The 144,179-nt window shown below is 42.3% G+C and overlaps 1 protein-coding gene across 1 annotated transcript; it reads right to left on the bottom strand.

The window, feature by feature from the left end:
- Nucleotides 1–73,396: 73,396 nt before the first annotated feature.
- On the bottom strand, nucleotides 73,397–127,163 carry PARM1 (prostate androgen-regulated mucin-like protein 1; the record flags this gene model as incomplete). The annotated part of the gene is made up of 3 exons (XM_089652281.1): nucleotides 73,397–77,102; nucleotides 101,117–101,195; nucleotides 126,348–127,163. Coding segments are annotated over 3 exons (980 nt in total), but the record flags the coding sequence as incomplete, so codon positions are not given.
- Nucleotides 127,164–144,179: the final 17,016 nt, after the last annotated feature.

The following is a 144,179-nucleotide window of genomic DNA, read 5'->3' as shown; positions in this document are numbered from 1 at the left end:
TTATCCCTAATGGTACCTCAAACACAATGTGATTCTGCCACAATTGTCATGCCAGAGGATGATTCTAGGGTCATAATTCATGGTTTCTCTAAATGAATAAGCTGTAAGGCCTTTTGGACAGTTTGGGATACCACCATTTTTTTGCTGTTTCACAGGTGTGCACGATATTGAGGCTTAACATATTGCATAGCTGTTTACATGATGCATCCTCATCTTTTATATATTACACAAAAAGTTGGTATTATACTGTATTTGTGTGCGTTAAAATTCATTTGACAGTATTTTTTTACTGAAAATGTATCATAAAGAGTAGTGTAATTATTGTGTGACAACAAAATTTGCAACTACCACCACCATTTTATTTTACAGGGTCTCTGCTTGCAGAAAATATATCATGTTTTGGGTGTTTTGAGTAATCTTCAGGCCTACAATTTTAAATCTTCAGGCCCATTGTGTGCAACAAAATGAAAAAATGTCAGTGGCATTAAAAGGGCAAATTTTTTTTTTTGCTATCATACTGTAATCATGTAATAGAACTAATGTTACAGCAGAGATTCAACAAAACAAAAACTGCTGTGTGACCAACTGCATTGTATATGTAATTTTTTAGTTTTTATATAGTCCAACTTTAAACCAAAAGATTCTGAGTTATTTAAATGTGTGTCCCTCACCAAATTACAACTTGTTGAAGGTATCATTACAGAAACACTGACTGATCTGTAAGCTCTGTGACAAGATATTTTTTGTCTGTTCTCTACTGTCATTTGTCTCACTATTACCAGACACTGTTAAGACGGCATCTGTTTCTAATAGCATCCATTGAATCTACAATAAGACATCCTGTATCACCATTTCCTTGGTCATACAGCATCCTATTACACAATTACATTAAGTATCCAGTCCTTTGTATTTTCAATGACCCTCTGAGTTCATGGCCTTTTAACCAGGCTATAATGGTTGCATTAAGAAAACGTAAACTTCAGATAATGGTTGGTCATACTGTGTGTGTGTATACATTGCCTTGAAAAAGTATTCATACCCCTTGAAATTTTCCATATTTTGTCATGTTACAACCAATGTTAATGTGTTTTATTAGGATTTTATGAGATAGACCAACACAAAGTGGCACATAATTGTGAAGTGGAAGGAAAATGATAAATGCTTTTCAAATTTTTTTACAAATAAATATATGAAAAGTGTGGTGTTCATTTGTATTCAACCCCCCTGAGTCAATACTTTGTAGAACCACCTTTCGCTGTAATTACAGATGCAAGTCTTTTTGGGGATGTCTCTACCAGCTTTTGACTCTAGAGCAGTGGTTCTCAACCTTTCTAATGCCGCGACCCCTTAATACAGTTCCTCATGTTGTGGTGACCCCCAACCATAAAATTATTTTCGTTGCTACTTCATAACTGTAATTTTGCAGTGGGAGGACTAGCGCCCCATCACTGATGTCAGTGGGATGAATAGTGTCCCATCGTTGGTATCAGTGGGATGAATAGTGCCCCATCGTTGGTGTCAGTGGGAGGAATAGTGTCCTATCGTTGGTGTCAGTGGGAGGAATAGTGCCCCATCATTTGCATTAGTGGGAGGAATAGTGTCCCATCATTGGTATCAGTGGGAGGAATAGCCCCCCATCATTGGTATCAGTGGGAGGAATAGTGCCCCATCATTGGTGTCAGTGGGAGGAATAGTGTCCCATCATTGGTATCAGTGGGAGGAATAGTGCCCCATCATTGGCATTAGTGGGAGGAATAGTGTCCCATCATTGGTATCAGTGGGAGGAATAGCCCCCCATCATTGGTATCAGTGGGAGGAATAGTGCCCCATCATTGGTGTCAGTGGAAGGAATAGTGCCCCATCATTGGTGTCAGTGGGAGGAATAGTGCCCCATCATTGGTGTCAGTGGGAGGAATAGTGCTCCATCATTGGTGTCAGTGGGAGGAATAGTGCCCCATTGTGGGTGTCAGTGGGAGGAATAGTGCCCCATTGTGGGTGTCAGTGGGAGGAATAGTGCCCCATTGTGGGTGTCAGTGGGAGGAATAGTGCCCCATTGTGGGTGTCAGTGGGAGGAATAGTGCCCCATTGTGGGTGTCAGTGGGAGGAATAGTGCCCCATTGTGGGTGTCATTGGGAGGAATAGTGCCTCATCATTGGTGTCAGTGGGAGGAATAGTGCCCCATCATTGGTGTCAGTGGGAGGAATAGTGCCCCATCATTGGTGTCAGTGGGAGGAATAGTGCCCCATCATTGGTGTCAGTGGGAGGAATAGTGCCCCATTGTGGGTGTCAGTGGGAGGAATAGTGCCCCATTGTGAGTGTCAGTGGGAGGAATAGTGCCCCATTGTGGGTGTCATTGGGAGGAATAGTGCCTCATCATTGGTGTCAGTGGGAGGAATAGTGCCCCATCATTGGTGTCAGTGGGAGGAATAGTGCCCCATCGTTGGTGTCAGTGGGAGGAATAGTGCCCCATCGTTGGTGTCAGTGGGAGGAATAGTGCCCCATCGTGGGTGTCAGTGGGAGGAATAGTGCCCCATTGTGGGTGTCAGTGGGAGGAATAGTGCCCCATTGTGGGTGTCAGTGGGAGGAATAGTGCCCCATCATTGGTATCAGTGGGAGGAATAGTGCCCCATCATTGGTGTCAGTGGGAGGAATAGTGCCCCATCATTGGTGTCAGTGGGAGGAATAGTGCCCCATTGTGGGTGTCAGTGGGAGGAATAGTGCCCCATTGTGGGTGTCAGTGGGAGGAATAGTGCCCCATTGTGGGTGTCATTGGGAGGAATAGTGCCTCATCATTGGTGTCAGTGGGAGGAATAGTGCCCCATCATTGGTGTCAGTGGGAGGAATAGTGCCCCATCATTGGTATCAGTGGGAGGAATAGTGCCCCATCATTGATGTCAGTGGGAGGAATAGTGCCCCATCGTTGGTGTCAGTGGGGGGAGGAATAGTGCCCCATCGTTGGTGTCGGTGGGGGGAGGAATAGTGCCCCATCGTTGGTGTCGGTGGGGGGAGGAATAGTGCCCCATCGTTGGTATTAGTGACACAAATGATGGGACACTATCCCTTCCACTGACACCAATGATACTTACCTTGCTGACTCCTGCTCCTACCTGGGCTCGCTCTCTCCCTCTTCCATCTACAGCCTGCATACCTGGCTGCAGCAGCAAAATTTGCACTTACCTGTCAGCTGTCTTCCTTCTCTGGCCTCTCTTTTCACTCGCTCCTGCAGCTCCCTCGATCTTCTTCGATCTCCGCGCGCTGCCGCTCGGCTCCTCCTCTCCAAGCTCCACCTCCTCGCCGGTGATTGGCCGCCTGTGTGCCTCTCCTGAGCTACAGTTCCGGTGGCCAATCAGCGGCGAGGAGGCGGAGCTGTTGAGTGATCCCGGAGGTGTGGCCAGGTTACAGGGGCAGCATATCATCCCGCCCACAGATCGCCTGAGACAGGAGCGGTGTCTCGGTTCCTAAAACCATCGGAAATATGTGTTTTCCGATGGTCTTAGGCGACCCCTGTGAAATGGTCGTTCGACCCCCAGGTTGAGAACCGCTGCTCTAGAGAGTTACATTTGGATGGAGAGTGTCTGAACAGCAATTTTCAAGTCTTGCCACAGATTCTCAATTGGATTTAGGTCTGGACTTTGACTGGACCATTCTAACACATGAATATGCACAGTGGCTAAATGGTTAGCACTTCTGCCTTGCAGTAGTAGGGTTGTTGGTTTGAATCCCAGCCACGGCACCACCTGCCTGGTGTTTGCATGTTCTCCCTGTGCCTGTGTGGGTTTCTTCTGGGTACTCTGGTTTCCTCCCACACTCCAAAGACATGCTGGTAGGTTAATTGGATCCTGTCTAAATTGCCCTAATATGTGTATGAATGTAAGTTAGGGACCTTAGATTGTATGCCCCTTGAGGGTTAGGGATCAGGGGCAGACTGACCATTTGGAAACTCGGGCACTGCCTGAGGGCCTGGGGTCAGTAGGGGGCCCCATGAGATGCCCCTGGTACCTTTTTCATAGGCTTTTTTGAGTTTGGGCAAGAACACAGGGGCCCCATGATCCCCTATTGCCCGGGGGCCCCATGAGTTGTCAGTCCGTCCCTGTTAGGGACTGATGTGAATGTACAATATATATGTAAAGCGTTGTGTAAATTGATGGCGCTATATAAGTACAATAAATATGCTTTGATCTAAACCTCTGGCTGTATGTTTAGGGTTGCTATCCAGCTGGAAGGTGAACCTCCGCCCCAGTCTCAAGTCTTTTGCAGACTCAGATGTCTATGCAAGTCGCACCTGAAGTAGTGAATGCACTACTTTAGAAATCGGTGCAGCTCCGACCAAGTTGGAATCACGCCAATATGACTACTGTAATTGCAGACAATAGGATTTGACTTGCCGTGCGATTTACAAGTCGCATGGCATGGCAAGTCATACCCGTAATGACCAGGGTTTTAATGTCCTACATGTTAGCCTATGTGTACATGCGCATGTTCAGAGGAGTTTAGAGGCAGGGGTGTTTCAAGGCAGAGAAAAAACACTGTCAGTGCATAAAGGAGCAACAGTGTTTTGACTGAAAAATTACGCATATAAACACATCTAAATGCACTTTAACCACTTGCCCTCCTTCCTGACCAGGCCATTATTTGCGTTACAGCGCTGCGTTACTTTAACTGACAATTGCGCGATCATGTAAAGCTGCACCCAAATGAAATTTACATCCTTTTTTCCCCACAAATAGAGCTTGGTATTTGATCACCTGTGCGTTTTTATTTTTTGAGCTATAAAAAAAAAAGTCTGACAATTTTGAGAAAAAAAACAATATTTTTGACTTTTTGCTATTAAATATGTCCTGTAAAAAAAATTGAAAAAATCTAATTTTCGGCATAAATTTACACCAAAATGTATTCTGCTACATGTATTTGCTAAAAAAAAATCCCAATACGTGTAAATTAGTTGGTTTACGTGAAAGTTATAGCGTTTACAAATGGCGGTATATATACTGAGATTTTAAAAAAAATAAAATTTTATTAGTAATGGCGGCGATCAGAGACTTATAGCAAGACTGCAGTGGACATTCTGACACTGGGGGAAACTGACTTGGTGTCACTGAAATCCCCAGTGACACCAATAGAGTGATCAGTGCTAAACAAAAGTGCTGACATTGTACGGATGCACTGGGCAGGAAGGGGTTAACATGAGGGGCAATCAAATGGTTAACTGTGTGCTGGGAATGGTTTACTGTGGGGCGGTGTCAGTGTGCTTCACTGTAATCACACTGCTTTGGATGGCTGTGCTGTGCACAGCCATCCAAAGCAGTGTGTCCGAACTGACAGGGAGGAGAACTGTTAGTAAACAAAACAGTTCTCCTCCCCGTCAGGGATCTTCAGAAATCACCGGGCGCTGGCGAGTAATTGCCGGCTGGGACCTGGTGATTGACAGCTGCGGCCGTGAATGGTGGTGAGGGTAGGGCGGGCGCGTGGATTGCACACGCCCCCTACCCGGAAATGCAAAATCACGTACAGTCAGGTCCATAAATATTGGGACATCGACACAATTCTAACATTTTTGGCTCTATACACCACCACAATGGATTTGAAATGAAACTAACAAGATGTGATTTAACTGCAGACTGTCAGCTTTAATTTGAGGGTATTTACATCCAAATCAGGTGAACGGTGTAGGAATTACAACAATTTGCATATGTGCCTACCACTTGTTAAGGAACCAAAAGTAACGGGACAATTGGCTTCTCAGCTGTTCAATGGCCAGGTGTGTGTTATTCCCTCATTATCCCAATTACAATGTGCAGATAAAAGGTCCAGAATTGTGTCGATGTCCCAATATTTATGGACCTGACTGTATATACTGTATACCAGGGGTGGACTGACAACTCATGGGGCCCCTGGGCAATAGGGGATCATGGGGCCCCTGTGTCCTTGCCCAAACTCAAAAAAGCCTATGAAAAAGGTACCAGGGGCATCTCATGGGGCCCCCTACTGACCCCGGACCCTCAGGCAGTGCCCGAGTTTCCAAATGGTCAGTCCGCCCCTGCTGTATACGTGATTTTGCACAGCTGTGCTGCCCTGTAGCAGTATTTCTGTTAATACTAGGCATGTTTAGCACTTGGGCATTAATTCATTTCACTGGCTAGAATAAAATGAATAGAATGAAATTAATTAACACCCAAATGTTTGATGCGCCTAAATGCATTATACAAGCATCAAACGTTTTTTCTCCCAAAATGCTGCTGCCAGGAGGAAAGGCATCTAGGAGAGAATGCCAAAACATCCAATGTACATAAGGCCTTAGGACAGTTTTTATATGAGCTGTGGACTGGACTACCAGTGGCATTGTGAACTGCAAAACTTATCTTTTCAAGTAATTCAACAATTAGGGAAACCTGTAGTGTTAATTTTGATGTCAAATTTTGATTTAGTTTTAGTCTTTTGACTAATATGCCATTTTAGTTTTAGTCATATTTTAATCCTCTGTTTTCGTTCTAGCTGTATTTTAGTTGAGAAATATCTCCTACATTGTAGTCGACTAAAATCCAGTACATTTTCGTCAACTAAAATCTAATGGATTTAGTTGAACTGTAATGCAGTATTTAAGCATTTCTCTTGAATTTCCAAACTCATTATATATTCCTGGAGTAAAAATCTAATAACATGTTATTATTTATGGTATTAAGGTTTGAACAGACATGGATTTAGCCATTACATAATGTCTTTATAAATAAAACCAAGTTTCGTTACAAGAATATAGCTTTTCTGACAGAAGTGCAACTTTAACCACTTCTATACAGGGCACTTATACCCCCTTCCTGTCCAGGCCAATTTTCAGCTTTCAGGGCTGTCGCACTTTGAATGACAATTGCGTGGTCATGCAACATTGTACTCATATTAAATTTGTATCATTTTTTTAGACTGATAGAGCTTTCTTTTGGTGGTATTTATTCACCTCTGGGTTTTTCATTTTTTGCTAAACAAACCAAAAACAACTGAAATTTTTGAAAAAAAAAAAAGTTTTTTCTTAGTTTCTGTTATAAAATTTTGTGCGCTAATGGGGCTGCAGTGATGGGCACTGATAGGCTGCACTGATGGGTTCTGATGGGTACTAATGAGGAGGCACTGGTAGGTGCCACTGATGGGCATTGACAGGCATCACTGATGAACACTGAAAGGCATCACTCATATATGTCACTGATAGGCGGTACTGATATATGGCACTGATAGGCAGCACTGACTGACACTGATAGGTGGCACTGACTGGCACTCTTAGGTGGCACGGACTAGCACTGTTAGGCAGCACTGATAGGCATCACTGTCAGGCACTGATAGGAGACACTGATGCGCACTGATAGGTGGCACTGACTGGCACTGATAGGCAGCACTGACTGGCACTGATAGGTGGCACTGAACGACAGCTCAGATGGGCACTGATATGTGGCATTGATGTGCACTGGTAGGCACTGATATGTGGCACTGATGGGCATTGGCAGGTGGCATTGATGGGCACTGACAAGTGGCATTGATGGACATTGACAGGTGGCACTGATGGGGCTAAGCTGATCACCAGGACACACTGATCATCAGTGCCCTGATGATCAGTGTACATGTCCCCTCTGAGTAATGCCGATTACCGGCTCTCCTCTCCGTCATCGGCTCTTTCCATTGACCGGTGATCCGCTGTGTCCCAGGGACACAGCGCACCACCGATCGCCGTACTGTGTACCCCTGGGGGCGCACACTCGCGGTTAGAGTGGGAGGACATCATTTCCTTATATGGCTGGAGGGAGGCGGTTAAAAAAAAACTCTATTGCCTGTAATACCATTACATATATTACATGAACTGAACACAACAAAACATTGCTGCAGCTACATGCACAGGCACAGCATAACTAAACCAATACTCGAGGGTAATGCTTATTTCTATAATAAGAATCAGTTTACTGTTCACAGTTTATTATTTCAATAGTTCTAATTCTCAGATACATCCAAAGAAAAAGTTCACAGTTTACAATGCCATTAGTGTGCAGATTATAACAATCACCACTTTTTATCAACTTCTCTCTCTCTGTCAGCATTGACAATAGGGGTAAGTATCACACTAAGAACACGCCATTAACTTACACTGAGACAAATATTGTTGCTATAGGAAGTGCTACTGTCAATAGCAGAGAATACCATTCAGTGTATTTACAGCACACGAGCAGTGAGTACCTATATGTATATAGAAAAAGTGTAGCGCTAAAAATATTCGGACAGATTTTTGGTAGCAATGTTCATAAATGGGTAATGAGTCCACAATATAAGAGCTCAAGGTGATATATTAATCCCACGGTCGTGGTTCGAATAAACTCGGTGAGGGGCAGGGCATGTATAAAATGCGCACTCACCGGAAGCGCAAAGCAAATGCGCAATGTATCAGCAAAATGGAGGTCTGCCAGGGGGTCCTTTTCAGGATGCAACTGTAGCCAGCCTAGGGTGGATGGGCATTGTCTAGGTAGATGTTCTCAAAAACGGAGGTCCACTTTAAGGACACCGGTGCAGCCTCTTCAGAACCGTGGAATAGTCACCAGGGGGAGCTCAGCTGGTGATCAAATGTGGCCACCGGATCTCCGTGACCCAGTGGCGTGACGTCAAAGCTTGCAGGCTCCTCCAAGACGCGTTTCGTACACTAGTACGTCTTCAGAAGGGGTGTGCCAATGTACCTATAGCCACTGCCACACTGGACAGGTATAGGGTAGGGGCAGGCAGCAAGATCCTGCCTGCTCCCCTAGGGGCAGGACCCTGATGTAAGGCTTCCCTATACAACGCGCTGGACAGGCATTGTATACGGCAGCCTTAAGTGTCCGATGCCTTATCAATGCACCACCACCATAGGCAGAGAAGGCAGTTACTACTCTGCCTAATTATAAATCCGGCCTTGTGTATAGGTTTTTTGAAGTGCTGTCAATAGCAGTAAAATAACTATTCACTGCTATTGACAGCATTCATAGCAGCAATATGCATATATTTATTATTATTATTATACAATATTTATAAAGCGCCAACAGTTCGCTCAGCGCTGTACATTACAAAGGGGGACAGAACGTGACAGAACAATAACAATACAATGCAAAACATGAGGGGTTCGAGGGCCCTGCTCTTTCGAGCTTACAATCTAGGATTGAAAGTTACAGGTCTATTTTTCTTTTTTTATTAGTGTTATATTTACCTCTATTGTCAGATTTGTCAATGCTAAGAGAGATAGAAGATTTGATGAAAAGTGGTGATTGTTATAGTTCCACATATTAATGGCAATGTAGCCTGTGCACTTTGTTCTATGAATTTATTTGACAATTAGAACTTCTGAATTATTGATTCTTCCTGTAGCAATAAGCACAACCCACAAGTATTAGGTATACTTTTTATAGTATAACTAACTGGAGAATAAAACAGTTCTTTTTGGTTTGAAAGCACTTTGTGCCAACATGACTCTTGCTCTATTCAGTTGACCTCTAGTCACTTGCCTACCGGGCACTTATACCCCCTTCCTGTCCAGGCCAATTTTCAGCTTTCAGCGCTGTCGCACTTTGAATGACAATTGCGCGGTCATGCAGGATTGTACCCATATGAAATTTTTATCATTTTATTCTCATAAATAGAGCTTTCTTTTGGTGGTATTTAATCATCGCTGGGTGTTTTACTTTTTGCGCTATAAACAAAAAAATTGCAAAAACTTTGAAAAAAAAAGTTTCTTTGTTTCTATTATAAAATTTTGCAAACAGGTAATTTTTCTCCTTCACCAATGTGCGTTGATGAGGCAGCAGTGATGGGCACTGATAGGCAGCACTGCTGGGCACTGATAGGCAGCACTAATGAGGTGGCATGGATAGGCGGCACTGATAGGCGGCACTGATTGGTGGCACTGATGATGGGTACTGATAGTCAGCACTGATAGTCAGCACTGACTGGCGTCACTGCTGGGCACTGACTGGCGGAACTGCTGGGCATTGACTGGCGCAACTGTTGGGCACTGACTGGCACAATTGCTGGCCACTGACTGGTGGCACTGACTGGCGGCACTGCTGGGCTGCACTGATGGGCACTGATGGGTGGCACTGGTGGGCAGCACTGCTGGGCACAGATGGGTGGCACAGGTGTGTGGCACTGCTGGGCACTGGTGGGTGGCACAGGTGGGTGGCACTTATAAGCACTGGTGGGTGGCACTGGTGGGCACAGGTGGGTGGCACTGCTGGGCACAGGTGGCTGGAGCTGGTGGGTGGCACTGCTGGGCACAGGTGGGCGGAGATGGTGGGTGGCACTGCTGGGCACCAATCAGCAGGGCACTGATCATCTGTGCCCTGATGATCGGTGCCGATCCCTGCTCTGACAACTGCCGGTTCTCGACAGTACTTTCCTCATGCTTTGACAGCAAGAGGAAAGTGCAGCCGAGAACCGGCAATTGCATTTCCCTGTGATCAGTGTGTCATTGGACACAGATGATCACGTGGTAAAAGGCCGCTGTGATTGGTCTTTTACCACATCACGTGATCAGCTGTGTGTCTGGGACACAACGATCACGGAGATTGCTGGGGCTCGCCCCCGGGGGCGCGCAGGAGAGCGCGTTCTGGGAGGACGTCATATGACACTCTCCCAAAACTGGCTGGCCGCAGTGTAGCCGTCATTCGGCTATCTGCGGTCGGCAACTGGCTAGAGAGGTCACCTGTGGCACTGAATACCTCTCTGCAAAGGTCTTGCAAGTCTAATGCAAAAGGTTTTAACTGGTGATAAAAAGCCAAAAATCTGTTCCGATGCCATCAGTGATGTCTTGTTGCAAAATCTCTTGCTTATATTATCTGATCTGCTGCCCTATGCTGTTTGGGGAGGTCTTCTGCTGCATTTTGAGAGAAACCAAGAAACTGGCTGCTTTGATGCAGATGGTGTTTCTTCCTGTGATTGTTTTAATATTCTCCTCTTCTGCATCATCATCAGACAGATCCTCATCTTGTGTGTGGGGCAATGTGGATTTTCTTACAGCATACTCCTCTGCCTTTATAAGCAGATCCTGAATATTATCATCAGCCACATCAACTAGGGTTTCACAGATAGTAGGGTTGACAAAACAAGCAGCTGCTGCAAGTGGCGAGAACATTTCACCAGTTTGATCTAAGAATGAATAAAAGGTTGGTTCACATTCCCTTTCATTTTCTGTGCAATTGTGGCAAGGTCTTGGTAGCTAGTGTTCTTTTTGTAGTCCTCAAGGTGGATTAGTAGATCAAGGAGGGAAGGGACAGCCAGGGACATGGACATAGTGTCACTCTGGTGGGTTTTAGTATGTTCTGCAAAAGGCAGCAGTAGGTCATGCAGTGATGTGAGCCTTTGCCATTCACTAAGTAGCAAGCAGTCCCATCCCATATTTCTTGTGATTTGGCAGACCGACTCTTTCAGTTTGAGGAGTCTTGTTGAATGTACTTGACCAGTGTTTGGGGCAGTCACTTAAAACAGTAAGACCACACTTCTCCAATATCTTCTGTGTTGCAACGGGAGACTTGCAGAAAAGGTTCACTACTGACCTTACTTTAATAAGGATTCTCCTAACACTTGCTTCCTTCTGCACCATGTGGACCACAAGAATAATAACAAATAAAAATGGCTCACCCCAGATCACCAATTTCAGACTCAGAGTCACTTTCTTTCATGGGGGAGACTTCCTCAATAGAGTTCGGTGGTTCTTATTCTGCTGCTGTTTGTTTAAATGCTGCTACCATATTACTAATGTTGTCTGTTACCACTGTGATCTCAATGTTTGGTATGTCCCACTCTCGCAAGCATTTGTTCATACATGATTTAACCTTCCTGGCTGTAATCCCGAGTTTAGCTCGGGGTTAATTTCAGTACCAAAAGAGGTAACCCCAAGCAACACTTGGAATTACACTGCAGCAATCCCTCGATCCTTACCTTGTCCCACGATCCCGCGAGGTCCTCCTGCTGTGTCCCCCGGCCATGTCCACCAGCCGATGCCGGCATCTGTCTTCCGGGTTCCGATCTCTGCAAGTGTCGGGACATACGGGGGGTGGAACCGGAGGGAAATTCAAAAAAGTAAAAATTTGACATTATTATTATTATACAGTATTTATAAAGCGCCAATGGTTCGCTCAGCGCTGTACATTACAAAGGGGGACAGAACATGTGACAGAACAATACCAATACAATGCAAAACATGAGGGGATCGAGGGCCCTGCTCTTTCGAGCTTACAATCTAGGAGGGAGGGGATAGTGGTACAGGAGGAGATAGCTGTGGGGGATAGAGTGGTAGGAAGAGTGGAGGAGGTCGGCAGATTAGCAGGGGGTGGGGTAGGCTTCCCTGAAGAGATGGGTTTTCAGGGTGCGCCTAAATGAGAGGAGAGTAGGTGATAATCTGATGGGTTGGGCAGGGAGTTCCAGAGGATGGGTGACACCCTGAAGAAGTCCTGGAGGCGGGCATGGGAGGAGGAAACCAGGGAACTAAAGAGAAGGAGGTCTTGTGAGGAGCGGAGTGTGCATGCTGGGCAGTACTTGGATATTAGGTCAGTGATGTAGTACGGGGCAGTATGGTGGACAGCTTTGTACGTCAGTGTTAGGATTTTGAATTTGATCCATTGCGCAATCGGAAGCCAGTGGAGGGATTGGCAGAGGGGGGTGGCGGAGATGGAGCGGTTGGAAAGGTGAATGAGTCTGGCAGCCATATTCAGGATCGACTGAAGCGGGGATAGCCAGCAGCGAAGCAGGCCAGTGAGGAGGGAGTTGCAGTAGTCGAGTCGTGAATTGATGAAGGAGTGGATGAGCTGCTTAGTGGTTTCTGGGGTTAGGAACGTGCGTATTTTGGCGATTGTTGCGGAGGTGGAGTCTGCACGAGTTTGTTAAAGATTGGACTTGGGGCTGGAAGGATAGGTTGGAGTCCAGAATGACACCAAGTACTCTGGCCTGCGGGGCGGGTTTGATGGTGGCATTGTTAGATGTGACGGAGAAGTCAATAGGGGGTGGTGTCCGGGCTGGGGGGAAGAAAAGAAACTCGGTTTTGGAGAGGTTCAGTTTAAGGAAGTGGAGTGACATCCAGTCTGATATGTCGCTCAGTATGTGTGTGATTCGGGCGGAGACCGAGGGGGTGAGGTGGGGGGTTGAGAGATAGATTTGTGTGTCGTCAGCATAGAGGTGGTAGTTGAAGCCGTGAGAGTGTATGAGTTGGCCAAGGGCGGAGGTGTAGATGGAGAAGAGAAGACATACACACAACACACTGTAATCTCTTAGTATTCCATTACTGTATCAAACCATTTCACCTAAATTTTGTCCCTAGTGCTTTGTCCTGTGCCCTGCCTGCACTTTTACTGCCTGGAAACGTGAGAACATCCATGGCATCCAAAAAGCGTCCCTTTAGTTCAAAACTGGTTTTAGACCAGCTAGAAAACAGTGACAGTGAATTAGAATCAGTTGCAGAATTGAGTGATAATGATTCGTGGGGAAATTCGTCATCAGACACTGAAAACAATTCTGCAATTTTGCTCAGCGATGTGTGAACTTGGTGCTCTTTTTCAAATTTCAGTGTTTTTGGTTTGATTATATTATTGAATTAAATGTATTATTATTATATTATTATTTTTTATAATTATTTATGATATTATAATTTATGATTTTGTGTTTCAAACTTTAACATGCCCGGGATGTTTACGAGACTCTTGTTTGGACAGATTTAAGTGAATTATTCCTAAAAATTACAGGCCTACAATATAAAGCAACAAATTTCCATGAAAAACAATGTACCACTTTGACATTCAAAAATATTGATTAATTGACTGTGTTACTTGTTCAAGGGCCAACGATATGTGTTTAGCTTTATTTTGTTTAACCACTTGGCATCGTCCCTTTAAGGGGTTTGTGACACCGGGGTTAGCATCATGTGAGCCCTGTGATTGGCTGCCACAGTGGTTACATGATCAGAAAGCTTCTGACCACAAGTAGCAAACGGGCACTTTCTGTGAGGCGATGGTGAAGGCACACAGGGCGCAGGCTCTCGGCACATCCTTTGTTTACATTGGGTACGAAAATATGCGACCCCTCAGCGCCAAGGCCCAGCCACCAAGAGGCTGCATATTTGCGTCGCTCAGCGCCAAGTAGTTAACACAAATGTAGCATGCACTTATAGCAAGGAATGAAGCTATTAGTCCTTTTCTTGTCCACAAATCAGTGCAATTAGATACTCTCTGGGCAGCAGCCAGTCTCTTTAAAATTTTTGTTTTTCATGTTTGTCAATCAAATTATTTATTTTAGTTTTCTTTGGAACAGGTCTAAGGCCTTTAGGCGCCTTGTGCGAAAATTCTTGTCTGTGTGCGTGAGAGAGACACAAACAGGTTTATTCAATAAAAGGTAATTTGCAGAAGAGTTAAAAAAAAAATCTAGGTCAAAATAGCCAAATTGGAAACATTCTGCAATTCAGCTCATTTTCCAAATCAGAAAACACGCCAGTTTGGTTACCTGACTAAACAACGTTGGCTTAAAAAAAATTTGTGGGGAAAAAAATTAGGAAATGAAAAAATATATATATAGTGTGTACAATTGCCACACAAATCATATTGTAATTTTATTAAAAATGATCTTTCCTTTTCAGTCTGCAGTGCTGTAATTTTACGTAAAATGAAATGCAACATGGCTACCTGGAGGTGTTCTGTACACAGATGCTATTGGTACATGGAACGCCCCCCCAGAAATGGACTCATTTCCTGCTTGTGTGACTGGCTCACTGCTTTTCCCAGAAGTCTAAAGTAAGATACAAGCCAGATTTTGGGCATCCCCTGTGCAACAACAATATCCTTTTTGGTGAGATACTTCCAAAGGGAAAGGGCATCTAGACTCTGAAATTTTCCTCAATAGAGCCCTGCAGGTGCAGCAGCTGATAGATAATTATGAGATCACTCCCATACAATTCACTTTGCACAGGGACACAGACAAACAGCTATTGCTATAACAAATAAATAACAAAAGCTAGGAAATCTGACAGCAACAAAGTTTGGTAAAATCCCTGCAATGTATGTAGATAACCCAGAGGGGAATGTTTTTTCTGAACAAAAGTGGAATTAAAGTGTTCCTGAACCCAGGACCCTGCATTCACTATATCTGGTCTCCCACAGTACACACAACACGAATATGCAATTATGTTAGTAAATATAAACTGCTAAATACCTTTTCTCATCAGAAGTTAGAGCAACCTTGTGACTTCTATCAGTGTCCAGCCCAGCACTAACTAAAGCTTGTAGGAGGAGTTTCCTTTCTGCTGTAGGAGGATGCAAATCCCGACATCTGTATGGACAATGCTGATTGGCCCAGTACTTATCACATGCACTCTCCCACTCTCTAGCAATAAACACCAAACTGAGCATGTGCATGCCTACGGTTCAGTCTGGAGATAAGAGGTGGCCACTTGAAAAAGGGGAGGAACAGAGAAGACACGATCAAACAGCCTTTTTACACAATGCAGAGGATTAACCCCTTAGATTCCGCAGTGAGTATAACCAGCATGCTTAACAGCATATACAGACTGATTTTACTGGTGTGGGTTTAGTAACCCTTTAAATGTGTTTAATTTTGTATTTTCGGGATGACTTGTCTGCAAATGATGCTTCAAGTTTGTTGTATTTTTACCAGTGATTGTGGCTCCACATGGTTTGCAAAGGGTCTTGTTCTTCTTAGCATAAATGTAAAATGCATTCATAGATCTTCTCTTTCTCCCAGTCAGAGATGCCGACATTTCTATACAGTTTGTGCAGAAAGTGGGGATGGAAAGTAAATGAGAGTGAAAAGGAGTGCAGTGCATACTTCACAGCAGGGTAAGGGCAGAGAACTGGTCTAGACAGTCTGAGGAGGCCTGTAATAATGCACATTGCCTTGGACGGTCTGAGGAGGCCTGTAATGCATAGTGTTCTGGATGGTCTGAGGAGGCCTGTAATGCATAGTGTTCTGGATGGTCTGAGGAAGCCTGTAATGCATAGTGTTCTGGATGGTCGAGAAGGCCTGTAATGCATAGTGTTCTGGATGGTCTGAGGAGGCCTGTAATGCACAGTGAGTGCTCTGGACAGTCTGAGGAGGCCTGTAATGCATAGTGTTCTGCACAGTCGGAGTAGGTCTGTAATGCACAGTGTTCTGGACGGTCTGAGGAGGCCTGTAATTCATAGTGTTCTGGGTGGTCTGAGGAGGCCTGTAATGCATAGTGTTCTGGATGGTCTGAGGAGGCCTGTAATGCACAGTGTTCTGGACGGTCTGAGGAGGCCTCTAATTCATAGTGTTCTGGATGGTCTGAGGAGGCCTGTAATGCACAGTGTTCTGGACGGTCTGAGGAGGCCTGTAATGCACAGTGTTCTGGATAGTCTGAGGAGGCCTGTAATAATGCAAATTGCCTTGGACGGTCTGAGGAGGCCTGTAATGCATAGTGTTCTGGATGGTCTGAGGAGGCCTGTAATGCATAGTGTTCTGGACGGTCTGAGGAGGCCTGTAATAATGCACATTGCCTTGGACGGTCTGAGGAGGCCTGTAATGCATAGTGTTCTGGATGGTCTGAGGAGGCCTGTAATGCATAGTGTTCTGGACAGTCTGAGGAGGCCTGTAATAATGCACATTGCCTTGGACGGTCTGAGGAGGCCTGTAATGCACAGTGTTCTGGATGGTCTGAGGAGGCCTGTAATGCATAGTGTTCTGGACGGTCTGAGGAGGCCTGTAATGCACAGTGAGTGCTTTGGATGGTCTGAGGAGGCCTGTAATGCATAGTGTTCTGGACAGTCTAAGGAGGCCTGTAATGCACAGTGAGTGCTCTGGACAGTCTGAGGAGGCCTGTAATGCATAGTGTTCTGCACAGTCGGAGTAGGTCTGTAATGCACAGTGAGTGCTCTGGAAGGTCTGAGGAGGCCTCTAGTGCATAGTGAATGCTCTGGATGGTCTGGGGAGGCCTGTGATGCCCAGTGAATGCTCTGGACGGTCTGAAGAGGGCTGTAATGCACAGTGAGAGCATGTAACAGTCTGAGGAGGCCTGTAATGCACAGTGATTGCTCCGTATGGTCCGAGGAGGCTTGTAATCCACAGTGAGTGCATGTAACAGTCTGAGGAGGCTTGTAATGCACAGTGAATGTTCTGGACAGCCTGAGGAAGCCTGTAATGCACATTGAGTGCTGTGGATGGTCTGAGGAGGCCTGTAATGCATATTGAGTGCTGTGGATGGTCTGAGGAGGCCTGTAATGCATAGTGCTCAGTTTAGTGTGTGTTGCTAGAGAGGTATTTCTTTTCTTGAGAGAGTGCATGTGATCAGCACCGTCCAGACAGAGGTTCAGAGGTTTCACATCCTCCTAGAGTAGAAAGAAAACTCCTCCTACAAGCTTTAACCAGTGTTCTGCTGAAGTCACAAGACTGATCTAACTGCTGATGAGAAAAGGTATTTAGCAGTTTATACTTATTAAATTAATTGCATTTCCATATTCTGTGTACTGTGGGAGACCAGATATAGGGAGACCGGATTTAGACAATTGGACAATTTTTAGGCATTTTGCCATGGCACCTCTGAAGAAACCTGAAGGCACCCCAGGGTGCCTGTGCACCCTGGTTGAAAAAGGCTGCCCTATTTGAACACAAATGACTGTTATTTGTTTCCACACAGCAGGATCTACGTGTTTAATTATTGTGGGTTCATCTTATCCTCAATGATGGCTATCGGGCTTCCCTGGAAGGATCATGGATGCGCTCTTCCTCATTGGGTGCACACTGTGGGGGTGGTGCTCTGGTCCTGGAGGGTCCCCTCTTATGGTACTTTTGCCTTCCTTTGGATCAACTGTGGGTATAGGAATATTTTTTGTTCTTCCCTTTTATGGTTGAACTAGATGGACTTGTGTCTTTTTTTCAGCCAGACTATGTATTTGCTGTGGAAGAATAAAACACCTCCAACGTTAGATGTCCTACATGTTGGATGTTGCTGCATTATGTAAAACTATTATTTTTGTGTTTTTATATTTTATAATGGGGCGCATCGAGATTGTACATAAAGGGTGCCTTGACTGAAAAAAAGGTTGAGAAACACTGAAATAGGAAAAGTGGAGACCCCTACAGGGCCGAGCAATGTAGGGAAAGAAAGTTGACCCCGGGTCTATGTCCAGGGAGAGACCAAAAAAGATCAGCTTGGGGTCCTTGCGTCCATGATTGCATCTCCAAACTAGTCAGAGGGACAACACTATTGTTCAATGTTAATAGCATCAAGGAACTAGAAATGCAGAAAAGTATCAAAGTCGCAGTCCCAAAGAAACTATACAGGATATCTATACGTAGGACAACATTCTCAAGGTGCTTCTCCCTGAGAGTTAAGTTGTTATCCTCTTCGAAGGTGCCAATTGGATCTTTCTCTTTGTGGCCTAGCCCTCTGCTGAGGATCTGGTGTCACAGTTACGTTCATCCAATTTGGCCCATGTACTGGATCCATTTCTGCAAAGGCAAAAAGTACCTTACCCTTTTCACCTCTCATGCTCTCCAACCTTTCCTCCCTCTCCATACCTCACTGTTTATTCAGGTTAATTGTTGAGCATTTTTTCTCCTCGCTATTACAAGTTATCACTGCTGTTTTAATGTGCAAGAAGAAGCTTTTTTTGATGATCCCAAGCAGGGGTGGACTGACAACTCATGGGGCCCCCGGGCAATAGGGGACCATGGGGCTCCTGTGTCCTTGCCCACACAAAACAGCCTATAAAAAGGTAACAGGGGCATTTCATGGGGCCCCCTACTGACCCTGAGCCCTCGGGCAGTGCCCGAGAGCTAAAATGGTCAGTCCGCTCCTAGTCCGAAGAAAGTCTTCAAACTACCACAATTGTAGATTCACTTCTTGATTCTCCTATGTAAACCAAACAGTTAATAAGGATACAGGCTACACCTCATCTGGACATAGTTCTTTATTAAATTTTGTCCCTGATCAGAACAATGCTTCACCTTGATTTTAGTATTGAGGATACTTTCCTGCTTGGGAAACAGGAGGTGGGATGTAGACATCTTGGTACTCTTGGGTTGGTGGGATGCAAATGTCTTGTTACTCTTTGGGTGGTAAGAAGCAGACATCCTGTTACTCTTGGAGTGGTAGTATGTAGACATCTTGTTGCTCTTGGGATAGTGGGATGGAGACGTCTTGTTACTCTTGGGATATTGGTATGCAGATGTCTTGTTTCTCTTAGGGTGTTGGGATGCAGATGTCTTGTTTCTCTTAGGGTGGTGTGATGCAAATGTCTTGTTACTCTTGGGGTGGTGAGAAGCAGACATCTTGTTACTCTTGGAGTGGTAGGATGTAGACATCTTGTTACTCTTGGGATGGTGGGATGGAGACGTCTTGTTACTCTTGGGATATTGGGATGCAGATGTCTAGTTTCTCTTAGGGTGGTGGGATGCAGATGTCTTGTTTCTCTTAGGGTGTTGGGATGCAGATGTCTTGTTTCTCTTAGGGTGTTGGGATGCAGATGTCTTGTTTCTCTTAAGGTGGTGGGATGCAAATGTCTTGTTACTCTTGGGGTGGTGAGAAGCAGACATTTTGTTACTCTTGGAGTGGTAGGATGTAGACATCTTGTTACTCTTGGGATGGAGACGTCTTGTTACTCTTGGGATATTGGGATGCAGATGTCTTGTTTCTCTTAGGGTGGTGGGATGCAGAAGTCTTGTTTCTCTTAGGGTGGTGGGATGCAGAAGTCTTGTTTCTCTTAGGGTAGTGGGATGCAGATGTCTTGTTTCTCTTAGGGTAGTGGGATGCAGACGTCTTGGCATGCTTGGTATTCAATGTACCCTTTTTTTTACTTTTGAACCTTTGTGAAAACTTTAATAAAGATGCATTCACAACAAAGAGGATGCGTTCAATATTGTTACATTTGATACTTAGTAGAATTAAATCTAAAGTCCTTGAAAAAAGACATTTATATTACTGACTGTTAACATTTAAAATCTAATAACAGCATAAGAGAGAGGTAGAGCTTCAGGTACGACTTCTAAACTTAAATCAAGCAATCAAATGTTAACATAAAAATTACCATTACAAAATTTGAAAATGAATAAAAAGCAAAACTTTAGTAGTCAATTATTCCCTAGACCCCCACCCCAAGGACAAAACCCTTTAAAAGCAAAGAAACAGCATTAGCCCTAGATGTCCATTAAATACCAAATATAATGAACATACATACATTAACCTCTGGATAATAGATCATTAATATCAAATGCAGAAATTGTCAAGTGAGATACACCTCTAAAGTTCCACTGCACATTGTAGTAAATAAATGATCCATTCATCCCTTAATGATGCGTGTGGGATGTAATAAATAAAGCTGTCACTGTAATAAGGCCAATAGATAAATTATCCTTAGAATGGAGCATTAAATGAGCACAGATAGAGGAATTCAAAGAAATAAGTTATGGACGAGCCCTCTGAGGGCTGGTAGTTATTAAACCATCTTTAAGAAGATTGGTGTATTTGCAAATCTTGGCTGATTTATGGACTGGATGAGATTAAAGAGGAATGACCATTATTGACGTATTCCACTGTCATCAGCAATGATCGTCATCCAGAATAGGTTGATATGTTTAAATATCTCAAAATGATATATCATGGCTAGCAAATGGTTTTGAATAACAAGCCCACCAAGCTCAGATCTTCATAAAATGATGTAGCGCACACAGAACCAGTGCTAGACTATTCTGTGCCCTAGGCAAGACCAGCTACTTGCAAAGGTTTTACGTTAATGAATAAACACTGACCATTATAAGCACCCCTGTTAGTGGTAAATGGTTTGTCTCAACACTCCAGCTGCTGCTTTGTCTGGACAGCTTGATATGTTAAAGTAAGTTGAAAAATAACAGACTATTGCTGGCTGGATCACCAGGTGAAAATAAAGGAAAAGGGCCATAAAAAGAAAACTAATCCAGCCACCACATCTAAACATGTGAAAGTTCATGAGGTAGTTCACCAAAAGCAAAGGTCACTGCAAAGAAGAAATTCAGGTCAATCCTTCCAGTCTATGTAGTCGACAAGTAAGGTAAACAACAAAGCCAGTGGAGATAATTGGATAATAAAGTTTTGATTTTTATTCATTTATATGTTTTTATGTTCATTATTATTATTTTATTGTTAGACATTTGATGCTTTGAATTAGAGTGATTGTAAAGCTTTAATTTTTTTCATTAAAATAACAAACATGGCAACTTACCTGTTCTGTGTAATGGTTTTGCACAGAGTGACCCCAAACCTCTTCTTCTGGGGTCTCCCTGCAGGTGCTCCTGGCTCCTCCCACTTCCTAGTGGGGGACTTGTGCATACGTGATCCCAGGCTAGGCTGTTTGCGTCTATTCAGACACGCTGTCCAACTTGGCCCCGCCCCCTGCTTTCTGCTCACAGGTTTTGACTGACAGTAGCAGGAACAGGGGAGAGGGGAGAAGAGCTGCTGCAGACATACATGGCGTTGGATCTAGAGAGGGCTCAGGTAAGTATTTGGGGGGCTGCGGGAGAGCTACTATTAAAAGGTTTTTTAACTTGCAGAGAATGTATTAAGGCAGCGGTTCTCAACCTGGGGGTCGCGACCCCTTTGGGGGTCGAACGACCATTTCACAGGGGTCGCCTAAGACCATCGGAAAACACATATTTCCGATGGTTTTAGGGACCGAGACACCGCTCCTGTCTCAGGCGATCTGTGGGCGGGATGATATGCTGCCCCTGTAACCTGGCCACACCTCCGGGATCACTCAACAGCTCCGCCTCATCGCCGCTGATTGGCCACCGGAACTGTAGCTCAGGAGAGGCACACAGGCGGCCAATCACCGGCGAGGAGGTGGAGCTTGGAGAGGAGGAGCCGAGCGGCAGCGCGCGGAGATCGAAGAAGATCGAGGGAGCTGCAGGAGCGAGTGAAGAGAGAGGCCAGAGAAGGAAGACAGCTGACAGGTAAGTGCAAATTTTGCTGCTGCAGCCAGGTATGCAGGCTGTAGATGGAAGAGGGAGAGAGCGAGCCCAGGCTGGAGCAGGAGTCAGCAAGGTAAGTATCATTGGTGTCAGTGGAAGGGATAGTGTCCCATCATTTGTGTCACTAATACCAACGATGGGGCACTATTCCTCCCCCCACCGACACCAACGATGGGGCACTATTCCTCCCCCCACCGACACCAACGATGGGGCACTATTCCTCCCCCCACTGACACCAACGATGGGGCACTATTCCTCCCACTGACACCAATGATGGGGCACTATTCCTCCCACTGATACCAATGATGGGGCACTATTCCTCCCACTGACACCAATGATGGGGCACTATTCCTCCCACTGACACCAATGATGAGGCACTATTCCTCCCAATGACACCCACAATGGGGCACTATTCCTCCCACTGACACCCACAATGGGGCACTATTCCTCCCACTGACACCCACAATGGGGCACTATTCCTCCCACTGACACCAATGATGGGGCACTATTCCTCCCACTGACACCAATGATGGGGCACTATTCCTCCCACTGACACCAATGATGGGGCACTATTCCTCCCACTGATACCAATGATGGGGCACTATTCCTCCCACTGACACCCACAATGGGGCACAATTCCTCCCACTGACACCCACAATGGGGCACTATTCCTCCCACTGACACCCACAATGGGGCACTATTCCTCCCACTGACACCCACAATGGGGCACTATTCCTCCCACTGACACCCACAATGGGGCACTATTCCTCCCACTGACACCAATGATGGAGCACTATTCCTCCCACTGACACCAATGATGGAGCACTATTCCTCCCACTGACACCAATGATGGGGCACTATTCCTCCCACTGACACCAATGATGGGGCACTATTCCTTCCACTGACACCAATGATGGGGCACTATTCCTCCCACTGATACCAATGATGGGGGGCTATTCCTCCCACTGATACCAATGATGGGACACTATTCCTCCCACTAATGCCAATGATGGGGCACTATTCCTCCCACTGATACCAATGATGGGACACTATTCCTCCCACTGACACCAATGATGGGGCACTATTCCTCCCACTGATACCAATGATGGGACACTATTCCTCCCACTAATGCCAATGATGGGGCACTATTCCTCCCACTGACACCAATGATGGGGCACTATTCCTCCCACTGACACCAACGATGGGGCACTATTCATCCCACTGATACCAACGATGGGGCACTATTCATCCCACTGACATCAGTGATGGGGCGCTAGTCCTCCCACTGCAAAATTACAGTTATGGAGTAGCAACGAAAATAATTTTATGGTTGGGGGTCACCACAACATGAGGAACTGTATTAAGGGGTCGCGGCATTAGAAAGGTTGAGAACCACTGTATTAAGGTAAAAAAAAACTTTTACCTTTACAACCACTTTAGCTTGGAAGTGCTACCTGAGGCCCTCTATTCTTTTTTGGTGGTGTTATATGATTTTTTGAAGACAGGGTCGATAGTTCCCTTTTTTTTTTTTCTTCTCTCTCTCAGAGTTTTTGACTTCCCAGACACAAAGTTTAACATCTGCAGCAAAATATTTTAAAATGATATTACAGAGGAACTCTTTCAATCAACATGGACTATTTATTTATTTCAGGTACTTATATAGCGCTATCAATTTACGCAGCGCTTAACATATATATATATTGTACATTCACATCAGTCCCTAACACTCAAGGGGCGTACAATCTAAGGTCCCTAACTCACATTCATACATACACATACTAGGGCCAAATTAGACAGGATCCAATTAACCTACCTGCATGTCTTTGGAGTGTGGGGGGAAACCGGAGTACTCGGAGGAAACCCACGCAGACACAGGGAGAACATGCAAACTCCAGGCAGGGTAGTATTAGTAAATGGATAGGAAAGTATATCATATTTACTTGTTTTAACCTTTTTTCTGCATTCCATCATTTACCTCCTGGTTTCCATGCCTAGGCAAATGATGTTATACATCCCAGGAGTTTTCAGAAGGAAAGGATGGGTTCTCGGCTCAGCCAATGCCTGAGGTAAGGACAGATGGATTCCAGGAAGTAACTGCTACATGAATCATCTTTCCTTACTCAAGATGGCCACTGCCAGAAATGCCAGGAGGCGTCTTTCAGAATGATTTCTGAGCAAAATAAAGCATGGAGACATAGGTGGATGGAGGAGTTTGTTTTGAATATTAAAAATGAATTATATAGCATTTTTGGTTTGTGCTGCTCAGATGCAGTGCAGTTCCACTTTAAAGTGACACTTAAGCAATATTCTTATTCTTCAAAAAAATCCATACACATCCAATACTCAATGGCTCTGTCATTTTCATGAAATTGTTTCTTACTGTGTTTTTCTGCCTCTTTGTAATGTCCTTCATGGGCTCCTGAACCTCTTCTTTTCCATCTCACTTCTATTTGTTTGGAATGAACAGTTTGTGTTAGTTGCAGTCATTTGCACTGCTCCATACACACTACAAATCCCACAGTCCAAACTTCATCTTGAAGTGAGTCAGGCTGCATTCACATTTGAGCGTTTTGTAGCATGAACCTCGAAGCTCCAAAAAAGCTCAAAGTAAAAAAATCAATTGTACTCCCTGTTCACACCTGATCGCACGAACAAACACAATAGAGAACAATTGATTTTTTAACTTTGAGCTTTTTTGGAGCTTCGAGCTTCAAGCTACAAAACACTCAAGTGTGAATGCAGCCTAAGAGAGGATAAAGTTTCTGCATATAGTGGGAACACGGACAATGAATGTAGCCACCTGCTAAAAGGAAGTCAGATCACATCAGCAGGATCAGCAAAAAACAAAACAAAACAAAAAAACCCCCGATAATAATTTAAAAAAAAGAGTTTGGAGATTTGGAGGAGGCTGAGATAAAAGGTACTTTTTCTGTTTCTTGAATAAATATATATACGGTATTTTCAAACCACAGTTTAATGTCCCCACTGTTACATTGTTTCCTTTTTGCAAGAATTGAACACCGGTCACATCAAGCCGGACTTTGAAATTGTGTGACTTACAGTGGAGTCGCACAGTTTCAAAGTTGGGGGAAATGCCGATTTCAGGTGCGATTTGCAAGACATCTGACACAAATGTCTATGTAAATCGCACCAAAAGTAATACATGTACTACTTTAGACATCGGTGTGGCTCTGACCAAGTCGGAACCACACTGATATGACCGCTGTAATTGCAGACAATAGGGTGCGATTGGGATGCAATATGTAAGTCGCATGGCATGAGAATCGCATGCCAAGTCGCACCCAGTGTGACTGGGGTCTTAGGTAGCACAACTGCTAGGTCATTTGTAAAACAAATATGGATAGCCATTAATATTCTCAAGAGCTGTACAGTTCACTGAAAGAACGGTTTTTAGAGCAGCATGAAGCACTGTGAAAAGCTTCTGCAGCACATACAGAGGATAGTTTCAGCAAATAACAAATAACACTGCCACAGAGTGACCTCCTCACCAGCCAACAATTCACGTATTTCAGTTGTATATTTTAAGCTGAAAAAGGGGTCTGGGAGACCTTGCAAATATCAGCCAGGAGGTGGGAGCTAAGCCAGAGCAGGGTCCCTTAATAGGCGTGCACCTGTAATTTTGTGGCTCTCATTGCAAAGCAGAGTCAAGGTAGAACATAGAACCAGTTAGCTTGGAGGGTGTGAAAATGGTGAATGAGTAAAGTACATCCAATTGTGCAAGGGGACCAACGTTTTTAAAATACTTTTGCCCTGTAACTTAAAAAAAAATGTTTTTAGAGCACTACCTAATCTCCAGTGCTGCCCTATGCCACTGGTCATCACTTCTCTTCTAAGCTGAATGACGCCCCGTGTTATACAACTACTTCCTGTGAGCTCAGACTGTCAGGGCACAGGGTCAGTAGGGGGCCCCATGAGATGCCCCTGGTACCTTTTTCATAGGCTTTTTTGAGTTTGGGCAAGGACACAGGGGCCCCATGATCCCCTATTGCCCGGAGACCCCATGAGTTGTCAGTCCGCCCCTGCTGAGGGCTCTCCCACTGCCCCTTGAGACATGCTGGTTCCATCACCAAGTACCACTGTAACATGAGTGAAATGGGAGTAAGCCATGTGTTCTTCTAAATTTAAACCTTCAAGTATAGGTATATTTTTGCTCCAGGTGGCTGAAAGGAGCAGTGAGAGGGTGAAGCAAAAGTGAATGTGTGCTGCTGGAGAGGAAGCATACAAGCAACTCTTTGCCCTGCCTTGTATGTACAAATCAGGTTGGGGGGCAGTAATGCGTTTCACTACAAGATCCTTCTCATGTCGACTTGAGAAATACAAGCTACCGCTGCAGAAGTACAAGCTGACAGTGTCCTCCAGGTGTTATCATCCCTATGTTGATGTCAAGAGTTTTTCATGTAAGTGTGCTACATTTTTTATTTGTAGTAAATGGAATCATACGGCTAATGTTGATCCCACGCTATTGTTCTTTAATCGCTGGAGATTAAAATAGTGGTTGCAATTTTTTATGTTGCACGATATTTCGGCAGCCATTTTTAAAATGCAAATGCTCATGAAAAATACACTTTAATGAATTTTAGTGCATACAAACACAATTGTATACCACATTTTTGGGTAAAATATAAAAGATTATGTTATACCCTAACAGATACCCATAGATACCTTTGCCATCTCAGCCCTTCTCTTCTTTACTCTGCTACTCCTTGTCCTGCCCCAACTTAGCCACTTCTGTTTACAACAGTTCACTGGAATCCTCCCTAGACAAGATTGCCCCCCTCACTAGACACAAAATTGGGCACCAACCCCTACAACCTTGGCAAACAGATGACACAAGAAGTCTCAAAAAACATAGCCGCGCTCTTGAGAGCCTGTAGTGTGAGACTACGTCTCAGAAAGACTTTAATCACTATAAATCTATCCTCCAAAAATACAATTCCTGCCTCCTCAGTGCCAAGCAGACCTAGTTTATCACTCTCATTAACCCCTTCCCATCACCACCACCTCCCTGCCCCTTAAGAGCTTTTAAATGCTGGGAGGCGGGCATTTGGGTCATGTGACTGCCGTGATTGGCTGTCACTGCAGTGACATGATCGGAAAGTTCCCGATCGCTGTTATGCTTTGGGAGCTTTCCGATTCCTGCTGGTGTCTGTGCTGGGCGCACGCTCTCAGCACAAGGAGGTGTTCCTTTTGGGCAGCATATATGCGGCCTAAATATATATAAATATATATATACACTATATTGACAAATGTATTGGGACATCTGCCTTTACACACACATGAACTTGGCATCCCAATCTTAGCCCGCAGGGTTCAATATTGAGTTGGCCCACCCTTTGCAGTTATAACATCTTCAACTTTTCTGGGAAGGCTGTCCACAAGGTTTAGGAGTGTGTCTATGGGAATGTTTGACCATTTTTCCAGAAGCACATTTGAGAGGTCAGGCACTGATGTCGGACGAGAAGGCTTGGCTCATAGTCTCCACTCCCACAGGTGTTCTATCGGTTGAGGTCAGGACTCTGTGCAGACCAGTGGAGTTCCTCCACCCCAAACTCACTGATCCATGTCTTTATGGACCTTGCTTTGTACACTGTCATGTTTGAACAGGACGGGACCATCCCCAAACTGTTCCCACAAAGTTGGGAGCATGAAATTGTCCAAAATGTCTTGTATGCTGACACCTTAAGAGTTCCCTTCACTGGAACAAAGCGGGCAAGCCCAACTCCTTATATACAACCCCACACCATAATCCCTCCTCCACCAAACTGTACACTTAGCACAATGCAGTCAAGCAAGTACCATTTTCCTGCCAACTGTCAAACCCAGACACATCCATTGGATTTTCAGACAGAGAAGCATGATTTGTCACTCCAGAGAACACGTCTCCACTGCTCTAGAGTCCAGTGGCGGCGTAGTTTACACCACCGCATCTGATGCTTTGCATTGTACTTGGTGATGTAAGGCTTGGATGCAGCTGCTGGGCCATGGATACACGTTCCATTAAGCTCTCTGTGCACTTCTGTTGTGCTAATTTGAAGGCCACACGAAGTTTGGAGGTTTTTAGCTATTGACTCTGCAGACAGTTGGCGACTTTTGCGCACTGTGCGCTTTAGCATGCGCTGACCCTGCTCTGTCATTTTATGTTGCCTACAACTTCGTGGCTGAGTTGCTATGGTTCCCAGTTGTTTCCACTTTGTTATAATACGGCTAACAGTTGACTGTGGAATATTTAGTAGCAAGGAAATTTCACTGATGGACTTGTGGCAACCTATCATGGTACCACTGTTCACTAAGCTCCTGAGCGCAACCCATTCTTTCACAAATGCTTGTAGAAGCAGTCTGCATGCCTAGGTACTTGATTTTATAAACCTGTGGCCATGAAGGTGATTGGAACACCTGAATCCAATGATTTGGAGGGGTGTCCCAATACTCTTGGCAATATAATGTATATATAAAGCCCACCCGCTGCATATATGTGCCATGTCGGCAGGAAGAGGTTAACAACTTCTCAGCCAGCCCCCGCTAACTCCTCTCTACCTTCAACTCTCTACTTTGACCTCCACTGCCTCCACCTACTAACTCACTGCCCAGGGGATCGCCAATCACTTAAAAAATAAGATTGATACAACTCATGATGAAACCTCCACTGTACAGATATCTCCCCCACTTAGCAACCCATGTTCACAGATACACTCAACACTTGCCATTATATACGAGGTTGCTAAACTTTTTTCTAATGCCCACCTTACCACCTGCCCCTGGACCCTGTTCTCTCGCAAATGTAACGGTTACCCTCTGGCTTTATCCTGCACTCTCTAACTCACATCTTCAATCTCTCCCTCTCTTCTGCCATCTTCCACAACTCTTTAAAATTCGCACTAGTCACCCATATACTTAAAAAGCCTTCCTTGGACCCCACTAATCTACAGCCAACTGAATGACCATCTTACTGAGAACAACCTTCTTGATCCCCTTCAGTCTGGATTTTGCCATCAACATTCGATGGAAACTGATCTCCTAAAACTCACAAATGTTCTACTAACAGCTAAAACCAATGGACACCACACAGTACTTCTATTTCTGGACCTCTCTGCCGCCTTGGACACAGTGGAACACTCCCTCCTCAAAAAAAACTCTACTCCTTTGGTCTTCGTGACAGTACTCTTTGCTGGTTCTCATCCTACCCATTGTAATTGTACTGTCCGCCCGTATGTTGTAAAGCATTGCTTAAACTGCTGCTGCTATATAAATCCTGTATAATAATATTATGAATAGATACCTAACATGTCCTGCTTTAAGAATCCTCATTGCTTCCATTTTCTTTCATCACAGAGGGGAGGCAGATACGGATGTACCTTCCTCCCCTCCCAGTGCTTCACCCATCTGAGCAGTGGTGGAAATCTGCTCCTTGATTGCTCAGGAGATCCCAATAAAGGTGGGGGGCAAGGAACCCTCTTTTCACCCTGTAGAAGTGATCAGGCTACTGTAGAGACCATCAAATAATTTCTACCAAAAAACAAAATGGTACTAGGATGATAGCACAATGAAGCACTTTCCTAAGCATCAAAGCAGACTCACTCTCCATCTACTGGTCCTAGGTAATATTTTCTCAGTTTGAACTTAAAAAGATGATTCAAAATGCAGCCAATATGCATAATCTTGTGTGTTCTGTTTCAATATTTAGTACACATATGTCACTTTGATCATATATTTTAGGGGTTTATTTCATTTAGGAGTATAGGCTGTTTGCTTAGCACAGTGAATTTTCTCGTAGTTTAGTGAATGAGGTCAAACTGTGCTGACTACAATCATCCAATCATATGCACGTTAGGATACTTTTTGCAAACATAATTTGCTATTAGCTTCATCTTATTCACTAACCTAAGTGAAATTTCACTTTGCAAAGTGAACACACATATTTATTTCATCAGTTAACCCTATTGCATAATACAGTATTTATGCTGAAGTTCAGGCTGAAACTTAAAAAAATACCAGTGCAGTTGGGCCCTCCGCACTGCAAGGATTAAACATTTATTATGTCTAGGGATGCTAGAATAAAGAGAAATTCTTACCTTATTCTGCATTGCTGCAGGTTCCCTCTGTCTAAGCCTCTCAAGGATGCTATTGCACACACGGCCCCTCCATATACAATGCAGTAGTAATAGCCTTGCATTGTGTGCGATGATTTTAGTGACCACCCACATGCTGAATCTTTGGGGAGAACAGGGCAACACAGGAGCCTACGGAAATGAGAAATAGGGTAAATAATACTCCCTGTTCCTCTACCCCCTCGAAGTAATGCACATAATCCTGCCTGGAGTTCAGCTTTAAATGTCATCAGACCATTCATATCAACAACAATTTTTCCTAAATTTCCTCTCTCCACAGACACTCAATGTTGGTAAAGTTGTTTGAGCCTAATGAACATAATGTGGGTACATTTGGTAGCTATAAATAGTTTTTAATTCATATAGTCAGTGTGTGCCAAGTGTTCTGGTTCCTGCCTGGTAACCATGTGCTAACACAATAAAAAACCCAGCACACTGAGAACGGAAAACTGCATCTGAACTAAATATGCTACTATTACCACATAATCATCTTACCTGATTAATTCAACTAGTAGAGGTGTCATTTCACTTTTGGTGTAGTGAACCTTGATTAAAGCCTGTATCTTACCATATACCAAAGTTCTCTGTTATTTGTAAAGCTCTCTGCACATGGGTGTTTGTAATGAACACTGGTTTGTTTCATAGGAAGCCTATGTAAAAAAAAATGTATAGTATTATTAGCAAAGTCAACATCTTGGGGTTTATTTACTAAAGCTGGTTCACTCAGAATCTCGTGCACAGGGGCGGACTGACAACTCATGGGGCCCCCGGGCAATAGGGGATCATGGGGCCCCTGTGTCCTTGCCCAAACGCCAAAAAGTCTATGAAAAAGGTACCAAGGGCATCTCATGGGGCCCCCTACTGACCCCAGGCCCTCGGGCAGTGCCCAAGTTTCCAAATGGTCAGTCCTCCACTGCTCGTGTACCTGTACATGGTATCTTCTAAGCTTGTTCAATTAAGCTTTAGCAATAAAACCTGGAAGCTGATTGGTTTCTATGCAGAAGTGCATGGGATTCTGAGTGAACCAGCTTTAGTAAATAAACCTTCTTGTGTCTCATCCATGCAATCTATAAGCTACAGTATATTGTACATTACATGCTGTTGGATTAAACACACGTGCGTAGCCACGGTATGAACTCAGCCGGACGTGCTGCAACCAAGCTGCATTCCAACTTCAGCCTTTTTCTCATTCTGACCAGTGCTATCTGCGCGCTTAACCTCCCTACGTAGCAGACAGTGTACCAGTGGGTTGGAGCGTCTCCTCACCCAATTTGCAATGTTGCCGAGTAAGCCTAAAGCCACCCAGCTCTCAGTTAGTCTGCCAAGCTTCTTTCCTGTGGTGAACATCTGAGACACGTGGTCTCCATGCAAGTGTATATTGACTGCCACACAGACATCCCCTGGAGACATGGATGAAGCCAGGACGTCGGCAGCTGATCTTTTAGAAGCCATCACCTCCTGTAAGGATAGGGTTGCCACCTCATCCCTTTAAAACCGAACACATATTAATTACACAGGTTCTGTGGTTGATTAAGGTATTAATTAAACTCACCTAGTGCCTTATCTGCATTAAATTAGCCTCAGAACCTGTGTAATTAATATATGTTCAGTTTTAAAGGGATGACAACCCTATGTAAGGAGACCCTGACCACCAAGATCGATTCTCTGTCAACTGAAATAAGCCTCATCAGACATGATATGGAGAAGAACCATTCTTGCCGCTCAGAGACCTGAATCTCCCACCTTGGGGACACAGGCCAGACTAACTCGACAAAGCTTGATGCTCTGCAGCACCAGGTTAAAGCGTTGCAGGAGAAATCAATTGAAACAGAGAACTAACTGCACTGCAATAATCTGAGGGTACTATGTATATTGGAGAGGGCTGGGGGCACCAAACCAGCAGTGTTTTCAGAATCCTTTCTAACTAAGCTGCTGAACCAGCAAGATTTTCAACCTACAGTATCTCACAGAAGTGAGTCCACCCCTCACATTTTTGTAAATATTTGATTTTATCTTTTCATGTGACAACACTGAAGAAATGACACTTTGCTACAATGTAAAGTAGTGAGTGTACAGCTTGTATAACAGTGTAAATTTGCTGTCCCCTCAAAATAACTCAACACACAGCCATTAATGTCTAAACCGCTGGCAACAAAAGTGAGTATACCCCTAAGTGAAAATGTCCAAATTGGGCACAAGGTGTCAATATTTTGTGTAGCCACCATTATTTCCCAGCACTGCCTTAACCCTCTTGGGCATGGAGTTCACCAGAGCTTCACAGGTTGCCACTGGAGTCCTCTTCCACTCCTCCATGATGACATCACAGAGCTGATGGATGTTAGAGACCTTGTGCTCCTCCACCTTCCATTTCTCTGTCAGAGGGAGGGTGGGCGGAAGGTAAAGCTGCAGCTATAGGAACATGTTACATATTCCACCCTAAAAATGGGTGGAACATGTACCATGTTCCAAAGATGAATGTATTCTTTAAAATTAAGTCCTCCAGCAGGATGCTGTCACTGCTGTCAGGGCTTCCATCTTCACCCCGTCTTTCTTCGGGTTCTGGCCATCTGAATGGCTGAGCTGCGATGACATCACAAGGAGCCACAACTGTGCTCTGATGGGATGACATAGTGAATATCTGCTAAACAGTGCATGTTTAGGAGATATTCTTTATACCTACGGATAAGCTTTATTATAAGCTTACCTGGAAGTACAGATCACTAAATGGTGTTTACTATCTCTTTAAGCTCCTTAATTACAGGGATCTAGATATGCTTCTGGCCAGCCACTAGGAATTCTCAGAAGCTTGTTTATGAGAATGCTAAAATGCCTATTTTCCTGGACTGCTCTATGGAAATCCAGGCATTCTTTCACGGAGACCCGTAAGCTCCTCAATGACAAGTACAGCTTGATGTATCCCAGTCAGTTACAAATCCTGGATTGTGGTGTCATCCACTTCTTCAACACTACAAATGCAGCTGGAAGCTGGCCTCTCTCTGCAACTTAGCCATATAGTAGCCATAGACTTGGCCACCCCGTCTGGCCTGTCACTACCATCGTGCATCGGGGACTTCCTCTCTTTGTACATGCCTGAAGCATCTTAGCAAGTTCCCCCTGACTGTTATCAGCCCGGATCACCATCTGCTGGATTCCTCTTGTGAGTACTCCTTCTATACCCATGCATTTTAGCTCCTTCCACTCTCACTTTGCATACTGGAGCCTGGATGTTCTTCAGAGTGCTATGTTTTTGAATATTGTTTTACTTTTTTTTCACACTTTTTTTTCTACTGGGTACCTTTTTGGCTATGTGATCTGGGATTAAGGTGGACTCTCTTCCCAGCCCTAGCCAGCAGCAGACTGTTTTTATGTTTTGGAGCACTTCTCTGAAGTTCTATTTTTGGGTATAGGCCCTCTCACGGTCCTGTGGGTCTCTCACTGTGGAGTATATGGGCAGGGAGTTTTGTTGTTTCTCAAGGGTGTTTCTGTTTTGTATAGTTCTAGAAGTGCGTTGGCTAATGAACATTTTGCTACCCTCAAGCTTCTTATCCCCTCGATAAGAGTCCTGGCTTCATTTCAGCCCCTTGTACATGCTATTTATAGCTTTCTCTCGAGGAGTGTACATTTTGATTAGTAAATCCCTCCTAATACTATTGCACATCTTATATCTGGTAGGAGAGAACTCCATCTACATTTAGCTGAGATCTCTAAATAAGATCTTCATGCAAGGATTTTTTTGAGCAAGAGGCCAAAAATGGTAGATTTCTTGCCATACTATTGCAACATGATAGCCCTCTCCATTATCTCTACAATTTGTATGCTGGATGGCTCTATGATCACCTGTCAGGGGGGATTATGGCAGAATTTAATATATACTAAACTACCCTTTATTCCTCCTCATTGCAGTTTGACTTTAACCCCTCTACCCTTGCCCCTCTTTTAGACCTCTTTTAGACCCTCCAGTGCTAGGCGTGTTATGAGAGTCATATGGTTATGAAAGCAATTACTCCAAAGGAGGTGTTGTCAGCCATAGCCTCCTTTCCTTATGATAAGGCCCCTGGGCCTAATGGTCTCCTCATTTAATTTTTTAATGTGCACTTGGATTTTCTGGCTTCTAAATCCCTGCACTCTGCTCCCCCTACAGGCCCATAGCTCCCCTGAATTGTGATTTGAAAATACTCACCAAAATACCTAACACTAGAATCCATCAGGTCCTTCACACTTTGATCCAGATCATATGGGTTTAATGCCACACAAGCCTACTGATATTAACAAATGGAGACTATTCTCTAACATTCATGCCCAACACCTGAACCAGGGCTCTAGAACCATAGCATCTTTAGATATAGAGAAAGCTTTTGATATGGTGGAGTGGTTGTATCTTTGAGAGGTGTTTCAGAGGATGGGCTTTCCCTCTGTTTCAAAGACAGGCTGAAAACTTTGTGTACTGGCCCGGTGACTTCCATAAGACTTGGTGGCCTTCTTTCGCTCCCCTTGCAGCTTTACAAAGGTACTCAGCAGGGCTGTGCATTCGCTCCAGCACTCTTTGCTTTGGCCATGGAGCCTATTGCAGAAGCTCTTCATGTCTCCCCAGATATAAAAGGTCTTTGGATTGGATGGTTGGAGGAGCAGGTGGCTCTCTATGCCGAAGACTTTCTAGTTTTGAATGGCGCTGGTCCCTCACTACAAGTGGCTCTCCAGGTCCTCAACCTGCTGTCTCGGGTTATGGCCTCTGAGTCAGTTGGCTCAAATCCTTGCTATTTCCAATAGATTCTGGGGCTGGAACTTCTACCTCTTGAGATCTGCCAATACTGTGGCTCAAACATTTTAAATATTTAGGGGTTGTCAAACTGCTGATTATCTAACTTTTAATCTTCACCCAGTACTGGGTTTAAAGAAAAAAATGTTAAATTAAAAAAAAATGGAAGACTCAAAGGACCAGTTGGTCTTTTTCTGACATCATTTTTCTATGTTTCTACAGCAGGATGTCAAGGCGAGACTCAAGGCATGGTGCAACCTACCCCTTTCTCTAATTGGCTGTATTCATTTATTGAAAATCAAAATTCTCTCAAGATGTACACACTTTTTTCAAAAATCCCCTCAGTGGATCCCCAAATCCTTCTTTACCTGACTTAATTAGTTGTTTAGGACTTTTTTTTATAGGGCTCCCAACTGCCTAGATATAAATTTACTACTTTGACTAGGCCACTCATTCAGGGTAGTCTGGCAATGGCAGACTGCCAAAGGTATTTCTTAGCCACTTAGCAGGTGACAGCTTACTGGTGGGTGCAGCCTAACACTTCAAATAAATCCTCCTTGTTAGAGGTTGCCATCTTACGCTCCCTAGTGGAGCTCCAATTCTTGTTGTATAGAGGATGGAATACCCTGTACCCACTTACCCTGCCCGTACAGACTACCTTGAGGGTTCAGAAAATGGTACTCTGCCTTGAGTCCTAGCCTCCAGCTTCCCTCTCACATGCCTTCAGTAGCAAATTCCCAGGTTATTAGGTAGCTCTTGTTAGTCCAAGGCTTGAATCGTTGCTCCAAGATCCTGATATTTGAATGCCAACCTCAGTGGTATATCAATATCTTATTGTAACTGGCATCCCTGAGCTTTCTATCTTATGACATGAATGGCAGCTGGATATTCTAGATCTAAATGAGGAGGACTGGTCGGATGTACGGAACATCCCTTTCAAACACCTGGTGTGTGCCAGAGGCAAGCTAATTCAATAAATAATTTAGCATCATGCATATTTCACCCCTGCTAGACTCTACAGGATGAACCAAGCCATCTCCCTGACATGCTGGTGGTGCAGACATACGGCTGGCGATTTCTTTCACATATTCTGGGTCTGCTCAGTAATCTCCACTTATTGGAGTAATATTGTTCACATTATCAGTACCGTGGCCCAAATTTCTATTGTTCTATTGCTAAGACTTTGCCTGTTGGTCCTGGTTCCCACTATGGCGGAGGGAACTCTCCAAAACTTCCTTTAGGTTTGGTCATGGTCATAGATCCCCACCAAGCAACATTAGATCCCCAGCAGCCAGCAATAAAAGACCCTACCAGCAACAGTAGACCCCCCCAGCAACACTACAACATCACCAGCAAAAATAGACCCCACCCATCACCAGTACACCCCCCTTTCCTGAGACAATAGATCTTCCAGCAGACAGCGTAAATAATTCCTCCAGCAGTGGTGTATCATCCATGTGTGCAATGTGTTAAGTACACATGAGCACTGAGGACTAAGACACAATGCACACATGGAAGAGCTGCTTTCACTTCCCCTGTCCTCTGAAGTGCCCCCCTCTCTGCTCCTATGTGCCCTCCTCCCGCAGCTCCGATCCTCTGTGGCTCCCCTGCAGTTGCTGGATTTTCCTCCTCTCTCCTCCCACCAACTTCTGGTGTTGCAGGGGAATTTCAGGGGGATTTAACTGTAAAAATAGACCTCACCTACTGATCTGACCTCCACCCTGTACTGCCCCCTTCCCCAACCAATCCACTGGTCCCTTCCCTGTAATGCTGCTGGCTGGCTTTCCCTCCTTCCGCTCCTGTGGGCTGCAGCTGCTGCAGGAACTGGAAGGTTGGTATCAAACATGTCATGTTTACCAGCCTCTTCATGAATGAACCCAGTAAGTGATCATTACTAATAGCTCCTGTGTTTATTCATCACTGGAGCATAGTAAACTGTGTTTACCATGCTTCAGTTTGGGAATAATGAGGAGCCTCTGTATAGAGGCTTCTATCCATTCATATTTAGTGCAGCTGAAGCTGCAGAGAAAGGAAATGAGGACTTTATGTCCTCAGTCCCTTTCTCTGTCACAAAGAAGAGACATCAGGGGTCTGTTTACACCTCTAATGTTTCACCAAAGTGCCTCCCCCCCAAAAAAAAGGTAAAGATAAGAAGAATAATGTAAAAAAAAAGTGGGCCATACTACAGCATACATCCGTGAGATGTCATTTATACCCAAACGGAGATGCACAGGTGTTCCGTGCATCCCCGTGCAAGCAGTCCCATCCATGTCAATTGGGAAGCAGCAGCTGCACAGACACAGTCATGATTTGACATTTGTGTGAGTGCGGATACACATCCCTAAAGTCACACTGTGCATTTGGGGCTGCACCTGCACCCAAATGGATGCCAGAGTGGGTGCAGCAACTTTGTCCATGCAGCTGCTGCATCCCAACTGAGAAGAGATTGCCTGCTTAGTGATGCATGAATCACTTGTGTATTCCTGTGCACATAAATACGTCCCTTACATGGGTGTACACTATAGTATGTCTCATGTGAACGAGGTCTTAGTAGGAAATTAACAGGAATTTTGTAGGTTTCTTTGTGTTTAGGTGTGCAAAGAATTATATTAGTGTATTTTTAGTGAAAACATTGATTTGTTGAATATTTGGGCAACTATTGCAAAAAAAAAATCAAGTTTTGCAGGACTGTATTGGGGGTCGGTCTGTCCCCCAGTACAATCCCCCTAGGTCAGTCTAACTGACCTAGGGGGATTGTACTGGGGGACAGACTGACCTGGGGAAGATTAAACTGGAGGACAGATTGACCTGGGGGGGGTTATATTGGGGGACAGGCTGACCTGGCAGGGATTATACTGGGAGACAGAATGACCTGGGGGAATGATTATACTGGGGGACAGACTGACCTGTGGGAGATTATAGAAAATAAAGGAGTAGAATAGAATAGAAAATAAAAGAATAGAAAAAATAAAATAGAATAGAATGAATATAGCCATCTTCTGAAATTCAAGTTTTGAAATTCGAAACGATTTGAAAATAATGAATATATGAAATGAATTTTTGAAAACAAATTATTCTAACATAACAAATAAGATCAAACAAAATTATTAACTTAACCAACAAATATGAAATGAAACAAATGTTTCCATTATGCACATCTCTACTTGGATATGCACCAATACAGTGCATTGCAATAAACACATGCATGCATGTCTAATGGACTTCCCCAAATTTGGAAATTCTGTGTTTGGAGAATATATCTAGCATGCATGCATGTGTTTATGCTGATACAGAAAAGCATTGCACTATATCCAAGTACAAGCACATACAGCCATTCACTTCTATTGCAGACTGTATGCACCATCTGAGGCTCCCTATGTGTGGAAAAGCCAGGAATGTATGCTAGTGCATTTTTTCAGCCTCAAACTGTCGGTGTGCATGAGGCCTAAAAGAGGTACACTGGAAGAGAGAGCTTGGTATACAGCAATATGCACAATAATCTGCCAAACAAGAAGTGCAGAGACATAGCTTAAATCAGGAAGTTCATGGGAAGAGCAAAAAGTTCAAGGTTCACCAGAAACAAGAGACAATGCAAGACTGTTGTTCTTAGGGATCAGACAAGGAGCTGTCCAGCATCTCGGGTGGCACAGAGAGAAGAACCACAGCCACACAATACAAACGTCTCAGGTTCAGATCTGGACCCTGACATGCAGAGAAGGTGACATCAGAGAGGGATTTTTCATGCCCTCTTCAGGGGAAGGCTAGAATGGACTCCAACACTGTGGTAGCACCCAGATGTTGTAGAGTTCCCCTTTAAACTCTAACACTTCTAGCAGCCTGTGTTTGTAAAAGCAAGGTTTTTGGCTCATCTTCCCCCCTCCCTTATTTCCTGTGAGTATAATGTGTACTGGTTCCTAGCTGGTATTCTTATCTGTAGCTGCTGTCCAAGGTTATTCTGTAGAGTTTAGGAAGACTTTTGAGTGTATAGAAAGTGAAAGAAGAACTGTATGCCTTGTGACGTAATCATTGGTATATACATTTGTAAGAAGTTTTCTATAACTCACTTAGCAGATGAGAGCACAAGCCAACTGTTGAGCCAAAACAGCACTGTTTTTAATAAATCATTTGTATTCCTCAAGTCCGTGTCCGGAGTTCTCTGGTCTGGTTTGCCAAAACTGCTACTACAACACTAGGCTCAGCTGGGAAAGGACTAAACATGTCAGTGAGTACCACAATGCTCTCATCCTGGTCAGTACCATTCAGGATTTACCATCTGAGCTAATTTGCATTGCCAATATTTGGACAAGTTCATAACCATTGAGATGGACTGTTCATTACATTGCTGCCAAGTATGGAAGTTACTTTTGCAACAAGAAGCCCCTATGTGATGTCCTACTGCAAATAAAGTGTTAAGTACAACCAATGTCTGAGGTGAGGAGTTTTGTGATTTTACTGGTGCAAACCTGGTCGGCTCTGGCATGGGTGGTGATGGAGGAACAGGAATTCCCCAACTGATGGTGAGAGAGAACCCACATATGTAACATGCCTCATTTGGCCCAGGCCCCTGTGTTTCTTGAGCCCCAGGTGGTCAGTTCGGCTTCTCGAGCTTCCATCTGGACCACAAGTAAAACATAGCTTAAGTGTAAGTACTCCAGGTGGGAAGGGGTTAATGTAATGTAGAAAGTGACCACGAGGATACGGAGAAGAGGTCTAGGACTGACATCTGTGCGCATAAACACTCTGTGGGTTTACACAGAACATCTGCAAAATTCCATGTAACCCTGTATGTAGAGGTGAAGCCCAGCTGTGCATGTCAGCCACTCAGAAATGAGCGTGGCCTCCCCCCTTATATATGCATTATACAAACAGCTAGCATCAATTGCAAATATTGCTTTATAAGAAAATTTTGAATTTTGAATTTTTAGAAAAAAATGCTTGATTTCATATACTGTATATATATATATATATATATATATATATATATATATATTGTTACCATGGTCCCAGTCTGAGATAGATTAAATTCCACTGTAAACAGCCCATATCTTTTTTGAGTTTTTCTTTTCTGCAGGAAGCTGTTTCTTAAATTGCATTTCTTTGAAGGGATTAAGCATCTATGTAATTTATAGGGTTGCTTGGTTATTTGATTCGGTATAAGATACGTATCTCCTATTTCATAAAACCCTGGCTTTATACGTTAAATATAACTGCCAGCCAAGGCTTACATTCCGCCAGCAATAATTCTGCAGGGAATAGAAAAAAAGAGATAAAATGATGGCACTGTCCTGATTTAGTTTTCTATCAAAGCATAGTTTCACGATCTTGGAGATGACTTCAGCATAGTCAGGAAATGACTTCATAAACTCTCTTGTTAGGACTGTATTGTCTACTATTTAATCCATGATTATCTGCAATGTACACTTTTCGCTAATTTTTAAGGCCTTTATCTTGTATGTGATTACAGACAAGCATGTTACTTTTAAATATTCTGTATTGCTTGATCTGAGTTTTTCATTTCTCTCTTGAGACTGTGACAGGAAAGATGTGCTTTCACACAGGTTTTTCACTGCTTTGTATGGAAATGCATGCAAACTGATGCACGCAGAAAGGATTTAATGGTGCAGTGAAAAGAGAACCTGAAAACAGAACTCCAGGCAAACAGCTAAGAACACATATGAAATACATACTGTATATGAGAGCCCTTTTTATCTGCCAAAGAATTTGTATTTCTGTCCACCCTGTCCTGAGATTTTCACATCTCTGCCACATAGAACAGCCCTGTGTGACAAAGCAGGAGAGCTGTTTTACTCCAATGATGTACAGTAACACAGCCTAGCTCCCAACTGTCCCTCATTTGGAGGGACTGTCCCTCTTTTGAGACCAAATCCCTCATGCAGCCTCAGTTGTCCCACTTTTTGGTCTGATGTGTACATCTCTATACACTACCAAAAGTGTTATGCTTCAGCAAACTTTTTACACAACCTCTACAGTATATTACAGCATTTGTTTTTTTGAAAAGCCTAAACAAAGGAAAAATAGAGGTTAAAAAGCACTTTAGCACAGTGTTTCTCAACCTTTTTCCAGTCAAGGCACCCTGTAAAATTATGGACAATTTCAAGGCACCCTCTAAAAGTATGGACAGTGCCGAGGCACCCCATTCTACAATGTAAAAAACTATTCTAATAGTTTTATATAACGCAGCAACATCCACACATGTAGGAGACCCAACATTAGAGGTGATTTATTCTTCCAAATCAAATACACTTTTGCACACTGGTCCTGACTAGTATTACAGTGTTTCTCTGTTTTTCTCCATCACTGAGCTAAAATGACCCCAGCACTGATAGAGAGGGGCAACGGAGGGTCAAACAATGCTGTGCAGGCAACTGATATCCTCCTTATAAAGTGATGACGTCATTGGTTGTCAGGACGCTGGTGGCTAGAAGGTCGTAATGGTGCACAATGAAAACCTGTGGCTTTGTGTAACTAAAAGGCAGGCTTCTTCCACCCGCTGGCTTGTATACATGTTTTGGGCAACTTTTAGACATTTTGCCAAGGTACCCCTGTGAAACCTCAAGGCACCCCAGGGTGCTTGGGCACCCTGGTTGAAAAAGGCTGGTTTAGCCAATCATTTTTTGCATATTAGATCTTTGTGGTTCGTACAAACGAGGCCATGGCAGGGATGTGTCCTTTGCCTACATACTGTGTACTAAAAGGTGTTCCTCTTTATCATTTCAGAAAGTTGAGAGATATACTTACAAGTCTACTCGCCCCGGCATATAACTGGACAGTGAAAGGAGGAGCCTAAAGCTGGCTATACATTGATCAGTTTTTTTACGATCAGCCAGCAGAACTTCAATATATCTATGGCCAACTTGCTGAGCCTCTCTGTCTGTCACTATGCTCTCTTTTACTATCAGCATGCTCCTTGTACTGCAGAACAATTGACTGGCTCATTGTGCAGTTTTTCCCCCTTAGTTCCAAGCTTTACTGTACAGGTACTGCAAGAGACTGATGCCATGTTAAATTCAGGTACTAATACTGCTTGCATCTGAAAAAATAAATTAATGATGTATGTAACATCCTCCTAGTTAGGTTGCTAATAGGCTTAGGTATATTCAGGGTTTTTTTCTGCAGGAACTTGGTGGAACTATGTAATAGTAAGGGGTGCTGGGATGTGCTGAAGGGTAAATTGATGCTGGCCACCAGGGGATCTATTGTAGCTGGAGGGAATCAATTTTTGTGTGGAAGTCTATGGTTGCTGGGGAGGTCTACTGTTGCTGGTGTGGAATCTATTGTTGCTGGGAGGGATCTACTGCTGAGGGGGAGGTCTATTTATGCTGGCTGCTGGGTGGTCTGTTATTGCTGCTGGAGGCATATTGTTTCTGGGGTGGTATTTTGTGATGGGGACGCTATTGTTGCTGGTGGAGTCTGTTGTTGTGGGGGGATCTATTATTACTGGGGGCATCTATGCTTTTCTTGTTATCATTAACGAATTCCATACAAATCACTTAGCACCACAAAATGATACTTGGCTCTGTATTTTCAAAAAGATGCGGTACTGAGAGGTGGGTAGGGGGCCGAGACAAAGGGTGACTCAGAAGAGGGGAGTTTCTGCATCTATTCTCTGAGAAAAAAAGGGTATATTTAGTTTTTGGGCTCCTCTGTAGCCAAAGCAGCAGGTTTGATTGCTTTTGACTGTTTAAGGGTCTACTGGCTTCAGGCTCAACTACTTCCCCCTGCATTCCAGTAGGTTCTGGAATATAGTGGGCTTGGAGAGGTGGACCCTGAGATGAATATCCATGTAGTCTCAGCCAATTCCTGGTCAAGAGGGTGACCAAGAGAAATATACGAACTATTTATTTCTTGGAGAGGTGTTTTGCCTTACACAGACATGGCAGAGCATGTAGATGACACAGTTGATTAATTTATTAAGAAACAACCTGGAGGAACTGTGCAGTGACCTGAAGAATTACTCAAGAAATACAGATGTGCAATCACAGAAGTAAAAGCTCAACTATGGACATTTTAAAATTATCCCTTGCAGTGGGGCCAGTCCCTGCAGAATCTACTCCTATATGCTCCAGTGTTCTAAGATCCTGATGTCATCAAGACCATTCCAGGGTCCAAAGCCCTGCATTAGACGTGATGACGGCAAGGGACAGACTACCACTGGAGCATGGGGGAGCTCCACCTGCTGAGAGAGCAGAGGATTAGGTAAGTAGATGATCAGATGCCTATTACTCTCTTTTATTTAGCTGGCTATCACCTCTTTTTGGCTTCTCAAAACAAGAGCAAAGTGGTAGTTGTTTGTCAAAAAATAAATTGCTTCACTGGTCAATTAACAAAAATACATAAGATAATAAACTACCTATAGCTGAACTCCAGTTATCCTGCCAAGTTGTGTTTTTTATTTCTTAATTTTATTTTGTTTATTTTTTATTTTTGTAATCCAAGTCTGAAATTTGTATAACCCTGGCTGGCAGTACAGCCAGACTGGTGAACTGACTTTTCTTCACTGCGGGTAAGGAAAACAGCTACTCTACCTACCTGCCCTCATCTGTAATTAGATAGTGAAGGATCAGCAATAGACTGATGAGTACACAATTGGCCCCTAGTGCTGCCCTCCATCCCTCAATCTGAGTTTGATTCCACAGGAGATTGCAAAGGGCAGGTCTCAAGTCAAATTCAGTGGGAGTCAATGGCTCCCACTGCTGTATCTCAGCCAATAAGAGAGAGACCCAGGAGATATGTAGAGGGAGGGAAGCCCAAGGGGTAGGGTCATTCAGGGTGGTTTGCTTTTTGGTTGTATTTTTTTCCCTTCCCCGCAGTCTACTCTATATTGCCAAGAGTATTAGGATGCCTGCCTTTACACACACATGAAATTTAATGGCATCCCCGTCTTAGTCCGTAGGGTTCAATATCGAGTTGGCCCACCCTTTGCAGCTATAATAGCTTCAACTCTTCTGAGAAGGCTGTCCACAAGGTTTAGGAGTGTGTCTATGGGAATGTTTGACCATTCCTCCAGAAGAACATTTGTGAGCTCAGGCACTGATGTCAGATGAGAAGTCCTGGCTCGCAGTCTCCGCTCTAATTCATCCCAAAGGTGTTCTATCAGGTTGAGGTCAGGACTCTGTGCAGGACAGTCAAATTCCTCTACCCCAAACCCTCTTATCCATGTCTTTATGGGCTTTGCTTTGCTAATGCTAATGCGCAGTCATGTTGGAACAGGGAGGGGCCATCTCCAAACTGTTCAGACAAAGTTGGGAGCATTAAATTGTCCAAAATGTCTTGGTATGCTCACAACTTAAGAGTTCCCTTCACTGGAACTAAGGGGCAAAGCCCAACCCCTGAAAAACAACCCCACACCATAATCCCCCCTCCACCAAACTTTACACTTGGCACAATGCAGTCAGGCAAGTACCATTCTAATGGCAACTATCAAACTCAGAAAGGTCCATCGATTGCCAGACAGAGAACCGTAATTCGTCACTCCAGAGAACAAGTCTCCACCGCTCACTCAGTTCAGTGGGGGTGTGCGTTACACTACTGCATCCAACGCCTTGCATTGCACTTGGGGATGTAAGGCTTGGATGCAGCTGCTCGCCCATGGAAAACCATTCCATGAAGCTTTCTATGCACTGTTGCTGTGCTAATCTGAAGGTCACACAAAGTGTGGAGGTCTTTAGCTATTGCTCTGCAGACAATTGGCGACTTCAGCATGCACTTACCCCTGCTCTGTCATTTTACGTTGCCTACAACTTCGTGGCTGAGTTGCTGTAGTTCCCAGTTGCTTCCACTTTGTTATAATTCTACTAACAGTTGACCGTGGAATATTTAGTAGCGAGGAAATTTCATAGATAGACTTATTGCACAGGTGGCAACCTATCACTGTACCATGCTTTAATTCCCTGAGCTCCTGAGAGCGACTAATTCTTTCACAAATGTTTTTAGAAGCAGTCTGCATGCCTAGGTTCTTGGTTTTATACACCTGTGGCCATGGAGGTGATTAGAACACCTGAATCCAATGATTTTGAGGGGTGTCCCAATACATTTGGCAATATAGTATATCTCCACTTTTTTTTTTCTATTTGATACCTGTATGTATACGATTTATTTTTCATGTTGTATATTATTTTATGTTGTTTGTTTATTTCAGTTACTTACCTCAAGCATGGATCTTGAGGAAGCAAATGTAGAGAAGCACGTTGATCTTACATGCTTGTTATACATCATTGTAACATATGATTAATCATTTGGATTAATTAATAAATACATGATCTTATAGATATTTGTACTTTGTATGTTTCCCATGGATAGGCACATGTAAAGTCCCCTCTTTTGGCAGAATTTCCCCACCTAGTAATAGATGTAGTGATCCCTCTTTTCTCCTTTTTATAGGGACCCAGGAGAGCCGAGTCTCCTGTGCATAGAGCTAGATTTAGATCAAGCTCAGGTAAGTACTGGGGGGCTGTGGGAGAAGGAGCACACCATAGATTTTCCTACATTACTATGCATGAAGTTAAAAAATCTTCAGCCTGTACAACCACTTTATTGTATGTTTTATGTATTTTATTGAGCATAGATAAAATGAATTAAGGTAATCTCTTCCCACTGGGTATGCTTAAAAAAATATTTCAATAGAAAATGTACCTAAATATTACAATGCACAGTATCAAGCAAACACTGTGAATAAAATGTAAATATATTATTGAATACAGAATCAACTTTCCTTTCTAAATAATAAAAAAAAAATAGCTGGCAACCATTAGGGACAAGCCCAGGTTCTCTGAATGTCATTGTTTCTTTTTTTAGCAATGTCATTCAAAATTAAAATATCAGTGAGTTGCCTGACAACTGTTAGATAACTAAAAATACCTTTGCATGACTTGGTGTTGCCAGATTCCTAGATGTTTGATACTGCCTTTACGCTTGCTAGGCAGCTGGCAAGTCACACTCAACGTATATTAGGAAATAGAAAAAACTGAATGAAAGTTAATGGCAGATGTATAGGAGTGAAGGGTGGGGTAAGCTGCTCTTAAATCAGAGCTGCATAGGCCACCTCTAGATGTATTCCTCTTGCTTCCTTTTGAAAAGGTCTTGGAGACAACAATGTTGGACGAGCTGTTGCTTCTAGAAATTCAAAAAGGATGTCATAGACAGCCTTAAGAATATTGCCAGAGCCCATCACCAAAATTGACAGTGGTTAACCCTTTTGCGCCGGCTCCTCCTGGCCCTTTAAGGGGTTTCTGACACCAGGAGGCGAGGTTTAGAGTCATGTGACCGCTGTTATTAGCTGTCACAGTGGTCACATGATCGGAAAGATACCTGCAATCGGAGATTTCTGTGAGGCGCCAGTAACTGTGCTGGAAGTGTTCATGGCATGCACTCTTGGCACGTTTGTTTACAGAAGGTACGCAAATATGTGGCCTCTCGATGTCAAGGCCCAGCCACCGAGAGACGGCATATTTTGCGTACCATTGACGCCAAGGAGTTAAGCCCTAATCATGTACCTGTCACAAAGAGGTTCATGAGGCTAATGGTGCCTGCACTGAGGTCAGAACATCCATACCTCCTTTGCTGACCAGGAAGTGCATTGGTTTTGCCCGTTGAGAAAACACAAAGCAAACTCTGAATTGTGCCTATTCTGAATGGCTAACCTCCTGTGTTCAGAATGCAGCAGGACAGCTGCTCAACATGGGACCTGGAAACTAATGAAGATCACTATTGTAGACACTGCTGCTACAGTGATCTCCACTAATTTCCAGGTCCAGTGTCAAGCAACTTCTAGAGAGATCCCACAGGTATAGTATTTAAAAAGTTACATTGGTCCAAGCTATTTAAAAAAATATCCATATCTGGAATTCTTTTTATCGATACCTGGAATTCTTCTAGACTCAAGCCAGTTATTAGCATTTGGTGTACAAAATGCATATGTGTGGAAAAATTATATTTTTTAAAAATGCCATTTTGTCCTAAAGTTTGTGTCTTAATATGTAGCTCAGTGCGTTTCTTTTTTCAATGTATCCACAGGCCCTAATTTGTCTATAACATAGCAAAGCATAGGGGGAATGATACAACACTACAAGCCGAATGCCATAATACGACACCCACTTTTTTGGTAATGCCTGTGTCTGGCAGGCAGCTGGATTTTGGAGTGACGGAGGAAGTGGTCTCTCTGGAACATCTAGCAGCATCAGCATAGTATGGAGTGTCTCCTGAGTCCTGACTGCTGGGCTGGCTGGTCTGTGTACTTTTTGCAGTATCACAGTAGGTGAATCTAAAACCACAAATCTCTATGAGTAAATATGTCATATGGACTGTGAACATAACTCATTATGAATTGTTTTAGAAGAAATAGATCTGTGAGAAAAAAAAACACTTATCTTTAACACAGTTCTATTTTGGTATACCATGCTAAGTGGTCATACAGCGAAGCTATGAATCCGATCTCTACAGTTGTCGGACACTTTTTTTCTTGTTTTGCATTTTTTCTTTGTTTTGTATTTTTTTTTTTTTGCACAGATCTCTTTCTTCTTAAACTATTCATAAAATGTTATGTTGTTTGTCCACAATCCATTTGAGTCAAATTAGGTTATTTTTGTGCTGGGCGTTATTATGGTGCTGTGGGTTATTATTGTGCTGTAGGATTATTATTGCGCTGTGAGCTTTTTAGTGTGTTGGGGGTTATTATTAAGCTGTAGGGTTATTATTGTGCTGGAAATTATTACTGTGCTATACACTATTACGTTGTATTTTGCTGTGGAGTTATTATCATGCTGGGCGTATTGAATTGTGTTATGGGTTATTGTTTGCCTTGACTGGGGGATATTATTGTGCTTGGGATTTTATTGTGCTGGGAGTTATTGTGGGGGATTATCATTTCTGGCCCTGTCACTTGCTGGAGTTGTTGCTGGCTCTAGCACTTGCTGGGGATTATTGTTTTCTCTAACACGTGCTGGGGGTAACCATTGCTGGCACTGACATCAATGCTGAGAGTAAATGATATTGCTACTGACACCAACAATTGGGTTTGATATACTCCCACATTCTCTTCATTGTACACCCTACTTTTTCTAAATCAAAAGGGGCAAGTGCCACACTACAAGCCATATACTGTGAAGCTACACACACTTAAAACCACACCCATTTTATTTCCCACCCCTACAATGCGCAACAGTCACCTCTATGTGCACCACATTTTACTCAGCTCATCCATTTAATGTGGGCACCAGGCAGTCCTTATAGTACATCTTATTTAACTTTGCAAGCTCTTCAAGGTGTTGCTCCTAATTGTTTTCAAGTGTTGGCAACTATGGCTTATTTTTATACCAACTGCTGCCAAATATAGAACTCATTTTTGTACTTGCTAACTAGCAATGTAAGGGACACTGCTACATACTTATGACCACTGCACTCTGCATGCTTTCATGTGCCTAAAAGGGGCTATAGTGTTCTTATTACACTGGAGTAACACACTGCACTATTACTGTTTGCAGGATGTTGATGAACCACAAGATGGCAGTATTCTGCAGTTTAGCTATCACAGGCTTGATCATAGCAATGTATTGGTAAACTTGCATACTGATGGCAGGACTGTTGTGCACAAACAGACTGAAAGCAGACTACATTTCCCAGAAAAGCTGGTGAAGGGGTGGGAGCCTTTCTAATCAAAAGCCCAGGAACTTCTTGGAGGGAGGAGACAGACTGTGTGAAAGGGAGGACATGTGCTGGTTGCTGGTGTGGGGCTCAGAGGGCTCAGGCTGGATTGGATCACAATGGAGAGCCGAAAGAATGGACTACAGATAGCTGGAGTGGCTAAGAAGCAAGAGAGCTGACCCTGTAGGCAGAAAGATCATTCTGTTCTCAGAGGGACCAAGAGGAGAAAGGGGCTCCCCAACCAAGAGAGCATTCTTCACTGTGCTCAGACTACAGACTTGGCGAGAGGGTTCCACAACCCAAACTGTCTTCAGTTACCAGATATCATGTTGTTTTCTCAGTTATATCAGTACAGTCTACCACGTGAAACACAGACTTAGTAACCCAATTCAGTACTTGTGGACAGTGACACTGTAGACAATTCATCTCCAACATATTATAGCCATAAAGGAGCTTGCTTCATCAAGTCAATTCCCTACCTATTGGAATACAAATTCTAATGGCATCTACTCCCGCCCCTTCCTCATCTATACAGATCCTTGCCTCCACCTACTTCCACTAAGGGACCCTTTCTCTAACTTTTCTACCATCAGTCATGGGAAAATCTTCCTACTACAGTGCTTTTCCTTCTTCAATAAATCTTGCTCTCAAGCAAAAAGTTCCTCAACCTTAAAGGATAAGTTCGCCTTACACTATATTGCCAATGTCGGGGCATGCTCCTAATGAGAAGACGGATGGTGTCCTGGGGTAGTTCCTCCCAGATCTGGACCAGGGCATCACTGAGCTTCTAGGACAGTCTGAGGTGCAACCTGGCATCATTGGATAGACCAAAACATGATATTCCAGAGGTGTTCTATTGGATTTAAGTCAGGCAAGCATGGGGGGGCCATTCAATGGTATCAATTCCTTCATTCTCCAGGAACTGCCTGCATACTCTCACCACATGAGGCCAGGCATTGTCGTGCACCAGGAGGAACCCAGAACCCACTGCAGCAGCGTGGGGTCTGACAGTGGGTCCAAGGATTTCATCTTGATACCTAATGGCAGTCAAGGTGCCATTGTCTAGCTTGTAGAGGTCTGTGCATCCCTCCTTGGATATGCCTCCCCAGACCATCACTGACCCACCACCAAAACGGTCATGCTGAATGATGTTGCAGGCAGCATAACATTCTCCTCGGCTTCTCCAGACCCTTTCACGTCTGTCACATGTGCTCAGGGCGAACCTGCTCTCATCTTTGAAAAGCACAGGGCACCAATGGACCTGCCAATTCTGGTGTTCAATGGAAAATGCCAATCAAGCTCTATGGTGCTGGGCAGTGAGCACAGGTCCCACTAGAAGGCGTTGGGCCCTCAGGCCACGCTTATGAAGGTTGTTTCTGATTGGTCAAGACAATCACACCAGTGGCCTACTGGAGGTCATTTTGTAGGACTCTGGCAGTGCTCATCCTGTTCCTCCTTGCACAAAGGAGCAGATACCGGTCCTGCTGATAGGTTAAGGACCTTCTACGGCCCTGTCCAGCTCTGCTAGAGTAACTGCCTGTCTCCTGGATCTCCTCCATTCTCTTGAGACTATGTTGGGAGACACAGCAAAGCTTCTGGCGGAGGCATGTATTGATGTGCCATCCCTGAGGAGTTGGACTGCCTGTGCAACCTCTGTAGGGACATAGGTATCGCCTCATGATACCAGTAGTGACACTGACCCTAGCCAAATGAAAAACTAGTAAAAAACAGTCAGAAAAGATTAGTAGGGAAAAAAATGTCAGTGGCCTCCACCTGTAAAACCATTCCTGTTTTGGGGGTTGTCTCATTGTTGCCCGTCTAGTGCACCTGTTGTTAATTTCATTAACACCAAAGCAGCTGAAACTGATTAACAACCCCCTATGCTACTTAACTGACCAGATCAATATCCCAGGTGTTTAACTGACTTGATGCTATACTCTGATTAAAAAGTGTTCCTTTATTTTTTTTGAGCATTGTATATATCTTTAACAAACAAGCATATGTGTATCAAAGGGAGAAAGAAAGGAGGCCTTCACAGGTGTGTTCTTCTGGAAACTAAAATGGATGTACAGTGGTGGATAGAAAGCCTTTATTTTTAACAAACATGAGACACTCACTGTTCCTGATTGATGACAATACAAAAGGGTGCAACTGCAGTAAATTCACAATAGATGGCTCCCTACTCAACAGAGTGATTTGAAATACAGAACACAAACAAAAGCACTTATTAGCTCCATGTACTGACTCTGTGTTTTGTTTTCTTCAAGCATAACAATAATTGTACTTTCAACTTTGCCTTTTCTACCCACATAACAATATTCCGGCAGCTCAGTAGAACATTTAGTTGGCCTTTTGCAAATTTGGGAGGGACAATGATTCTTTTTAGAAAGAAGTGGTCTTCTCTGTGATAATCCCCTATTAATACCCGTCCTATTCAGTGATTTACTACTGGTCAATTCATATATAAAGATTTTATCAAGTGGAAGAAATGCCTTCTGACATCTAACAGCCTCCCTACTGTTCACAGTCATCCATCTAAGGATTGTAAAATAAATTATTTCACAAATTTTTTTTTTATAATGCAATTCTGGGGAAAGTGGTAATGAATTGTTTCATTTATGGTCTTAAGGAGGCAACATCTTTAAAAAACTTTCTCTAACACTTTCCAGTCTTATGAGCATCATCAACTCTTCTTGTAAGGTCCTGTGAATTCTTTTTTGATTGTGCCATATTGCACTTTGACAAGTCTGTTGTGGTGGAAAAGTAACTAAAACTGTGACCTGCACTTTGCTTTCAAGTCAACTGAAATGTAGCTCTTAAAAAAGTAATCTTCTCTAAAACTCATGTCAACACTTTACCGTAGGCAGTCTGGTGTGGACAAGCCATAAAAGTGGTTCTAAAGGATGAAGGTTTTTTTTTTACCTTAATGCATTTTCTGCGTTATTACAAAATCTTCAATTTGTAGATCCCTCACCCTAAGACCCCCCTTATACCCCTTACCTTATACAGTGACTTGAAAAAATATTCATATCCCTTGAAATTTTCCATATTTTGTCATGTTACAACCAAAAATGTAAATGTAGTTCATTGAGATTTTATAGGATAGACCAACACAAAGTGGCACATAATTGAGAAGTGGAAGGAAAATGATAAATGGTTTTCAAATGTTTTTACAAATAAATACAGTATCTAAAAAGTGTGGTGTGCATTTGTATTCAGCTGCCCTGCGTCACTACTTTGTAGAACCACCTTTCACTGCAATTACAGCTGCAAGTCTTTTTGGGGATGTCTCTACCAGCTTTGCACATCTAGAGAGTAAAATTTTTGCCCATTCTTCTTTGCAAAATTAGCTCAAGCTCTGTCAGATAGGATGGAGAGCATCTGTGAACAGCACTTTTCAAGTCCTGCCACAGATTCTCAATTGGATTTAAGTCTGGACTTTTGCCCATTCTAACACATGAATATGCTTTGATCTAAACCATTCCGTTGTAGCTGTGGCTGTGTATTTAGGGTTGCCCTGCTGGAAGGTGAACCTCCATCCCTGTCTCAAATCTTTTACAGACTCTAACAGGTTTTCTTCTAAGATTGCCCTATATTTAACTTCATCCATCTTCCCTTAAACTCTGACCAGCTTTCCTGTTCCTGCTAAAGAAAAGCATCCCCACATGATGCTGTCTAGCATTCAGATATGTAATGAAATGTTTTATCTCCGAAACTGTACCAGTCCAGATTAAAATCAGATTGTTGATAAAACAACTATACAGTGCTTTAACATCTATAGTTAGCCAGTTGTTCTGTTCTCTCCACTTGATCTCATGTGTATGAGCTAAAAGATGGCTAGTGTCTCTCAAATATCCCAGTAACCGAGTAACTAGGGGTTGACGATGTTCATCAACTCATTCACTGAGCCTTTCCAATAAAGATCCTATTCTTGCTACTATGGGACGTCCCTGGACAGGGGTAAGCTGATTGTTTGTGTATTTTTGGTAGATGATGGAACATGGAATGATCGGATTATCAACCATCAAAAAGTCCATAATTTTTTGATCTATAACTCCCAGTTCTTTACCTGTGTCCAGTAGATGTTGCATCTTTTCTTTGAAAAGGAGGGTGGGGGTACACAATAAGTACTTATATCATTAAGCTGCCTTAAAGCCTCTAATCTGTAGCTATTTGTATCAAGGACTACTGCTGAATCCCCCTTACCTGCCTGATGAATAATGATATTGGTTCTTGTTTTTAATTTCTTAAGGACCAAATATTCATCCTTATTTAGATTAAATTTACCACAGTGGTTTTGTAATTTCGACGACTCCTTCAATTTGTTCAATTCTATTTCTAAACTGTGTTGGAATGAATGTACTGCCTTACTCCGAGCCTGGACAGGATAAAAGTATTTGTCTCCTGTAGCAGCAGAACTTTTAACAATACCACATTGACCTATACCAGACTCAGACTGAAGGCTGTCTAAAGTGGAAACCATGAACAAGTGCTCAAAAGAAAAGGATAATGATAAACTATCTTCAAGCTGCACAGTATGTGGTGTGCTATCTATATCAATCACATCTTCTTCATTAAAATGTTTCCTCAACATAAGAGTTCTCACAAATCGATTGATATCTAGCAAAGTGGAAAAAACATCAAATTGACAAGTCAGAGCAAATGATATTCCTTTGGACAAAAAGGAAAGTTCATAATCAGATAAAGGTGAAAAAGATAAATTAACATTACTGGTATCTATGCCTTGGTTTTCTTTGGGCATTTTGGATATTTTCAGATATTTTCTGTATCCTGTTTTGCCTAAAATACAGACTCATATAACATAACAGCCAACAATGAATGGGGGCGTTGCATACTTAATTAAAATCAGCATTTAGTCTAAATGACTAAAGGTGAAGGTGAATTAATGAAACTGCATATCTAAATTGCATGCATCCATGGTGAGGGCAGTGTTGCCATTGGGCACTTGTAGTGCCGCTCTTACACTAGGATGCATGCAGCCATATGTATGGGACAAAGTTTTTCTTTCTCTGTTGATTTATGTATGCACTGCCCCATTCATTGTTTGCTGTTATGTTATACAGTATCTCACAGAAGTGAGTCCACCCCTCACATTTTTGTAAATATCGTATTATATCTTTTCATGAGACAACACTGAAGAAATGACACTTTGCTACAATGTAAAGTAGTGAGTGTACAGCTTGTATAACAGTGTAAATTTGATGTCCCATCAAAATAACTCAACACACAGCCATTAATGTCTAAACCACTGGCAACAAAAGTGAGTAGATCCCTAAGTGAAAATGTCAAGATTGGGCCCAAAGTGTCAATATTTTGTGTGGCCACCATTATTTTCCAGCACTGCCTTAACCCTCTTGGGCATGGTGTTCACCAGAGCTTCACAGTTGCCACTGGAGTCCTCTTCCACTCCTCCATGATGACCTCACGGAGCTGGTGAATGTTAGAGACCTTGTGCTCCTCCACCCTCCGTTTGAGGATGTCCCACAGATGCTCAATAGGGTTTAGGTCTGGAGACATGCTTGGCTAGTCCATCACTTTTACCCTCAGCTTTTCTAGCAAGGCAGTGGTCATCTTGGAGGTGTGTTTTTGGTTGTTATCATGTTGGAATACTGCCCTGCGGCCCAGTCTCCAAAGGGAGGGGATCATGCTCTGCTTCAGTATGTCACAGTACATGTTGGCATTTATGGTTCCCTCAATGAACTGTAGCTCCCCAGTGCCGGTAGCACGTATGCAGCCCCAGACCATGACACTCCCACCACCATGCCTGACTGTACGCAAGACACACTTGTCTTTGTACTCCTCACCTGGTTGCCGCCACACACGCTTGACACCATCTGAACAAAATAAGTTTATCTTGGTCTCATCAGACCACAGGACATGGTTCCAGTAATCCATGTCCTTAGTCTGCTTGTCTTCAACAAACTGTTTGCAGGCTTTCTTGTATATCATATTTAGAAGAGGTTTCCTTCTGGGATGACAGCTATGCAGACCAATTTGATGCAGTGTACAGCATATGGTCTGAGCACTGACAGGCTGACCCCACTCCCCCCCCAACCGTTCAACCTCTGCAGCAATGCTGGAAGCACTCATACGTCTATTTCCTAAAGACAACCTCTAAATATGATGCTGAGCACATGCACTCAACTTCTTTGGTCGACCATGGCGAGGCCTGTTTTGAGTGAAACCTGTCCTGTTAAACCGCTGTGTGGTCTTGGCCACCGTGCTGCAGCTCAGTTTCAGGGTATTGGCAATATTCTTATAGCCTAGGCCATCTTTATGTACAGCAACAATTCTTTTTTTCAGATCCTCAGAGAGTTCTTTGCCATGAGGTGCTATGTTGAACTTCCAGTGACCAGTATGAGAGAGTGAGAGTGATAACACCAAATTTAACACACCTGTAAGTGTGCCTTTGTATATATTGGTTTTCATCTGTTCGAGTCTGCAAAAGTGGACCTGGACACAAACGTATTGCTTTCAGTCCAATGAACCTGAACATACCCAGATGTAAATGGAAGTGCATCCATTTATGTTCAGCCACTTACTGGGATGGTCTGTTTTTATCCATCTGATCATGGGTCAAAAAATGGATCGACAGAAAGCCTGTGTGAAAAGGCCCTATCTGTTTTATTGCTTTGAAGGCACATGAAAGACATGTTTGTATTGTTTTAGAATGTGTTTCCCAGAAGCGGTACACCGATATACTAATAAGCACAGAGAGAGATAACTCATGAATAAATAGTTCAAAGAGCTGAGTCATGCAGCAATATCACATTGTTTGTGAGACTCTATCGAGCATTATTTAGGCTGACCTTTTATATACTGCTGCTGTCTTTTATTTATGATTAGAAAGGTTTCTGGCTAACAAAATGCAAGTGTCCATTATTTTTCAAACTAAACCTCTGAGAGAGAGCAATTATGCAAATAATACAGCCACGCTGTGCACAGGACAATTAGGATATATAGACCGCTTCAGTGCCTGGAAACCAAATCAAGCAGACAAAAACAATTGAAAGAAAGGCATACAGATCTAATTTCGCTTATAAATCAAGCCGTAAAAAAATGTAATAACATAATGTTAAAACAACATTTTTAAGAGGGTGATACAGGCTTCAATAATATTACAACATGTATGCTCCTGTAATATTCTACATGGCTAAAAATCAGGGGCGGACTGACCATTTGGAAACTCAGGCACTGCCCGAGAACCCGGGGTCAGTAGGGGGCCCCATGAGATGCCCCTGGTACCTTTTCATAGGCTTTTTTGGGTTTGGGCAAGGGCACAAGGACCCCATGATCCCCTATTGTCAGGGGGCCCCATGAGTTGTCAGTCCGCCCCAGCTAAAAATATATCCCATATATCCCAGCATCTGTGGTTGATGTACTCAGATTCGTGAATCTTTTAATGTAGGTGTTGGTGTTGAAGAGGGTTGGGGTACCAACACCAAAGCACTAAATTGGCATTTCTGAAGCCTTTTCAGTCATGGCACCTTTTAAAAGTACGCTAAATCTCAAGGCACCCCAGTCTAAAATGAAAACTTAAATCTTATATATATCAGTAGGATAAGCCAGGGACAAAGCACCCAACCACTTTGATGAAATTAACTTCAGATGTTCTCCTTCAAATAAGAGGATCCGCATGACATCAGAGGTCCCCCTTCACATCAGAAGGTCACCATCACATCAGAGGCCCCCAACCATGTCAAAGGTCTCCCCATCATGCCAGAGGTCCCCCCATTATGTCAGAGTTTCCACTTCACATCAGACGCCCACAATCAGAGTAGTTCTTATACATCAGAGGCCCATTATACACGAGTCCTCCATCTCAGCAGAGCCTCCCCATCACATCAAAGTCCCCCAATCATAGAACCTCCATCAGAGAGCCCCCCAGTTACACAGCCCCACTCATCACAGAGCCCCTTCATCACATAGTCCCTTCATCATAGAGCCTTCAAATCACACAGCCCCCTCTTCAAATCAGAGGCCTACCTTTTGGCTTCAGTAGCGTGGCAGATGGTGGGAGGTGGAGGACGTCCGGAAGATGAGGGCCTCCATTTTTCCTGACTGTTGGGGGTGGCCCTGCATGCTGCCTGTCCTGGTTCAAAGTCATGCATTGCCATGGTTCAGGCGAGTTGGCCACCATCACCAAAGCAACAAATGATGCCATGTGTCCTGGCCCTAGAGTATCATTGATTGTTATAGTACTGGTGGCTAGTCCACCAACACCATCGCAACTTATGATGCAGAACCAAGGCAAACTGAGTCACATGTTTTTGGCACCCCTGGGAACCTAATGTTACCCTGGTTGAGAAAGTGCAAAGTACTACTTGTTAACTTTAAGTTTAGAGGCTATAAACAGCCTTACCTCTCTTCATCTTTAATGCCTGGGTCAAATTTGTGCCCTTTAATGAACTAAATATTGTTAGAGATTCTGTATATAGCCCTAGAGAACAGAACACAGCCCATATGTATTTATCTACTGCTTCTCTTCAAACAGGAAACAGGAATTTTTTATTCAGGAAGAAGACATAGAGTATAGTCAGATGCAGCTACAAACCTATAAACATTGCCATTTACTGGTTAAAGAATATATCTACTGAATACTAAGGTCTAGTTGTTGTACAAAATACATAAACAACTGTATTCCAACCCTCCCACTCAACAACTATTCCTATATTATTCCAATTTCGGTTATCAGTTATAACTGACTTTTGTTTTTCATGGATTGGAAATCTTTGCATCCCAGCCCACGACTCTGGCTCTGGTTTAAATGCTACGTGAGCAACACACAGTAGGTCAGACTTTTTTTATTGCTTCTGGTGGATTGTCTGATTGAAGCCTGTTGTGGCCTTGTTTCTTCTTTTAGTGTTTGGATTGTCTGTGTTAATTTATATTTCTGTTTCACTTTGTTATTTATCTTCATGTGACACAGATGTGAAATCTCCCTCAGTTTGAAGCGATTGTGTTAGCTATGAAATTTTGAACACACTGAAGTTTCATCTGTAGTTTTAGCCTTTTCAAGTAAGATTTCCCCTTTTGTGATGGCACAACTGTCACCTTGGGAAGGTCATTACATTGCCTTGTTTTGTGAGCTTCCTCACTGACAAAAGATTCGTTTCAAGAGCAGGGACATGCCTGACATTTTTCACAGGTATATTTCTTGTGACACTCTGGGAAATAGGACAGTAAATAAAACCATCTCCTATTCCTTATGATTCCATTATTTGCCTATTAGCTGTGGTGAATTTTTCAGTTTTACTCTGGTCAAGGTGAATAAAGAAACTGTCATGTGTCATGTGACTATTAACTCCTGAATCAACACACCATGCCTGCAAAGATGAGGTGCAAATTTTGGATTGAAAAACATATTTATTATCTGAAGAAAAATCAGTTTCTTCCTTCACACTTTTGGCCTTTTGTAGTTTAGTTTGTTTTGTATTCTAGCTTTTAACTGCTTCCCGTCCGCCCTATAGCAGAAGTTTGTCTACAGGGCGGCACGGGTGCGCAAAATCACGCATGTATATGTGATTTTGCATGTCCGGGTTGGGGGTGCATGCGTGCCCTACCTGCTCCGCCATTCACGGCCGATGATTACTTGCTAGCACCTGGTGATTGCTGATTGCCCCACATGTTAATCCCTTCCTGCCCAGTGCCATTAGTACAGTGTCAGTGCTTTCTATTAGCACTGATCAATGTATTGGTGTCACTGGGGATGTCAGTGACACCAAGTCAGTTCCCCCCAGTGCCAGAATGCCCGCCGCAGTCCTGCTATAAGTTGCTGATCGCCGCCAATACTAGTAAAAATAAAAAATGTAAGAAATTATCCCAGTATATATACCGCCATTTGTAAACGCTATAAATTTCACAACCAAAATTAAACCAATTAATTTACATGTATTGGGATTTTTTTTTAGCAAAGACATGTAGCAGAATACATTTTGGCCTCAATTTATGATGACATTTGATTTTTAAAATTTTTATACTGGACATGTTTAATAGCAAAAAGTCAAAAACATTGTTTTTTTCTCAAAATTGTCGGCCTTTTTTTTATAGTGCAAAAAATAAAAAATGCACAGACAATCAAATACCAAAAATCTCTGTTGGTGGGGAAAAAAAGGACGTAAATTTCATTTGGGTACAGCATTACATGACTGCGAAATTGTTAAAGTAACGCAGTGCCATAATGCAAAAAACTACCTGGTCAGGAAAGGGGGTAAATCCTCTGGAGGGCAAGTGGTTAAATTACCTTGTTTCTTGCACACAAACATCTACGTGTCTTTTGTTGCACACTGTTTTTATTCCTATTTTTCGTCTTTAAAGTGGTTCTAAAGGCTCAAGGTTTTTTACCTTCATGCATTCTATGCATGAAGGTAAACACCTTCTGTATGCAGCAGCTCCCCCAGCCTCCCCTAATACTTCCCTAAGCCCCCACTCGATCCAGCAATGTGCATTGGAGTCTCGGCTATCCTGGGACTCTTCTCATTGCCAGAGACAGAAGTGGGAGCCATTACTCCCAGTTGATAAAAGTAGTACAATGTTACCATAGTAACATTGTACTACTTTGGGGAAGTGATCAGTATTTTTTTTTTTTACACAATTTGCTTATAGCAAAGAATTACTTTGCTATAAGCAAGCATTTACCTGAATGACATCGATTCATTCAGGGTTTTTTTTTTTTTTTTGTGCTTAGCTGTGATTTGGCCACAGCTAATCACATGACATGTGCATGTGATTAGCTGTGACCATTCACAGCTAGACAGTAGTATACAATGGATGGCATGAATGAAGCCATCCATTGTATACAACTGTCATGTGACCTGCTGTGATTGGTCACAGCAGGTCACATGGTACCGGCAACGGGGCTGATACTCAGATCTGTCATCGGCCGTGTCCGAGGTACACGGCCGGTGACAGATCGCACCTCTGCGCAGCTCTGCAGGACCGCAAACAGCGCATGTGTGGGAGGACGCCATTTGGCGTCCAACCCGGAAATGCAGTACATTTTGCCAGCCGCCTTTTGGCTATTGGCCGGGTGTGTACTGGTTAAATAGGTACCCACCTATTTAAAAAATGCAACTTTAATGCAATCCTTATTGCTAAAAATTTAACTTTTTTTTTTAACATACTATCACAAGTCAGTGCCCCCTGATCACCGCTACACCAGGTATATGATGATGTTGTACTTCACTGGTAACAGTATTTTTAAAAAAATGTCTTTATTTTCCAAAATATAGTGACAAAAAATTACAACTTCAAATAACTCGCCATGACTACCTTGGACTGTCTACTTTCCAAAAAGGGGTCATTTAGGGAATATTTGTACTGTCCTGGTGTTTTCGGGCCTCAAGAAATGAGATGGGCTGCCAGTACATCAGGACTGATCAATTTTCAGATCATAGTTTGAGGACTCTATAACTTTCCTACAGACTAAATAATATACGCTGATTTGGTTCATTTTTACCAAAGAAAGTCAGCAGTATACATCTGTTATAAATTTATGAAGAATGATTACTTATTTGCAAACATTTATAACAGAACAAAAAATGCTTTTTTTTTAATTTTCATTTTTTTTTAAATTTACTTAGCAAAAAACTAAAAGCCCCATGGTGATTAAATTCAACCAAAAGAAAGCTCTATTTAGTTTGGGTACAGTGTTGCATGACCGTGCAATTGTCATTCAAAATGTGACAGTGCTGAAAGCTGAAAATTGGCGGGGAAAGGAGGTGAAAGTGTCTGGTATTGAAGTGGTTAAACATCACCCTTTTATACCTACTTTATTACTTGAAAAATCACAGCATTGACTCATAGCTATCTACCTTCCATATCCTCCTGAAAGATAAACATAGTTTTACAAACATGGCCATAAAACTCTGCTATTTATTTCACGCTGCAGCAATGCAACTATGACAAGTCCACAGCATATAATGTAGAAGAGGGATTTGCTGTGTTTATGTAGCTCCCTGGTGCCATACCCGTGGGCCACGTACGGCCTGCTGAGTGTCAGGCACTAGGTAAACAAACACCTCAACGTGTCATAGCACGGAGCAGTTTAACAGCTTTACCACCGCCCTATAGCATAAATACTGCTACAGGGCGGCAGCGGTGCGCAAAATCACGTATATATACATAATTTTGTATTTCTGGGTGAGGGACTGCGTAATTTGCAGCCTTGGCTGTCAATCCCTGGGTCCCGGCCAGTGATTATTCGCTGATTGCTGAGCATCTCCGATGGGGTAGAGGGGGGAGAACTGTTTGTAAACCAAGCAGTTCTCTCCCCTGTCAGGTCCTGCACACTGCTTTGCATGGCTGTGCATAGCAGAGCCGTACAAAGCAGTGTGCTTACAGTGAAGCACTAACACAGCACACGGTTATAAACGGCACACAGCACACAGTCAACCCCTTGATCGCCCAACATGTTAACCCCTTCCTGCCCAGTGCCATTAGTACAGTGTCAGTGCTTTTTATAAAGTAGTGATCACTGTATTGGTGTCACTGGGGATGTCAGTGCGCCAAGTCAGTTCCCCCCAGTGTCAGAATGCCTGCCGAAGTCCCGCAATAAGTCACTGATCGCTGCTATTACTAGTTAAAAAAAAAAAAAAAAAAGCCCAGTATATATACCGCCATTTGTAAACGCTATAACTTTCACGTAAACCAATTAATTTACACATATTGGGATTTTTTTTTAACAAAGACATGTAGCAGAATACATTTTGGCCTAAATTTATGAAGAAATTAGATTTTTAACATTTTCTTACTGGACATGTTTAATAGGAAAAAGTCAAAAATATAGTTTTTTTTCCTAAAATTGTTGGTCATTTTTTTTATAGCACAAAAAATAAAAAATGCACAGGCGATAAAATACCACCGAAAGAAAGCTCAATTCGTGAGAAAAAAAGGACGTACATTTCATTTGGGTGCACTGTTGCATGACTGCGCAATTGTCAATTAAAGTAATGCAGCACCGTATCGCAAAAAATGGCCTGGTCATGAAGGGGGGTAAATCCTGTGGAGGGCAAGAGTCTAAATGTAAATGCTAGCAGTTGCCAATGTGCAGGTTTGCGGATTAAACCTGCACACTGGCTTTCCAACCACATCGCAGCAGTGGTGTCCACATGTACTCACCAATCAAATGTGCTGGAAAAGGTCTGAAAAAAATGAGATGCAAATTTCTGTAAAATGAACGTGATATGAATAGTTGTAAATGCAAAACTGCTCTCTGCATTTAAGTCTGTTCAATACTCAGTCTCACCAGCTGTGTTGGACAACATGTTCCAATGCCACAACAAGGCAATTTGCCATTTGTCCTATGGCTTCAGGTGCTGCATCGGCATGTACTAACAAATAAAAGACACAAGCCATGTGCATTTTTGCTCAGCATGTTCTGACACAATGTAATACAGTGCAATATGCTGCAGCACATACAGTACATACAGTATTAATTACATACAAGATGTAAAATGTAAAAAAAAAGCCAGCACTGCAATGCCTACCCATTGATATGCATGTGCTGGTGTAAATAAGTACAAATTCTACTGTGCAGCTCTTTGGACATGCCAGAAGCTGCACTTGAGACCCTCTATATTTACCAGGCTGACCACCACAGATGCAGCTGCTTATTTATAACTAAAGGAGTTGAGAATAACAGAAACCTGTATGGACATGCTGCCCGTAGGTGGAGCTGTCCTCTGTATTGTTATGTGCCAGATGAAAAAAGCATTCCCGCACTTACCATAATAAATCTTCTATTTTATTGATCCATCGGGTCATAAATACAGTAAATTCCAGCTATCAAATGGTTCCTCAATGCGGCTGACCTTTTCATATCCCAGCCCCTCTGTGCACCAGATCTTTATTGTTCCAACGGTACTTGTCTATTTACAGACCCACAACAAATATATATATATTCCTGTTTTAGCTGTTCTAACAAATCTCTGGATGAATGTTTGTTACTCTTCAGAGACTTCCCAAGTATTGAAGCAAGGATGAGAATAACAACCTTGCATGTTCTCCCTGTGCCTTTGTGGGTTTCCTCCGGGTACTCTGGTTTTCTCCCACACTCCCAAGACATGCTGGTAAGTTAATTGGATCCTATCTAAATTGGCCCTAGCATGTGTATGTATGAATGTGAGTTAGGGCCCTTAGATTGTACACCCCTTGAGGGTTAGGGACTGATGTGAATGTATGATATGTATATGTAAACAGGGCCCCTGCTTCCACTAGGCAAACTAGGCAGCCGCCTAGGGTACACTGCCACCTAGGGGTGCCTGGGCACAGCACAGGCCGGCACTCTCTCTGTGTGGCCTATGGGCCTCTTGTAGGAATTCTTCATTTCACTGCAGAGTCCCCCTCTTATCATACACAGGGAATGGTGGTATCCTTACTCTGCACAATTGTCTCACAGCCTGTCCATACACATGACCATGTAGAACACACACACACACATATTTATTTATTTATACACTATATTGGGCCAGCCCTCCAATCATTAGCTTCAGGTGTTTCAATCACCTCCATGGCCACAGGTGTAGAAAATCAAGTCCAAAGGAACAGTGCTAAAGAGACTAATGCAGGCCATAGACGGGTCGAACATCGGCCAATTTTTCAAACGATAAATGAAAAATCAGTCGTTCGTTAAGCCGACGTTACCACCAACGATTAAAAAAATCTAAATCATAATGTTCACCCCATATAACAGCCAAACTTCTGTCTCTTGCAGGTCACGGCTCATGCGCAGATTTTTTATCATTAAAACGATCGGCCGATTTGGCCATCATTGCCGCGAAAATCGTCCGTTTTCCGCAAATTTTCCAACATGCCCGATAATCTAAAATTCCAAAAAACCCGAAAACCGGCCGACCAATTAACCCACTGACTGTGTGAAAATTGGCCGATTTTTCTTTCGACAGAAAAATAGGCCGATTTAACACTTTCAGTTGTATGCAATTAGGCAGGCCCTTGCACTACATAGTTGAAGGTAAATCTAAAGGAAATTGGGCAGAAATTGGACAAAAAATTGTAGAGTGTATGGTCAGCCTTAGTCATCCAATAACAGCAGTATATTAACGCCCAATTGTGGCTGTGATGGAATATCCACTCACCTAGACAGCAAAAGCCCCCGAGCTGGAGTAGATGGTAATGCAAATGTGATCAATGGAAGCAAGCTGGCCGGACTGGGGACCACGGCACACCGGAACTGACATCACAGGTCTCGGGAGGAAGCGGAAGTTGGCTACCAGTAACCAGGCTGAACCGCAAACTGAGCTGGTTTCCACGACAACGCATTTTGCGAGCATGCGCTTTATCAAGTCATGAATAACAGTGGCAACTAGCGATCTTATATAAGGAGAGCTAATCTAGTGGGCAAGCGCCAACAGAGGGCAGAGCATGGACTTAATATTCCATCACTGCCTTTATAATAGAACCCACTATAAATCAAAACACGTTAAAAAAATTGCAAAAACTAACTTAGAACCATTAGTCCCTACACAATCAAATATGTTAAAAAATAAATATATATATATATATATATATATATATATATATATAAAAGAATAATTATAAATATATAAGCACACACATCCCAATTCTAGTTATTGAAATATTACCCCAATATTAAATGCCAATAATTACTGATAAGCATTAAACTAGTGTAAAACATTATAAAAAATTATACCACATGTGAAAAGAAAAAGGAATAGAAAAGGGAAATATATTTACCCAAGAGTTGGTTTTCTAAGATCAAACTAAATCAATAAAACAGAAACAAAAAGAAAAATGAAAAAATTACACACATTATCCAGACAATACTATGGATCTCAAGATCTTCATTAAGACCATTTGGGGACATGGAGACGCATCAGATGGAGCTAGGGCGTATGTCACCGTGCATACGTGCATGCCTGCGGCCATCTTGGAAGTGGTACACGCAGTTTTCTTGTCCTTATACAAAGCTGTATTGGATTTTTTAATGTAAGTGCATTACCTTGGTGCAAATAAAACTTGCTAAGGATTTTACACTATGGGAAGCTTACATGTTACATGTATCTGCCCTCTATATGCCTAATACCGGTTATCCATTTGGTGTGCGGAAATGCTGTTAACATTGGTTACCATTACATATCGTTTATATTTGGTTAAAATATATTTTGTCTTTAATTTTGGGGGCATCTTATGGCACCTATTTTTGCAAATTAGAAGATCTTTAGCAGTTTCATATTTTGTTGATTAAATATTTATAATTTTTTTAATTAATTAATTAATTAATTGAATTAGTTGATTGATTACTTAATTTGTTTTTCATTATTTATTTAGGGGGGGCACAAGTAGCTGGTCTTGCCTAGGGCGCAAAATAGTCTAGCACTGGCCCTGTATGTAAAGCGCTGCGTAAATTGGCAGCGATATATAAGTAGCTGTAGTAATAATAATAATCATAATAACCTAGGACTTCTCTTTTAAAAACAAGCCAGAAGAGTCAACTACCCTTTTTTAACCTTGATAGGGTCTGTTTGACAGGAGTGGATTGTATTTTGATTTTTAGATTGTTCATAAAATGGTCTGCTTGATGTAAATAATGTCATCAGTGTGTATTGTTTCATAATAAAAAAAAGTTTGTATATACAGTATGATGTAGGCTTTATTCACAAAGCTAACACACCAGGATAAGTATCCTTATTTTCAAAAGTGACAGTTAGCTTTCAAGTCCAGCGAGATTTGGAAATTACAGTCACATGGTCAAAAATAGTCACTTATCCTGGTGTAAAGATTTTGTGTGACAGGGGGGCAGTCATATTTGCTTGTTTCATTTGCAGCTTTGCTTCCTCCTTTGTGTGCTGGACAGTGGTTGTACTTTGCAGTTCCTTCATAAGCTGGCCATACTCTCTTAGGCTTGGTTCACATATATGCTGGTGGTGCCGCTGCGGATCCGCACGAAAATCCATGCAGCCGCACTACCCGCACAGAGGAATGCGAACCCACGGGTGGGTGCTATTAGTTCTAATGGCACGCCTGCTGTACCTTCCTGCTGCTGTGCGTTGCCAGCATGATGCAGTGCCTCTTCCAGGGCCAGCTGCTCTCCTCATCTGGAGCCCATTCTCAGAGGGATCACTGATACAGCATCCACTACCTTGGCACCATTGGCAATCCCTGCTTCTCTGGGCTCAGTGTTCCCTGTTACCATCCTCAGGGATGCTGAGCACTCCACTCCAAGGAGAGCCCTCTCATCATTCTGGCTTCAATACCAGGTAAGTGAAACCGTCCTCATGGCTGGTATGTGCAGTCCCTCAATACTTTAAATGTAGATAGATATAAGTCGGCAACCCGGTGGACTCGATCATTGAAAATCTTTTTTGGCTACACAAGTACATACAGTAAAACAATGCTAATGCATTTCAGCTGCTGTGGCCTTACTCATTGCATAATAAAACAGAAAATAATCAAAATTTTTATGGGTTCTAACATCCACTGCCTAACCATTTTAGGAGGCAGAGCCCAATAATTAAAATCATTAGTAAAATGACAAGTAGGAAGAGGAAAACACTTAATCAATGATGGTGAGCATATATACCAATAAATTCCAAATGTATACAAATCTAAACATTTTTTTAACATTGTCCCAACAGAACATTATTTCAAAAATAGTCCAGGTCCTGAATTTGGGATAGAACGAGTTAATAGATCTGCCAGAGGGGGAGACATGCACTCTACTGTAGAGAGAGGTCTGGTGGATACATACCTTGGACACCAGGGCACCTTCTGGTCTGAACCATAGATGGGACCTGGACTTATTTTTTAAATTATGTTCTGTTGGGACAATGATCTTTATATTTTTACATATTTAGAATTTATCAGTATACATGTTCACCATCATTGATGCTTTCCTCTTCCTGCTTGTCAGTTTACTAATGATTTTAATTATTGGGCTCTGCCTCCTTGTTTGGTTAGACAGTACATGCTAGAACCCATAAAAGTGATTGTTTTGTCTTTTATTATGTTATGAGTAAGGCCACAGCGGCTGAAACGCGTTAGTATCTTTTGTGGGATGTGCTGGTGTAGCCAATAAATATTTTCAATGTTTGAGTCCAATGAGTTGCCGGCTTACTGTATATCTATCTCCATCTTGTATGATGGAACTATAATCTTGGGCCATGCATTTAGTCTAGACAGCAATGGTCTGGCAGCCATAGAAGCAACTGCAGGTTGTATGGTGAGTCCCATCAAAGAAAAGTGAGCCTCTTGTCTACACTGGATTATCTTTCATGGGGCTGTAAGAATGGCAGGATCCACCACAGGAACTGCATGCTTTTGTATAAAACGTCCCCCAATAGGATACTGCTGAGTTAAGTATTTTAGAGGAATTAAAATCTTCTCTATATGAGGCCATTCATACAGGACAAGCTCTAGTAAAGCGATATTAAATGTAAAACCAAAAATGTAATATGTTGCATCTTACCAATCATTAAATGTGGTGGCTGCATTATTTTCTTTTTTTAGTCTTTTCCCTCTGTTTTCCCCAGTGATCTGGCCAGTAATACACCTCCTGTACTAGGGTACCCCCGCTCTGGATGAAGGAGCACAGGGGCAACTTTCAACAGCAGCATTGTCAGTCGTGGAAGAGGAGGATGTTAGATGTACTAGAAGATTTAACCCTTTCGCTACCAGAGCAGTTTTTGCATTTTTTGCACGTTTCAAAAATAATTTTAGGCCTGAAGATTACATAAAACCCCCAAAACATGAAAATATATTTTCTGAAAGCAGACACCATAGAGAATAAAATAGAGGTAGTTCCATTTTTTATGAAACACAATATTACCACAAAGATCTATACAATGCAAAATTTCAGTGATGAAAAAACATACTAAAGTTAATTTTAGGGTACACAAATACAATAATTGACCAATTGTTTTGGTAAAATATAAAAGTAAAAGTAAAAGAGTAAAGAGTAAAGAAGTAAGAGTAAAAGTCTCCTATGTGGTGATTTTTTGGTGTCAGGTTCTCTTAAATAAGACATCCAGTGCTCCACTGAATGTAATGCAATACAGATCACATTGCAATGCATTCTCTCCTGGTCATACTGGCAGGGAAAACTAAATTGGGGACCCGGACGTGACATCAAACATGTTGCTTTCCAGATCAGCAACAAGGAGGGGAGGAGAACAGATGTATGTCCACTCTTCTCCACCCATCGGCACTTGCTATGTCGGTTCTGGGCCCGCAGATGGACAAGCGGAGTCTGGAATACATGGCGGGGGGGGGGGGGGCGTGCAGGGGGAGGTGCCGTTACTGCCATTGCAGTGTTTGTCAGATTTACACAATCCTGGCGTCCCTGGAATGTATGTAAACACCCCATCAATCCCAACTGTAAGGTCCGTATGACGTATAAATCTGGCAGTGAAAGTTAAATACACTAATAAATTGAAGCCAAACTCCAGCTAACACTATTTACAGCAAACATTTTTTTTCCCTTTTGGTATAAAGGTTTTTTATGTAAATAAATAAAAGCTGTTATTTGTCAGCACCTGTCAGCTCAATGCTGGGCACTAAGGAACTGCCCCCCTGCCGAACTACCATCCTGTCCTCCCTGGCCGACCACCAGGCAGTCTGTATCCCTGCTGTGCCTGCATGTGCCTGTCTGTGTCCGGCTTGTTGACGGTCCCCCCCCCCCCTTCCTGTATCAGTGGGCACAGCGTGGTTCTGCAACTCCATTGGTAAATGGTTGGTCTCAACCCTCTAACTGCTTCATATGCAGAACAACTTGTTCTTTTGTAAAAAAAAACAGACTTATTGGTCAGATTACCAGATGAAAACAGAAGAAAGAAAGCCTAAAAAATGTAACTAATGTAGTCAACACACCTAAGAATGGGTGTGCTGCAAAATAATAAACGTTTGATCTTGGGTAAATATTGTTTTAAGTGATAAAAACTAACAAGTTTGAATCAGCTATTTGAATTTGGAAAAATCTGTAGATAGGTGGTATCTAGTTGGATCTAGATGCACAGACCACATATATGTGAGGACTAAATTCATTATTTGTGGACAACTGAGGAAGTGATGGTACTTTTAACCCCTTGCCACAGACTGTACATAAATATGAGGCCTCACCGAAGTGGGCCTTCTTCTGTGAAGCTGCATATATGAGTACTTGTGTTTGTGCTGGGAGTGCACTCAACCTAATGATTGGGAACCAGGAATCCTGGTTCCTGATCACCATGATAGCCTCTGATTGGCTACCCCTGTGTTTTTTTTCTCTGAATGGAGAGAAAGATATATCGTATATTTCTCTCCTTTCCAGAGGAGAAAAATGTAAACAAGCAAGTGTGTGTAACAAAAAAAAAATAAAGAAAAAAATAAGTTTGATCTAGGTCAGGATTAAGCCTCGTTCACACTGTAAGTTGGGCTGAACGAAAAAAACTGACAGATCACTGTACTAACACAAGTGGTGTTAGTACAGCGATTCCCCCCCCCCCCCATTGTGCTATTGTGTTTTGACAGGGGGACTGCCCATTGCCAGAACACACCGGTCAGTGGAAGCCGATCAGCAGATCTATTTTGGTCATGCAGCTTCGACAGAAGCCAGAAGAATGTTCAGCTTCTGTCGTATTGGCTGCTGTACACATGGGCCAAAGAACTACAAGAACTGGCCGATAATGCTGTATATTCGGCCTGTGTGTATGGGGCTTTAGTGTTAGGGTCAAGGTAAGGGTCAAAGGTCAAGATCAAAGGTCAGGACCAGTATGTTAGGTAGCATTTAAATAAAAATGTGTATCAGTGTCAGTTAGTGTGTTTTGGGCAGGAAAAAACAAAATGCACACTATTGTTTCTGGGCCATACTATGGGTACAAACAAAATACACATATGTGGTATTGCTGTGATCATCAAGAGCAGGAGAATTTATTTGGGGTTGTTCTGTGGTGGGAAGTTATGGTAATAGCAAGAAATATGCAGTTGAATTAAAAAAACTTTTTTTTTACTATTTTGTGCCAGGTTTCCTTTGAATAATAAAAAAAAATTCAGGAGATATCTGTTACCATATACCACCAAATCAAAGCCCGATTTGTCCTGAAAAAAGCAAGGTATAATTCATCTGGGTACACAAACTACTTGTGATAAAATGTACAGTTTTTCTAACACGTCACAGTTGCAAAATTGTGTTCAAGCATTCATTTTTTTTTTATCTTTGTCATGAAGGGGTTAGAGACCATTGAGGAAGTGCTGGTGGAGAGAAAACAGGTGGCGCACACACCTAGTGCATTATCCAAGGTTTATTGTAGGAGTGAAAGAATAATAAAAACATACTCACAGACGAAGCATGTATCTAAAAAGCATAGAAAAATGACAATGGCCACAACGGCAGGCAAGGTGTTCTCACTGTCAGTTCGGTCAAATGGCTGACGCGTTTCGGGGACAAATTCCTTTTCCTCAGAGCTGATGACCAGCCTCTGATGCAGATGTGTGATGAATGGAAAGTAGGAGCCTTGCTGTTGATGCCTGAGTGGGATGGTGTGGGAGTGTGCTTGCCTGCCGTTGTGGCCATTGTCATTTTTCTCTGCTTTTTACATACATGCTTCGTCTGTGAGTATGTTTTTATTATTCTTTCACTCCTACAATAAACGTTGGATAATGCACTAGGTGTGTGCGCCACCTGTTTTCTCTCTATCCAGTGGCTGATTTCCCCATCTGAGGAGGGCTGCACCCCTGAAGCATTTCCTTTGGTTGTCGCTGTCCTGACACCCTTGGCTTCCCTTTTGGCTGTGCATATCCTGAGGCGCTGGAGAGTACATACGATATCCGGTTAGGAAGTGCTGGTATGTTTAACCACTTCAATACCGGGCACTTTTATCCCTTTACTGCTCAGGCCAATTTTCAGCTTTCAGCGCTCCCAGTTTGGATGACAATTGTGCGGTCACGCAACACTGTACCAAAACAAAATATTTATCATTTTGTTCACACAACTAGAGCTTTCTTTTGGTGGTATATAATCACCGCTGGGTTTTTTATTTTTTGTTAAACAAACGAAAAAAGACAGACAATTATAAAACAAAAAACATGTTTTTCTTTGTTTCTGTTATACAATTTTGCAAATAAATAATTGTTCTTCATACATTTAGGCCAAAATGTATACTGCTACATTTCTTTGGTGAAAATAACCCAAATTAGTGTAAATTATTTAGTCAGTAGGAAAGTTAGAGTCCACAAACTATGGTATATATCTGAAAATCGATCAATCCTGATGTACTGACGGCATCTCATTTCTTGAGGCCCACAAATGCCAAGACAGTACAGATATCTCCCAAAATACCCCTTTTTTTAAAAGTAGACAGTCTGCAGTATTTAGTAAGAGGCATGATGAGTTTTTTGACGTAAATTTCAACAAAAATGTTCACAATTTTTTTTTTTACATACTGTCACCAGTGCAATGCAGCAAGCATGGCTCCCAAAGACAGAGGCGTGATGGGACTCGTAGTTTTGCAACAGCTGGAGGGTCGCCAGTTTGCCACCCCTGATGTACAGCATTATAACTGATCACTGTATTAGTGCCGCTAGCGACGTCAGTGCCAGTTTGTTTGTCAGTGTCTGTTAGCACCAGCTTGCCCGCCACATTATCATAGTCACACTATGAGTTGCTGATCACCACCATTAGAAGTATAGCATCTATAGCTGTGTACATTCCAGTATATATGCCATACTTTGTAGACGCTATAACTTTCACACCAATTAATATATGCTTATTGGGATTTTTTTACCCAAAGACATATAGCAGAATGCATTTTGGCCTAAATTTATGAAGAAATTAAATTTTATTGGATATGTTGTTTTTCTAAATGTTCTGTTGTCTTTTTTTAGTTTATATAATAAAAAACCCAGTGGTGATCAAATACCACCAAAAGAAAGCTCTATTTGTGTGAAAAAATTATACAAACTTCATTTGGCTATAGTGTTGCATGACCGAGCAACTGGCAGTTAAAATAGCACAGTGCTGAATAGCAAAAAATGGCCTGGTCATGAAGGGGGTAAAACCTTTCCGGAGGTCAAATGGTTAAAGAATCCAAAATAATTCGGAATATACACCGATGACTAACACTTTGTACTTATTTCTGGATTAGCATTACAGCTTCCTGGGTCAGCAACCTACTTACTGGTTGTGATGATGCTGATTGTCTCTTTAGTGAGGAGGTTGCATTCAGAGAAATGACATAAGAAGCTGGATTATTGAACCAGAAAGACAAAGTGCTTATTCGGGAACTTTGTGAACCGTGGAAAATATGCGTAAATCACAAGATTGGCTGTGCATAACAACATGTTTTGGTAGGTAAAATAGTAACCATATTGGAATTTAGACTATATACTGTATTTAGCTTTTTGCCTGAAGTTTTACATTATGGGCATTTTCTGGGTTTGAGGGGCTTTGCTGTAGGATGATACCGGTTTAACCAAAATTATTCTAGGAATCGGTCAAAAGAAAAGAAGGGACTTGATACATGGGTTTCCTTCTCTCTGCTGCTACTCTCTTTCAGTTCATGGGAGGTTTTGAGAAGCAACAGAGGACAGTTCACTCCAAGGGAGATGTAGTTCAGTAGATGATGTTGGCTGCATTTTTGTAAAGATTTGTTTGCACTGGCAAAGGCAAAAATACAGATGATGAACATAGATATGTTTTGTAATGGTCATGCAATCTTGTCTCATTATAATGAATACAAAAAACAGATCCCCCTCCATTGCTTCAAACAAATTTGGTATGCTCTGCTCATGCCTTTCAGAGAAATGTAACCTAAACCTTATGAAACTACCTCTTTGTATTCCCTATCTGTTATTACTATTGTGCCTTTTACGCTTGTGCAATTTATTCTTTTCACTTGACCTGTACTACATATAAAATCTGAATAAACATTTTCTACTGGAAAAAAAAATAGATTGTTAGAATAGAATCTCAATGTAAGACTATTCTGAAAAAAACTGGAATATACAGACTAAAAAATAATAATTTATAATGATAAATTTTACAAAATGAAATGATTAGAATCACTGAAACATATGGGGCAAGTGCCAGTAAATTCATATTCTTTGTTAGAAAATTAAATAGACTATGGCATGTGAAAAAAACCCCACAAACCTGCTGCATGTATAAAGTTAAGATGCCCTGGCATAAATGCCGCAGCCTCCCAAATCTTCCTACCATGGCCTAATCTAACGTCTATTTGACTGGCAAAGCTTCCAAAACTCCAGATAGGGAGGAAGCTTGCTCACCCCTTGGTGCCTCCAGTACATTAATATTAGCCAGTAAGACTGCTCAACTTGGTGATGAACCAACATAAATGTGTGGGGCTACCTAAAATGGAGCTTTGCTTGTCAGAGCAGTGGGTGAGCATAAGAGGTAAGTACCACAGGTATGTGTAGGCACCTCTAGCTACCTAAACTTCACAGCTGCAGCATTTTTTTTTTACCATGACAGACTATAATTATGTCAATTGTACCATTTAGTTCTCACTTCTAAAAGTCTAAAAACTGCTAGTTGCTGTCAAAACTACTGTCACGGCAGCCTATTGCAGAGCCTTGCCAGATGCCTTCTCCATTTACCAATTCTAAATATATGAAAGTTCTGCTAACTTTGAAACTAATATTACTGAAACAAGCAGAAAATCCTCACATACCGTATTGCAGTGGCATATCCTTCAATACACAAAGTTTTTGTAGATCAATGTGTCTGAAGTCTCAGGATCCCATCAGGCTTGGATATGGCAAGGAAAACTGTAATTTCTTATGGGTCTCAGTACTAGCTTGTTCTTTCTATTTGACATCATCAGAAAAAAAGTACCAGAGGCACAGAGCACACATTCTTAATTACCAATTGCCATTCAATTTGTTCTAAAAATGATGACCCTTTTCAATCTTTTAGCATCAATAATTTATTTGCTGACATTGGCAAACAAATAATATACAGAAGGCATAATAGATATACATGTCCAGGGTAATGACTTTGCATTCCCTTAAATCCAGTGGCTGAAAAAGTTACTTGGCAGTTGCCATTACTATTGAGAATGAGATATAGTTTTTGGAAAGTCACAATCTGCATCTAACAAAACAACAAGCTAAAATATAAATAATTCATACACTTTTGATCTGTTTTCCAAATTAGTGAATGATACTGTAATGTGGGTTGTCAAGCAAAATCTTGTAATCTATATATTAGTATTAACACTTTAATATCAATATATGTCAGGTATCATTTAGGATATTTTCATTGGTGTAAAAAAGGTGGATATTTGGCAAGCAAGAACAAACAGGGGACATTAAAACACACAAAGCATTGGACCTAATTACTAACAGCCCTTTATGGATCCTTAAGTTTGATGGTTTCTTGAAAAAATAGATTTCTGATAAAATCACAGTTGAATACTTAAACATAATGGAATATGATTTGAAATGCAGGAGAAAATACATAATTTTAATCTCATTCTGTCATCTACACTACCACCGCAATAGCCCATTCTTTTAACACAGATCCCAAAATAAAATTTGGTGGTCTTCGTGCTATTTTATTCTCTGTATGGAGTTCTGGTGGAAGCCATATTCTTTGGGCGTAAGTGTTTGGGGGCCCTACCGTAAACGTTGAACATAATTAATTTAACACACATTATTTCTCTCTGCTGGAAATGAGGACTGTTGTAAAATAGATGCTTAGAATAGCTAACTATGGCAGTCTCTATATCAGTCCCTGATTTAACCTTTAAAAAGGCACATTGATGTAATACTTCTTGGTACAATGCTTCCACTCTTCTACTTCTATAAGATACCAGTATATAAAGGTGATTGAGTGAGCAAAATGATTCCACAAAATGATAAAACATACAGTATGACCAGGGGCGGACTGACAACTCATGGGGCCACCGGGCAATAGGGGATCATGGGGCCCCTGTGTCCTTGCCCAAACTCAAAAAAGCCTATGAAAAAGGTACCAGGGACATCTCATGGGGCCCCCTACTGACCCCGGGCCCTCGGGCAGTGCCCGAGTTTCCAAATGGTCTGTCTGCCCCTGAGTATGACAAAATTTACACAAAACCATGATAAAACAGAAATATCAAGAACTAAATGATAACTGTACCTTGGGCTAAAAAAGTAAAGGTAGGCACATGTGGGTTATCTTGCAAGTAAAAGTTGAATTCCTTCCTTCCCCCAACATCGCAAGGTCTCTAGCACTGTCATGTGTACTGCCTAGCGCATGTCATTGTGTACTACCACTGAAATATTCCAGCAGGCTAAAGACTAGTTGGCGTGGTCTGCCTCAGCATCTATGTCCCTGGATTGTGATCATTGCAGGGCGTAGTTACATGGGTCTAGCAGCACTGGAGGCTATGTGTAAGCCATAGACTGCACCACTGAAGGTGAAGGGTAAAGAGGTGACCTTATATCTCAAACAAAACTTTGTTCATATGCTTCGAGGAGCTCATTTGTGAAAATAAAAAAACCTGAAAATATAAAGATAAGGAAAGGATGCAAAACCATGAAAAATGGTCATGGTAATTTTTTATATATTGGATAGCAGTTTAGAGCACAAATGGATAATGAATGTTATAAAGCTGTGACGTGCATTCAAGGAAATTCCACCAAGCGATGACTGGTGAAAAACATAGAGAAAAACGTTCACATCTATGCCTTTGCTGCTTTAGCTTTATTTCCTAGGATGAACACCTCAAAAAGCTTATAGAAGGCATCTCCCAATATCTGGGTGTGAGATTTCCTACAGATGTTCTACAAAAATAACAGTGGATAGAGAGGAAGAAGCAATCCTAAGAGTTTCAGAATTGTTTGGCATACGATTTAAAAGTTCAAACTGGATGTCAAGGTGATTATACACCCATTCCTATTAGGTGTGTAAAAATATCAAAATATCCATGACCTGAGCTACTATACAATAGCAAAAGGATGTGGAATATGAACTGTTTTCCATTTTAATTCTCTGCACTAAACTCTAAAAATGAGGAGTTGCTATGTTATAGGGAACATCTAGAAATGGTACTTGTGCATAAGCAAAACCCTGGAAAAGTTAATTGAATTTAAAGTTTACTTTGCCTTTGATTGCTAGTCTTGCATGATTTGGAGGGAGATTTAGTGATGTCATTACTGTGCTGCTCACTGTTCTCTATGTTATTAAAGTGTTACTAAACCCAGGACCCTGCATTCACTATATCTGGTCTCCCACAGTACACAGAACATGGAAATGCAATTATTTTAGTAAATATAAACTGATAAATAACTTTTCTCATCAGCAGTTAGAGCAGTCTTGTCACTTCTATCAGTGTTCAGCAGAGAAACTGGTTAAAGCTTGTAGGAGGGGTTTTCTTTCTGTTCTGGGAGGAGGCAAAACCCCTGACCTCTGTCTGGACAGTGCTGATTGGCCCTGTGCTGATCACATGCACTCTTCTAAGAAAAAAAAAATAACCTCTCTAGCAATACACACCAAAGTGAGCATGTGCATGTGGCTACAGATTCAGTCTGTCTTATCAGGAGATAAGACATGGGCATTTGAACAAGAGGAGGGGCGAACAAAGGGGATCAAATGGGCTTTTTACACAATGCAGAGGATTAACCTCTTAGGTTCCACAGTGAGTATAACAGGCATGCTTTACTGCATATACACACTGATTTTACTGTTGTGGGGTTAGTAACACTTTAAGGAATCTGTACTTGAATGTGTGAAGTGCAAGGATCCCCTTGCTTATGTTTCATAATTTCTGTGAACCTATGCTTTCTCTACCTTTTCAGCTGCTTCTTGATCACCCCGACAGTCATCACATTACCAGTCACTAGGGGTCACGGATTTGACATGAGGAAGCAAAGTTCTGCTTCTATTAAGTTGGTCACCTCCACACAAAGTTCCAGTACCGAACACAGGCATGGTAAGTCATTACTGGGGAAAGGTCAACTGCAGGATACCTACAGGCAATACAGGTGACTAGTCCTTTAACTTCTGCCTTCCTTTTTTTTTGGGGGGGGGGAGGGGGGGCACAGCTTTAACAATTCAGGTCCTTCGTAAAAAACATTTAAGCCAATGTGTTCCAGGCATTTCAAGCATTATAAAGCAAATGTGTTATAAACAACATATAACATTTATCCATCTATATGCAAACTTACTGTTTAGGCCACCTTAAAAGTGCTTTTTAAATGCTGATGCTTACATAAAAAATGAAATAAATCAAATATTTTATTTGTGCAAAATTACACTTTAATAATAAAATATAGAATCATTACTTTCCTTCTTGATATCAGGCCCTTTGTTTTTATCTTAACAGAGTGTATAATCATACTGGAGGTGAATGGGCGCAGTTCATGGGTTTAATGAAGAGTGGTGATTGATTAATCTGAATGCATGCTCCTTATTTTGTTCAATGCACAGCAGACATACAATTCAACAGGCCTGAGAAGTCAAAGGTAAAGCGTATTTGTTGGTGCGACCCAGCACAACAGTAAAACAGACAGCATGTTTGTTCTTCTTCAGAATCAAATTCCTTCTTCAAGAGTCATCATACAATGGATTGTTATAATTTCCTAAAGAGCCATAATCTGGGTCTTCCCGTAGTCTTCCGTAGGATCTACGCCTAAGGAAAAGAACATTTACAAAATTAGATATGTTTACAAATGAAAGTAACAAAGTTACATGCCAAACAGTAACATGTAGCTAAATTTATTGTAATTTCTCAGCATTTTCTGAGTATTTTGAAAGCCTCCATAATGCTAATCAATATCTTGTTTAATATTTATAATGTAAGCATTCATGTCTGCATACACTTGCAAACTTTTTCTCTCCAGGGTCCCCAGGCAAGCAATATCATACAGAGGCCATAGTCCAATAAATCCTTATAAAACCATATATTTATTAAAATCTATGCACTTACAAACATTCAGTGTAAAAAATGCCTGTAACCACCTCCAAAATGGCTGCTGCGGCACTTCCAGCGTATGTGATTGTGTCAATTCTGGCGTCACTTCTGACTGGTTTTGTCATCAAGACTTCTTCCAAGGATGTAAGACATTTTGGAATTGGTTACAGGCATTTTTGTCATCAAGACTTCTTAAAAGGATGTCAGACATTTTGGAAGTGGTTACAGGCATTTTTGTCATCAAGATTTCTTCCAAGGATGTCGGACATTTTGGAAGTGGTTACAGGCATTTTTGTCATCAAGATTTCGTCCAAGGATGTCGGACATTTTGGAAGTGGTTACAGGCATTTTTGTCATCAAGACTTCCTCCAAGGATGTCAGACATTTTGGAAGTGGTTACAGGAGTTTTTGTCATCAAGACTTCTTCCAAGGATGTCAGACATTTTAGAAGTGGTTACAGGCATTTTTGTCATCAAGACATTTTCGAAGGATGTCAGACATTTCGGAAGTGGTTACAGGCGTTTTTGTCATCAAGACTTCTTCCAAGGATGTCAGACATTTTGGAAGTGGTTACAGGCGTTTTTGTCATCAAGACTTCTTCCAAGGATGTCAGACATTTTGGAAGTGGTTACGGGGTTTTTGTCATCAAGACTTCTTCCAAGGATGTCGGACATTTTGGAAGTGGTTACAGGAGTTTTTGTTATCAAGACTTCTTCCAAGGATGTCGGACATTTCGGAAGTGGTTACAGGCGTTTTTGTCATCAAGACTTCTTCCAAGGATGTCGGACATTTTGGAAGTGGTTACAGGCGTTTTTGTCATCAAGACTTCTTCCAAGGATGTCGGACATTTTGGAAGTGGTTACAGGCATTTTTGTCATCAAGATTTCTTCCAAGGATGTCGGACATTTCGGAAGTGGTTACAGGCATTTTTGTCATCAAGACTTCTTCCAAGGATGTTGGACATTTCGGAAGTGGTTACAGGAGTTTTTGTCATCAAGACTTCTTCCAAGGATATTGGACATTTTAGAAGTGGTTACAGGGTTTTTGTCATCAAGACTTCTTCCAAGGATGTCAGACATTTTGGAAGTGGTTACAGGCATTTTTGTCATCAAGACTTCCTCCAAGGATGTCAGACATTTTGGAAGTGGTCACAGGAGTTTTAGTCATCAAGACTTCTTCCAAGGATGTCAGACATTTTGGAAGTGGTTACAGGCATTTTTCACACTGGATGTTTGTAAGTGCACAGATTTTAATAAATATATTTTTTTAAAAAAGGATTTATTGCACTATGGCCTCTGTATGATATATCTTGCATGGGAACCATGGAGAGAAGCTGGACTTAAGATTAAGAAGGGGACTGTTGAAGGTGGAGGAGTTTGGTGGAAAGTGATTTGAAAGACACCGATCTGGTAAGGAGTGACACTAATAAACACATGTATATGGTGGATCTGTATCATTTAAAGGAATGTGCACTATTTTGGTGGTATTGAAATATAAGTGGTTTTAAAGTGTTACTAAACCCAGGACCCTGCATTTAATCTATCTGGTCTCCCACAGTACACACAACATGAAAATGCAATTATTTTAGTAAATATAAACTGCTAAATACCTTTTCTCATCAGCAGTTAGAGCAGTCTTGTGACTTCAGCAGAGCACTGGTTAAAGCTTGTAGGAGGAGTTTTCTTTCTGCTCTAGGAGGATGTAGAACCCCTGACCTATGTCTGGACAGTGCTGATTGGCCCTGTGCTGATCACATGCACTCTCCCAAGGAAAAAAAAACCTCTCTAGCAATACACACTAAACTGAGCATGTGCAGAAGGGCTACGAATTCAGTCTGTCTTATCAGTATGGACATTTGAACAAGATGAGGGGCAGAGAAGTCAGGATCAACCATACACAATGCAGTGGATTAACCCCATAGGTTCCACAGTGAGTATAACAAGCATGCTTTACTGCATATACAGACTGATTTTACTGTTGTGGGTTTAGTAAATTTTATTTTTATGCTTTGTTTTTAAGCAATATCACACTATATTAGTCTTTCTTTTTTTGGGGACCATTCACACATGCCACGCTGGCAAAGAGCACGAACAAGGTGGAATGGTTTATTAAAAGCAGTTTATTGGAAGTTCGGTAAGGAGCTTGGAGTGTCTTTGGCAAGGTGATACACTTGGTGGATCCTTCTATAGGTATTAATGGGAATGCATAGTTAATATATTATAATGTGAGTGGCTTTCTATCTGGGAGAGATTTTTAGAAAACAGTATTGCACTATGTTGGTATTTTGTATTTTGAATGAAATCGTGTGGATCTTCATGTGAGACGACAATTGAAGTACCAGACACAAGGAGACACAGATTTGAAGCGAATCTGAAAATATTTGATTACATATACACCATGTATATGAATGGTAGGGGTAGATAAAGCAGACCACTAGTGAACAAATACACACATTGTTTTTTTATTATAAATGTGAGCACATTGGACAGGATTTGAAGCATGGTGTATTGAGCATACTACACTATATTTCTTTTTTGAAGATCACTGTATGGGAAGATTGGATTCACAAGAAGTTGATGGATGTATGATGTCTAATTTTCGGTTATACAGAGATAATATTGAACTTATTATTTTGAGAGCGCTGATCACTTCTATCATTATCATTTCTTTCTGTGAGGGGAGCAAATTGACTCCAGCTGCTAAAAGAAGGATCAATGTTTTCGTTTGTATAAAGAAAAATAGGGGTTCTAGCGCGCTGTTTAAAAATATTTATCATTACCTGTTTGTGAATTCTTTTTTTATAATGCAGCCTACCTATATTAAAGTGTTAATAAACCAACAACAGTAAAATCAGTCTATATATGCAGTAAAGCATGCTTGTTATACTCACTGTGGAACCTACGGGGTTAATCCTCTGCATTGTGTAAAAATGCTGTTTGATCCTGTCTTTTCTGATCCTCCCCTTCTTTCAGTGTCCCCCTGATATATCAAGTGGAGACACTCTACACATGCTCAGTTTGGTATGTATTGCTAGAGAGGTTTTTTTTTTCTTGGGGGAGTGCATGTGATCAGCATAGGGCCAATAGGCACTGTCCAGAAAGAGGTCAGAGGTTCTGCATCCTCCTAGAGCAAAATGAAAACTCCTCCTACAAGCTTTAATCAGTGCTTGGCTGGAAAGTGATAGAAGTCACAAGACTGCTCTAACTGCTGATGAGAAAAGGTATTTAGCAGTTTATATTTACTAAATTAATCGCATTTCCATGTTGTGTGTACTGTGGGAGATCAGATATAGTGAATGCAGGGTCCTGGGTTTAGTAACACTTTAATTATTTCACTGATTATGGTCAGAAAGCTTGTGTCCAAAACACAGAGCCAAGTCTGTCAATACAACTTCACACACTGTGGTCCATTCAGATAACGGAGAATATCTTTATTTTCTCTAATGCTCTGGCAGCACATCAAGAAAGCTAAAGGTGAAGTGGGCCAAAAGGAAAAGAGCACTGTGCTAAAGTACTATACTGTGGAACAAAATCATCATTTGCCTTTAACAGTATAGCACTGGATTTCAGTATGTTATCACACAAAATTCGCACAACTGTTACCCAGGATTCATATATTTTGCAAACTGACTTTAACTAGAAATGTGAATCCTGGGTGAAAGTTGTGTGAATTTTGCGTGATAACATTTATAAATAGACTCTTTAATGTAGTGGCAGCTCTTGTAACTTTGACAATCTTGTCTTCTTTATGTGTTATCTGTTATTACTTTCTGGATAATGGGCTTCCTGAGAGATGAAGAAAACTCTGTCTCGGTACTTTGCAGTACAGATTCTCTACGTTTTTAATCTCTATCACACACAAGCATATATTTTTTTATACCTAACAACAAAGAGACAGCGGTAAATGGAAAGACTTAGAAGAGGGTAAAAAAAGTTTTGCAGGTTTTAGATTTTTCAAAAAATTAACACCCTCCCACCCCTTGTGTAACTGCATTAAACGTCAAAGTAATACAAACCATAGAAATGTAAATATAAAGGCTTTATGAAGGTTCTTAAACCAGAACAAAGGTTTATCATTTTTGTGAAAGGTGAGCAGCACTCCACCAAATTGAATGACAGCAAACCCGATTGCATGTCTACAGTTCGATGACCTTGGACTACTTATTTCTCCACTAAACATGTAGTGGAGTTGGCCTGGGAGAATCTCAGAGTTTTCTGGCTATACATTAGTATTAATGGGAAACTTGAAGCACTTCTATAATAGTTAGAAATACACAACTACAGTATGTATGATGTATATATAAAAATTCAAGATTATTACACACAAGTTTACTTTCGCAGCTCCCAAAAATACTATAAATACATTCCTTTAGAACATATGCACATTTCTATTTATCATCTGTTATATTTGATGTGACTTTTCTCTTATTCAGTTGTTATAATAGAAGGCTTAATTTTAAGATGTGCAAAACCTATAGCTCCATGCAGGCATGACTTTGACAGCTACACTGTCTGTAAATATAGAGGCTCCCATTGATGACATATTCTCAACAAGGAAAGGTTTAAAAAAAGGGCAGGAAGACATGGAGAAGATCTTAAAACAGGACATAAAGGCAACATAAAACAAATCTGTTACAGACAGTGCCGCCTATCACTGCAGCATCATCAGTGCCAGCTCATCATTGCTGCCTCCCAATGCCGCCTATCAGTGCCTCCTATCAGTGCCTATCAGTACTGCCTATCCGTGCTACCGCATCAGTGCCCATCAGTGTGCATCGGTGCTGCCCATCAGTGCAGCAGCTTCATCAACGCACATCAGTGAAGGAGAAAAATGACCTATTTGCAAAATGTTCTAATAGTAACAAAGAAAACCCTTTTTTTCTAAAATTTTTTGCTCATTTTTTTTTTATAGCGCAAAAAAATAAAACACTCAGCGGCAAATAAATACCTCCAAAAGAAAGCTCTATTTGTGTGAAAACAATTATAAAAATTTCATATGGGTACAGTGTTGCATGACTGCGCAATTGTCATTCAAAATGCGACAGCGCTGAAAGCTGAAAATTGGCCTGGCCAGGAAGGGGGTATAAGTGCCCAGTAGGCAAGTGGTTAAATATATAGGCAAGGACCAGGCCTTCTGGAACAAGCTGATGTAGAGTGATGAATCAAAGTTGTTTGGACAAAGTAACAGTACACGTTTGCTGCAAACCGCAGGCGGTATTGCAGGAGAAGAACCTCATAACAACTGTAAAGTACTGTTGTCAGAATGTTATGGTTTGGGGTTGCTTGGCTGCTTCAGGGCCTGAACAGCTCACAGTCCATCTGCATTATGTCAAAGTGTTTTTGATGGTAGTGTGAAGCCATCTGTCCAAAAGTTGAAGTTGAACCGGATATGGGTCTTTCAACGTGATAATGATCAAAAGCACACTAGAAAATACACTAAAGAATGCTTCAAAAAGAGGAAATAGAGATTTATGGACTGCCTTATTTAAAGCCTTGGTTTCATTTTCATTTAAATTTTATAAGGGCATTTTAAAATGGGCAATACATGCATGAAAACCCCAAACATCTTGCAACTGAAGATGTTTTGCATGGAGAAGGAGTTACAGTGTTTAATATTGATATCAGAGACTGGTGGACAGTTATACAAAATGCATAAAAAAAATAAATTCTGGTAAAGAAAGCAATACTATCTTTGGATGCCAAGAATGCATTTTTTAAAATGTAAGTATATTACCTTTATCTGCAGATATTGTTTGAATAAATATCTAATTTTTGCCTCTTCAGATATGTTGAAAAAGGTAAAACATTTCCACAGGGTGTACCTAATTTTTCTTATGACTGTAGTTAGTTATTTTTTTTTCATGTTTTGCATTTCTTCACTTTGCGGTGTATTCCTGGCACCACCAATTTTTGGCAAATTCATTTGACTGTAGGTTTACTTTAAATGACTTAAAAAGTAGTGGGAGCTTAGAATAGTGACCTATGTGACCAAGTCCCGGTGTGTGGGGCGAAACATATCAGGGGGCTGGCTGGAGCGGCACTGGCTGAGGCCACATTCATCTACGTATTAATGCACTGGGTTGGTGAGCGTTGCCTTTTCTTTGCTTTAAGAAAAAAAAAGCTTAAAACAATGATCATATGCCTCTGCTACTGTAGAAGGGCTACAGGGTTAAACCATGTACTACAGCAATATACTTTATTGGAAAGCAACCTGCTGCAGAAAACCTTTAGCTCTTCTTGCTTCTTTTATCTTGGATGTACTTACAGTAGAATAGGCAACAATCATTTCAGTTATATTCCTCACATATATATTTTTACAGATGCAAGATCCTTCCCTCCCTAGAATCATGATAATGGTATTCAGCCATTGAATGAGTGATTAGAGGAACAAATGACATGTGAAGTTCAGCTTCCTTAGGCTCTTCTATTTTCCGTGGCTGGTGCTTGGACATTAAGCCCCGGTTCACATATATGCAGCCGCGCGGGTCGCGTTTTGTGCGGATACGAGAGCCCATTCATTTGAATGGACTCCCGTGCCCCATGACACGCAGAGAATAAGTCCCTGCACTTCTTCTGAAAACGCAGCCCGCACGGGAACCTCAGTTCCCAGTATGGTTCCAGTGTGGGCGGCGTGCCATTAGAAATAATGGCACCCGCCCGCGGGTCTGCATTCCTCTGTGTGGGTGGTGCGGCTGCACGGATTTTCATACAGATCCGCAGCGGCACCACCTGCACATATGTGAACCTAGCCTAAAGGTGCAGCAGATAGGTTCAACCATGTGCTTTCCTTTCGCATACACATGTTCACACTAAAACCACAAGGCAGAGTCAGGTTTTTATCGGTGTCCGTGTCCCCACTGGAGTGACCATGGTCACTTGGACAAAATGTTGTTACCGAAACAGTAAGCGAGGAAAAAAAATATTCCAATGGGGACACCTATTTCAGTGACAATTATGTAGGGATTTCCTAATACTTTGGAAAAGTTTCCTCTCTTTTCCTGTGGTGTCTCCAAACAGGAAGAAAAGTGAAATCTCCCCAAAGGGACACAGACAAAATTCTCTACTCTGCCGGAAAAAAAAAACTTTGACTTTAGATATACTTTAATTATTTTATTGAACCCATCAATGAGTTAAAGTATGTGTTTTTTTTTTTTAAATATTTAGTTCCACTTCAAAAAGTGCATTTTTTTCATGTTAACATCTGCAGATAACAGTGTTGGCTCTCTAACAAAAAGTCAATAATCTTTCTTTGACTGTGGATTCTGTCCATGTACGCTGGCCTTTTGCTCATTTTGTAAATGTAATTATAAATGCAATATGCCGCATTCACATTTCCAGATCACCAGGCTGACTGTTGAGATGGCGTGCTGATTATCTGATGCAGCTGAAATGCTCACTATATAGTAATCAGAACAGACAAGCTGGGGTTTTGCTTGTTATAGATAACATACAGCTGTTCACAAACCATTTCACAGTGAAATATGTTCTGCCAGTCCGTGAGGATGAAAAGACCGACAGATGCATTTTGTGGAAAACATATCATCCAGCAAGGGTTGCCACCTTATCCATTTAAAACTGAACACATATTGATTACACAGGTTCTGAGCCTAAATTAATGCAGATAAGGCACTAGGTGAGTTTAATTACCACCGTAATCAGCCACAGAACCTGTGTAATTAATAGAGATGCGCTGAAATTTCGGCGGCCAAAACATATTGGCTGAAAATAGCCCTATCGGCATTTAGCCGATACAAGTGCCGATAGGGGGCTGTGTGTACTGCAGATGTGGGGCGGGGATGTGGAGAAAGGCAGGAGAGGAGCAGTGTATAGAGTGAGCTACCGCTAAATGTCACTGTCGGGTTATAAATGTAATTACCGGCTTTTTTTCCCCTTCACTATAACTCCGAGAATGAGCTGTCATTCTCCCTGCTGCTAAAGGAAATGAAGGGGTGGAGTCACCCAGTGACATTACCCAGTGACCCCGCCCCTTAGTTTCCTTTAGCAGAGGGGGAATGACAGCTCTTTCTCTGAGCTATGGTGAAGGGAAAAAAGCTGATAATTAGATTTAAACACCCCTAATTGTTTTTAAATGCAATTACCAGCTTTTTTTCCTTCACTATAGCTCTGAGAATGAGCTGTCATTCCCCCCACTGCTAAAGGAAATATAGGGGCAGGGTCACTCAGTGACATTACCCAGTGACCCCGCCCCTTAGTTTCCTTTAGCGGCGGGGAAAATGACAGCTCCTTCTCTGAGCTATAGTAAATGGGAAAAAAGCTGATAATTAGATTTAAACACCGTAATTGTTTTTAAATGCAATTACCAGCTTTTTTTTCCTTCACTAAAGCTCGGAGAAGGAGCTGTCATTCCCCCCGCCGCTAAAGGAAACTAAGGGGCGGGGTCACTCAGTGACATTACCCAGTGACCCCTCCTCTTAGTTTCCTTTAGCAGCGGGGAGAATGACAGCTCCTTCTTGGAGCTTTAGTGAAGGAAAAAAAAGCCGGTAACTGCATTGAAAAAACGGCACTGACATATAGGGGCAGCCAGTGAGGGAGACTGCTCTCTCACTGTATACGCTGCTCCTCTCCCGGCTCCTCCTTGCACACACTGCCCCCTTATCTCTCCCCCCTACAAAGAGGACTTGTCACTCCTATGTTATCACATAGGGGACTATTGGCCCCCTATGTGATAGCAATAAAATCATTTAAAAAAATATATATAAATTCACATTGACGTTAAACATTTTTTTTTTTTAAATGGAGCCTCCCCACATATACAGACATTTCGGTTTCGGTTTTCGGCCACGTGCATTCTGAAGTTTTGGTATCGGTTTCAGCACCGATGGATGAGCGTGGCACCCATTGATCGCTGAGGACACTGAAAGAACACAGCTCTGCCTATGTAAACAATGGGGTTGATTTACTAAAGGCAAATAGGCTGTGCACTTCAAGTGCAGTTGCTTTAGATCCAGGGGGAAGCTCTGAAATGAGGTGAAGCTCTGCTGATTTCTTTCACCCAATCATTTGCAAGTAAAAAGGCTGTTTTTTTACGTTCTTTGCATGTTCCCCTCAGATCTAGAGCAACTGCACTTTCGGTGCACTTCCAAGTGAATTTACAGTGCACAACCTTTTTGCCTTTAGTAAATCAACCCCAAAGTATTCTGTCAGCGGCGATCTGCTATATTTTCTTTCCCTGCAAATCGGAATAAAATCTAGCAGATTGCCTAGTAAAAACAGCACACGCAGTACACAAAAACACTAGCTAGGCACACAGTTAACCCATTGATCGCCCTAGATGTTTAACCCCCTCCCAGTCAGTGTCATTAATACAGTGACAGTGTATATTTTTAGCACTGTTCACTGGTTCCCACAAAGAGTCAGTGTCAGATAATTACCACAATATCACAGTCTCACTATAAGTTGCTGATCGCCGCGCCACTACTAGTATATATATATACAGTCATGGCCGAAATTGTTGGCACCCTTGATATTTTTCCTGAAAATCAAGTATTTCACACAAAAAAGGTATTGCATTAACACATGTTTTGCTATACACATGTTTATTCCCTTTGTATGTATTGGAACAAATATAAAACAGAGGCAGAAAAGCAAATATGACATAATGTCACACAAAACCCCAAAAATGGGCTGGACAAAAGTATTGGCACCCTTAACTTAATATTTGGTTGCACACCCTTTGGAAAACATAACTGAAATCAGTCGCTTCCTATAACCATCAATAAGCTTCTGACACCTCTCACCCGGAATTTTGGACCACTCTTCCTTTGCAAACAGCTCCAGGTCTCTCTTATTGGAAGGACACCTTTTCCCAACAGCAATTTTAAGATCTCTCCACAGGTGTTCAATGGGATTTAGATCTGGGCTCATTGCTGGCCACTTCAGAACTCTCCAGCGCTTCTTTGCCATCCATTTCTGAGTGCTTTTTGACGTATGTTTGGGGTCATTGTCCTGCTGGAAGACCCAGGATCTTGGACGCAAACCCAGCTTTCTGACACTGGGCCCTACAGTGCGACCCAAAATCCTTTGGTAATCCTCAGATTTCATGATGCCTTGCACACAGTCAAGGCACCCAGTGCCAGAGGCAGCAAAACAACCCCAAAACATCATTGAACCTCCACCATATTTTACCGTAGGTACTGTGTTTTGTTCTTTGTAGGCCTCATTCCGTTTTCGGTAAACAGTAGAATGATGTGCTTTACCGAAAAGCTCTATCTTGGTCTCATCTGTCCACAAGACGTTTTCCCAGAAGGCTTTTGGCTTACTCAAGTACATTTTGGCAAACTGTAGTCTTGCTTTTTTATGTCTCTGTGTCAGCAGTGGGGTCCTCCTGGGTCTCCTGCCATAGCGTTTCATTTAATTTAAATGTCGACGGATAGTTCGCGCTGACACTGATGCTCCCTGAGCCTGCAGGACAGCTTGAATGTCTTTGGAACATGTTTGGGGCTGCTTATCCACCATCCGGACTATTCTGCGTTGCAATCTTTCATCAATTTTCCTCATCCGTCCACGACCAGGGAGATTAGCTACAGTGCCATGGGTTGCAAACTTCTTGATAATGTTGCGCACTGTGGACAAAGGCAAATCTAGTTCTCTGGAGATGGACTTGTAACCTTGAGATTGTTGATATTTTGCCACAATTTTGGTTCTCAGGTCCTCAGACAGTTCTCGTCTCCTCTTTCTGTTGTCCATGCTTAGTGTGGCACAGACAGACACACAATGCAAAGGTTAAGTGAACGTCTCTCCTTTTTATCTGCTTTCAGGTGTGATTTCTATATTGCCCACACCTGTTACTTGCCCCAGGTGAGTTTACAGGAGCATCACATGCTTGTAACATTCTTATTTATCCGCAGTTGTGAAAGGGTGCCAATACTTTTGTCCAGCCCATTTTTGGAGGTTTGTGTGACATTATGTCGAATTTGCTTTCTTTCCTCCCTTTTTTTGTTTTGTCCCAATACACACAAAGGGAATAAACATGTGTATAGCAAAACATGTGTTAATGCAATACGTTTCGTGAGAAATACATGATTTCCTGGAGAAATATCAAGGGTGCCAACAATTTCGGCCATGACTGTATATATAAATTTCCATTATGTATACCGTAGTTTGTAGACACTATAACTTTTGTGCAAACCAATCAATATATTCTTTATTGTGATTTTTTTTTTACCAAGAATATGTAGCAGAATATATTTTGGCCTAAATTTATTTAGAAATTAGATTTTTTTATTTCATATGTTTTATAGCAGAATTTTTTTTCCGGTCTTTTTCTTTTATACCGCAAACAATAAAAAACCCAGAGGTGATCAAATGCCACCAAAAAAAAGCTCTACTTGCGGGAAAAAAATTACAAATTTCATTTATGTACAGTGTTGCATGACCGCGCAATTGTCAGTTAAAATAACGTAGTGCAGTATCACAAAAAATGACCTGGTCATGAAGGGGGTAAATCTTTCTGATGTGGTTAATAGCATATATGCTTGTTAATACATCCAAGATGGGGAATTAAAGACAAACACATGCAGCGCCTTGTCTCAGGGAAATCTATAACAAGAGATTTTTCTCTAAAGGAACCCATAAAAATGAGGATTGTTGTCCAATAATGCATATTTTGATAGATCTACAAGTAAAAAAAACCTTCAATTGTAATATTAATTACATTTTTTTTTCTTCTGGATAGCCAGGAAAGGCCTGGAATCTCTACAAGCCCCGTACTGCTGTCACCATTGGGAAACTTTCAGATCTCTTGACGATTGTCTTTGTGACATTTACCAACAGTATCACAATAATCCATAAACAGGTCAAGCCCTTTCCCACTCTATTAACCGCTTTCCCACTGCCCTATAGCAGGTATACTGCTTCAGGGCGGCAGGGGTGTGAAAAATCACGCATGTATACATGACTATGCATTTCCGGGTGGGGGGGCACATGCGAGCCCACACGCCCCCTACCCGCGCCGCTTTTCGCGGCCTCGGCTTTCAATCACCAGGTCCCAACTGGTGATTACTCGCCGACACCCGGTGATCGAAGAGCATTAGTGATGAAGGGAGAGAACTGTAAGTAAACAATGCAGTTCTCTCCCCTGTCAGCTTCTGCACACTGCTAGGCATGGCTTTGCACAGCAGAGCCATGCAAAGCAGTGTGCTTACAGTGAAGCACATACACACAGCAGTTAGTAAAACATCACACAGTTAACCCTTTGATTGTCCCACATGTTAACCCCTTCTTGCCCAGTGCCATTAGTACAGCGTCAGTGTTTTTAATTGCCCTGATCACTGTGATGGTGTCACTGGGGATGTCAGTGACACCAAGTCAGTTCTCCGCAGTGTCAGAAATGCTATAACTTTATGTAAACCAATTAATTTAAACGTATTGGAATTTTTATTAGCAGACTTGTAGCAGAATACATTTTAGCCTAAATGTAGGTTGAAATTTGATTTTTTTAAATTTTTTTATTGGACATGCTTGTCAGTCTTTTTTTATTTATAGTGCAAAAAAAAACCGCACAGGTGATCAAATACCACTGAAAGAAAGCTCTATTTGTGGGAATAAAAAGGACGGAAATTTCATTTGTGTGCAGCATTGCACGACCGTGTAATTGTCATTCAAAGTAACGCAGCGCCGTAATGCAAAAAATGGTCTGGTCTGGAAGGGGGTAAATCCTCAGGAGGGCAAGTGGTTAAAAAAGGTATTTTTATTGTATTGTCCCCACATTTTGATATCAAAGTTACTCCAAAGGGGAGGACATGAGGAGAACTCTTAACTTCTTAGTCTATCCAAAGCTAAAAAAGGGTGTTTGGGATAGAGGTCCACTTTAATTACAATGTAATTGAGCAGGAAAGCAGCAGCTACAAATGACTAGGTTTGTGGAATAGAAACTACATCAAATGGAATGTCTGCTGACCGCAGGTTCAAGACATATATTCCGCTGTAGTTTCATTTCCTTGCTGAGAGCTGACTCATTTCTATTGTCAACATAATAAACAGAAAATTCCTCTCTAATCTCCAGAGCAGTGGTGTCGGTGATATACACAGGGCCAGTGACAGAAAGGAGTAGCCAGGCAAAATAAGTACATTTTTATCTGGCATTCATCCTAAGGATTATTGTTCCAGAGAAGTGGGGAAACATCTTATCTACATATAAAATATTATGCATTGAAATGATTAAATACTGGTGTAGCATGAAGGTGACCATAGATAGCCATTCCATCACGCACAATACAACATTTTTACACCAAATTTCAATACGCAGGTGTCTCAATGATACAGAGTGGCAAGGAAGCTCTTATGGCCTTAAAATACTATCCAGCAAACATTGTGTAAAAATCAGAAACCTTTTTGACAGCCGGTTCACACTATGCGGTGCGGGACACTGCATGTAATTCACACAGGAATCGCACTGCATTCCTGTGTGAATTACAGGTGAAACTCGAAAAATTAGAATTTCGTGCAAAAGTTCATTTATTTCAGTAATGCAACTTAAAAGGTGAAACTAATATATGAGATAGACTCATTACATGCAAAGCAAGATAGTTCAAGCCATGATTTGTCATAATTGTGATGATTATGGCTTACAGCTCATGAAAACTCCAAATCCACAATCTCAGAAAATTAGAATATTACATGCAATCAATAAAACAAGGATTGTACATAGAACAATATCGGACCTCTGAAAAGTATAAGCATACATATGTACTCAGTACTTGGTTTGGGCCCCTTTTGCAGCAATTACTGCCTCAATGCGGCGTGGAATGGAAGCTATCAGCCTGTGGCACTGCTGAGGTGTTATGGAAGACCAGGATGCTTCAATAGTGGCCTTCAGCTCTTCTGCATTGTTCGGTCTCATGTCTCTCATCTTTCTCTTGGCAATGCCCCATAGATTCTCTATGGGGTTCAGGTCAGGCGAGTTTGCTGGCCAATCAAGCACAGTAATCCCACGATCATTGAACCAGGTTTTGGTGCTTTTGGCAGTGTGGGCAGGTGCCAAGTCCTGCTGGAAAATGAAGTCAGCATCCCCATAAAGCTTGTCTGCGGAAGGAAGCATGAAGTGCTCCAAAATCTCCTGGTAGATGGCTGCGTTGACCCTGAACTTAATGAAGCACAGTGGACCAACACCAGCAGATGACATGGCTCCCCAGATCATCAAAGACTGTGGAAACTTCACACTGGACTTCATGCATCTTGCAGTGTGTGCCTCTCCATTCTTCCTCCATACTCTGGGTCCTTGGTTTCCAAATGAGATGCAAAAGTTGCTCTCATCAGAAAAGAGGACTTTGGACCACTGAGCAACAGACCAGGTCTGTTTTTCTTTAGCCCAGGTAAGACGCTTCTGACGTTGTTTGTTGTTCAGGGGCGGCTTCACAAGAGGAATACGACATTTGAAGCCCATGTCCAGGATCCGTCTGTGTGTGGTGGCTCTTGATGCACTGGCTCCAGCCTCATTCCACTCCTTGTGAAAGTCCCCAACACTTTTGAATGGCCTTTTCCTGACAATCCTCTCCAAGGTGCGGTCATCCCTGCTGCTTGTGCACCTTTTTCTTCCACACTTTTCGCTTCCACATAACTTTCTATTAATGTGCTTTGATACAGCTAATTAAGCCATAACACCTGCAAAGGGTTCCTGAGCCTTTAAATGGTCTCTCAGTCTGGTTCAGTAGGAATCACAATCATGGGAAAGACTGCTGACCTGACAGTTGTGCAGAAAACCATCATTGACACCCTCCATAAGGAGGAACATCCAACTTCTTTTGCAACTACCTTTTGAGGCTTTTCCTCCTTATGGAGGGTGTCAATGATGGTTTTCTGCACAACTGTCAGGTCAGCAGTCTTTCCCATGATTGTGATTCCTACTGAACCAGACTGAGAGACCATTTAAAGGCTCAGGAACCCTTTGCAGGTGTTATGGCTTAATTAGTTGATTAGAGTGGGACACTTTGAGCCGAGAATATTGCACCTTTTCACAATATTCTAATTTTCTGAGATTGTGGATTTGGGGTTTTCATGAGCTGTAAGCCATAATCATCACAATTATGACAAATCACGGCTTGAACTATCTTGCTTTGCATGTAATGAGTCTATCTCATATATTAGTTTCACCTTTTAAGTTGCATTACTGAAATAAATGAACTTTTGCACGATATTCAAATATTTTGAGTTTCACCTGTACATGCAAATGTCTGTGTGGTGCAATTTCAACTATACACTTTATATGGCTCAAATCGCATCGCATCCACACCAAAAAGGTGCAGGACTCTTTTTTAAAGCCGCACCTGAATTGCATTGCATGGATGAGAACATGCATGCAATGCGATTTCTGGTAATCACGTCACGTTTTGCGATCTGTTTATTAACCTCCCTAGCGGTCTGATTATGTCCATATTTCTGTGCTCAAAGCGGTACTTTTTTTGCATGAAAATATGTATTTTTTTTATTGTAGGCCTGTAATTTTTAGGAATAACTCGCTGAAATCTGTCCGAACAAGAGTCTAGTAAACATTCCGGGTATGTTACAATTTGAAACACGAAATCATAAATTATATATTAATAAATAATCATAAAAAATAATAATATAATAATAATAAATGTAATTCAATAATATAATCAAACCAAAAACACTGAAATTTGAAATATAGCGCCATGTTCGCACATCACTGAGCAAAGTCGCAAAATCGTTTTCAGTGTCTGATGACGAATTTCCCCACAAATCATTATCACTCAATTCTGCAAGTGGTTCTAATTTACTATCGCTGTTCTCTAGCTGGTCTAAAACCGCTTTTGACCTAAACGGACGCTTTTTGGACGCCATGGACGTTTCTCAGTTTCCAGGCAGAAAGAACAGTAAAAATGCAGGCAGGGCACAGGACAAAGCACTAGGGACAAAATGTATGTGAAATGGTTTGATACAGTAATGTTTTACTATGTAATTTTAGTGAATTTAGTGAATGTCAGTTTGTGTCATTTTCAAATTTCCCGCCGTTCCGTCCCCGTACGTCCCAACGCTCGCAGGGGACGGAACCCAGATGACAGATGCCAGCATCCGCCGGAGGACATTGCCGGGGACACTGCAGGAGGGACATCGCGAGAGCGCAGGACAAATTAAGTGAAGAACAGATCCAGGAGCAGCGCCACATGGTATTCCCGAGTGTAGCTCGGGGTTACCTCTTGAAACTTTACCCCGAAACTTTACCCCGAGCTACACTCGGGAATACCGCCAGGGAGGTTACTTTAATATTGACACTCGCACCAGATTGCATGAACGTGATGTGACTGCAGTGCAGCAAGGGAAATGCACAGGATTCACAGCATTTCCTGAACCGGAGCAGAGGCAAATTTGGGGAGATTTACTAAAATTGGTGAACTCGGAATCTGGTGCAGCTGTGCATGGTAGCCAATCAGCTTCTAATTTCAGCTTGTTCAATTAAGCTTCGGCAATAATACCTGTAAGCTGATTAGTTTCTATGCAGAACAGTGTTACTGCACAGTGCAGTAACATGAATTATAGCAAGTGTATAACGAGAGGCAGCCTGTAGTGGGTAGATGAGGATCCACCCACCCACAACTTTGATCTCAGACTATGTACAACACAGTGATGATGAGGCTGCTTATTTTACAAGATAATATCTGGCTTTTCAAAGACATTTGGTGCACATAAAGTGTATACATTTTCTTTTGGCTATTAAGGAATGTGTTTAAATGAGAATTATTTTATGCCCTGAGTTCAGCTTTAAAAAAACAATTGACCTCAATTGAAAAAAGAACAAACATGGAGTTGAGAGACAAGTAGGGTTAAAGCAAAAGAAAGATAAACAGCTCTGATGGAGAGTTTTTTATGTATATTTTGCCCCATATTACACTGTGACTGTATGTACAGGAGAGGGGTGTGGATGATAGGACAGTGAGCAGTATGTGCAGGAAAGGAGTGTGGAGGGTATGATGGGTTCCTTGGTGGTGGGGGGGATATGCAGGAGAGGAATGTAAAGGGGTTAGAAGGCAGGCAGTGTGTGTAGAGAGTAGGAGGGCAGACAGTATGTGCAGGAGAGGAGTGTAGCAGAAAGTATGTGCAGGGAAGGACTGTTGTAGGCAGTATGTGCAGGAGAGGAGCAAAGTAAGAAGTACCGTATGTGCAGGAGAGGAGTGTAACACGTTATGTGAGGAAAGGAGTATAGTATGCAGCATATGCAGGAGAGGAGTGTAACATGTTATGTGCAGGAAAGGAGTGTAGTATGCAGCATATGCAGGAGGAGAGTGTAGTAGGCAGCATATGCAGAAGAGGAGTGTGGCAGGTGGCATGTGCAGGAAAGAAGTGTGGCAGGCGTTATGTGCAGGAAAGAAGTGTAGTAGGCAGTATGTGCAGGAGAGGAGTGTGGCAGGCGTTATGTGCAGGAAAGGAATGTAGTAGGCAGTATGTGCAGGAGAGGAGCGTGGCAAGAGGAATGTGCAGGAAAGGAGTGTGGCAGGTGGTATGTGCAGGAAAGAAGTGTAGTAGGCAGTATGTGCAGGAGAGGAGCGTGGCAGATGGCATGTGCAAGAAAGGAGTGTGGCAGGTGGTATGTGCAGGAAAGGAGTGTAGTAGGCAGCATGTGCAGGAGAGGAGTGTAGTAGGCAGAATGTGAAGAAGAGGAGTTTAGCAGGTGGCATGTCCAGGAAAGGAGTGTGGTAGACGTTATATGCAGGAAAGGAGTGTAGTATGCAGCATGTGCAGGAGAGGAGTGTAGTAGGCAGAATGGGCAAGAGAGGAGTGTAGCAGGTGGCATGTCCAGGAAAGGAGTGTGGTAGACGTTATATGCAGGAAAGGAGTGTTGTAGGCAGCATGTGTAGGAGAGGAGCAAGGTAGGCAGTATGTGCAGGAGAGGAGTGTAGCAGGTGGTATGTGCAGGAAAGGAGTGTTGTAGGCAAAATGTGTAGGAGAGGAGTATGGCAGGCAGTATGTTCAGGAAAGGAGTGTAGCACATGACATGTGCAGGAAAGGAGTGTAGCAGGCGGTATGTGCAGGAGAGAAGTGTGGAAGGCAGAATGTGCAGGGAAGGAGTGTAGCAGGCGGTATGTGCAGGAGAGAAGTGTGGAAGGCAGAATGTGCAGGAAAGGAGTGTAGCAGGAGGTATGTGCAGGAGAGAAGTGTGGAAGGCAGAATGTGCAGGAAAGGAGTGTAGCAGGCGGTATGTGCAGGAGAGAAGTGTGGAAGGAAGAATGTGCAGCAAAGGAGTGTAGCAGGAGGTATGTGCAGGAGAGAAGTGTGGAAGGCAGAATGTGCAGGAAAGGAGTGTAGCAGGCGGTATGTGCAGGAGAGAAGTGTGGAAGGAAGAATGTGCAGCAAAGGAGTGTAGTAGGAGGTATGTGCAGGAGAGAAGTGTGGAAGGCAGAATGTGCAGGAAAGGAGTGTAGCAGGCGGTATGTGCAGGAGAGAAGTGTGGAAGGAAGAATGTGCAGGAAAGGAGTGTAACAGGCGGTATGTGCAGGAGAGAAGTGTGGAAGGCAGAATGTGCAGGAAAGGAGTGTAGCAGGAGGTATGTGCAGGAGAGAAGTGTGGAAGGCAGAATGTGCAGGAAAGGAGTGTAGCAGGCGGTATGTGCAGGAGAGAAGTGTGGAAGGCAGAATGTGCAGGAAAGGAGTGTAGCAGGCGGTATGTGCAGGAGAGAAGTGTGGAAGGCAGAATGTGCAGGAAAGGAGTGTAGCAGGAGGTATGTGCAGGAGAGAAGTGTGGAAGGCAGAATGTACAGGAAAGGAGTGTAGCAGGAGGTATGTGCAGGAGAGAAGTGTGGAAGGCAGAATGTGCAGGAAAGGAGTGTAGCAGGCAGTATGTGCAGGAGAGAAGTGTGGAAGGCAGAATGTGCAGGAAAGGAGTGTAGTAGGCAGTATGTGCAGGAGATGAGTATGGAGGCTATGACAGCAGATAGTATATGCAGGAGTGGAGTGTGCATGGTATGACAGTAGCTAGTATGCACAGAAAAGGAGTACATGAGAGGAGCATGGAAGGTATGACCATGAACAGTGTATGAATAAAAGGGGTGTGGAGGGTATGATGGTAGGCAGCACTGTATGTGTGTGTGGTGGGGGGATGAAAAAAGGCAGTATGTGCAGGACAGGGTGAAGAGCGTATAGTGCTGTTAACAATTACCCTTCAATTTTAGTCTGCAGCCAGTCTTAATTTTAATTTATTTTGCTTGCTACCATAGCAAGGAAAATATTCAGCTTGCTGACATGTTTTCCCAGAATCTCATCTCTCTGCTCCTATAATTCACTTACTGCCTCTCCTAGATGTCTGCACATGTCTCAAGACTAAATCACAGACAGCCCACTGCATAGTTTATCACATCCCTGTAAGTTCCTTAAAGTTTACTACATTGAAAATTTCATCATTGATGAGAAAATGACACAGAAAGCTGCATATCTAATAAGGGCTGCAGGGCTTATTATTTTGATCTTACTAAGTATAATAAAAAATAACGGCAAAACATCCTACAGATCACTCGTTTTAACCTTTTTCTTCCGGAGTATTTTTTCTTTCATTTTTGATACACAATTTAAAATGTACCTGAGAACTACCGTATTTTTCGCCATATAAGACGCACCTGACCATAAGACACACCTAGGTTTTAGAGGCAGAAAACAGGAAAAAAAAAATTCTGAACTAATGGACTGCAGACACAGTACAGAAGATGACCAGAGACTGCGGACAGCACAGGGATGACCAGAGACTGCGGACAGCACAGGGATGACCAGAGACTGCGGACAGCACAGGGATGACCAGAGACTGCGGACAGCACAGGGATGACCAGAGACTGCGGACAGTACAGATGACTGCTGACCTTTGGGGAGGTGGGGAGCGGGTACCTGAATTTGACAGGTACCCGCTCTTACTTCCGCAGAGTTTTTGTTTGATCTTAACTGTTCCTCGATCCAGCGGCGCGCTGTCTTCCCGGCTTCTGTAATGGCGCTCGGCATGACAGCCGGGTGCCCAGTGCGCATGAGCGAGAAGCACTTGCGCTTTGTGATTGGTCCGGCGGTTTCTGGGATCTGTCATGTGTCCCAGGTACCGCCTTACCATTCACAAAAAGCACCGCTTCTTGCGCATGCGCACTTGGCACCCGGCTGTCATGCTCAGTGCCCACACTACAGAAGCCGGGAAGACAGCACGCCGCTGGATAGAGGAACAGGTAAGGTCCCGCTGCAGAGCTGAGCGGCCGGCCCAGTATTCTGACACGGCCGCGGTGGAAATACCGGACCGGCCGCTCCATATTCGCTCTATAAGACGCACTGATATTTCCCCCCCAGTTTTGGGGAAGAAAAAGTGCGTCTTATACGGCGAAAAATACGGTATTTTGGCCTAAAATATAATAAATATTGGTGTGGTGCTGGATGGTGCTATCATCCCCAAAATGTATAATCTTGGAAACAACCCTCTTTAATTGGGACTTTAAAGGCACAGATAGACATAGATTGCAAAAATTTTAAAATACATTTTATTGTACAAAATTGGTTAAAAACCACCAAGCAAAGAGATCCAATAGAGATCCAAATGGGTTTAACCTCCCTGGCGGTATGATTATTTCAGATTTTTGGTGCTGAAAGCGGTACCATTTTTTTGCATGGAAATATGTATTTTTTTTATTGTAGGCCTGTAATTTTTAGGAAAAACTCACTGAAATCTGTCCGAACAAGAGTCTAGTAAACATCCCGGGTATGATAAAATTTGAAACACAAAATCATAAATTATAATTTAATAAATAATCATAAAAATAATATAAATATAATAAAAAATTTAATTCAATAATATAATCAAACCAAAAACACTGAAATGTGAAATAGAGCGCCAAGTTCGCACATTGCTGAGCTCAGTCGCAAAATCGTTTTCAGTTTCTGATGACGAATTTCCCCCCACGAATCATTATCACTCAATTCTGCAAGTGGTTCTAATTTACTATCACTGTTCTCTAGCTGATCTAAACCGCTTTTGACCTAAAGGGACACTTTTTGGACGCCATGGACATTTCTCAGTTTCCAGGCAGAAAGAACAGACAAAATGCAGGCAGGGCACAGGACAAAGCACTAGGGACAATATGTATGTGAAATAGGTTGAAACAGCAATGTTTTACTGTGTAAAATGAAAAAAAAAAAAATGACATTTTTTAAAATTTTTAAATTTCCCGCCGGTGCCCGTACGTCCCGACGTCACAGGGACAGGACACAGAAGCCGGATGCCGGCATCGGCCGGAGGAGATGGCCGGGGACGCTGCAGGGGACACATCGTGGGAGCGCAGGGTAAGGTAAGTGAAGAACACATGCCGGAGCAGTGCCGCATGGTATTCCCGAGTGTAGCTCGGGGTTACCGCTTTTGGTACTGAAATATTACCCCGAGCTACACTTGGGAATACCGCCAGGGAGGTTAAAGTGCCTGTACATTTTTTTTTCAAAATTTTCAGTATTTTTTAGTTTGTTTAGCAAAAAATAAAAAAAAACCCAGTGGTGATTAAATTACCACCAAAGGAAAACTCTATTGCTCTCAAAAAAAGATAAAAATTGTGTTTGGGTACAGTGTTGCATGACCGCGCGATTGTCATTCAAAGTGTAATAGCACTGAAAGCTGAAAATTGGCCTGGACAGGAAGGGGGTAGGCAAGTAGTTAAATAGGGGCCAGCTAGGTTACATGTAATTTATTATCCATGCATTGCATCTGGAGGTCTGCTGGGGCTGTAAATGTTCATTGTAGTAGTCTGTGCTACATATACAGTAGTTGGGTGCAGCTGGAGCAACTTGCTGTTTGTACACTGAACACAAGGAGTGTCTCGCTCTGTACCCCCAATATATAACTGCACCCCCAACATTCAGCAAATGTCTTTTTTTCAATGAATACACAGAGTTCTCTAATTGGATGAGGCGGAGAGGATGGGTTGATGATATCCCGTTTTCCACCTCATCCAATCAGAGAACATCTTGTATTCATTTAAGAGTAAGTGACTCGCTTAGATGCATTTATTAAAGGGAAACAGACTGTGCACTTTGAAAAGTGCAGTTGCACTCCTTTTCCCCTGAGCTTAGTGCACTCTGTAAAGAAAACCCAATCGTGTACAAGGAAAATAAAAAAAAAACAGCATTTTTGCTTGCACATAATTAGATAATGGAAATCAGCACAGCTTTACCATATTCATTAAGCTCTGGGGAAAATTGGTGCAAGGACACTTCCAAAGTGCATAGTCTAATTGCCTTTAGTAAATCCAACCGGCTGTGTGCAGTACACAGACAGCAAGTAGATCTGGTAGCACCAGAATAGGATAGCACTGACTGTATTCAGCACAGAGTACTACAGTGAACATTTTCACACCAAGAGGCCCTGTGAATGTGACACATGGATAATTGTAACCAAGCTGGCCCCATGTAAGTTCAGTTTCCGGTCCTGTTTAGATGGGACCTGGAACTCATACTGCAATTTAGGCTGTGTCTGTGCAGCCTTTGGGGTTGATTTACTAAAACTGGAGAATGAAAAATTGTTTTCAGATCTGCATAGAGACAAATCAGCTTCCAGCTTTTTTTTGTCAAAGCTTGAACAAGCAGAAGTTAGAAGCTGATTGGCTACCATGCACAGTTGCACCAGATTTTGCACCCTCCAGTTTTAGTAAATCAACCTCATTGTGTCTGCATCCACTTTCATAAACTGTCTGCAAGCAGCTGGTGGCAGATGTAGATACTAAAACAAGTGCCTCCTGCACGCAGTATACAGTGAAAGAAATAAGTATTTGATCCCCTGCTGATTTTGAATGTTTGCCCACTCACAAAGAAATGATCAGTCTAAACATCGAATGGTAGGTGTATTGTAACACAGAGAGACAGAATAGCAACAAAAAATTCATAATAAATGCATGTCTAACAAATGATGCACTGATTTGCATGTTCATGAGGGAAATAAGTATTTGATCCCATATCATTCAGCAGGATTTCTGGCTACCAGGTGTCTTTCATACAGGTAACAAGCTGAGATTAGAAGCAGTCTCTTAAAGAGAGTGCTGCTAATCTCATTTAGTTACCTGTATAAAAGACACCTGTCCACAGGAGCAATCAAACAATCAGATTCCAAACTCTCCACCATGGCAAAAACCAAAGAGCAGGGGATCAAATGCTTATTTCCTTCACTGTAGGTGCCAGAACCTGTCTGAACGAGACCTTAAAGAAATCCGAGTACACAGGAAGGCTAGGTTCACACCTATACAGTTTGCATTTGATCTCTGTCTGCAGTGCTTTTTGCAGTGTGTTTTTGACACGTTTAGCGTTTTTTTTTTGGCCAACTTGTTGCTGGGCAGATTAAAAACGGAAAACGCATAAAAATGCACCAAAAGTGTACATGAAACACAGCGTTTTATATGTGGTTCCATTGAAGTCTATTGGGCTAACAACACAAACTGCTGCGGGAAAAGAAGTCTCTGACCCTTTCCAAAAAAACACGCCTGCAAAAAATGCATAGATGTAGGAAATAATGATAATTGGCATGCACTGCATTTCTGAAACACAGAAAAAAAAAGCACAGGTGTGAACCTGGCTAATAAAGGTTCATATTTTAATGTACTGTATTTAGAAAACAAAGCCTTTTTGTACAGATTGATAGTGAATCACGCTGCGGAACACTACCAACTTCCACTTTCGTTGGCTCAAAGCAGACAAGGGTAAATAATACATGTTTTGTTAACAGAACATTTTTAAAAAAATCCCCCAAAACACAACATTTACTTACCTAATTTTCCAGAAAGCTGCTGCTCCAAATATTATTAATACAAGACCAATGACAACTATCGTAATTGCTGCCACACTTCCTGTAGAAAAAAAAAAGAAATGAAAACTTAAACTATAATAGTTACTGTAATTATGTATTGAAAATATTTTGCAATATAGTCAAAATATCCAAAGAGCACCACGATTTACTAAACTAGTAGCCTTATTCATGGAGACAAAGTGTTATGTGCAGTAATTCATAGCAGCCAATCAGAAATCATCTATGGAGTAGGTGGGTTAATAAACAGGAAAAAAAAGATATGTATGCTATAAGGATATGTATGAGAGGATGAGACACTGTACTTCTCTTCTTCTCTGCTCCTCATACTCTAACTCTATATTAAAGTGTTACTAAACCCACAATAGTAAAATCAGTCTGTATATGTAGTAAAACATGCTTGTTATACTCGCTGTGGAACCTAAGGAAGTAAAAAGGCTGTTTGATCCTGTCTTCCCTGATCCCCCCCCCTTTCTTCCACAGTCCCCAATCCATCTGCTGATAATACAGAGCTCTAGGAGTCACTCTGTACATGCTCAGTTTAGTGTATACTGCTAGAGAGAATACTGCTTTTTTTCTTTGGGAGGGTGCATCTGGTCAGTACTGGGCCAATCAGCACCATCTGGACAGAGAGTCAGGGGTTATGCAGCCTCATAGGACAGGCAAATGATAATGAAAACTCCTCCTCCAAGCTTTAACCAATGCTCAGCTGGACACTGATAGAAGCCACAAAACTGCTCTAACTGCTGATGAGAAAAGGTATTTAGCAGTTTATATATACTAAAATTAATGCATTTCTATTTTCTGTGGTTTAGTAACACTTTAAACTGTATCTACTGATCTGAAACTTCCCCTTATGCTGCTCTAGAACTGGCCAGAAACAAGAATGAATACTGACAGGGGAATTACACTATAAAACACTGATCTTTAATTAGAACTTGTTACAAAACTTCCGAACTCACCATGTGATGTAAAAGTTGAAGTAATATTAAAGGCTCGTGGTTTTTTTTCAAATAACAAACATGTCATACCTGCTCTGTGCAAAGGTTTTGCACAGAGCAGCCCTGATCCTCTTCTTCTCGGGTCCCCCGCAGGCGCTCCTGACTCCTCCCCCTTGACCAGTGCCCCCAATAACAAGCCGCTTGCTATGGGGACACTGGTGCATGTTCGCTCCCAAGCCCCACTCTATATGTCAATAATTCACATAGAGCTGTGACTCGGCCCCACCCGTGGTTCTCTCCTTATTGTCTCACTGGCTGTCTCATCCAATGAGTAGAGAAAGAACCAGGACAATGAGGCTCCTGTACACATCGCTGGATCAAGATGGGGCTCAGGTGAGTATTGGGGGGGCTGTGAGGGGAGCAGCACACAGAGGGGTTTTTACCTTCATACAAAAAATGCACCACAACGCACCAGTGCCAAGGGGAGGAGTCAGGAGCGCCAGAGGGGGACTCGAGAAAAAGAGGATCAGGGCTGCTCTGTGCAAAAGCACTGCACAGAGCAGATAAGTATGACATGTTTGCAATTTAAAAAACAAAACAAAAACAAAACAAAGTTTTAATATCACTTTAAATTTTAATATTTCTGCTGACCTTTTAATATTGCTAATTTATACACTGCTCAAAATAATTAAAGAATAAAAGAGTATAGCATCAAGTCCATTAAACTCCTGGGATATTGATCTGGTCAGTTAAGTAACAGAGGGGGTTGGTAATCAGTTTCAGCTGCTTTGGTGTTAATGAAATTAACAGGTGCACTAATTGGTCAACAATAAGACGACCCCCAAAACAGGAATGGTTTTACAGGTAAAGGCCACTGACATTTTTTTCCCTACTCATCTTTTCTGACTGTTTTTCACCAGTTTTGCATTTGGCTAGAGTCAGTGTCACTACTGGTAGCATGAGGCGATACCTGGAACCTACAGAGGTTGCACAAGCAGTCCCTACAAAATGACCTCCAGCAGGCCACTGGTGTGAATGTCTCTGACCAAACAATCAGAAACAGACTTAATGAGGGTGGCCTGAGGGCCCGATGTCCTCTAGTGAGCCCTGTGTTCACAGCCCGACACCATAGAGCTCAACTGGCATTTGCCATTGAACACCAGAATTGTCAGGTCTGCCACTGGAGCCCTGTGCTTTTCACAGATGAGAGCAGATTCACCCTGAACACATGTGACAGATGTGAAAGGGTCTGGAGAAGCCGTGGAAAACGTTATGCTGCCTGTAACATCATTCAGCATGACCGTTTTGGTGGTGGGTCAGTGATGGTCTGGGGAGGCATATCCATGGAGGGACACACAGACAATGGCACCCTGACTGCCATTAGGCATTGAGATGAAATCCTTGGACCCATTGTCAGACCCTACGCTGGTGCCGTGGGTCCTGGGTTCCTCCTGGTGCACGATAATGCCTGGCCTCATGTAGCGAGAGTATATAGGCAGTTCCTGGAGGATAAAGGAATTGATACCATTGAATGGCCACCACGCTTGCCTGACCTAAATCCAATAGAACACCTCTGGGATATCATGTTTCGGTCCATCCAACGCTGCCAGGTTGCATCTCAGACTGTTCAGGAACTCAGTGATGCCCTGGGCAAGATCTGGGATGAAATACCCCAGGACACCATCCTACATCTCTTTAGGAGCATGCCCCGAGATTGTCAGGCATGCATACAAGCATGTGGGGGCCATACAAACTACTAAAGACCATTTTGAGTTGCTGCAATGAAATTTTAGTAAAATGGACTAGCCTGCTGCATAATTTTTTCACTTTGATTTTCAGGGTGTCTTTGAATTTAGTCCTCTGTATGTTGATAATTTTCATTTCCATCAAACAATGGTGCATCCTTATGTTCCTAACACATTACCCAGTCCATATCAGTATAGATATCCAGCATGAGATTTTTCCCCATTGAGATCTGATGTGTTTTCAAAGTGTTCCTTTAATTTTTTTGAGCAGTGTATATGTCATATTCTTAAATTGGGTGCCTTTTAAATTATGGTCAGCCTTGGTACACTTATCAGTGATACATGACACATCTTGGTAACGGCCATGTTAACTTAATGACATGTCTTCCTGAAAGATTAAATTGGCAGCCACTCCCTAAATTTTTTTCTCTTACTGATATACATGGTCACTGTGTCATATAAGACAGGATATGAACACAATTAACCACGCTTGCAGCAAAAACAGTACAAAGTACAGAATGCTTATTAATCCTTGCTTCCAATGCAAGCTTAGTGGGAAGAGCCATGCAAATCAATCTGTGGCTAACTGTACATCTAAAATTGTCCATACCACAGATAAAGTCTAGTGGTTCTGGATGTATGCTAAACCACATGGACATACAGGATTAAATTGCATGGCTCCAACTACTCTGCAAAAAGGTAAATTCCAGGTAAGTGGTTTTCCCATGGTTACCATGGTCCAGACTGGTGCATATCCCATAGCTGGGTATTTTTTCTGGATCTGTGTTGATGATGACATAGAAATGCCTTGTGTTTCATGAAGGCATTTTGTATGTTTGCAGTACTTCTAAAGAAGAGCTATAACCTTGACCATTAAAAAGCAAAAAGTAAATATCAAAGCAAAATTACTGGTATTAACCATAGCCAAAAACAAAACTAAAATTTCTTCTCTAACCCAACAGAACTAGGGAATGATAGCTGGACCAAATTAACCTTTATAATATTTAACCTTCTTCAACGAAAAGGAAAGTTTCTTCTCTGCTAGGGTGTCTAGATGTCCCTGGTTTCAGGGGACAGTCCCTGATTTTAGGGTCTGTCCCTGGAAAAAAGTGTCCCCCAAGTCTACTACTTTAGAAAACGGTGCGGCTCCGACCAAGTCAGAACCGCACCGATTTGACCGCCGTAGTCGCATGGCATATTGTTTTTTTTCCCAAAACTGTCAGCCTTTTTTTGCTTCTAGCTCAAAAAAATTAAAAACACAGTGGTGATCAAATACCAGCAAAAAAAGCTCTATTTGTGGTAAACAAAATGATAATAATTTAATTTATGTGCAGCGTTGCATGAAGTAACGCAGTGCCGTATCGCAAAAAAATGGAGTGGTCAGGAAAGGGGGTAAATCTTCCGGAGGTCATGTTGTTAAACTATACCCCCTACGCCCTCCTACTCCCAATATTTGGTGTCGCGTGATTCGAGTGCTTCTATTATCCCCGTCCTCTACTCCACCCCCACAATACACATGCACATGGTCAGTAAGGTGTCCCCAGATTTAATTTTAAAAATTTGGCCACCTTAATCTGTTTTTTAATTGTGACAGGGGACTGAATTACCTTGCCTCCATTGCCAGGCTCTGCCAAACCATGGGATACATTCTAGTCTTTCCAGTTCCAGTATAAAATGGGTGAGTGGTGGATTGAAAAGAAGGACAGTACTGTTCTTGTAGAGACCAGTATGAGCAACGTACATTGGAAAGGCTGGGCCCCAGACAACACAACCAGCTGCCCCTGTTCTGCCAGTAGTGTGAGCGCTGTTACTGATGTCTGGGTGACTGGCCGACTGATATCATGACCTTATTTGCTTCCCATTTGTCATCCGTCTGCCTTTGTAGCGGCACACTACATTAGTCACTTCATATTTCTTCATAAAGACTTTTAATAACCACATCCCTTATCTGGAGACACAGTCAGTATCAAGGGTAGTTCAATTAGATGAGTTCTATAATTCTATGAAAAATCGACAATGCAAGAAATATGGTATAGCACATGCACTCAGATCATTTAAAGTGTATTTTTATCAGAACTTCTTTTTTTTTTTTTCTTTTTAGTTTTAGATAGAATGGGGAAAGGATAGAACCCCTGTCAGGCGTTACTGCTATCTGGGGTTCCGTTATTAAAATCGTCTCTTACTTTCTCTATAGCAGGGGAACAGACAACAATAAAAAGCTGACAAAGGTTCTAGCAATCCCTACATAGCTTAAAAATTGCATTTTGACTTCTGTCACTGTGTTGCTGTTAGAGAAATTTCCCCTCACTTTCTGTTTTGGGGATAATATTTTTCCTAGACAGGAAGTGAAGGAATCTCCCGACAGGAGATCTATTCCTTCTCCACTCCACATTAAAAACTAAATGTTTCGACTACAGGAACACTTTAAAGCACAGGTGTCAAACTGGTGGTCCTCCAGCTGTTGCCAAACTACAAGTCCCAAGAAGCATTGCAAGTTTTAACAGTTACAAGCATGACTCCCAAAGGCAGAGGCATGATGGGACTTGTTTCGCAACAGCTGGAGGACCGCCAGTTTGACACCCCTGTTTTAAAGTACATATAAACCTGAACTGCATAACATATAGCTTGTTAACCTCTTGCCAGTCATGTGACGCATATGTGCAGCAGCGGGTGGACCTTAACGCCGCACATGTCCATGGGGACTTAGGTTCCCGTGCAAAGAGAGCACTCACTAAAGGCTGGTACACACGGGCCAAATAGCAGCCGGCTGAACAGAAACTGGTCAACATTCGACCTGTGTGTACAGCATCCTGTTCAACAGAAGTTGGACTAATGCCCGGCTTCTGTTTAATGGACATGCTGAAAAACCAGCAGCTGATCGGCATCTGATCAGCGCTTGCAGTCAATGGCTGCGAACGCTGACTGGTGTGTTCTGGTGGGGAGGGCAGTCCCTCCATCAGAACACAATAGCTCAGTGCAGAGATTGCTGTACTAACATCAGATAGTACATCAAGCTTCTCAGTTTTTTTTTTCGTTCAGCCCACAGGGTTAAACGAAAAAAAAAAAAAGTACCGTGTGTACCGGGCTTTAGATCCCATTCTCAGTTTATGATAGGGAATCGGTAGAACTCTCAAACAATGTTACCACTGTGGCAACAAATCATAGTGCTCACATAACTGAGAAGTCTGTCCCACCTTCCAGCATTAAGACACACTTAGCTGCCAGAAGGGGACAGGTAAGGGATAATGAACTATGTATCATGAGCAACTGACACTTTTTTTTCCATAAAAAAGTTTTCACATTTTTTTCAGCCTTTCCTGCAATTCATCACTGCTGTTCTCCTCAAGTGTCTTTAAAGCGGCACATAACTTACCTTTCCTTCAACGGTCCCCGTTCCTCTCTGAAACTGGCATCTTTTGCTGGGTGCTGGTCTTCGGCCATCTTCATTGGCCGGCATGGGATGATGTCACTCCTGCGCACTCCTGACAGGCAGGGTTTTTATGACAGAAGAGACCCTAACGACCCCCTTTCTATAGGTGAGCACAGGCAAACACACATGTGAAAGGGATCAGGAACAGCACTGCAGCAAGGAGAGCTAAACGATTTCCAGGACTCCAGTTGGATAATGGTTGCAGAGCAGTCTCAGATTCAGTGGAGGGAGTCTCTTCCCATGCGGTCTGTCTGGTCCATTTAAAGGGGGTTTCCTGCAGATCCTTGGTCAATATATGATTCAACACATTGCGCTTTCACTATGTGCATCTGGTGAGTGCGCATTTTTATCAATTCCCTGCACGGATTAAAGTCACATGGAATAATCTGATACCACCTGTGCTACAGGATTCGTGTGCAGCACAATTTTCTGACCGGTGTTTGTCAGACCCTTACCATCATATGAACACTTTCTTTGTTTTATGACTTTCACAGCCACATTTCAGCGCTTCATTCACTCCTGTGTTATCACTTGCATTTAATATCTTCATATTAATAATATTTTGAGTATTGTACTTTTATATATTAATTTTTTTCAGCGCTGCAACAACTTTTGTTTGTGTTTTATATAAGGTCTTGGGTTCCTTTTTAGTGCATTTACTGCTGACCTCATCAGAGTCTTGAGTGCTCGCTGTTCTTGTATTCAATATTTAGCTCCCCCCTGCCTGTCAGCCATAATGAACACTGAACCACGCATCGCATGAGCAGTTCACAGTACATTTACAGCAACCGCTCTGTGCCATGATGAAGTGACTGCAGTGCACATACGCAGGTGTAACTTCATCGCAGTCCTGCCAATCAAGCAGCCAAACAGAGTGAGCCCATAAGGAAGACTGGGGGAAGATGACAGCGCAGTGCTGGGGGGCATCCATTGACAGGTAAGTCCGTCATAATGTGCTAATACTACTAGCACATTATGGCATAAACCTGCCAGGGAAGGGGTCAGTTGTTGTTACCCCTTACAAGAATCAACTACCTTCATACAAGCATCACCTGATATTATTGTAAAACCCAAACAAAGTCTCAGTTCCAGTGTTAGGGTCCATTCACACTGTTCAGCAGGTGATCCGTGAGCAGACCCCCTGCTGAATCTGAGCTGAACGGGACAGATATACATTTTTGGAAGTGAAGAGAATACATTTTTTGATAAATAAATGGAAAAATGCAGTGCTAACAATAAATACGTGCAAGGCTCTTCTCTGAGGGACCACACAACCTCCTCAGGGCAAGGACGACTTGTTCATCTGCTGAGCTCTGAGCGATCTGGAGATGTTTAAACGTGCTGGCTAACAGTGGTGAAGGTCTATGAACCAGTATATCCTCCCGTGTTAAAGGGGAAAGCGCAGTTTGACCTGTCATTACGAGTCAAACCTGAAGGTGAGCGCAAAAGAGTGTTGGAAGTGGATGAGCACGGGAGCACCGTACACGTGTATACAGTAGTGTATTACACTGGTCTATTTGAAGTACAGCGGATTTAAAGGGACGGATCACCATTTTTTGAGACCATATTCCGATGACACTTATAGTTGGTGTATTTGGATCACGATTTATGGGATATATACCACACAAGTCCACGTGCTGATATTCAAGATTTAACCACTTCCTGTCCGGACACTTTTACCCCCTTCCTATCCAGGGCAATTTTCAGCTTTCAGCGCTATCACACTTTGAATGACAATTGCGCGGTCATGCAACACTGTACCCATATGAATTTTTTAGCATTTATTTAAAGCTTTAAAGCTTTATTTTGGTGGTATTTATTCACCGCAGGGATTTTTCTTTTTTTTGCTATGTAAATGAAAAGTCCAAAAATTTTGTTAAAAAGTGTTTTTCTTATAACATTTTGCAAATAAATAATCTTTCATCATAAATCTTTGCCGAAATGTATTCCGTTATCTTTTTAGTAAAAAAAAAAAATAAGCCAAATTAGTTTATAACCAAAAATTATAATTTTAAAACATCTGTTTTACATTTTTATTTTTTTTTTTATATTATGTTTTTTTTTTTTTTTTACATACTGTCACCCTAACAGTACAGTGTCACAATGGTGACACTGTACTACTTGTGGGGGGTGATGAAGATTTTTATTTTTTTTTACAGTGATTGCTTTTACACCCATATAGGATGTAAAAGCAATCATTTCTCCTCTCTGTCTGCATTCTTGCAGCCATTGAGAAATACTGTGAGAGCTGTGATTGGTCACAGCTTGTCACATGGTACAAGGCTGTTGTGAATAGCCTTGTACCATGTGACCTCTGTGATCATTGACAGATTTCACACGTAGTAAGAAATGATGTCACAAGTGACATCTTGCTTACTACTTTGCATGTGATCACTGATTGGCCAACCAGTGATCACATGATCGGGATCCCGTCCGACGATTGGTGTTTCACTGTGTCCGGAGGACACAACGGGCACCGGATCGTGGTGCTGCGCGCTCCCAGGGAGAAATGGCGGGTGTCGTTTATGAACGGCAACCCGCCCCTGAAGTGCCACCGTCCTGCCGTTTATAAACAGCAGGCGGACGGCAAGTGGTTAAAGGGACAGTTCACTATTAAGGACAATTTATTTGTTATCTGTGTGCACAATTCATTTAGAGCACTGGTTATGTGCAGTTTTTGGAGTCCTATATGTATGTATTGGTTAGACGTCTGGTATAGCACACATTAATTTTCTCAAGCACAGTCTTTTGTTTTTGGACATATTTATTGTTAGCACTATATTTTGTATATATATTATTGCGCTGCATTTTTCCATTTATTTATTTATGTTGTACATGTGGGAACACAATATATGCTAGCCGAACACATTTTTTAGGAGGTCCATAGCGCTGAGGGTTTTCTATGCACATAATACATTTTTTGACATCCATGTCCATTCAGTTTGTCTTCACACTTATACACCGGACACGGGTAGACCCGTAATAGCTCTGTGCACAACCAGATACATACACACTTGTGTTTACTTCAGATACGTCACGTTTTAGTCCGTAAAAATTGAAAAAGACAGTCTGTTTCTGTTTTTTTTCCAGACCTGGAAAGACTTGGAGGAAGGCAGGTGTAAATGGGCACAAGTCTGTTTATATCAGCCTGCCTATAAAGCTGCATGGAGCTTCCAATCAGGTCTGCCTGAAAAACGGACAGGCGGTTCTGATCACAAAGTCCGTGTGATAGGGTCCCTAGACATCAAAACAGAGTGGAGTAAAATTGTTCTTTTTGTTGATCACCACTCAAATACACCTTAAATATGAAAGATGCAGATTTGAAAAGACTGAAAACAACTTTTTAAAATTACACTAACATTATAAAGCTTAAAGAGTTACTAAACCCAGGACCCTGCATTCACTATATCTGGTCTCCCACAGTACACACAACATAGAAATGCAATTATTTTAGTAAATATACACTGCTAAATACCTTTTCTCAGCAGAAGTTAGAGCAGTCTTGTGACTTCAGCAGAGTACTGGTTAAAGCTTGTAGGAGGAGTTTTCTTTCTGCTGTAGGAGGATGTGAAACCTTTGACCCTCTGTCTGGACAGTGCTGATTGGCCCTGTGCTGATCACATGCCGCCTCCCAAGTAAAAAAAAAAAAACAACCTCTCTAGCAATACACACCAAACTGAACATGTGCATGTGGTTCAGTCTGTATCAGGTGGTCATTTCAAGAAGAGGAGGGGCAGAGGATTAACCAGCCTTTTTACACAATGCAGAGGATCAACCCCTTAGGTTCCACAGTGAATATAACAAGCATGCTTTACTGCATATACAGACTGATTTTACTGTTGTGGGTTTAGTAACACTTTAAATGAGATTATAGTTTAAATAACCGCTGGCCCCATTCTACACTCCGCATTTCAAAAATATGCCAATATAATGCAGGTACTGTGAAAAGTAACTGCTGTGTTAAGAATAGGACCCAGAGGATCTTTGCTGTAAAACAGCGTTCTGCCTATGGTAAGGTTATAAAAAAGAAATACAAACAATACATAAAGCACAGCAGTGTCTTTTACAATTCCACTCTACTTGCTTCAGGACAACAAAGACCATTCTTTTAAGGAAGGAAAATGAAAAAATAGGTGCAGGAGAGTTCAATGACGTAAATTGTGAAGGTCATGTGACAAACCTACGCCCATGGGACATGACCGGCTCCACACCCATAGCCTGCATTTTATAAATAACTTGCTTAGTTACCCAGCAATCAGCAGAATCCACTCTTCTCTATGAATAGGCACTTATTCAGCAAAGCATTACAAAGACCAGTCATATTGAGCTAAGAGCAGTAAACTGTCAGTAGTATATAATTGGACTAATTCTGATTGGCTGGCATGAGTTTCTCCATTTTTTAAGTATAATGACACGTTGCACTGCTTAGTTTCTTAATGAGTATGGAAAGAGAAAGCCTGTTTAATAGATTCACATGTAAAGTAGAAAATAATCAGGGTTAAATCAGTTAAAAAAGTACACAGATATTGTCGTTATAGCATATGACCTTCTAGTTGGATACTGACTTATCAGCTTTCTGCCCACTTAGATCTGATGAATGATCTCAGTATCAGATGATCTAAAACTGCACCAAGATTATTTCTGTAGTTATGAATTTCAGAATCTGCATTGTTTCTCACACTGTGATGTCCTAGCAATGAATTATAAAGGCATGTTTCTTAAGTGTATCTAAACCCCAAACCAAAAATGTAATATATTGCAGTTTATTAGTCCTTGGTGTGGTGGTATTCCTGCAAATAGCACACTTCATGTTCCTGGGTGGCTACATCACACATCCACTGTGTCTATGGAGGAAGCCATGGCTGTCACCCTTGGCCATGGTTTCTTGACCAGGGTTCAATGGATCCCTAAAGTTCCTCCAGAGGTTACTAGGGCTTCCTTCAGCAATGAGCAATTTCTGCTTCTCAGATAAGTTCCCACTGACAACAATGATCTTTTTATCTATCTGTAAAGAAGTACAGTCAGGGCCTGACAAATCCCAGGCGTCAGTGCTGTCAGCGACGTGAAAATGCGTCTTGGCACCTGAGCTGTCACCCCATTCATTGTTCCACGCCCGCCATCCTGACTGCAGAGTGTGCTGTGCGCTCTGTCACTCCTTGATTGCGCTCCTGGTGTCCTGAGCTGCCAACTCTGCTATAGTTTCCTTTGTTTGGCCGGAGGTAATGGGTGGGCGGGGCGTCAGTGTTACGTGACCAGTGGTGATGCGCAGTTCACTCAAACTAAGAAAAGAGCTGCATTTTGCATTACTGAGCGGGGATCACAGCTTAGTTGGTTGGTGGTGGTAAGGAGCAAGGGGGGAGCTTTCGTAGACCTGCCTGCCCATTGAATGTGTAGGTGCTACACTGCTGCTGCACAATTTTTATACCTGTGAGCTAAGCTGATGTTTTTGGCCTGTCTCTTTGCTGGAGGAGATATCTCTTTGCTATATGGGATGTCTCTTTGATGGATGGGGACAACTCTGCTGGATTGGGCTGTCGTTTTGCTGGAGGCAATGTCTTTGCTATATGAGACTGTCTCTTTGCTGGATTGGGCTGTCTCTTTGCTGGAATGGATATTTCTTTGCTGGATGGGGATGTCTCTTTACTGGAACAGGATATCTCTTTGCTGGATTGAGCTGTTTCTTTGCTGGATTGGAATGTCTCTTTGCTCTATGGCGACCTCTCTGCTGGACTGGGCTGTCACTTTGCTGGAGGGGATATCTCTTTGCTGGATGGGGATGTCTCTTTTCTGAAGGGGATATCTCTTTGCTATATGGGGCTGTCTCTTTTCTGGAGAGGATGTCTCTTTGCTGGATCAGGATGTCTCTTTGCTATATGGGGATTTCTTATTCTGGAGGGGCTGTCTGTTTACTAGATTGGGCTGTCTCTTTGCTGGACTGAGGATGTCTCTTTGCTGAATTGGGCTGTCTCTTTGCTGGATCGGGCTGTCTCTTCTGGATAGGGATGTCTCTTTCCTGGATTGGGCTGTATCTTTGTTGGAGGGGATGTCTCTTTGCTGGAGTTGGATGTCTCTTTGTTGGAGGGGAATGTCTCTTTGCTGAATTGGGATATCTCTCTGCTGAATATATGAGGATGTCTCCGCTTGATTGGGCTTTCTATTTGCTATTCCTTTGTTAAACAGGTTGAAAACGGCTGCCCTAGGCTCTTCTCTTGATATGGTCTACAACAAGTATGATTGTCTATATCTTTATTTTAATTACATGGGGGACAGTTTACAGACGATAGCTAGGAAGGAAGTGAGTCTTTGAAACATCTCACAGGAAGTGACATGGACGTTCCATTTCTCCAAAGATCAAAAGGTATTTTCTATACTTGCTAAATACGGTCTTAGCGTGAAAAAATTAAAAAAAATGAATGCAGCCACCATATCTAAAGAACGTAAGCTTCAATGTAATACATATTTGTTCTAGGGTTTAGTTATTCTTTAAAACAGAAGCATCTTTTTCCCTCACTGCAGTCTTAGCAATGTCATAGCATGCATTATGAGGGCATATTTCTTAGTTATTTGCTAGTGTGTGCTTTAGGGAATTTTGTCCTCCTGTGTGCCGCCATACTGATTCTTATAATGTTCAGGTTGGTCATCACTGGAGCTGAACAGAAGTAGAGTAATAAAAGCCTTGGTGTTTGCTTTAACAACAATAGAGCAAAGGTTCACTAAAAGGTGCACACTACGCAGTCACACTTTTATTGACTTTGGCACTGGTCCTAATCTACAATATCTTCTCTGGAAGATGACAGTTATTCAAAATTAAATATGTCTTGTTTGCAGAAGGGTGATGCTATTGTATCATAAATAAATATTCAACAGGGATTCCAAATCATTCTATCTAATGCTATTAATTGTGGATGTTGAAACTTTTTTTATGACTAAAAGTAGAACTGGAGGCAAAACTTTATTTTACATTTTGAACAGAGTAAGGGAGGGTTATAACCCCTGTTATTTTTTTGCCATCGGAGTCCAATTGGGGAGATTTGCCTTCACTTCCTGTCCCATAGCCAAAACAGGTGAACGGAAATTCCTGCAAATCAAAGGAATCTCTTGGGGCTCCCTAGGTCACCAGAACTGTCCCCATTGGAAGGTTTCCTGTACTTTCACATTTGATGATAAGCAGTATAAATAGAGAGTGAGAATCTCCCTAGTGGGGGGCAGAGCTAGCATTTCAAACCCGACAGATGTCCTAATTCAACTCCACTCTGTCTAAAACAAAAAAAACTGTTTTGCCTTTAGTTATGCTTTAAAACTTAATAACAGGCAAAACATTTTTAGCTTACCATCAGTTCACACTACTGTGAGCTGTGCAGCCAGCGTTTGCGCAGGCACGGGAGCCCATTCAATTGAATGGGCTGCTGTGCCATATTTCCCACAGGAAAAAGGTGCATGCACCTTTCTGAAAATGCGGCTGCAGGGAAACCGCATGGTCTATTTGACCATGCAGTTTCTCTGTGGTTCCCAAACCCGCAATCGCACTGCAGACTGAGATGTGTGGGGGTGCCATTCAGAATGAATGGCAGCCACGTGTGACTCACAAGATCAGTATGATTTGGCTGCGGGTGGTTGCAGGTACAGGAACAGGTGAGATTACCGTCCCCGCAACCAGCTTGCAGACTGCAAGAAAGTGTGAACCGAGCGTTAAACTTGATAGAATGGAGAAAAATTGGAACCTATGTTATAGTTTTTATGGCCATCACTGTCCTAACCATGTGTCTGATGTGTGTGTGATAGCGCTGAACAGATGGAAGTGATGCTTGGTTCTGATTGATGTACGATGGAGTATTTCTTGCATCAAAGGAGGTGATCCTTGATGAAGATATAGTGTAGGTGGACCTTGTTCTGGTCCTAGGCTGCAGACAACCTGATTTCAACAAAAAGAGTGCTCAGCCCCAGATAAACTATGAGGTGGATATTGAGTAGTGCCTAGTACAAAGGTTCATATCACTAACAGGTCTTTTTGAAATGTTTATTGGTTAAGAGCAGGTCATAGTGCTGTTAAGATTTGACAATATTTATCAAGCCCTACCACAGGTATCCTATTGCATCTCACTGCGATTAAAATAAAATCCACTGCTTAAAGTGGTACCAAAGTCCACTTTTGAACTTACAGATACAGGTAAGCCTATAACAGTGATGGCGAACCTTTTTGAGCCCGAGTGCCCAAACTGCAACCCAAAACCAACTTATTTCTTTCAAAGTGCCAACACTGCAATGAAACCTGAATATCGAGCTTTTGGTTTAGAAAAAACAACTCGTACAGTAGTGCAAACTAATTAACAGTACAGGGATGACCAGAGACTGCGGACACAGTACAGGGATGACCAGAGACTGCGGACACAGTACAGGGATGACCAGAGACTGCGGACACAGTACAGGGATGACCAGAGACTGCGGACAGTACAGGGATGACCAGAGACTGCGGACAGTACAGGAGATGACCAGAGACTGCGGACACAGTACAGGGATGACCAGAGACTGCGGACAGTACAGGGATGACCAGAGACTGCGGACACAGTACAGGGATGACCAGAGACTGCGGACACAGTACAGGGATGACCAGAGACTGCGGACACAGTACAGGGATGACCAGAGACTGCGGACACAGTACAGGGATGACCAGAGACTGCGGACACAGTACAGGGATGACCAGAGACTGCGGACACAGTACAGGGATGACCAGAGACTGCGGACACAGTACAGGGATGACCAGAGACTGCGGACACAGTACAGGGATGACCAGAGACTGCGGACACAGTACAGGGATGACCAGAGACTGCGGACACAGTACAGGGATGACCAGAGACTGCGGACACAGTACAGGAGATGACCAGAGACTGCGGACACAGTACAGGAGATGACCAGAGACTGCGGACACAGTACAGGAGATGACCAGAGACTGCGGACACAGTACAGGGGATGACCAGAGACTGCGGACACAGTACAGGGGATGACCAGAGACTGCGGACACAGTACAGGAGATGACCAGAGACTGCGGACACAGTACAGGAGATGACCAGAGACTGCGGACACAGTACAGGAGATGACCAGAGACTGTGGACACAGTACAGGAGATGACCAGAGACTGCGGACACAGTACAGGAGATGACCAGTGACTGCGGACACAGTACAGGAGATGACCAGAGACTGCGGACAGTACAGGGATGACCAGAGACTGCGGACACAGTACAGGGATGACCAGAGACTGCGGACACAGTACAGGGATGACCAGAGACTGCAGACACAGTACAGGGATGACCAGAGACTGCGGACACAGTACAGGGATGACCAGAGACTGCGGACACAGTACAGGGATGACCAGAGACTGCGGACACAGTACAGGGATGACCAGAGACTGCGGACACAGTACAGGGATGACCAGAGACTGCGGACACAGTACAGGGATGACCAGAGACTGCGGATACAGTACAGGGATGACCAGAGACTGCGGACACAGTACAGGAGATGACCAGAGACTGCGGACACAGTACAGGAGATGACCAGAGACTGCGGACACAGTACAGGAGATGACCAGAGACTGCGGACACAGTACAGGGGATGACCAGAGACTGCGGACACAGTACAGGGGATGACCAGAGACTGCGGACACAATACAGGAGATGACCAGAGACTGCGGACACAGTACAGGAGATGACCAGAGACTGCGGACACAGTACAGGAGATGACCAGAGACTGCGGACACAGTACAGGAGATGACCAGAGACTGCGGACACAGTACAGGAGATGACCAGTGACTGCGGACACAGTACAGGAGATGACCAGAGACTGCGGACAGTACAGGGATGACCAGAGACTGCGGACACAGTACAGGGATGACCAGAGACTGCGGACACAGTACAGGGATGACCAGAGACTGCAGACACAGTACAGGGATGACCAGAGACTGCAGACACAGTACAGGGATGACCAGAGACTGCAGACACAGTACAGGGATGACCAGAGACTGCAGACACAGTACAGGGATGACCAGAGACTGCAGACACAGTACAGGGATGACCAGAGACTGCAGACACAGTACAGGGATGACCAGAGACTGCAGACACAGTACAGGGATGACCAGAGACTGCAGACACAGTACAGGGATGACCAGAGACTGCAGACACAGTACAGGGATGACCAGAGACTGCGGACACAGTACAGGAGATGACCAGAGACTGCGGACAGTACAGGGATGACCAGAGACTGCGGACACAGTACAGGAGATGACCAGAGACTGCGGACAGTACAGGGATGACCAGAGACTGCGGACACAGTACAGGAGATGACCAGAGACTGCGGACACAGTACAGGGATGACCAGAGACTGCGGACACAGTACAGGGATGACCAGAGACTGCGGACACAGTACAGGGATGACCAGAGACTGCGGACACAGTACAGGGATGACCAGAGACTGCGGACACAGTACAGGGATGACCAGAGACTGCGGACACAGTACAGGGATGACCAGAGACTGCGGACACAGTACAGGGATGACCAGAGACTGCGGACACAGTACAGGAGATGACCAGAGACTGCGGACACAGCACAGGAGATGACCAGAGACTGCGGACACAGCACAGGAGATGACCAGAGACTGCGGACACAGCACAGGAGATGACCAGAGACTGCGAACAGTACAGGAGATGACCAGAGACTGCGGACAGTACAGGAGATGACCAGATACTGCGGACAGTACAGGAGATGACCAGAGACTGCGGACAGTACAGGAGATGACCAGAGACTGCGGACAGTACAGGAGATGACCAGAGACTGCGGAAAGTACAGGAGATGACCAGAGACTGCGGACAGTACAGGAGATGACCAGAGACTGCGGACATAGTACAGGGATGACCAGTGACTGCGGACATAGTACAGGGATGACCAGTGACTGCGGACATAGTACAGGAGATGACCAGAGACTGCGGACAGTACAGGGATGACCAGAGACTGCGGACACAGTACAGGGATGACCAGAGACTGCGGACAGCACAGGGATGACCAGAGACTGCGGACAGTACAGGAGATGACCAGAGACTGCGGACAGTACAGCGGATGACCAGAGACTGCGGACAGCACAGGGATGACCAGAGACTGCGGACAGTACAGAGATGACTGCTGACCTTTGGGGAGGGAGGGGGAGCGGGTACCTGAATTTGACAGGTACCCGCTCTTACTTCCGCAGAGTTTTTTTTTTTTATCTTACCTGTTCCTTTATCCAGCCGCGCGTTGTCTTCCCGGCTTCTGTAGTGTGGGTGCTCGTCGGACAGCCGGATGCCCAGTGCGCATGCGCGAGAAGCGCTGCGCTTTGTGATTGGTCCGGCGGCTTCTGGGATCTGTCATGTGTCCCAGGTACCGCCTTACCATTCACAAAGAGCACTGCTTCTTGTGCATGCGCACTTGGGACCCGGCTGTCACGCACACTACAGCCGGGAAGACAGCGCGCCGCTGGATTCTCCTGGCGTGCCCACAGATAAGGCTCGGCGTGCCGGCTGTGGCACGCGTGCCACGGGTTCGCCATCACTGGCCTATAATAAGGCTTACCAGTAGTTACAGTGAACATCTCCTAAATTTGCACTGTTTAGGAGATATTCACATGGGATGTAGCTGGTAACATCACTGATGTATGCGCTCTGAAGGGATTGCATACCCATGCTGTACCGGGGTCGTGACTCCCACACACATGTGAGATGTGGGAGCAGGACTGCTGTTAGAAACCACAGGGTCCCATACAGCTAACCTGACAAGCCCCCCCCCAGAAAAAATTAAAACGTTTACCATGCTTCAGATATGAGTTAACACAGTGCGTGATCGGTACCAATTACTCATTGTGTTCATTCAGGAATGAAAGGGGCTAGTAAATGTGAACCTTCCCCCACTCTCCATCCTGAAGGATCCTATTGTGTGCTTGCAGCTGCCAATGGTAAGAAGAGTAGAGAAGCTGGATGCACTGCTGGAGTGGAGGCATACAGGGGGGCTCCGGGAAGCAGCGGGGCAATTACTGGAACAGATCTCCTGTATGGCTTTCTCTGCAGCAGTTGAAAGCCAGGGGGAGGGAGAGCTGAATAAGCCAACTTTCAGCTGCTGCAGAGAGAGCCATACAGGGGGTCGGTTCCAGTAATTGCCCCCCCCCACCCCGCGCTGATCACCCTGGCTTGGGCCCTGTACAGAAGGACCGATGGTACCCCCTTATCCACAGCCCTGTGTGGGAGTTATGTCATTGAGGCTCAACCATTCATACAGCCAGAGCCCATGACCCCAGAAGGAAGACTGGGTGAAGATGGAAGCCCTATCAGCGGTGACAGTGCACTGCTGGAGGGTTTCGTTCTAAAATAAGTATTTCATAATCTGATAGTATGCGGTGCATATTATGCCACTGCCTTACAGGGGATTTTTTCAAATGGCCAAGTTTACTTTTGCTTAAGTACTGAGGACAGGGGAGGACTTTCACCCAAAACATGTTGGCTATATTTGATGCTCTTAACCAATAAACATTTCCAAAATACTTCTAAGTGATTTGAACCCTTATGCTGGGCACTCTTCAATACACACCACTGAACACGTTGGCTATATTTGATGCTCTTAACCAATAAACATTTCACAAAGACTTCTGAGTGATTTGAACCTTTGTACTTGGCACTCTTCAGTACCCACCCCAGAGTTTACTGTTCTATCCAAGAAGAATTTCACTTACCTCTTGTCCCTATGACATCAAAACAAGAAATAAGGGGAACAGTTGTCACTAGGAAAGGAAGACACAGATGGCATTCAATATCAAACTAGGTTCTAAACCCACTGGAGATACAGCCCACCATTTTCTGTACCTCTAACGCACTGTCACTAGGATGGAAAACGTGGAGGCATTTCCCCAATGGGGACACAGAAATGAATAAAACTTGACAGATGTAATAACCATTTCTCAATCTGTCTAAAAGTAACACAATAAGCTTTTGGCTGATGTAATTCAAAAAGAAAAACGAGACTCTGAATGTTGATTAGCACATCCTGAGGCATAGATCTCTAATTCTGATTTTATTAAATTAGCTAAAACCAATAGAACAGCACTTACAATAGGACCCAGCTCAATTCCTCGCCATGTGGTAACAAGCAGGGAGTCCTCTTCTTATACCCAATAAACTTGTCTCCAGACTATGCACACTAAGGCCTGGTTTACGCTACCCTGCATGGTAAATGTTTTGCTGCAAGGAGTGGTATGATGCGGGTTTAAGCACATCGTACAGTTTTTCCTTTTTTTCTATATAACATTATTTGAAATTTTACATGGTGACACTGTATTCAAGTCTCCGCACATCAGCACAGTGCATTGCATTGTGGTGGGGTGACAAGTGATGCCATCTAATGCGCTGCAGAAAAAAACATACATACTGCATTTTTTCAGACTGCACTCCACTGCACATCATGCGAGTGTTGTGGTGTGAACTGTGAACACATAAAACCATTGTTTTCTATGTGCCCTTGTGATGTATGGCGTTTTAACCAGTGGAGAAAAATGCCAGTCTCTGCACATAGTGTGAGTCCTAAAGTATTTACATTTTCCAAACAGGAACAAGTCCTCATTCATCATTATAGGAGGACTGTGACAGGTAGTCAGCCCTCTGATGTAAACATACAGCAGGTGTTTCTAAGCTATTAGAAATTGACTGAAATGGATACCCGCTGTCAGTACTTTGTACAAGCTGAGCGGCCACTGCTATTCGTATACACCTAGGGGCAGACTGACCATTTGGAAACTCGGGCACTGCCTGAGGGCCCGTGGTCAGTGGGGGGCCCCATGAGATGCCCCTGGTACCTTTTTCATAGGCTTTTTTGAGTTTGGGCATGGACACAGGGGCCCCATGATCCCCTATTGCCCGAGGGCCCCATGAGTTGTCAGTCCGCCCCTGTATACACCTATCACTGCAGCTGCAAATTTATATTGATTTTTACTGCTGGAGTTCAGTATATGTAATTAAATGGCCATGTGAAGGAGGCCTTAAAGGGTTAGCTCACTTTCCTGTAATATTCCTCAAAAATCCCTTATGCAATTCAGGATCCACAGCACATTATGTACCACTGCTTAACAGGTAAAAAAAGTGCTGCTTATCCCCTACGAAAAGGCTGTGCCCAGCCCATCAGCAGAAACTCCCTGGTGCTCATTCCTCCTTTATCCTGCCTACATGGCAGGACAGGTTGGTTGTTGGAAGTGAGACCCTTGTGGGTGCTCTGGCTTGTTCACATTGCACGCATGCACAATGAGCTCCCAATCTCTAGCAACACCAAGTGAGCCATTACTGTCAAACAAGAGACAGCACACTTCGACCTATGCGCAGTTTGTACAAACCAGAGCTACTGCTGGGGGGGTGACACCAAGGGGTTTCGGCTGACACGTCATGCACAGCCTACACTTGGATGGGAAAAGGAGCTCAGCTGAGCAGTGTTTTTAATAATAGACTTGTCAAAAACTATAAAAAATATATAAAGGAATGCGCTAAATACCAAATCACATGAAAATGCAGATAAATACATAAATAAAATAAAAAAATATATTTATAAATGTCCGTAATTCATATATAAGTCCAAACACCAAAATAACTGATTAAAAAATCTCTTAAACAAGAAAAAACACTGTGTAGCAAAATCCACCACCGAATAAAATGGGTAAATTCACCAGAGCTATTTGCTGATCAAATTATAAATCAGCAAAAATAGCAATTGCTCTGGGAGCGATGATCTGTTGGAGTATCCAGGGGCAATAGACTGCAATCAGCCAAATCAGCACACATGGAACAGCTTTAACTGCAATTGGTCATCATGCCTTCATAACTTTGGAAATGCTCGGGGAATAAAAGAAGAGTATCATGGTGCAGTATATTAAAACAAGGATAATTTTTATTGTAGCCTAAAATATGCACTCACAAGGAAGATGTCCAACCGACACCAGCAATAGCAGCAATATCAGTCTCAAAAAGCTAAAGCAGGGACGAGCCTCGTTCACCGCGATCACTGCCGACAGTCTCGAGGAGCGTCCTGACGTCCCACCCACTAAGCCCCGCCCTACACGTTTTGTCATCCGGTGTCGTCAAGGGGCGGCATGAAAGAAGACGTTGGATGACGAAACGCGTAGGGCACCGAAAGTTTCCAAAGATATGAAGGCATGATGACTACTTGCGGTTAAAGCTGTTCCATGTGTGCTGATTTGGCTGATTGCAGTCTATTGCTCCTGGATACTCCAACAGATCATTGCTCCCAGAGCAATTGCTATTTTTGCTGATTTATAATTTGATCAGCAAATAGCTCCGGTGAGTTTACCCATTTCATTCGGTGGTGGATTTTGCTACACAGTGTTTTTTCTTGTTTAAGAGATTTTTTAATCACTTATTTTGGTGTTTGGACTTATATATGAATTACGGACATTTATAAATATATTTTTTATTTTATTTATGTATTTATCTGCATTTTCATGTGATTTGGTATTTAGCGCATTCCTTTATATATTTTTTGTCACTTACCTTTTCTTTGGTTAGGTTTGCAGCTTTATATATAATTTATTGGCGCTGTGTCTATATATTTTACACTTGTCAAAAACCCTCTCTGTATCTTTATTGATTTTTGAGTAGGGGTATAATGTATCCCATACTCATTCACATAAAGAGGCTGTTTTTTTCCTCTCTAATTTAAATTTTTTGCAATTCTTTTGTTTACATTCAGCTGTCAGCGGGAAACCTGCTGACAGCTGATGAGTCATTGGTTTCTTAAGGACGTGGGCACCCGGCTTGCTAAATGCCAGCAAAATGCTGAAACAAAAACAAAAATCGCTAATATTTGCGATTTTAATAAGTGTTTTCTTCAGATCCTAGTGTGCATGGGGCCTAAGAATTTAATTACATTTTATTGTTCATAGCCTGGGCACATGTGCACTTTAAATCAAGTCATCAGAGCAGGCCATTATGAGGTTGTACATGGTGACTACTGAAGCTGGGTCCTATTGTCTGTGCTGCTGTATTGATTTTTAGGAGTACATGGGCAGTAGGAATGAACTACCGGTAAGAAGTATTTACAAATCCTGAAAAAACAGTAAAAGCATGCTTCCTTTTTATCTATTTCCCTACAATGCCTATAGCTATAGTGGTGGCTTGTTTTAAAAGCTTAATGCTTGTTCAGAATATGCAAATAATTTAGTCTTGGCACAGGTTCACCCTAACCACATTTCCACCGCTGTATGTTTTTCAATCACCCGGTAATTGTTGTGTACTGAGCAGACATTAGACAGCAGGGTACACTGAGACAATGTACTGAGCTTATCCAAGGGGCTGGGTACCATATGTTCACTGTGATGACCAATGACAGCGATCATATGGTACAGTTTACAGTGCTGATCCCTCCCCTTCCCCTTGCAACAACGGGAGGAGAGAGATGTAGTACTTCTGGATGGGAACAGAATAAATGGAGCAGCAGATGCAACAGCAGAATCATTCATTCAGTTTCAGTGACACAGGGATTTTTTTTAACCCCTTCATGACCCCTCTCTTCTCCTACACATAATATCTCCATGCTGTCTTCATGTGACCTGTATATTAACCCTTTCACCTCCCTTATCCCCCACATGTGAACATTAACCTCTTCACTTCCTCTGTGCATGACCTGTACATTTAATGTATCTAGTGCATCATTCTCAATCTCCATATTTAACCTCCTCAGTACTGGCATGTTTCTTCATTTCCAAAAAATTGTGGCAAAAAGTGGGATCACCTTGAGATGTCTACTTTGCATAAAAGTGTCATTTGGGGGCTTCTCGCACTATTTGGGCATTTTTATTTTCACAGAAAGTAAGGGAAACATGTTCAGTCTTTTTTCCTTTTTATAGTAAAAAATAAAAATCCCTGCAGTTATTAACCATTTGCCACCCGGCCTATAGCTGTTTGGCGGCCGCAAAAATGCATTAGCTTTCCGGGGTGTACTCCATTTGGCGTCTCCCGCACATGCGCAGTTCACGCGGTTGCAGAGCCGCACAGCAGCGCGATCTATCACTGGCCGTGTACCTCGGACACGGCCAATGACAGATCTGAGTACCGGCCCCTGTTGCAGGTACCATGTGACCTGCTGTGACCAATCACAGCAGGTCACATGACAGTTGTATACAATGGATGGCTTCATTCATGCCATCCATTGTATACTAGGGTCTAGCTGTGAATGGTCACAGCTAATCACATGCACATGTCATGTGATTAGCTGTGGCCAAATCACAGCTAAGCACAAAAGCACTAAAAAAAAAAAAAAAAAAAAAACACCTGAATGAATCGATGTCATTCAGGTAAATGCTTGCTTATAGCAAAGTAATTCTTTGCTATAAGCAAATTGTGTAAAAAAAAAAGTACTGATCACTTCCCCAAAGTAGTACAATGTTACTACTTTGGTCATAGTAAAATCTTAAAAAAAAAAAAGTAATAAAAAATTGAAAAAAAAAATAAAATATATATATATTTTTTTCATTTTGTCACCAGTCAGTGTCCCTGTTCACCGCCATGCCAGTTATATGATGATGCTGTACTGCACTGGTGACAGTATGTAAAAAAAAAATAGTGAAAATAACTTTTTAAATTTTTTCATTTTCCGAAAAATTATGACAAAAAAAATACAACTTTAAAAAACTCGCCATTCCTCTTATGGAGTACGTCGGACTCTCTACTTTACAAAAAGGGGTCATTTGGGGGATATCTGTACTGTTCTGACATTCTTGGACCTCAAGAAATTAGATGGGCTGTCAGTACTTCAGGATTGATCAATTTTCAGATCTATATCATAGTTTGTGAACTCTATAACTTTCCTACAAACTAAATAATACATCCTAATTTGGGTTATTTTCACCAAAGACATGTAGCAGAATACATCTTGGCCTAAATTTATGAAGAACAATTATTTATTTGTAAACTTTTATAACAGAAACAAAGAAAAACGTGTTTTTTTTCAAAATTTTTGGTCTTTTTTTCTTAATTTAGCAAAAAATAAAAACCCCGGCGGTGATTAAATGCCACCAAAAGAAAGCTCTAGTTGTGTGAAGAAAATGATAAAGTTTTAGTTTGGGTTCAATGTTGTATGACCGCGCAATTGTCATTCAAAGTGTGAGAAAGCTGAAACCTGAAAAATGGCCTGGGCAGGAAGGGGGTAAAATTGCCCGGTATTGAAATGGTTAAATGCCACAGGTATTTAATAACTGCGGGGATTTTTATTTTTTACTAAAAAAAGGAAAAAAGACTGAAAAAAGACTAAACACGTTTCCCTTACTTTCTGTGAAAATAAAAATGCCCGAATAGTGCAAGAAGCCCCCAAATGACACTTTTATGCAAAGTAGACATCCTTTTTATAGTAAAAAATAAAAATCCTTGCAGTTATTAAATACCACCAAAAGAACTTTGCCTGTCTCAAAAAATTATATAAAACTCATTTGAGTACAGTCTTGCATAACAGAGTAATTGTCAGCAAAACTATCACATCGGAGAAAACTGAAAAATGGTCTACTATTGAAGGGGTATTACAGGTTGTTACTTAGGTGGTTAAGCAAACCTAAACTCAAAAAGTGAAGATTTGCTGTTACATTTAGAAACATCTAGAAATGTTAATTGTAGAATGGCACCCTTAAAAACATACTTTCGACTGACAATTAGCAGTGTACTTCCTGGTGTGTGCCTAGGCACTCCTGTGTCTATAACCTCATAGCAGTATATCTACAGTGTGAGATCTATTTTACTGCTGCCTCTAACGTCTGGTCTGATAAGATTTTGTCATTTCACTCCTGTTCTGCTTACTGTTCTCCTTGCCGGAGGCTATGACATGAGGAAGTAAAACTCTGCCTCTAACAAAATGCCCACTCCACACAGAGACACTATGCCGAACTAGGCATGGTAGGTGAATAATGGGAAAAAAACAACAAGAGGGAGATGACAGGCAACATTGGTGACTAGTCTTTTGACCTTTGTTGGCCTTTTTTTTGGACACAGCTTTCAGAATTCAGTTTCTCCTTAACATAACACTCACCTGAAGTAAGTGCCTTTGGCTGCTCGGCGTTACCCTGGTTTGATGTTGTCTGGGCTGAGGTTGATTTTATAGAAACTTCTTTATCGCTCTTGGTGATCGGAGAAGCGGGTGTTTCTTTTTTGTCTGTTGCAGCAGTTGTTGTACTTTTTGCAGTTGTTGTACTTTTTGCAGTTGTACTTTTTACAGTTGTGCTATCTTTTTCAGGTTGTCCTGCCGAATCATTTTTTGGTACTGTAGTTGTAATTGTGTCATTTTGAGCAACTGTAGTCGAAGTTGTATTTTCTCTTGTTATGTTAGACACTGTTTCAGAAGGTTTGGGAGTTGGCGTAATTGGCACGGTAGATTTCTCACTCCCAGTACTTGGTTCTGTATTAATTGTAGTAGCTACAGATTCTGTATTCATCTCTGGAATATTTGGTATTGTTGTCTGGTTGGTACTTTCTACAGGTCCACCTGTATGGTTAACTGACATTGTTGTTTGGGGTGTGCTGGATGGAACAGTTGTTTCTGGTGTGTCATGCTTTGTGCTGGCTGGGATATCTGTAGTCATTTGGTCCTCTGAGGCATTTCTGCTTGTGTTTGTAGGCAGTACTTGGGGCGTAGTTGCAATACTGCCATTGCTACCTGCTGTTGCAGTTTGTTCTGTGAGGTCTGAGGTATTGTTAGCCAGTGTGGATTTCTCGGTCACAGGACCCACAGTCTCTTCCACAGGTAAACTCACAGGTATTGAAACTGATGTAACAGTCGGTCCTGTTGTTTGCAAATGAGAAGTGGTTGTGACCTGTGTTGGTGTTGATGGCTCATCTCCATAAAGTCCTGGTAAATAAGAAATATTGCAAGAAATCAAAAATAAATGTGGAGAAATACAATGACTAACACAGCTTATAGGAGAAAGCAAAGAGCATTTCTATTACTTAAAGTTGAAGTTTAATCAGTTTATATTTTGCCTTCGCTGCCCCCACCCTTATTATGAACATGCTAATTTTCAAAGAAATACTTTCTATTTTCATACTATATTTCAGACACAGTGACGCAATCGCTGGGTCTCTGTGCTTCTCTATGCAATGCAGGCAGATCACAGTGGGTGACCAGGGATGGCAGGGAGCTGTACATAGCTTTCTAAGAACATCACAACATCCTTCCATGTTACTTCTCTCAAAAGCTCTCACCCTGATGTAGGGAGTGAGCTGGCTCTTGGGAGGAGATATGCAAATAAAAAAAATGCATTGAAGGGTGGATGCCATTATGAATCTGTGGGCGTTCCTAAAAAAGACTACATTTACATTCATACTGCCCTAGGTAACACCCACATGTGATACTGAGCTAAAGAACTGATATCCAATGATTGAAATGGATGGAACAGGAACAGTAAGGTTCCATGCACACTGGGCATTTTAATAACATTGGTAACGCTAACTGTGCAGTCACATTAAAAATGTGAGTTTTTCAGCATTTTGCATTAGCCTTTAGCTGCGTTTTTTGACCCCCCAATTTTTGGGGATGGTTTCTTTTGTCTTTATATGTTAAATGCCCTACTCTTGCTTCAAAGCTCTGTGAGAATGTTAAAAATGGGGGTGCGAGTTTGTGATTGTAGCTACGAATGGGGCGGTGTTTTGTGGGTGTTTTTAATAGTGGGCATGGTCAGTAGGCTGTGCTTGGATTTCATTTTGGAAATCTGGTAAACTTATGGCAAGGTTCAAATCATGGACCAGGATCAGCTCTGTGAGTGACAGGTAGGCCGGAGTGTCATCTGGAGGAAGTGGCTCTCCATTACCTGGCTCATCGATCCTTGGAGGTCTTTGTATGCTGTGTTGGTGGTTCACCCATCTTCTCCTATGCTGCTCTTCCCCTGCCTCAGTTTAATTGTGGATTAATTGTTCATTAAAGTTTGCTACTTTTACTGATTCAGCACCTTGGCATATGTGTTTTCTTGCATTTTGTAGTTAGAATTAAAAATCAGGGAGCTAGGAGCTAATTGATTCAGCTCCTGGGCTTACATCTGGACAGCTGGTGGATTGAGCAACAAGCCCAACCAGCACTTCCTGTAGTCACTAAGACTAAGTACTTGGCACCATTTTGAAATGCTTCTTGGACAACTGCCTACCCTCCTGTTTGCTTGCACTGTGGCATTTTTACTACTTTACTAATACAGGCCATACATGGTTCAAATTCCAAACAATTTTTCGTCTGTAATCCAATGGTGCCATCAATGATTGCGAAAATCGGTCGACCAAGTCATAAAGTTCACTTCATATAACAGGCAAAACTTATGTTCCTTCCAGGTCACGGCTCATGTGCATATTCTTTTCGGAAAAATTATCGTACGATTTGACCATCATTGAGTCGAAAATCAGTAGTTTTTTACAAATTTTCCAACATGCCCGATCACCAAAAAGGAAAGGAACCCCAAAAATCCGTTGGTGCCATTGACCCACTAACAGAGTGAAAACCGGACGATTATTCTTAGGTCTGATTTTTGGACGAAAAATTGGTTGAATTTCAACCCATGTATGGCTGGCCTTACTCTTTCACTAGATGTAGATTTCAACTCTGTTTATGATTATTTCTTTTGTTTTAGGGGATGTACCTTCCAGGGTGCGTATGTTTCCCATAAATCCTCCAGTGATACCTATTATTTGTGGTATTAGTTCTCTCATAGCGAGACTAGGAGAATATGTTGGACAATTTCTGCAGCTTATGGTGGTCAACATGTCTTCATACATACGCAACGCTAAACATGTACTAAATGCTCTGAAGAATGTTAAGCATAGAACTGATTTTCTGTTGGTGACAGCTGCTGTTGCTTCTTTTTCATAGCATCTCCCACAGTAAGGGTATGGATGCAGTCAATTAGTTTTTGGCCAGAAACTCTTTAAGATTGTGAGAAATCATATATCATAAATATTTTGGTGTTTTCCATGACCCACAACTATTTTTGGTTTGGCTGGAAGTTCCACCTTCAAAATAAAATTGATTATTTTTTAGTTTTACAGGTTTTTGCGAAAATTACTTTTTTATTATATCAAGACACATTTACTTCAGTTCTGTTATGTTCCAAAATAAGGTGTAAATAAGAATGAGCTCTAGCAGCTGTCAGATAGACAAAAAAGCAGAACATAAAACCTTTCTTTCTTAAGATGCCCACAGTAATTTCTGATCACTTTCCATCTTTTTTTTTTTGTGAAATCAAAGAGGAAACTATCAGACAGATTAAAAAACATCCACGCATTGCAATATGATTCAGCAATGAATGAATAATATTTGTTCAAGTCCATCTTTCAGAGCATTCAAAAAATATTTCAATTATAACTAAAAGCAAAACCATTTTTTAGATTTGAATAGTGTTGAGGGGGTTCAAACATTTGTCAGGTTTATATGTCTGCTGCGTCTGTGTTAGGGAGTTATACTCTTCCTAGTTGTCCTGATCACCAATGTAACCTGGAGTGAAAGTGGTGGTTAATCCAAACTGGTGACGAGGAGAGCTCTAGCACACAGCCTGTGATCCACAGCCACAGCTCTGCATGTTCCCCTGTACTGTGAGGAGGGGGGGGGGGTGTCCCTTCCCACTGATCAGGGCTCAGAGCTCTCCTCAATGAGCTCAGCAGTGTGAGACTTTAGCTCACCGCCCGCTGCTTTTCAGAGCTGAGAGATCCTGTGTAAAGTCTGCACTTTCAATGGATGTAGAGAAGAGAGGGCTGCAGATAAAACAGGTACACCTTGTTGGAGGAAAGTTAGAGGATGTGTTTCATCTCTGTGTAATGTATATCATCTGAGGATAGTCACTTCACTGGGTAAATGCAAGGATTTACAAGTACTTTAAACTTTAAATAACCTGCACCCCTCCAAATAGGAAATAATAGTAAAAACATACAAAACAGAGAAAAACTGCTCATGTAAGTAAGAGTATAAGCAAAAAGCATATGAGAACAAATTAGTAAGCAGAAAAATGTAGTACTAATGTCAACTGGCAGGGGGGAAGAATCTAAAACCTTATCTCATTTAAGAACTGGAAAGTATTTTCAAGTAAATCTTGAAATAGATTAATATTGTTAAATATTGAAATTAAAAAGCGGAATGTTCTCATTGTACAACAATCCTATCCTGCTGTAATTAATCTTTATTTAGGTATAGTGTACTATCTGTTCTCTTACATCTATAACCCTATTAAAGTCCTTCTAAATAAGCGGAAAAATAAAGCAGTTGGGCTTGACCTTTGGAAATCCTCATTTTTAAAGCAATATCTACATGCGTGTCTAGTTTATTTAAAATGGGGGCTCCTGCACCCACTGGTATTATATTTGTTGGCGCTTTTTTTGAAGTTAAGGAGAGGATACCATTGCCTTTCCAAAGGATCTGGAAACTATTTATATGCTGACACCAAGCAGCAGTAGTCCTAAAGATGAAGTTTGGGGTACACGATAAAAAAACATCATAATCATCTCTATGCTGCAGCATCGGTGTGCTGCTGCAACTGTCCCCCACCAGCTCTAAGATCGAGAGCTGAGCAATCACATGACTACTGGTCACTGTCAGTTTGCTCAAAGAAGAGCAGTGACTGTTAGTCACCACCCTCCGCTCTGCTGCTCTAGTGCTTACTGGAGCGCTGGGCAGGAGAAGGGGTGAGTGCAGCTGGGCTTCGACTCTCAGCTGTGCACAGAGAGCCGGAGTCAGCTGTCAATCAGGTCGCTGGATGGATCCTGACAATATGGTCGGGATTCTTCCAGAACCTCAAGCGGCTCCATGTCAGTGGGCAAAAGCCTGCTATAAGCTGACTCTGGGTTACAGGAGAGCACATATAAATGTGCTCCTGTGACCCATAAGAGAAGTATGGCCAAAAAAGCTTCAGCCATATTTCTTTTAAAAAAAAATAACCCCCTCTACCCATTTAAAGATAAAGTTCTCACCTATACTTTGGGCTTACTTACTCTCACAACAGCCCCTATACATTAAATATAACTGGGCTGATTTACTATAATATATTCACTTTTGTTATCCAATAATGTGAAGAGCAATTAACCGTTCACTTTGAATAGACCATCATGTGCAGATCAAAAAAGTAAACTGAAATTTGGGTTTCACATGATTGGGAAATGTTTGACAGGAACATTCATAACTGTGAAGATATTCACCTCCCTTAGTAAACCAGCCTTAAACTGTATTGTATCATTAAACCAAAAATAACTTGTCCAAATCAAAGTTTAAACATTTTAAAACAAAACCTTTTCAATCCTATTTAAAGTAGTAGTAAAGGTTGAAGGCTTTTTACCGTCATGTATTCTTTGCATGAAGGTAAAAACCCTTAGCGTGTTGTTCCCTCCATACCCCTCTAATATTCACTTGGGCCTGATACCGATCCAGCGCTGTGCGTGGGAGCCTTGGCTGTCCCGGGTCTCTCTCTCCTCATTGGCTGAGACACAGCAGCAGGAGCCATTGACTCCCGATGCTGTCAATCACAGACAGTGAGCCAAAGAGGAGAGAGCGGGGGGCAGGGCCTATGGACACATATAGAAGGGCTCAGGAGCGAGTATACAAGCAGCTTGCTATTGGCGGCACTGGTCAAGAGGGAGGAGCCAGGAGTGCAGGCAAGGGACCCGAGAAGAGGACAATTGGGGCTGCTCTGTGCAAAACTTTCACACAGAGCAGGTAAGAGTGTTTGTTATTATGGAAAAAAACCCCAAAAAACCAACGCTTTAATATTACTAAGTTCAGTGTATGGAAGCAGGTAAATAGGAAGAACAATTCTAAGACTTTTAAATGTTATTTATTGGCAACGATATATTGATGACATCATGTTTCTCTGGGTGGGTGATTTACATTCCATAGAGGAGTCTACAGTAATATTAGTAACGATGATATTATTTTTTCTTGTCCATTTACAAAAATCAAGAAACACATCATGTAAATCTAAAGCAAGGATTAAATCCCTGTCAAGTTTGCGAAGTGTACAAAGGGATACATACCAAAGGTACTGGGACTTCAATATGTATTAATATAGAGTGGTAAAGGGAAGAGCAATAACCAATTGAAAAGCTCACTAGATCTGGTTAGGAAGCTTATCTCATGCAATCCGGGCTCAGTAATGTTTACAAATGACTGAAGGGACTCAGGGTAGCAGATGCTAGAGGAATTGCTTGCAAAGGAATCTGATGGGGCAGAAACATGCCAGTGACAAAAACAGCTACAGCAAAACAAATGGTTTGGTTTGTTGTAGTTGTTTTGCTGACATATTTCTGCCCCATCTTATCTGGCATCTGCTTTCCTGAATCCCTCAAACTTTTGCAAACATTACTGAGCCCTGAAGAAGGAGAAGGGAGTTTTGCCCCAACATGTGTTGGCTGTGTTAAAACTTTGGACACCTAAACATTGTTGTTAACCAAGTACACCCCTTCAAGGAAACAGCATTCTCCGATGGCAGTGGCCTCTCTCAGCAAGATAATACGCCCTGCCACACTGCAAAAATGGTTCAAGAATGGTTTGAGGAAAACAAAAATGAGTTTGAGGTGTTGTCTTGGCCTTCAAATTTTCCAGATCTCAATCCATCAAGCATCTGTGGGAGGGGTGGAAAAACAATTCCGATCCTTGGAGGCCCTTACCTTGTAACTTACAGAACTTAAAGGATCTGCTACTGATGGCATGGTGCCAGATACCACTGCATACCTTCAAAAGTCTAGTGGCATCTATGCTTTGAAGGGTCAGAGCTGCTTTAGCGGCAGAAGGGGCTGCTTTGACTGCAAAGGGGGGACCTATTTAATATTGTGACCGATCAGTATATATATAGAGGTAGAGAGAGCCTTCTGATGCCAAGCTGTGGCAGCTTTCATGCCTCTCAAAGTACAGGTTTCTTCTTTTAAAAAAAAAAATTCACATTGAAACCACACAGCCATTGCCACCATCAATGTTAATAATTACTCTGAAATACCTACTTATATCAGCAAGTGCTATGACTGGAATGTCAGTATAAAAAAATAGAAAGAATTTGATGACCCAGTCAACACCTGCCATAAGTAAATTATTTATGCCACCATGCTAGAATGTGACAATACATTGTCAGATGGCCTTGTTCTGGGATAATTTGTAAGAATATTGAATTGGTTCTAACATGTACTGAGGTGATGCTGTACATTCAAGAATATTGTTCTGTATATGTACATAGGTCACACATATAAAATCTATACAGAATTAAATTATAGGAATAAATATAAGTCATAGAAGTGCAAACATATTTACCAGAACAATGAAGATAACAAGCAGTTGTACATGAATATCTAAATGATAGACAGTTTTCAAATTGCATTAATAAACAGTTATGAAATTCTACCAGCTCTCCTTTATCTTCTTGTCCATTGTAAAGATCTTGGAAATAAAGTCCTTTGCATCCATAGTCACACAAAAACACCACATTCACTTCAGTTTGCTATGAGAAGAATTGAAAGCAAGAATATGACCCTGTAGATAACCTGTATCCCATTAAGCTATAACAGAACCACACTCAATATAGCTGATGGTATTTAATGAAGAGTCAATGTTTAATACCATAAATAAATATGTTTATACTGATCATCAAAAGGTCTCCTGCCTAAACAGGCCATGTGGTGTGTGGTGGTAGATAGACAACATGATACCTAATCCACTGGATTCCAATAGATGGCAGATGCTTCTAATTTGAAAAATATAATGGCACCCAATAATATATTACTAAAAGGTGGTTGTAAACCCTTACATATACCCAGTGAAGTGACTGGCCTCAGGTGATACACAGAGGGATCTCATTGTTAAAAGGTCAGGAGAAGGGTACAAAAGAATTTCCAAGGCATTAGATATATCATGGAACACAGTGAAGACAGTCAATATTAAGTATTGAAAATATGGCGCAACAATGACATTACCAAGAATTGGACGTCCCTCCAAAAATGATGAAAAGACAAGAAGAAAACTGGTCTGGGAGACTGCCAAGAGGCCTACAGCAACATTAAAGGAGCTGCAGGAATATCTGGAAAGTACTGGCTGTGTGGTACATGTGACAACAATCTCCGATATTCTTCATACTGTATTTCTGGGCTGTGGGGTACAGTGGAAAGCCTTTTCTTATGAAGAAAAACATCCAAGCCCGGTTAAATTTTGCAAAAACACACCTGAAGTCTCCCAAAAGCATGTGGGAAAATGCATTCTGGTCTGATGAAACCAAGGTTGAACTTTTTGGCCATAATTACAAAAGATATGTTTGGCGCAAAAACAACACTGCACATCACCAATAGAACACCATACCCACAGTGAAGCATGGTGGTGGCAGCATCATGCCTTGGGATGGTTTTTCTTCAGCTTGAACTAGGGCCTTAGTCAAGGTAGAGGGAATTATGAACAGTTCCAAATACCAGTCAATATTGGCACAAAACCTTCAGGCTTCTACTAGAAAGCTTAACATAAAGAGGAACTTCATCTTTCAGCATGACAACGACCCAAAGCATAAATCCAAATCAACAAAGGAATGGCTTCACCAGAAGAAGATTAAAGTTTTGGAATGGCTCAGCCAGAGCCCAGACCTGAATCCGATCGAACATCTGTGGGGTGATCTGAAGAGGGCTGTGCACAGGAGATGCCCTCACAATCTGATAGATTTGGAGTGTTTTTGCAAGGAAGAGTGGGCAAATATTGCCAAGTCAAGATGTGCCATGCTGATAAAGTCATACCCAAAAAGACTGAGTGCTGGAATCAAATCAAAAGGTGCTTCAACAAAGTATTAGTTTAAGGGTGTGCACACTTACGCAACCATATTATTTTAGTTCTTTTATTTTTACTTCCCTCCACCTAAAAGATCTGAGTTTGTTGTTCACCTGAGTTGTACAGTTTATAGGTTACATTAAAGGTGGAAAAAGTTCTGAAATGAGTTATCTTTGTCATATTTTTTTACATCACAGAAACCTGACATTTGAACAGGGGTGTGTAGACTTTTTATATCCACTGTACACATTATATGGGGATATGCTTTGCTGATATTTCATGTGATTCGAAAGGTTCTTGCAATCCGATTCTGCACATCACACCGTGTTTTGCGAACTGGTTTCGGGGTGTCGTTAACTTAAAATACACACCCACAATGGTTCGTGTGAACGGGGTGCGATTATGACGCGGTGCGGAAATCACAAAGAAACCGGTGCAAATTTTTCACCGCATTAGTGTGAACCCAGTCTTAAAGCCCAACTCCAGGAAACTTGAAACTTCCTCCTTGCAGTAGAGCTGTGCCCACACAGCAAAGGTTAACTGTTCGTGTAGGTCTAGGGACATAGAAAATAAGTTTCACTTACCCAATCCTCCGATTCACTGCTTTGCTAGACCGGTTCTAACACAGTGCCTTCCCCTGCATGCTCCAGCAGTCTAAGGTCCTGATTTCATCAAGACCAACACAGGAACCATAGCCCTGCATTGGACATGATGACACCAGGCCACAGTCCACTGGTGAAGCATGGGGGAGTGGAGAATCAGGTAAGTAGGAGTGCTTTTAACATCCCCTAGAATAAACAAGCAGTTATCCCTTGCAGTGTGGGCTCAGCCTCACTGCAAGGAGATTCCTCCTTTCAATTTTCCTAGAGTTTGGCTTTAAAACTGATATCTCGCTTTTGGGTGGACAGTGCTTTGGGTCACACACTGGCATCCTATTAATGGTGGATTAAGTGTACTTTTTAATTTATAGGCCTCTTTTAACATCTATCATGTGCACTGGGCATGGATGCAGCTAAGATTCCAAAACAACTCCAGGACATTTTAAAGGAAAATAAGATATGGTTATAGACACACATAAACGTTAAAATTATAGTAAAAAAAACCTGAAACCCCTGCATTGCATTGATAAATGGCTTCCTTCTTTGGTGGATCAGTGGCCTTTTAATGTTTAAGATCCTCCCTCAATGACCAGAAGACCTCCGAGAAGTGACGGTACTCTGCAAAGTGATGAAGGTTGATGACACAACTCCAGAGTTAAGTACAGGGCACAAATGTCTCCCCATCTGCCAATGGGGACCCTCTAGATCAGGGTTGCCAAACTGGCGGCTCTCCAGCTGTTGCAAAACTACTAGTTTCATCATGCCTCGGCCTTTGGGAGTCATGTTTGTAACTGTCAATCTTGCAATGCCTCATTGGCAACAGCTGGAGGGCCACCAGTTTAACACCCGTGCTCTAGACAGTAGGGGCCCAGAGACAATTGCCCACTTTGCTCCTCCTTTAATCTGGCCCTTTAAGGCTGCATTCACACTTGAACGTTTTGTAGCTTGAAGCTCGAGGCTCCAAAAAAGCTCAAACTTAAAAAATCAGTTGTTCTCCATGGTGCCTGTTCACGTATGATCGCGCAAACAGGCACCATACAGAACTATTGATTTTTTAAGTTTGAGCGTTTTTGGAGCTTCAAGCTTCGAGCTACAAAACGTTCAAGTGTGAATGCAGCCTTGAGGAGGCAAGTCCACTTTAAAAATGGCAAGCTGCTGTTATGCTAGGCACCTTTAACTAGCAGGAGGTTTGCTCTTGGCAATATTAACAAAAGTATAATCTTTTACTTTACAGTTAGCCTTTTGAACATGCACTGATAATCTGGGCTACTGATGCGATAAGCATTGAATAAACCAGTTCAAATAAGATCATATAATGTGCAATGGAAAGCACTTTGTCAATCTATTACATGTATTTATACAGCACCAGCATTTGTACATCTGAGAAAATATTAATGCCTATCAACAATCCTGATTATCAAGTTCTGAAAGCAGTAGAACTTGTTAAAGTGGGTGTGAAACATAAATATGATCAAACTGAAAAGGGTGGATCTGGGCATGGCCTAGTGCATTATGTTTCAGTGCTTTGAGAGCTGAATCTATGGAGCATGATTGACTGATATTCCTTGAAGTTAAAGTGTAACTAAACCCACAACAGTAAAATCAGTCTGTATATGCAGTAAAGCATGCTTGTTATACTCACTGTGGAACCTAAGGGGTTAATCCTCTGCATTGTGTAAAAAGGCTGTTTGATCCTTTCTTCTCTGCCCCTCCTCTTGTTGAAATGACCTGATACAGACTGAACCCGTGGTCACATGCACATGCTCAGTTTGGTGTGTATTCCTAGAGAATTTTTTTTTCTTGGGAGGGTGCATGTGATCACCACAGGGCCAATCAGCACTGTCCAGACAGAGGGTCAGGACTTTCACATCCTCCTAGAGCAGAAAGAAAACTCCTACAAGCTTTAACCAGTGCTCTGCTGAAGTCACAAGACTGCTCTAACTGCTAATGAGAAAAGGTATTTAGCAGTTTATATTTACTAATATATTTGTTGTGTGTACTGTGGGAGACCAGATATAGTGAATGCAGGGCCCTGGGTTTAGTATCACTTTCATTTTACCTAAAGGAGAAAAGAATGTGTATTTTGTAGAGCAGGTGTATGGAAATTTAAAAAAAAACTACTTGTCCAGGGACTAAATCGGGGTCCCAATCTACGTGTTCCTCATGACAATCTACTTGTCCAGATAAAAAAAAAAAACAACATTTTAACTAGTTGCCAACCGCAGATAGCCGAATGACGGCTAAACTGCGGCCGGCCAGTTCTGAGTGGACGTCATATGACGTCCACCCAGAACGCGCTCTCCTGCGCACCCCAGGGGGCGCGCACCCGGCGATCTCCGTGATCGCTGTGTCCTACGGACACAGCTGATCACGTGATGTGGTAAAAGGCCAATCATACCGGCCTTTTACCACGTGATCAGCGGTGTCCAATGACACGCTGATCACAGGGAAATGCAAGTGCCGGTTCTCGGCTGCACTTTCCTCACGCTGTCAGATCGTGAGGAAAGTACTGCCGAGAACCGGCAGTTGTCAGAGCGGGGATCGGCACCGATCATCAGGGCACTGATGATCAGTGCCCTGATGATCGGTGCCCAGCAGTGCCACTCACAAGTTCCGCCCACCTGTGCCCAGCAGTGCGCCCACTAGCTCCACCCACCTGTGCCCAGCAGATCACCCACCTGTGCCCAGCAGTGCACCCACCTGTGCCCAGCAGTGCACCCACCTGTGCCACTCTGCAGTGTCACACACCTGTGCCCAGAAGTGCCACCTACCTGTGCCCAGCAGTGCCACCCACCTGTGCCCACCCACCTGTGCCCACCAGTGCCGCCCACCAGTGCCACCCACCAGTGCAGCCCAGCAGTGCTGCCAGTCAGTGCCACCAGTCAGTGCCCAGGGGTTGTGCCAGTCAGTGCCGCCAGTCAGTGCCCAGCAGTGATGCCAGTCAGTGCCGTCTATCAGTACCCATCATCAGTGTCACCTATCAGTGCCGCCTATCAGTGCTGCATATTAGTGCCGCCTATCCGTGACACCTCATTAGTGCTGTCTATCAGTGCCGCCTATCCGTGCCACCTCATTAGTACTGCCTATCAGTGCCCTTTAGTGCCGCCTATCAGTGCCCATCAGTGCTGCCTCATCAACGCACATCAGTGAAGGAGAAAAAATACCTGTTTGAAAAATTTTATAATAGAAACAAAGAAACTTTTTTTTTTTTTTCAAATTTTTTGCACTTTTTTAATTTATAGCGCAAAAAGTAAAGCACCCAGTGGCGATTAAATACCACCAAAAGAAAGCTCTATTTGTGAGAAAAAAATGATCAAAATTTCATATAGGTACAATGTTGCATGACCGCGCAATTATCAAAGTGCGGCAGCGCTGAAAGCTGAAAATTGGCCTGGTAAATAAGGGGGTATAAGTGCCTGGTAGGCAAGTGGTTAACCAAAACCATATTTACATCGAAGATGCTTTAAGGAATGTCTGGGGCTTTTAAAAACAAAAGGGGCTTTATGGCGACTTAAACGTTTAATATTTTTAACATTGAGCTGTTTATCTCCTCCTCCCCTCCCTGTCTGTCTCCAGCACCGCACCCAGGGACTAGCAGGGAGCAGAGAGACCTTGCAGTGTGATGATCACCGATTGGGTGCTCATCAGGATAGGGGAGTGTCGGGCTTATCCTTTATCCCTTTCACTGCCAGAGCTGTTTTTGCACACGTTTTAAAAAATCATTTAACGCCTGAGGATTACACAAAATCCCCAAACATTATATATTTTCTGAAATCAGAGACCCTAGAGAATAAAATAATGGTAGTTTCAATTTTTTATGTCACTCGACATTATCACAAAGGTCTAGGAAAACAAACACTTTCAGTAAAAAATACACTTAAGTTAATGTTAGGGCACAGCAAGCAATACATTATCCAATTTTTTTGTAAAATATAAAAGATGAGGTTGCATAGAGTAAATAGATATCCAACATGTCAAATCTTAAATTGTGTGCGCTCTTGACATGGCAACAAACTTTAGTACCATATATTTTCATAGTTGACGCTTTTAAAGCTCCTTATAGATCATCAGTTTAGCATTATGAAGGAGGTCTGGTGCTAGAATTATTGCTCTCATTCTGGCATATGTAACATGTGTATCACAATCGTTGTTTTCATGCGCAGGCGCCCCAGCATGTACTTTTACGTTTATACGTGCATACCTATGTGGGGGTGGGGGGCCTCAAAAAATTTTTTTCATCACATAGGGGACAAAAAAGATTATTTGGTGACAGGTTCTCTTTATTGAGACATCCAGGGTCTAAAAGACCCTGCATGTCTCCCCTGTACTACACTGAATGTAATGCAGTGCACATCACACTGCATTACATTCTTTCCTGGCCTCGATGGCCAGGAAATCTGTCAACGGGGACCTGGAAATGACATCACATCACTTCTGGGTCAAGACAAGAAGGGGAGCAAATGTTTCTGCTCTCCTCCCTCCAATATACCTGTATCCACTGAACTGGTCTTGGGCCCCCAGACGGACAAGCAGAGCCTGGGACATATAGCAGGCGGGGGGCGGAGGCTGGCACCTTAGTGGGCTATGTGGAAGCAAATGGGCGGCAGCACTGACGCCCGAATGCTTCCACCTGACAGATGAGCCCTGCTACTTGCCAGCAGCAGGTCTAAAGGTTGAAAAAATCTACCTGCCTGGCACCCGGAACTACATGTCCTGTGCGTTGGTGATGTGAATTGAACATCTCTGTAGAGTTAATGTACATTTATTCTCCAATCATGATATCCTTTTTTATTGCACATGGCTGGGTATTTAAATGAACAAAGCTTCATCTTATTAAGCCACTTAAGCTCTGGAAGATTTTAATCCTCTCATGACCAGGACATTTTTTGCAATTCGGCACATCGGTAATTTAACTGGCATTTGCGCGGTCATGCAACACTCTACCCAAATGAAATTTCTATACTTTTTTCACACAAATAGAGCTTTCTTCGGTGGTATTTGATCACCACTGGGTTTTTATTTTTTTTATTATATAAATGAAAATACCAAAAATTAAAAACAAAATAAAGAATTTTTACTTTCTACTATAAAACATATCCAATAAAATTTTTTAAAAAAATGTCTTCCTAAATGTAGGCCAAAAGTTATTGTGTCTACCAACTATGGTATATATACTGGAATATTTTTTTATACTAGTAATGGTGTTGGTCAGCAAATTATAATGGGACTGTGATTGGGCGGGCAAACTGACACTGGGTGGGAACTGATTACAGTGATTAGTGCTAATACTATACATGGTCACTGTACTAATGACATTGGCTGGGAAGGGGTTAACATCTAGGGGCAATCAAAGGGTTAGCTGTGTGCCTAACAAGTGTAATGTGTGCTGCTTTTACTACTAAATGTGTTTGTTTTTTCTTCCTGCTTTGCAGGGAGAAAAAACAAGCACATCACTGCTCTGTGTACAGAGCTCTGTGTTATTTGTAAGCTAAGATGATCAGCAGATCCCCGCAATAAATCATTGACTGGAAACTGCTGATGACAACACAGACCGGGCAGCGGGCATGAGCATGCGCCTCCTACCCAGAAATGCTGAACCATGTTGGTTGGTTCTGGCCAGCTCAGTGGATTGCTTCAAAAAAGGCCTGGATTCTTTCTTAGATACACAGAATATAACTGGATACTAACATTTATAGGTAAAGTTGATCCAGGGAATATCCAATTGCCTCTCGGGGGGATCAGGAAGGAATTTTTTTCCCTGCAGGAGCAAATTGGATCTTGCTTTGCTGGGTTTTTTTTGCCTTCCTCTGGATCAATTGTGGGTATAGGATTATAATTTTTTTTTTACGGTTGAACTGGATGGACTTTTGTCTTTTTTCAGCCAGACTAACTATGTAACTATGTGATTAGGCGCAACGGGGCCGCCCTGCCACAGTAAAAGTGCAGTGGGCAGTCCGCAACTGGTTATTAATTCATACAGGAGAATATTTACTTTTCAGTGTAAATTTAGTAAATCGACCCATATTACTGTTACAACTATTAAATTCAGTAGAACTCTATTTCAAGGAACAAGATGACTATAACATCATATCACAACATATTGCCGGAGCGTTTCTTAGTTCAGTAAGTTAACTTGAACCAGCAGACATCACATTTATAGGAATGTATCATTATACTGGCTTGGAAGATTGCTGAAGGCAATTAGGGAAGCACAAAGGCAAAAAGCTGCCTGGGTCAGACAAGAGCCATCACAAAGAAGAAATAGCTAAGCAGACAAATGGTGCCTCTTTGAGAATACAGCAAAATGATAAAAAAGAAAATAGATGGATACAAAAGAGGCAGAAGAGAAAAAGACAAAGCACTTGTGTTGCAAAGTTTTCAGCTCTTTACAGAGAGAATGAAGTATGCCAACATACTGACCCTATTCTTGATTCTACACTTATTATTGTGTCCCTTCAACTTGCTTCTTAAAAGAAGAAAAAACTTTTTTTTTTTGAGAAGTGGTACAATCATTTATTCTTTACAGCAATTTACTGTACGCGGATTACAAAAAGAGAAAGATAAACGAAGATGAAGGTGGAAAAGTCAATCTGAATTAATTAAATCCGTAAATAGAAAATGGTTCTTCTAAAAAATGAATGCACATCAATCATGTAAATTGCTCGTTATATGATATTCATATCACTCCGATGTGCGATGAACCTTCTGCAGAGGGGCACTTTTTGACAGCTCCCTGTGGCCATTAAGGGCTGTCAGTTCAAGGAGGTTACAGTTCCTTCTCTCCAAACCTGTCTTTATGGACTTGTCTGCACACAGAGGCACAGCCATTGTAAAACAGAATAGTTTCTTCAAACTTTGACCACAATGTTGGAAGATGACAGTTTTATTATTATCTAACCAACTTAGATCTCCTAATTTTGATCTTGCTTACTTTCCCATATATGCTTAGCTGTTTTCAGTTACAATTTACAATTTGTAGTTTGCATCTGATATTCATCATTGGCTATTTATGGTAAATAGTGGAGATTGCCAGTTCTTTTAATCTATCTTCATCCACTTGACAATTCTGAATGTAACCGATATACAGATATATGCTAAAAAAATGTCTACAAAGTTTTAGAAATCATATCTTAGATCCCGCTTCTCTCTCACGGCCGCAACTATTATCGAAAAATTACAGCAGTCAAATGCAGCCACTCCTGTCTACAGTAAAATGGCAGTTGCAGGTAGTATGAAAGTGTCACTGAGTAAATACAATGTATTTAAAGTACTGTTTAATTGTTTACTATTTCATTCATTCATGTAACCTTCTACATATGTCATCAGTTAAAGAAACCTTACAAGTAAAAGAAAAAACTATATATATAAATATATCTCTCAAAAAAAATTTAAGGAACACTTTGAAAACACATCAGATCTCAATGGGGAAAAATATCATGCTGGATATCTATACTGTAATGTGTTAGCAATGTAAGGATACCCCATCTTTTGATGGAAATGAAAATTATCAACCTACACAGGGCTGAATTCAAGGACACCCCAAAAATCAAAGTGAAAAAATAATGCAGCAGACTAGTCCATTTTGCTAAAATTTTATTGCAGTAACTCAAAATGGTGCTCAGTAGTTTGTATGGCCCCCACGTGGTTGTATGCATACCTGACAAAGTTGGAGCATGCTCCTAATGAAATGACAGATGATGCCCTGGGGTATTTCCTCCCAGATCTGGACCAGGGCATCACTGAGCTCCTGGACAGTCTGAGGTGCAACCTGGTGGCGTTCGATGGATTGAAACATGATATCCCAGAGGTATTCTATTGGAATTAGGGCAGGTGAGTGTGGGGGCCATTCAATGGTATCAATTCCTTCATCATCCAGTGGCGGACCTGCCAATTTTGGTGTTCAATGGCAAATACCAATTGAGCTCTATAGTGCTGGGCAGCAAGACCAGAGACCACTAGAGGATGTCGGGCCCTCAAGCCACCCTCATGAAGTCTGTTTCTGATTGTTTGGTCAGAGACAGTCACACCAGTGGCTTGCTGAAGGTCATTTTGTAGGGCTATGGCAGTGCTCATCCTGTTCCTCCTTGCACAAAGGAGCAGATACTGGTCCTGCTGATGGGTTGAGGACCTTCTACGGCCCTATCCAGCTCTCCTAGAGTAACTGCCTGTCTCCTAGTATCTCCTCCATGCTCTTGAAACTGTGCTGGGAGGCACAGCAAACCTTCTGGCAATGGCAGATATTGATGCGCCATCCTGGAGGAGCTGGACTGAATATGCAACCTCTATAGGGTCCAGGTATCGCCTCATGCTACCAGTAGTGACACCCTAGCCAAATGCAAAACTAGTGAAAAACTGTCAGAAAAGAACATTAGGGAAAAAAATGTCAGTGGCCTCCACCTGTAAAACCATTCCTGTTTTGGGGGTCATCTCACTGTTGCCCATTTAGCGTACCTGTTCTTAATTTCAATAACACCAAAGTAGCTGAAACTGACTAACAACCCCCTCTGCTAGTAAA

The sequence above is a fragment of the Staurois parvus genome, unplaced genomic scaffold (genome assembly GCF_062004578.1).
Source record: "Staurois parvus isolate SC_StPar_1 unplaced genomic scaffold, SC_StPar_1.0 ptg000679l, whole genome shotgun sequence".
NCBI lineage: Eukaryota > Metazoa > Chordata > Amphibia > Anura > Ranidae > Staurois > Staurois parvus.
The sequence above is the reverse complement of the archived record's forward strand: the minus strand, read 5'-3'. Positions and strand labels throughout refer to the sequence as shown.